The 144,179-nt window shown below is 44.2% G+C and overlaps 2 protein-coding genes across 2 annotated transcripts; both read right to left on the reverse strand.

The window, feature by feature from the left end:
- Window positions 1–8,714: 8,714 nt before the first annotated feature.
- SYT13 (synaptotagmin 13) lies at window positions 8,715–71,077 on the reverse strand. The gene is made up of 6 exons (XM_073604171.1): window positions 70,448–71,077; window positions 41,614–41,815; window positions 32,130–32,264; window positions 29,523–29,836; window positions 16,408–16,534; window positions 8,715–13,091 (listed from the first exon to the last, which is right to left on the reverse strand). The coding sequence occupies exons 1-6, from the start codon at window positions 70,619–70,621 to the stop codon at window positions 12,784–12,786; spliced, it is 1,260 nt and encodes a 419-aa protein (XP_073460272.1). The 5' UTR covers window positions 70,622–71,077; the 3' UTR covers window positions 8,715–12,783.
- Window positions 71,078–76,834: 5,757 nt separating this feature from the next.
- LOC141111682 (embryonic protein UVS.2-like) lies at window positions 76,835–109,579 on the reverse strand. Its single transcript, XM_073603831.1, has 12 exons — window positions 109,555–109,579; window positions 109,376–109,441; window positions 108,530–108,670; window positions 106,150–106,267; window positions 99,579–99,757; window positions 96,966–97,047; window positions 89,011–89,138; window positions 87,666–87,781; window positions 86,144–86,369; window positions 84,856–84,980; window positions 81,345–81,570; window positions 76,835–78,461 (listed from the first exon to the last, which is right to left on the reverse strand). The coding sequence occupies exons 1-12, from the start codon at window positions 109,577–109,579 to the stop codon at window positions 78,448–78,450; spliced, it is 1,446 nt and encodes a 481-aa protein (XP_073459932.1). The 3' UTR covers window positions 76,835–78,447.
- Window positions 109,580–144,179: the final 34,600 nt, after the last annotated feature.

A 144,179-nucleotide genomic window follows, 5' to 3' on the forward strand; every position in this document is an offset into this window, starting at 1 on the left:
GTGTCGATGACACAAGGGTTAACCAACAAGGGAAAACCACTCCTAAGGTTTGATAAAATGAGCCACGCGATTACGGCTTTTAGCGGCACAATCACGGCTCGACTGACCTAGTTTTCAGAGCTTGCGTTTAAAATTCATGGTAAATAGCTCAGCACGGAGCATAAAAGACAGCGAAGACCCTAATGAAACCTCTAGTCCGATGGGCACAGTCAGAACGCAGTCGTGCTGATGCCTCGCGCCTGGCTTTTTAATGAGCTGCTGCTTGCATCATGGTTACCGCGGCAACACGTCCTTTCCCCACCGTGCAGACGCGTCTTCATCGCCAGCACTGGTTCTCTGTGTGCTTGCACTGTATGCGAGGGACAGGCGACGTGACTCGGAATATCTGGCTCGTTAGCTCTAATTTGTGCTTAAGCAATTTTGTGTCTGGTGCATTTTTTCTCTCCTTCGTCATTGTGACTACAGCGACTGTCGGGCTTTGGAGATGTGACCGCTGCCCAACAATTGATCTTTGCTGTATTAGTCTACCCAACGGTACTTTCAAGAACATGCTCCTTACATTGGTGGGCAGTGAGAAGAATGTCCCTTACATTGGTGGTTAGTGGGAAGAATGATCCTTATATTGGTGGCCAGTAAGAAGAATGCTCCTTACATTGGTGGTCTGTGGGAAGAATGTCCCTTACATTGGTGGCCAGTGGGAGGGATGCTTCTTACTTTGATGGTCAGTCCAAAGAATGCTCCTTACAGTGGTGGTCAGTGGGTAGAATACTCCTTATATTGGTACACTGATGGTCAGACTCAGTGGCAGAAGGTCTCCATTAAATTGGTGGTCCATGGGCAAAGGTCTCTGTTGCATTGGTGGTCAGTGAGAAGAATGCCCCATACCTTTGTGGTCTCCATTCCATTGGTGGTCATTGGGAAGAATCCTTCATACATTGATGGCCAGTGGGGTGAATATCCCTTACACTGATGGCCAGAAGGAAGAATGCTCCTTACATTGATGGTCACTGGGGTGAATGTCCCTTACATTGGTGGCCAGTAGAAAGAATGTCCCTCACATTGGTGGCCAGTGGGAGGGATGCTTCTTACATTGATGGTCAGTCCAAAGGATGGTCCTTACTGTGCTGGTCAGTGGGTAGAATACTCCTTAAATTAGTACTAATATGGCCAGTGGGAGAAAGTCTTCATTAAATTTGTGGTCACTGGGCAAAGGTCTCTATCGTATTGGTGGTCAGTGGGAGAAGTTCTCCATTACATTGGTGGTCATTGGGAAGAATGCTCCATACATTATTGGTCAGTGGGGTGGCCAGTAGGAAGAATGCTCCTTACATTGGTGGTATGTGGGAAGAACATGTTTTACATTGGTGGCCAGTGGAAGGGATGCTTCTTACATTGATGGTCAGTCCAAAGAACGCTCCTTACAGTGGCGGTCAGTGGGTAGAATACTCCTTAAATTGGTAAACTAATGGTCAGTGGGACTTCATATGAATGACACCCCAGTGCACTATGGCAACACATGATGACACCCAAATCTATCTCTCCACCCCTCAGCTCACTCCATCACTTATCACTAACTTACTAACAGACATATCTGTCTGGATGTCACACCACTTCCTTCAACTCAACCTGTCCAAAACCGAGCTCATAATATTTCCTCCCCACGTGCCTCTTTCCCTGACTTCTCTGTCAAGAGCAATGGCACTACCATCCACCCATCCTCCCATGCCAGGGTGCTAGGTGTTATCCTGGACTCTGAACTCTCCTTTTGGTCCCTTTCCAAAGCTTGCCGTCCGAACCTCCGCAACATCTCCAAACTACGTCCCTTCCTAACCAATGAAACTACAAAGGTCCTGATTCACTCCCTGGTTATCTCTCACCTTGACTACTGCAACTCCCTCCTCATTGGCTTACCTTTAAATAGGCTATCCTCTCTTCAGTCCATCATGAATGCTGCAGCCAGACTCATCCACTTTACAAACCTCTCAGCATCTGCTGCCCCTCTCTGCCAATCCCTCCACTGGATGATACTCACCCAACAAATTAAATTCAAAATACTAACAACAACTTACAAAGCCATCCACAACTCGGCCCCCAGCTACATCACTAACCTAGTCTCATAATACCAACCAAATCATCCTTTTCACTCCTCCCAAGAAGACCTCCCTCTCTCTAGCTCCCTCATCACCTCCTCCCATACTCACCTCTAGGACTTCTCCTGAGCCTCTCCCATTCTCTGGAATTCCCTACCCCAATGTGTTAGACTATCTCCAAATCTATCCACCTGCAGACGATCCCTGAAAACTTTTGCCTCCACCTAACAACTGTACTTTCATTTTCTTCATCAGGTCATCCCCCCACACTTATTACCCTTTTGTATCTCTTGACCCTCCCTCCTAGATTGTAAACTCTAACGAGCAGGGCCCTCTGATTCATCCTGTATTGAGTTGTATTGTATGTGTACTGTCTGATGTATAGGGGGGGACTCTGATGATGACCCCTAACATTGTAAAGCGCTGTGCAAACTGTTGGCGCCATAAAAAATCCTGTATGATAATAATAACCCATCTGCATCGTAGCACATTGCAATGGTTTCAGGGCCCGATCTAGCCCATTTGATCTGGGGATGAGTCGCTGACAGTCTGTCACCAAGTGTTACAGAGATGCAGGGAACCAGTATTCCCTCTTTACTCCGTGTGCTTCTGTATCACAAGTAACGACCAGGATGTAACCTCTGACAGGTAGCGCAAAGGCGGGACGGGAGTGAAAAGGGAATGTTAGTATGGATTACGTTGTCATTACATTAGGGTGATTAAACAGAACCTGTGCCCCTATTACATCAGGGGTCCTCATCAGAGTCCCCCCTATACATCAGGGGTCATCATCAGAGCCCCCCCTATACATCAGGGGTCATCATCAGAGTCCCCCCTATACATCAGGGGTCATCATCAGAGCCCCCCCTATACATCAGGGGTCATCATCAGAGCCCCCCCTATACATCAGGGGTCCTCATCAGAGTCCCCCCTATACATCAGGGGTCCTCATCAGAGTCCCCTCTATACATCAGGGGTCCTCATCAGAGTCCCCCCTATACATCAGGGGTCATCATCAGAGTCCCCCCTATACATCAGGAGTCATCATCAGAGTCCCCCCTATACATCAGGTGTTCCCCTCAGAGTCCCCCCTTGCATTATTGTCCTCACCAGAGTCCTTTCGTAGGCTAGGTTCACATTTCTTCTCCCAAGTTAGACTGGACTCTGTATCAAATTCCCATTTCACTCTTTCCTTAGTCCTTGATTCAAGAACAAGTTTTAGGCTCGGTTCACGCCTAAACCGGCCACGGATCGCACAGGAACACTGTCCATCCCTGTTCTCCTTTTCAGGGACGAATCAGGGGCGAATCTTTGCCTGAATCTGGCCCCGAAACAGAGCCAAAGACGTACAGCGTTTCTGTGCAGTGCGCTCCGCAGTCTCCTTGGAGATATGTGAACCAGCTTCATGGAGAGCCGGTCACATTCTCCTGCTATGCGAATTGGATGCGGAGAAAGCCGCATCCAATTCGCATACATCCAATTCGGATAGGTGTGAACCCAGCCTTACTAATTGTAGCACTACCCCCCGAAGGAGCTGCTGATGAATGGTTCCCCTACTCCTGCACAGCCAGGCAACAAGCATTCTCTACTCTCTACTCATCCAGACACAAGAAACCGTCTTTGAGCTTGTTTTTCTTGTTTTATTAGGGGTGATAACTTGGACGGGGTAAAGGAGTTATGGGATGCCCAACTTGACTGAAACAACAGATGGGGGCAGCTTCCTTCCAATATACAAAAATCCTGGACTATTCTCCCTCCCGGCCTCCACCAGTCTTTGGTGATCAAATCCCCTTAACCCCCCTGGCGGTTTTCCCGAGTGTGGCTCGGGGTTAAAATTCAGTACCATTAGCGGTAACCCCGAGCCACACTCGGGATCGCATTGCAGGATCCTGGGGCGGCGTTACTTACCTTGTCCCCGGGATCCTGCGATGTCCCCCGCTGTGTCCGAGGGCTCCGTCCTCTGCCCGAAGCCTCTCTGTGCCAGGCTCCGTTCCCTGCGATCATCGCGACGCATGGGGGCGGAGCCTGGCGCCAAATTCAAAAAACTGTAAAAAGCATAACACATACAGTACTGTAATCTTACAGATTACAGTACTGTATGAAATTATTTCACATCCTTTTTGTCCCCAGTGCTTTGTCCTATGCCCTGCATGCAGTTCTATATTATATATACTGTTCTTTCTGCCTGGAAACTGGAGATTGTCCATAGCAACCAAAAAGTGTCCCTTTACGTCAAAAGTGGTTTTAGACCAGCTAGAAAACAGCGATAGTAAATTAGAACACTTGCAGAATTGAGCGATAGTGAATCGTGGTGAAATTTATTTTATTATTATTTTATTTTTATTTTTTTAATTATTTATTTTTATTTATTATATTATAATTTATGTTTTTGTGTTTCAAACTTTATCATACCCGGGATATCTACTAGACTCTTGTTTGGACAGATTTAAGTGTGTTATTGTTAAGAATTACAGGCCTACAATATAAAACGCCAAATTTCCATGCAAAATAATTGTACCGCTTTCAGCACCTAAAATCCGAAATAATCATACCCCAGGGAGGTTAAGGACTAGGAATTATCAGTCCCTTTTAGAGGAGAGCACAGTGTGTTATAAGCTGCATTCAGTAGTATCTCCAACTCCTCCGTAGAGAGTGCTCTCAGCTCCACTGCTTGCAGGAACTACCAGCCTTGTCCACCAACCCATCCGGCTCCTCCGAAGATCTCCCAGGGCAAGGGATAGGAATGGTTAGCCACGGTGCTGTCCTCCTGAAAGGCTTGCTACATGTTGCAGTCTCTCCCCTTGTGAACCCTGGGTGTGCTGATGTACTCACTCTGTCTTCCCCACTCCCTGCTGCTCCTCAGGCAAGATCCCTTTCAAACCGCAATGCTGTCAGGATCTTCCCAAGCCAGCCCGAGCCCAGCCTGGAGGCAGAGCCCCCTCAGACCCAGGGGTGCCTCCTAGGCCACCGATAGACTCATCGGCACTCTATTTTCCACCAGACTCCTCTGTTGGCATGAATCCACCATACTTAAGGGCTGACTCAGCCACCTTGCCAGAACATTCTGCCTGGGGATTGGCCATGTTCCCTCAAGTATGCAGATCAGCCCTCCGGGCCTCTGCCTACTAACTTCTAGAAGCTTCTCCAAACTTCCAGATCCATGGGGAGGTACCAGGGACCTGCCTCTGTGAGCCATCCAGCCTGACCTGCAGTAAATCCTAACCCAATTTCACACTCACGAATTAACCATTGGTCATAGCATAAATTTGCCTGTACTAATACTAGTAGCACACTAGAGGGTGCTACATACGTGAAAAACATATCCATAGTGCAGTATCTATTAGACTATAAAGATTGTATTCTCATAGTATTATATTTACATTTCATCATTAAAAAGGAATCCCCATATATTAAAACTCTTATATGATATTTCAATAAAAGGCTCACCAGATGTAAAGGACTGGGGTTGATTCACTAAAACTGGAGAATGTAAAATCTGCTGCAGCTCTACATGGTAGACAATCAGCTTCTAACGTGACAAAAAAACCTGGAAGCTGATTGGTTTCTTTGCAAAGCCATACCAGATTTTGCACTCTCCCATTTTAGTAAATTAACCCCAATGATTATGCTTGTCAAGTCAAATGTGCACTTCACACAGGCCAGTCTGCTTGCTCCAAATTATCCCACTGGGATTTCTCTGTATTTGTATAAGGACCTACTACTAGCTCTTTGCTCCAACACTCATCTGTCGCCACATACACTCCAAATGGTGTCCTCACCTCTTGGTTTCCGATGATCCTCACACTTCACAACTTCAAGTAATTCTCACTTCAGTAAGGAACCCTGCAAGAACACTGCCCTCCAGCAGCCAATCAGCTTTGCAGAAAGCCTGACCTTGTGACTCAATAAACATATTGAGTCCTTTATATATGAGACTTTTATTGTAATATAATTTCAGGGTTTAATCTGTGGTGATGTCTTTGTAATGATGAAATGTGAGTGTAATGCTATGAGATAACAACTCTACAGCCTGTGATTGACAGCCTCAGTTTGCAAGTTCTCCCATAAGACTGTGCACAGGGGACACATCTGTTCCCTCCACTCAAGTCTCAGATTACACTCAGCTCCCTCTTCTATGTGTAACATCAGTACCCCGCATACGGCATTTGTTATTTTGAATAATTCATAACTTCGGATAAATTCGTATTCGTTACGTTCGACCCTCCTGCTGAGGCTGTACCCTCCTCCCATTTTCACCCACTCCGTGTCAGAGGCCTCCTCCTGGCCCTTGACCTTTATATCCCTAAAGGAAGGAATGTCCACACATAAATAGAGTTGCTGCACTTAACTGGTGGTACTTGGAAGATGACATAAACAGTCAATCAAATCGACATTATATCCGGAGTCACTTGACAGTATATAGTCAATGACATTTAGTGGACGGTCCGCAATAGTCATATGTGAGAGCATGTGCAGCACTTTTAGTAAGCCATCTTCCCCTAACAGTCTCTCTCTACCTGGAGTCATTAGTACTCACTGAGATGGGATCTCGGCAGTCACCTCCTCCATGGGTACACCTCTCCCAGGGGGATAGCCTTTTTCCAGGGAGCTCTTGGCCTGACCAAGGACACCCGCCTAAAAGCCCTCACCTCCATAAAGGTCCAGAAGTCTACATCTGGCTTGTCTGAGTGCAGGTCTACCTCTGCCCGGCCTCCAGCCCTGTCCAGGGCCTACACTTGCTGGCTACATCTGCTTACATGTGGGATGATTGGCTTCCATGCCCCAGCTGCACTAGGGTTCCTCCAAACCTAACTTATAACTGGGCCCTGACTCACCCATGACATCACTACAGGAGGGCTCTCACTAAAAGGGGCCTAGCACCTGATGACACTGCCTTCTGTAGCTAAACACTACTCTGGAACAGAGCCACCTAGTGGCAGACTAGCTAACTGCACCTGCTTACACCCTAGTGATTGGAGAGTTTTAACTCAGGAGGTTCATGAGGGGGTTTTAGGACCTCTGCAGAAAGAGCACTACTTCCAGACAGAAGGGGTCCTTCCCTACAACACATTGGCATGGGACAGGCATTTCTACTAAGCCTGTGGCTTCTTAAAGGAAATAAAATTAATTGCAAGACTTTTAAAACTGTTTTATGCACCATTATTGTATTTAACTTGGGTTGTAAGCATTTGGTCAGATCAGTCTCACACTGTGGCCATTTCCTGAGAATGGAGGTACACTGATTCCTGGGGTTGCCACCTTTTCTTCAAGCCAAACCCGAACACTTTTGCGGCACAGGGCAATTTTTAATTTTTTTGCAGTAAACACTATAGGATTATAAAAGACCTAGGACACATTTGGGTGCCCCAAGGGGAGTAGTAATGTAGCGCACAGAGCGTGCCAGTGGGTGTGGCCAAATGGCTCTTACTGACATTATCACCCCACCCTTCAGTGATGCCAAACCGGCCCCCAAATAGCCGCAGCGGCAACAGATTGGTGTATGACTAGCTCGGTTACTTGGGGAGCCACAGCCTGGTCTGAATAATGTGTCCGGGTTTCAGTCCACCTCATGATTCAACACCCGAACTGTCCGGGTGAATCCTGGACAGGTGGCAAGCCTACTGATTACCTCTGTGCCAATCAAGAAGACAAGTAAAATAGGAAATGAGTAAAATAAAATAGCAAGGTTTTGACTTTTTTTCTGTTTGACTAGTCAAATACTAATCAATTTTTTTTTTCATTAGCAGGAAAACATACTTTTAGCTAAAACATTTTTAACAAATATTTGTGCTTTTTAAAAAAAATAAATAAAAAATAATAATACCATCACTGAGCATTTTTAAGCAAGTCATAAGGAACTGTTGAAAATACACATAAAAAGAGGCTTCAGACAGTGATTCCCTATGTGATCCAACGTTTTACTTCTGGTTGGAGCTGAAAGTGAACACCAGGTAGACATTTAAATACACAATTGATATACTGAACATAATGTATATATTTGAGAAAATATTTATTATGCTGGTTAGTTGTATTGTGATCCAAAATAGCAGAGCTGGATTGATGACCTCAAATTTCGCGAAGTGTCTTCTGCACACGTCTATTATGATTAATAATTCTTTTCTTGATTTAGAACACACTTGAGGAGTTCTAAAAATTGAGTCCCATAGGTTATTATTATCAGTTAAGCCCTGATGAAGAGTGATTGTCAGCCCCGGAAACACGTCGGATGCCTTTTATCTTCTTGTCACATTAATATCATCAACAATAAATGATTATGGAATTTTAAGAAGACCTCCTGAGACACTTTTTGTCTTTTTCATTTATATTCCTCAATTTGGGAGGGCCCCTGCTTTGTGGTAGTGTCAGGACCCTTGTCTGAACCCGCGACCTTTGCTGTGTCTGGAAATGTCTCTTCTTGCTGAGCTACCTGGGATGCTGTGACAGCTCCCTGAACATTTCTTTGAATGATCTTGCCTTGAACCTTGTTTCTCTTGAACCTTGAACCCTTTACTCCTCCCAAGGGTATTTTAGTCATGCCTTTGCACTTTCTGTTTGCCAGATTATTGTGCTCTCTCCAGCCAATATCTCATTCTTGTATGCAGCCTCCTCTGGCATGTGTATGTATCCTTATATTTGCTACCGCTCGTTACCGACCTTTGGCTTGTTCCTCGACTTTGTTTCTGCTTGATCCCAACCTGTGACCACTTGTTACCGATCTTTGGCTTGGTTACTGACTACACTTTTGCTTGATCCCTACCTGCTATACTGTACCTGCTACATGACTCCAGCTTGCTCACCTCCTGGTGGGGTGATCCTGGACCCCCTCCTGGTACTAACACGCAGCAAAACCCATCGCCACCATCAGGAGCTCTGGTGAACACCAATTAGTGCTTAGACTCCGCTTCTCGGGTGAGCCTGTGACCTGCTTGTATACCTATCCAGCTGGTCGATGGAAGCCTCTCTACTGCTATAACTACTGGTCTCCCAGCCTGACCCCTGACCATGACATAGGGCTGCCAAAGTTAGGTCAAGCCCAACCAACACCTCTTGTTTGACGGACAAAGGACCCAAGTTCAGTGCTGCACACCTACTTTTTCCTTATATTTGCTACCGCTCGTTACCGACCTTTGGCTTGTTCCTCAACTTTGTTTCTGCTTGATCCCAACCTGTGACCACTTGTTACTGACCTTTGGCTTGGTTACTTACTACACTTTTGCTTGATCCCTACCTGCTATACTGTACCTGCTACATGACCCCGGCTTGCTCACCTCCTGGTGGGGTGATCCTGGACCCCCTCCTAGTACTAACACGCAGCAAAACCCATCGCCACCATCAGGGGCTCTGGTGAACACCAATTAGTGCTTAGACTCCGCACCTCGGGTGAGCCTGTGACCTGCTTGTATACCTATCCAGCTGGTCGATGGAAGCCTCTCTACTGCTATAACTACTGGTCTCCCAGCCTGACCCCTGACCGTGACATAGGGCTGCCAAAGTTAGGTCAAGCCCAACCAACACCTCTTGTTTGACGGACAAAGGACCCAAGTTCAGTGCTGCACACCTACGTTTTCTGGGACTCACTTTTTCAAAGGCAGTAAAGTAATATGGCTTAATTAAAGTACAACCCCCAAATGATTGGGTTATGGGGAGCTGTAGAGCTTGCACACCTCCCAGCTTTTTGAGATAAGAAAGAGAGAGACACCTTTTAAGCACAAAGAGCACACACAAGGACACACACCCTTCCATGCCCCCACCTACGTTGACCATGAAGAAATAATACACAAGAAGATTGGATAGACCTACTCGTGCTCCCTCTACTTTTACCTTAATCTGGTTGGATGGAAGTTTTAGTGTAGAGCAGCCTTTCTCAAGCTTTTCAACATAGAGGAACCCTTGAAATAACCTTCCGGTCTTAGGGAACCCCTGCTAAAAATGACTATATCTACAACTCATTATACATTAGTGTGATGGTCAGTGGGAAGAATGCTACTTACACTTGTGATCATTGAGAAGAATTACCCCGTTACAGATAGCTAAAAAAAGATCAATGGTGTCAATGGGAACTTATCCGAAAAGGAGAACCTGCTCAAGGAACCCTTAGCAACCTCTGGAGGAACCTTAGAATTCTATGGAACCCTGGCTGAGAAACCCTGGTGTAGTTTTAATACTGTAGTTACATTTTAAGGAGGTCTTTATATCAGAACAAAAAGAAAGACAGCGTAGGAGAAACCTAGGAAAGAGGAAGTTGGTTCTAAAAGAAGGACTGTCCCTCCAAACGGAGAACAGTTGTGCGTTATGATGGGGTCAACCCTTTGCAATTCAAAAGAGCCCTGATTGGTTTAGAATGCGACCCCTTCCTCTTCCAGTGTGAGTGCTGCTCTTCCATGTTTTACAAGAAAATAATATAAAGACATATTCAGGTAATAAATTATTTTGTTTTAAACCCTAATATCAAACCCTAAATTTTTAAGCACTTGCAGCAGCTGATTTAATCCCTTACTGGGTATCGTATCTTTTAATCCTAATCTATGTTCCAATTTAAATTGGAGCCATGACCACAGCTCCAAGTTTCCTCTTTCAAGGTGGCTCCTTTATCTTGCAGCATCTTAAATATGTACAGTACCAGTAATAAATTAATAAATACAGTGGAACCTTGGTTAACGAGTAACACGGTTAACGAGCGTTTTGAAAGAAGAGCAACTTTTTTTTTTTTAAATTCTGACTCGGTTTGCGAGTGTTGTCTCGCAAAACGAGTAGAATTCAAGCTAATGGGGTCTGCAGTACCGCATTTAGCCAGAGGTGCGGGGGCGCTGGTGACACTCGGAATGGTTCGGAGCCATTCGGACATACATGGAAGCACTCGGAAATACTTTGTTCCCGAGTGTTTCCGAGCCATTCCGAGGCTTTCCGAGTTCAGCCGAGCTGTCCCCAAGTATTTCCGAGGCTCTCTGCCCCCCCACCTCTGGCCACATGCGGTATTGCATGCAATAGAAGTCAATGCGGAACAAATTGTCTTCCTTTCCATTGACTTCTATGGGGAGACTCGCTTTGATATGCAAGTGCTTTGGATTACAAGCATTCTCCTTGATATGCTTGTAATCCAAGGTTCCACTGTAAATGGAATCACCCTTGCATGCAGGGACTAGAGTTGTGCCTCCCTACACTGTGTGCATCAATAGAAACACACAGCACTATAGCCTAGGATGGCAAGGCACTGCTCTGCTCCTCCCCCCCCCCCCTCCTGGCTGGAGACTACATTGTCCATTGTTAACTCTTTCCTGTGAACACTGGAAGTTCAGGGAAGCAGCACTGAGAGAGCAGCTGAAAGTTGCAACCTATTATTGTGCTCAATGTTTTAAGCTAAAAAAACACTGAGGGCTTAAAGTTGTTGTAAACCTCAGCCATGAAATACGAACAAAGCGTATCCGTCTATAGTGGGTACTTGTCTCAATCCAGAGCACTAAGTGTAATTTCTGTCTGCTGCCTCCTTCCTCTGCTGTCAACATGAATCACTTTTGACAAGTTATCCTGACACCAAGAGATAAATGGTGACGGGGGAGGGACCTCCAGCGGATTGACAGCCTCAGCTCTGTCCCTGTGTGCTGTGTAAAGGGGGGTGTGTCCCTTCCCTCCAATCAGCTCTCCGAGCTCTCCTCACTGATCTCTGCAGTATGTGACCTCAGCTCTCATTCCCTGTACACACGATGGGTTTTGCCGTTGGAATAAACTCTGAAGGTTTTTCCCATGGAATTCCGCTCAAGCGGTCTTGCATACACACGGTCACACCAAATTCCGACCGTCCAGAACGCGGTGACGTACAACACGTACGACGGGACTAGAAAACGGAAGTTCAATAGCCAGTAGCCAATAGCTTCCGTCTCCAATAGCATGCGTCGTTTTTGGTATGTCGGAACGGCATACAGACGAGCGGTTTTCCCGATAGGAATTGGTTAGATTGGAAAAATTTAGAACATGTTCTCTTTCTAGGTCCTTCAGAATGTTCGACGTAAAAACTCCGATGGGGCACACACACGATCGGAATATAGGATAAAAAGCTCCCTTTGGACATTCTGCTCGTGCGTACACGGCATTAGCCCCCTGTTTTCTGAAAACTCAGACAAGCTGTATTAATTCTGAACTTTGAATGGATGTAGAGAAGAGAAGACAGCAGATAAACAGGTCCAACTTATGTAGGATTGGTTTCATTTCTCTGTGTCACCTGAGGCCAGTCACTTCACTGGGTGTATGGAAGGGTTTACAACCACTTTAATACTACTTTAATGATTTCTTAACACACATGTGAACTAAACTGTTATTAAATATGTGCCTGGGATGCACCTTTAAAGTGATTTTGTCTCTTGTGAAGTGAGGTCACGTTGTGGTAGAACACGTAGGAACCGCGTGGAAATGAGGTCCACCTTGACATTCATGCTGCCATTGAATTATGATGAAGACATTACACACAATAAATACCAATGACTTCTACTACAAAGTGAAGCCATCTTTGTTGATGGTGGCATCTGTTTTCCTTTGGACATCATGACCCGCATCGGCCACCTTACGTTTGTGTCTAATTTGTAGGCTGATGAGACTTTTTGGACGGTGAAGTGCTGCAAGGCTTGTGCCGTGTCTCTCCTCCCTGGGCGACGTGCTGATTGTGAAACCGGCGTGACCCGACTGGCAGTCCGGGCTTCTCTCACGAAAGCAAGCGGTGCCACATGGCTATCTGTCTCCTGGGGTTGTCAATCATCTCCTGCCAATGGCTTTTTCCTGTAGCAGTCTGATGTGACCCCAGACCGCAGGTCCCCAGGGAATGACTCGGGCCCCCGCCGGGTTCCTGGCAGAGCATATCTATCTCCACGCTGACCTCTTTCAGCAGCTCCGGCGGCACCTCGAACATGATCATCTCGTTCCAGACGGGATTAATTTTGTGCTTTGCCCTTTTGCTTTGTTTCTTCTTGAGTCTTTGAGACTGATGCCAGAGAGTGACCTTCACGTAGAGATCTGCAGAGGGACACAAGTATTGATCCATGCATTATGAACACAAAGTACTCTGCAGATTCCCATTCCACATTTATAGCAAACCTAAGGCCAGATTATTGACATTCAAGTATTTATACATTCTTAAAAGGTAAATGAACTTTAAAACAGTCATCACTGATCTGTGTAGCTGCAGCCACTGTGGAGTAATTAGTCTTCAAAGTAGACATACTGAAGTCCTTAAGACTTTCTCGCAGCAGCACAGCTCATCCTGCTTACCCAGTCACTCTGTAGCCTTATTTTATTTTTCATACGCTGCCTGCATAACCTGCATGACAAAGAAACAAGCCTTGAAATTTCATCCACCAAGGGAAATAGCCCTGCAGAATTACCTTGCATGGATTGGTGGATTTACGCATGAGGGTGGGACAATGATTTCACAGCAACTCCCATTACTTTGCTCTCCTGGAACTGCTGAAACAGAGTTGTCAGCACATGCTATACTGGCAGATTCACATAAATCAGGAGCTGAGCTGTTGGGTCAATACTGAGAAAGGGGGTAGGGTGATCTGAGCGTTTGATTAACTGAGCTCCTAGGTCACTGCTAGGAGAGGGAGCAGGGTGAGCTAAGCTCCTATGTCACTGCTGGGAGAGGGGAACAGGGTGAGCTAAGCTCCTAGGTCACTGCTAGGAGAGGGGAGCAGGGTGAGCTGAGCTCTTAGGTCACTGCTGGGAGAAGAAGCAGGGTGAGATGAGCACCTAGGTCACTGCTAGGAGAGGGAAGCAGGGTGATCTGAGCTCCTACGTCACTGCTGGGAGGGGGGTGCTGAGCTCCTGAGTTACTACTAGGAGGGGAAGCAGGGTGAGCTGAGCTCCTACGTCACTGCTGGGAGAGGGGAGCAGGGTGAGCTGAGCTCCTACGTCACTGCTGGGAGAGGGGAGCAGGGTGAGCTAAGCTCCTAAGTCACTGCTGGGAGAGGGGAGCAGGGTGAGCTGAGCTCCTACATCACTGCTGGGAGAGGGGAGCAGGGTGAGCTAAGCTCCTACGTCACTGCTGGGAGAGGGATGCAGGGTGAGCTGAGCCCCTAGGTCACTGCTAGGAGGGTGAGGAAGGTGATCTCAGCTTCTGAGTCACTGCTGGGAGAGGGGAACAGGGTAAGATACATAGTTACATAGTAGGTGAGGTTGAAAAAAGACACAAGTCCATCAAGTCCAACCTATGTGTGTGATTATGTGTCAGTATTACATTGTATATCCCTGTATGTTGCAGTCATTCAGGTGCTTATCAAATAGTTTTTTGAAACTATCGATGCCCCCCGCTGAGACCACCGCCTGTGGAAGGGAATTCCACATCCTTGCCACTCTTAAAGTAAAGAACTCTCTAAGGTTAAACCTCTTTTCTTCTCATTTTAATGAGTGGCCACGTGTCTTGTTAAACTCCCTTCCGCAAAAAAGTTTTCTCCCTATTGTGGGGTCACCCGTACGGTATTTGTACAACCATATCATATCCCCTCTCAAGCGTCTCTTCTCCAGAGAGAATAAGTTCAGTGCTCAAAACCTTTCTTTATAACTAAGATCCTCCAGACCCTTTATTAGCTTTGTTGCCCTTCTTTGTACTCGCTCCATTTCCAGTAAATCCTTCCTGAGGACTGGTGCCCAGAACTGGACAGCATACTCCAGGTGCAGCCGGACCAGAGTCTTGTAGAGCGGGAGAATTGCCAATATTCTGTTTGGTTTGTTAGCAGCAGCTTGGCATTGCATCATCTACTAGGACCGCCAGGTCCTTTTCCATCCTAGATTCCCCCCAGAGGTTCTCCCCCCAGTGTATAGATTGCATTCATATTTTTGCCACCCAAGTGCATTATTTTAAATTTTTCTACATTGAACCTCATTTGCCATGTAGTCGCCCCCCCCAATAATTTGTTCAGATCTTCTTGTAAGGTTTCCACATCCTGCGGAGAAGTTATTGCCCTACTTAGCTTAGTATCGTCCGCAAATACAGAGATTGAACTGTTTATCCCATCCTCCAGGTCGTTTATAAAAAATTAAATAGGATTGGTCCCAGCACAGAACCCTGGGGGACCCCACTACCCACCCCTGACCATTCTGAGTACTCCTCATTTATCACCACCCTATGAACTCGCCCTTTTAGCCAGTTTTCAATCCATGTACTCACCCTATGGTCCATGCCAACGGACCTTATTTTGTACAGTAAACGTTTATGGGGAACTGTGTCATAGGCTTTTGCAAAATCCAGATGCACCACGTCTACGGGCCTTCCTTTATCCAGATGGCAACTCACCTCCTCATAGAAGGTTAATAGATTGGTTTGGCAAGAACGATTCTTCATGAATCCATGCTGATTACTGCTAATGATACCGTTCTTATTACTGAAATCTTGTATATAGTCCCTTATCATCCCCTCCAAGAGCTTGCATACTATTGATGTTAGGCTAACTGGTCTGTAATTCCCAGGGATGTATTTTGGGCCCTTTTTAAATATTGGTGCTACATTGGCTTTTCTCCAATCAGCTGGTACCATTCTAGTCAGTAGACTTAAAGTAAAAAGATTAGCTCCTGTGTCATGGCTGGGAGGGGGGAGCTGAGCTGCTAAGTCACTGCTAGGAGGGGGGAACTGAGCTCCTAAGTCAGCTAGTGGAGTGCTAGTGGAGGGGAGCCGGGTGGGCCAAGCTCTTGAGTCACTCCTAGGAGAGTGGAGCAGGGTGAGCTGAGCTCTTAAGTCATTGCAAGAAGAGGGAGCAGGGTGAGCCGAACTCCTGAGTCACTGCTTCTGCTAGGAGGAGGAGCAGGTGGAGCTGAAATCCTAAGTCACAGCTGGAAAAGGGGGGCATGGTGAGCCAAGCTCTTGAGTCACTCCTGGGAGAGGGAACTGGGACAACTGAGCTCATAAATCACTGGAGAACAGAGTGAGCCAAGCTCCTGAGTCACTGCTACTGCTAGGAGAGGGGAGTAGGATGAGCTGATCTCCTGTGTCACTGCTTGGCCAGAGGAGCAGGGTGAGCTGAGCTGCTGAGTCACTGCTGGAAAGGGGAGGAGAGCATGCATGGGTCACAAAGAAGCAAGCTCTGAAACAACATCCAACAGGCACAATAGCCCTACAGCACTGCCTTGCGTAGATTGGTGGGTTTTCACATAGGGGGTGGGACAATGATTTCATTGCAGCTGACATGATTGAATTGGGAGCTTTTTGTATCAATCCTATTGGAAATGTGGCAGCTAACACTGTTTTCAGTAAAACAGAACAATGTGACCAGTCAGTGGCTTGGGTCATTTTTAGAATATTAAGTCATTTCTTTTCATCCTCCTGCACAGACCTTACCTTTTCCCAGAAGGTTGTTGTTTTGGCTGGAATGTATGTTTCTGGCTTTGATCAGGACCACGATAAGACGATTGGCTGCCGGTAAGTAACTCATAGACAGGAGGACTTCACTAGAGTGCTCAGCATCCTGTGGAAATAAAATCACCGGATAATGAAAGCTGAACTTCAAGCAAAATGGCGAGCAACTCAAGGCAAACATTTTCTTGGGAACTCCCGAATTCACTTATCAACTATTTGTGGGCTCAAGGGGCAGCTGCTTTGGGCCCCACAACAATGACTGGGCCCAGGGCAGCTGTCCCTTTTGCCCTGTGCTAAAGACGGCCCTGAAGGAACCATTATAATACGTACAATATATGTCAACTCCTTTAGGGCTCATTCAGATGGTCAATAAAGACCGCTTGTTCAGAATATGTAAATGCTTGAATGTCCATTCACTGGCTGCAGAAGCACTTTACCCACTTTACCCGACCAGCAGTTTTTGAGAAACTCCTGGCTGGCGGCTTTGTTGTTCCCCAGTGACAGTGGTGGCCCATCCATTAGCACCACCCCCCATCTATGCGTCCGGCCCCCTAATCTACATGCGGGACGCCAGACACATGGATTTCTATATGGGTTTTTCTTTTTTTTGAAGCACATGATTAGAGCCCGAGGCTCTAATTGGCTTTAAAAAAGCCAATTAGTGTGACAATAGCGAATGCATATTCACTATTGTCTTCCTCATTCTCCTCCCGGCTAATCAGGAAGCCCCTATTGGCCAGGGAGTCTTAGGCAGCTGTCCGTCTCCCATGGAGGGGGTCATGCCCAGGAATCTCCGCTGTCTGTTTCCCAAGGGGTGTGGGGGTGGTTGTGTGATCAATGCCGTTCGCCTCTGGCAGGGGTGAGGGGGGTTGATGGTGTTAGTTTGCCGCCCCACCCCCAAAATATTGACCACCAGCTGCCACTGCCTAGCGATGTACCCATACGTTGCGTGCCCCCTGTCTCTCATGCTGTGATCGGACACAGCACAAATTTTGTCGGAAGGCTCACAGCCAACGATTTTGGCTGTGAACTTGCTGAGTTCCTTCCCCGTTAGCTAGGACCAGTCCCTGATTGCCCCGGACCACTATCACAGTGACACTAGAAAGGTGACAGGCAGTCAGAAAGTCAGAGTTGCATTAAAATTTGCATGAATTCCAGTATATATACCATAGTTTGTAGGCGCTATAACTTTCACACAAACCAATTAACCACTTGACCTCCAGAAGATTTACCCCCCTTCGTAACCAGACCATTTTTTTGCGTGTTACGTTAACTGACAATTGCGCAGTCATGCAATGCTGTACCCAAATAAAATTGACGTCCTTTTTTCCCCACAAACAGAGCTTTCTTTTGGTGGTATTTGATCACCTCTGCGGTTTTTATTTTTTGTGCTAAAAAGAAAAAAATAATACATTTTGAAATAAAAAAATAAAAACAATATTTTTTTACTTTCTGCTATAAAACATATCCAATAAAAACTTTGAAAAAAAAATCTATTTTCTTTATAAATTTACATCAATAAGTATTCTGCTAAATATTTTTGGTAAAAAAAAAATCCCAATAAGCATGTATTGATTGGTTTTCGCAAAAGTTATAGTGTCTACAAACTAAGGGATATTTTTATTTATCTTTTTTTTTTTTAGTGGTACTGGCGGCTATCGGTATTGGCGGGACAGCAATATTGCGGCGGACATTCTGATACTAACTGACACTTTTTGGGAACCAGTGACACTAATACAGTGATCATGATCAGTGCTAAAAATATGCACCGTCACTGTACTAATAATACTGGCTGGGAAGGGGATAAACATCTAAGGGCAATCAAGGGGTTAACTGTGTGCTTAACCAGTGATTTACTATAGTTTGTGAGGTGCTTTTACTAGGTAAAGAGAATGAATTTGATCCCTGCTTTGCTTTTGGACACAAACTCCATCCCTTTCCTCCTGTCAGAATGGCGATCTGCAAAACTATCGGTGGGTGCCAATGGACATCTAGTACCCTGCACCCTACGATCGGCTTCCACTGTGTGTAATGATGGGCCGGGTTATGCATTCCCCTCTACTCCTCACTGGCTATGGGCAGCTGGCAGGTGAGGCAAACTAAAACTTCCACGCTGCACCTGGTAGGAGAGAAAGTTTTAGGGAATGAAATACTGGTATTTAAAAAATCCAAATACCTAAGTGGCTGGGGATTTGGATTTTAACTACTTCCATACAGGGCATTTTCACCCCCTTCCTGCCCAAGCCAATTTTCAGCTTTCAGCGCTGTCGCACTTTGAATAACAATTGCGCGGTCATACTACACTGTACCCAAATTAAATTTTTATCATTTTTTCCCCCACAAATAGAGCTTTCTTTTGGTGGTATTTGATCACCTCTGCGGTTTTTATTTCTTGTGCTATAAACAAAACAAGAGTGACAAGTTTGAAAAAACACAATTTTTTAAAAATTTTTGCTATAATAAGTATCCAAATTTTTTTTTTTTAAACAAATTTTTTCCTCAGTTCAGGCCGATACATATTCTTCTACATATTTTTGGTAAAAAATATCGCAATAAGCGTATATTTATTGGTTTGCGCAAAAGTTATAGCGTCTACAAAATAAGGGAATAGAGTTATAGCATTTTTATTATTATTTTTTTTTTTTACTAGTAATGGCGGCGATCTGCGATTTTTATTGTGACTGCGATATTGCGGTGGACACGTCGGACAATTTTGACACATTTTTGGGACCATTCACATTTATACAGTGATCCGTGCTATAAAAATGTATTGATTACTGTATAAATGTGACTGGCAATGAAGGGTTTAACCTCCTCCCATCTGACAGGACGTAGATCTGTGTGTTCACACACACAGATCCACGGTCCTTCTCGGTTACCGGGCAATCGCGGGTGCCCGGCGGACATTGCGGCCGCCGGGCACGCGCACCGGGACCCGAGCGATGCGGGAGGCGCGCGCGCGGCCCCTGGGCTGCCTGGAAGGCTGCGCCGTCATATGACGGCGGCCCAGGATAACAGCTGCACCGTCCCGCCGTCATATGACGGCGGGCAGCAAGTGGTTAAAATAGAAGTCAGTGTCGCACGACTGCGCAATTGCCAGTTAAACTAGTGCAGTGCAGAATAGCAAAAAATGGCCTGGTCATGAAGGGGGGGGGGGGGGCAGTAAAACCTTCCAGAGGTCAAGTGGTTGAAGACTGCTGAGAAAAGCCCAATCAGCCCCATAGAGAGTGTACTGTCTTTAATCAGTCTAATTTAATAGGTAGACTATAGAGGGGCAGACTATACACAGAAACAAAGTAACACAATATCACACACTGACAGTATGTTTTGAGAATGACACAAATATTACATTTTCACAAAGTCTGCTGATTCAGTGTTTTTAGATCTTTTTGTCAGATGTTCTGGTATACTGAAGTATAATTACAAGCATTTCATAAGTGTCAAAGGCTTTTATTGACAATTACATGAAGTTTATACAAATAGTCAATATTTGCAGTGTTGACTGTTCTTTTTCAAGACCTCTGCAATTCCCCCCCCCGGCATGCTGTCAATCAACTTCTGGGCCACACCCTGACTGATGGCGGCCCATTCTTCCATAATCAATTCTTGGAGGTTGTCAGAATTTGTGGGTGTTTTTCGTTCACCCGCCTCTTGAGGATTGACCACAAGTTCTCAATGGGATGAAGGTCTGGAGAGTTTCGTGGCTATGGACACAAAATGTTGATGTTTTGTTCCTATAGCCCAGGGATATGCAATGAGCGGACCTCCAGCTGTTGCAAAACTACAAGTCCCAGCATTCCTTTGCCTCAGGGTGTCATGCTTGTGGCTGTCAGAGTCTTGCTATGCCTCATGGGACTTGTAGTTCTGCAACAGCTGGAGGTCCGCTAATTGCATATCCCTGCTATAGCCACTTAGTTATCACTGTTGCCTTATGGCAAAGTGCTCCATCATGATGGAAAAGGCATTGTTCCTCACCAAACTCTTCTTGGATGGTTGGGAGAAGTTGCTCTCGGAGGATGTTTTTGTACCATTCTTTATTCATGGAGGTGTTCTTAGGCAAAATTGTGAGTGAGTCCACTACCTTGGCTGAGGAGCAACCCCACACATGAATGGTCTCAGGAGGCTTTACTGTTGGCATGATACAGGACTGATGGTAGCGCTCATCTTTTCTTCTCCGGACAAGGTTTCCTCCAGATGCCCCAATCAATCGGAAAGGGGATTCATCAGAGAAAATTACTTTACCCCAGTCCTCAGCAGTCCAATCCCTGTACCTTTTGCAGAATATCAGTCTGCCCCTGATGTTTTTCCTGGAGAGAAGTGGCTTCATTGCTTCCCTTCTTGACACCAGGCCATCCTCCAAAAGTCTTCTCCTCACTGTGCGTGCCGATGTACTCACACCTGCCTGCTGCCATTCCTGACCAAGCTCTGCACTGGTGGTGCCCCGATCCCACAGCTGAATCAACTGTAGGAGACGGTCCTGGCACTTGTTGGACTTTCTTGGGCGCCCTGAAGCCTTCTTCACAAATGCAGTGGAAATGTTTTTTATGAATAAGTTCATAAAAATAAGTTCATTTTCATGGCAAAGAGGGACTTTGCAATTAATTGCAATTCATCTGATCACTCTTCATAACATTCTGGAGTATATGCAAATTGCCATCATAAACAATGAGGCAGCAGACATCGTGAAAATTAATATTTGTGTCATTCTCAAAACGTTTAGCCAAGGCTGTACATTGAGCTGATCACAGTTACATATACTGTATATGTCTATAGTTTCGGTTCAATGCGACCACACTGGTAATTTGTATATATATATATATATATATATATATATATATATATATATATATATATATATATATATTAAATATTTTGTGGTCCCCAACGAATCCCAGAGCGCCTCACGGTGCTCAGGGATTCGTGGGGGGGGGGGGGCAACAAAAGATATATACCATATTTATCGTTCTGGCAGCCTCGGAGGGGACAGGGAGGGGGGTGGGACGAGTGCCGACAGATTACATACAGGAGAATCTCCTGCTTACTCAGCGGCCTCTATAATAGGAAGTCTCCTGGATTGCCATTGGACGACTGTCCTGTCTATTATAGGAGGCGGGACTTTGTATTAAACAGGAGATTCTCCTGTATGTAATCTGTTGGCGCTCGTCGCGCCTCCCTCCCTGTCCCCTCCGAGGCTGCAGATAGGCATCCATCACGCTGCACTGATGGCAATGGTGAGGCTGCATTAATGTCAATGGTGAGGCTGCATTCATGGCAATGGTGAGGCTGCATTCAGAGGCTGCATTCATGGCAGTGGTGAGGCTGCATTCATGGCAATGGTGAGGCTGCATTCAGAGGCTGCATTAATGGCAATGGTGAGGCTGCATTCATGGCAATAATGAGGCTGCATTCATGGCAATGGTGAGGCTGCATTCAGAGGCTGCATTCATGGCAATGGTGAGGCTGCATTCAGAGGCTGCACTGATGGCAATGGTGAGGCTGCATTCATGGTAATAATGAGGCTGCATTCATGGCAATGGTGAGGCTGCATTCAGAGGCTGCATTCATGGCAATAACGAGGCTGCATTCATGGCAATGGTGAGACTGTATTCAGAGGCTGCATTCATGGCAATGATGAGGCTGCATTCATGGCAATGGTGAGGCTGCATTCATGGCAATGGCGAGACTGTATTCAGAGGCTGCATTCATGGCAATGATGAGGCTGCATTGATGGCAATGATGAGGCCGCATTGATGGCAATGGTGAGGCTGCATTCATGGCAATGGTGAGATTGTATTCAGAGGCTGCATTCATGGCAATGGTGAGACTGTATTCAGAGGCTGCATTTATGGCAATGATAAAGGCTGTATTCATGGCAATAGTGAGGCTGCATTCAGAGGCTGCATTCATGGCAATGGTGAGGCTGGATTCATGGCAACGGTGAGGCTTCATTCATGGCAATGGTGACGCTGCATTCAGAGGCTGCATTCAATGCAATGGTGAGGCTTCATTCATGGCAATAATGAGGCTGCATTCATGGCAATGATGAGGCTGCATTCATGTCAATGGTGAGGCTGCATTCATGTCAATGGTGAGGCTGCATTCATGGCAATGGTGAGGCTGCATTCAGAGGCTGCATTCATGGCAATGGTGAGGCTGCATTTAGAGGCTACATTCATGGCAATGGTGAGGCTGCATTCATGGCAACAGTGAGGCTGCATTCAGAGGCTGAAGTCATGGCAATGGTGAGGCTGCATTCAGAGGCTGCATTCATGGCAATGGTGAGGCTGCATTTAGAGGCTACATTCATGGCAATGGTGAGGCTGCATTCATGGCAACAGTGAGGCTGCATTCAGAGGCTGAAGTCATGGCAATGGTGAGGCTGCATTCATGGCAATGGTGAGGCTGCAGATGGACACTGATTAGGCTGCATTGATGGGCACTGACCCTAATTTTGCTTCACAGTTCTTTATTTAAAATTTCGTTTTTTTCCCTGAAACGTCCCTCTTAAAGTGAAGGTGTTTGTTATACGCCCATAAATACGGTATATCCAAATAACACGCCCGAGCTCATCCTTGGACTCTTCACCACACACAGCCACAAGGGCAAGAGAATTCTTGTTGGGCAGTGTATTAGTTCATTTGCATTTAATTTTAATGGTTCAAAGAATGTCAGGCAAAATGGTCGGCCCCACACATGTTCACTTCATCAAATCTGGCTCTCTTTGAAAAAAAGTTTGGACACCCCTACCTTACATCTAAACAATAAAAACTCACAAAATCAGATAAGGAATAAGGTTGTTGTTTTTTTCCTCTCACTAGCAATCCGTATTTATAATCTAGATGTAGAAAATGGAACTGCGATAATAAAGCCCAGATTTGTGTGATCAGTGACGTCTCTCCCACCGGCAGGATATTAAATCGGGGAATGATATAGATGCTACAGATTGTGATATGTGTGGATCTATAAATAGCCACCTGAACCCCCCCCCCCCCCCCTTCTCCTCTACAAGTGATTCAGGAATGATCTGCACCAGCCGTTTCCTCCAGGGTCCCTGATGACGCAGACAGCCATCTCTGCTCTAATCTAGGACAAGCTGATCTGGGAGGAGATGCCTCAGGTCTGTGCTCTCTAACCAGAGATTGCATGCTGCCTCTGTAATAACACAGATGTTATTAAAGTGCACCTGTCATCGGAGCATTAAAGGGCAACTGTGCCCCAAAGTGGAGCCTTCCATTAAGGCATCCTAACAGGGCGGTGGAGAAGCAAAGGGCGGGTGACAATGTGCAGTTGGGAAGGACAGGAATTAGTGATCCTGTTGTTGTACAATGTATGGATAAAACATTCAAATCCCAACTCCTTTCCCTTAGCCACGCAAGCAATCAGCATGTAATATTGCAACTTTGCAGCAAGGTGAAAGTATGCACAGACACAAACTACACAGGCATGAGGATTTATATGACGGTATCTTTTCTGAGCAGGCATCTCAGTTCAGGAAGTAGATTGTGTCCCTGGATGATACCTGAACAAAAATGGTGCTGTCTTTCTGGATAGAAAAGCAGATGAAGAATAGCTCCCAACTGTCCCTGATTTCGAGGGACTGTCCCTGATTTGGAGTAATGTCCCTCTGTCCCTCATTCCTCCTCATTTGTCCCTCATTTTGGTCTGATCCATATAGTTGTATATAAAATGCACTTTTTATCTTTCAAACAGTGTTTCCCAGCGCTAACCCTTTCATCCAAATTGTAAATTGCTGTATTTGTACATTTTAAAAGCCAATATAAAGGAATCTTAGTGGTAAAAAAAAAAAGCCCTTGTGGATTTAATGAACCTTTTTTTTTGGTTAATTCTCCTTTAAGTGGGTGTGGCGGGGGGCGTGTCCTCTGCCTACATACGTTTGTTAGTAGGTGTCCCTCATTCCCATCTCAAAATGTTGGGAGGTATGGATGAAGGCATTGTCAGGAAGAGAACTGTGGCCTCTGTGGTAGGTAATAAATACCTGGAAGTGTTACACTTTCACATTACTTACTTTTTTTTCACCTTAATGCATCCTATCCTAAACACCTGGCAGTGACCGCCCCCCGTTTTACTTACCTGAGCCCTGGAACTTGACCCGGCGGGGATGCGCTGTCTCTCTGCCCGGGGTTCTCGGCTCTTGATTGGATAGATTGGTAGCAGCGCAGCCATTGGCTCCTGCTGCTGTCAATGAAATCCAATGGCGCCGCCGCCGGGGGGTGGGGCCGAGTCATACATTCAGCGTCCATGGACGGAATGCTGGACTTGGGAGCGCGCCCGCAAGGTATCCCTCTCGGGAGAGCGCTTCTCCTAGGGGGTTAACTGATAGGGGGAGGAGCCGCGAGAGCCGTCGGGGGGGACCCCAGAAGACGAGGATCGGGGCCACTCTGTGCAAAACGAGCTGCACAATGGACGTAAGTAGGACATGTTTGTTATAAAAAAAATGATCCCTTACAATCACCAATGTAAAGGGGAGCTTTCCTGACCACCAATGTAAGGAGGCTCTTTCCTGACCACCAATGTAAGGGGAAGCTTTCCTGACCATCAATGTACGAAGGCTCTTTCCTGACCACCAATGTAAGGGGAAGCTTTCCTGACCATCAATGTACGAAGGCTCTTTCCTGACCACCAATGTAAGGGGAAGCTTTCCTGACCATCAATGTACGAAGGCTCTTTCCTGACCACCAATGTAAGGGGAAGCTTTCCTGACCACTAATGTAAGGAGGCTCTTGCCTGACCACCAATGTAAGGAGGCTCTTTCCTGACCACCAATGTAAGGGGGAGCTTTCCTGACCACCAATGTAAGGAGGCTCTTTCCTGACCACTAATGTAAGGAGGCTCTTTCCTGACCACCAATGTAAGGAGGCTCTTTCCTGACCACCAATGTAAGGGGGAGCTTTCCTGACCACCAATGTAAGGAGGCTCTTTCCTGACCACCAATGTAAGGGGAAGCTTTCCTGACCATCAATGTACGAAGGCTCTTTCCTGACCACCAATGTAAGGGGAAGCTTTCCTGACCACCAATGTACGGAGGCTCTTTCCTGACCACTAATGTAAGGAGGCTCTTTCCTGACCACCAATGTAAGGGGGAGATTTCCTGACCACCAATGTAAGGAGGCTCTTTCCTGACCACCAATGTAAGGAGGCTCTTTCCTGACCACCAATGTAAGGAGGCTCTTTCCTGACCACCAATGTAAGGAGGCTCTTTCCTGACCACCAATGTAAGGAGGCTCTTTCCTGACCACCAATGTAAGGAGGCTCTTTCCTGACCACCAATGTAAGGGGGAGATTTCCTGACCACTAATATAAGGAGGCTCTTTCCTGACCACCAATGTAAGGAGGCTCTTTTCTGACCACCAATGTAAGGAGGCTCTTTCCTGACCACCAATGTAAGGAGGCTCTTTCCTGACCACCAATGTAAGGAGGCTCTTTCCTGACCACCAATGTAAGGAGGCTCTTTCCTGACCACCAATGTAAGGAGGAGCTTTCCTGACCACCAATGTAAGGAGGCTCTTTCCTGACCACCAATGCAAAGAGGGTCTTTCCTGACCACTAATATAAGGAGGCTCTTTCCTGCCCACCAATGTAAGGAGGCTCTTTCCTGACCACCAATGTAAGGGGAAGCTTTTCTGACCACCAATGTAAGGAGGCTCTTTCCTGACCACCAATGTGAGGGAACACTACAATTTTCACTATCAGCATTTCCTTTCTTCCCATTATTATTTGTATAATTTAATAATTGCTAAAAAAAATAATTGTGTACTATACAGAGTAGCACTGGGTGTCAAATACGCTAAATTCCTTATTTGTTTATTGATTCTTAAGCTTCAACTTATTGATTACACTAATGTACAGAGATCTGTAGATATAGTAATTATTGACAGGGGTCCCCTGAGACCCGAAAGCTATTTTAAGGGCTCCTCCTGTTAAACAGTTTGAAAAAGGCTGCTCACCTGTAATCTGCAATCCTACCCCCCCGCAGTACTCCTATTCTGCCACAAGATGCCCTCGGTCTTCTCATCATTCAACCTCAAAAACAACAATATCATTCAAGCCACAAGACTGAGAATACTTTGAATGATAGAGAACCCGCCCCCAAGGAGCACCCTTTATGTGTAGTATATTCATACAGCGCTGTCGCTGACATCATCAGATCAGTGCCGTTCTATGCATATCCTCCCACCAATGGAGAAGATCATGAGCTGAAGAGGGGCCAGCATGTCACTTGACCAGCCAGAAGACTTTGGGGAAAAAAAAGTTAAAGCGGAAAGTAATTCCCAAAAGAGAGTTAGTTCCATTTTAACACCCCTCCCTCCCCAAACAGAATTGTGGGAATTTTTAAAATCGTGTTTCTATTTTTTTACCAGCTGGGAGACTTTGGTAAAAAGTGAAAGTGGAAAGCACTCCCTACTCTGCGCCTCACTGGCGCCGCCATCTTGAATTCATTCCTGTCACATGTGCAGGTCTTTGCCAGGTCTAAGGGCCCCTTGCGCATGCGCATGCACACTGTGTGGACCCCTGCCAGTGAACTGACAGACACCTGTGCTGCTTCTGCACATGTGCGGAATTCCGCAATCCGCCCCCTGGGATGAGTGACGTAGAAACCCCAGGAGGCAGTTTGATGGACAGCGCACATGTGCAGAAACACCTCACTGATCCCCAGAGTGAGCGTTCCTGCGCCTAGCGGGGTCCGGGTACGTCATTCTCGCCTATGACCCGAACTTTAGGTGAGAAAATCTTTAGTTGTAAACCTCAGACATGAAATATGAACAAAGCATATCCCTCTATAGTGTGTATGTGTCTCAATCCAGAGCACTAAGTCTCATTTCTGTCTGCTGCCTCCTTCCTCTGCTATCAGCATGAGTCACTTCTGACAAGTTTTCCTGACACCAAGAGAAAAAAAGGTGACAGCGGAGGGACCCCCAGCTGATTGACAGCCTCAGCTCTGTTCCTGTGTGCCATGTGGAGGGGGAGGGGGGGGGGTGTTCCTTCCCCTCCAATCAGCTCATAGAGCGCTTTTCACTGAGCTTTGCCCCGTTTTCTGAAATCTCAGACAAACTGTATAATTTCTGCAATTAAAATGGCTGTAGAGAAGAGATGGCTGCAGATAGACAGGTACAACTTATATGGGAGTATTTGTTTCATCTCTGTGTATCACCTGCAGGGCCGGGACAAGGGGTGGGAAAAATTTAGTTTGGGTGCAGTGTTGTACGACCGCACAATTGGCATTCAAAGTGCGACAGCGCTAAAAGCTGAAAATTGTCCTGGGCAGGAAGGGGGTAAAAGTGCCCAGAATTGAAGGGGTTAAACATGGCTTCCTTGTAGTTCCTGGCATTAGAACTTCTAATCCTCCGTCTCCCGCACAGCGATTGCTGCACAGCGGATGGATATGACAAATCACGGGTGTGAGTTAGCGATTGCTACAATGACGTCTGTTGCTAAATATAGGCGGCATCGGACGTAATTATTCTGCGGCGGTATTTTTATTGTTTGTGATGGAGGCACCTCCGCTCTTCTCTCCGCTCTTCTCTCCGCTCTTCTCTCCGCTGTGATAACTTTGCTGATTGAATTTATTACTCACGCCTAAATGCCGTATAATGTGAACTCTTCCCTGATGATGACAGTTTTGTTCTGAATACAAAGAGCTTCATTCTCACCCAAACAAAGGATCTTGTTTTCAAACAAGAAGCTGCTGAAATCCTCCAATGTAACTCCATAGGGGGGGGGAGATTTACTAAACCCGGAGAATTCACAATCTGGTGCAGCTCTACATAGTAACCAATCAGCTTCCAGGTTTTATTGTCAAAGCTTAAAGTGGTTGTAAATCATTACATATATAATCAGTGAAGTGACTGGCTTCAGCTGATACACAGAGATGAAACAAATCATCCTACATACGTTGCACCTGTTTATTTTATTTTAATTTATACAGCTTGTCTGAGCTGTGGGAGCTGAAGTTACTCTGCAGAGCTCAGTGAGGAGAGCTTTGAGAGGTGATTGGAGGGAAGGGACACACCCCACCCCCCTCACACAACACATCAGAACAGAGCTGAGGCTTCCAATCACAGGCTGCATGCCGGAGCCCCCCTCCCTGTCACCTTTTTTTCTCTTGGTGTCAGGAAATCAAAGGAAGGAAGCAGCAGTCAGAAATGAAATTCTATGTTTTGGTACTTATGAAAAAGATTCTTTAGATTGACTTCTAGTAGTGAAATGGGTTGGTTTACGTCTTCCACACTATCTTACTTTTTTCTGTGCTGTCCATTCTCTTTTGTTCTTTTTATTTTCGCCAAAAGTAATATAAATTGTCACACAAAATGATAACAATCTCTGACCATCTCTTGTATTAAACTGACTATCTCCTGTATCATGTCTGCAGTCTGTGACCATCTCTTCTATCATGTCTGCAGTCTGTGACCATCTCTTCTATCATGCCTGCAGTCTCTGACCATCTCTTGTATTATGTCTACAGTCTCTGACCATCTCTTGTATCATGTCTGCAGTCTCTGACCATCTCTTCTATCATGTCTGCAGTCTCTGACCATCTCCTGTATCATATCTACAGTCTCTGACCATCTCTTGTATCATGTCTATAGTCTCTGACCATCTCTTCTATCATGTCTGCAGTCTCTGACCATCTCTTGTATCATGTCTGCAGTCTCTGACCATCTCTTGTATCATGTCTGCAGTCTCTGACCATCTCTTGTATCATATCTGCAGTCTCTGACCATCTCTTGTATCATGTCTGCAGTCTCTGACCATCTCTTCTATCATGTCTGCAGTCTCTGACCATCTCTTCTATCATGTTTGCAGTCTCTGACCATCTCCTGTACTTTGTCTGCAGTCTCTGACCATCTCCTGTATCATGTCTGCAGTCTCTGATCATCTCCTGTAGCATGTCTGCAGTCTCTGACCATCTCCTGTATCATGTCTGCAGTCTCTGACAGCCTTCTATAGTATTACATTCACTAAATATTATCTGCGGGCCTTTGGTGGCATCAGGGGCCACACTTGAGACTCTCTATACTGAGTCAGTTGACCACCACTGGTCTAGACCTTGGCTCTTGAGGTACTGCTGTTGCTCTCACCTTTTCGGCTGCCCTGAGATCCACCCATCGCGCCGTGCCAAACGGTATGCCGACATTGGCCAGGCTCAGGGTGATCTCCCCGGCCACCTGGTGCCTGGAGAATCGGTCGCAGTTGCGCAGGGTGAGGGTCAGCGTGGCTTGGGCTCGGTCCTCCTCCTGTAGGGGGAACAACAGAGCTTCTTCCCAGACGGTGTGCGCCGATCTTTTCACCAAGGCGGTCTGCGCCTCCGTCCGTCCGCCCTGCTTCTTCAGTGTGCCCATAACGTAGCAGTGACTCCCAGAATCCTCCTCTCCAGGCAGCAGCACACCTACAGCTTAATCACAGGACAACAGGAGGATGTTTGATGTTTGATGTTCAAATGTCTTTTACGATTATTTTTTATTTTTATTATTTTTATTTTTTATTATTTCTTGTTTTGATATTTTTTGAGCAAATCTAAACCCAAAAACAAAGTTTTATTTTTCTGACCCCCCCCCCACCCTTATTGTTACCTGGTGACCCTGAAAAGGTAAAACTAATACAGCCACCACATCTAAGGACTAGTAAGCTGCAATATATAAAATTTTTTTGGTTTGTTCTTTCCCATTTCATGTATTTTTTTGGATTTCTGGCAGGATCAACAGGCATTTTCTGTACTTGCTGAAAATATTATTTGCCCGAAAAGAGAAAACAAATGCAGCCACCCCATCTAAGGACTGGCAAGCTGCAATATACAGTAAAACCTTGGATTACGAGCATAATTTGTTCCAGAAGAATGCTTTAATCCAAAGCACTCGTATATCAAAGCGAGTTTCCCCATAGGAAATAATGGAAAATCAGATAATCTGTTCCACAGTCACTGCTTGTCTTTCAGTACCGCATGTGGCCAGAGGTGCGGGGGGCGCCAGAGACACTCGGAAACACTCGGAGACAATCAGAGACACTCGGGAACAGTCTATGTAGTACCGCATGTGGCCAGAGGTGCGGGGATATCGTGATTGGGAGTGTTTCTGAATATCTACGAGCATCTCTGAGCATATCCGAGTGCTTCTGAGAGTCACCGGCACCCCCCCCGCACTTCTGGCTAAATGCGGTACTGCACACCCCAGCAGCTTGAATCCTGCTCCTCTTGCGAGACAACGCTCGCAAAGCGAGTCAGGATTTAAAAAAAAAAAAAATAGCTCATATTGCGAAACGCTCTTAAACCTCATTACTCGCAATCGCTGAATGCCTGTGACAGTTCATAAACTTGGTGAGCTCACCTGGTGGCACCGCCCCCTTGTGGCGTCACTGACCCAGCATGGGGCGGTGCCACCGGGTGACGTCGCTAGGAGACCCCACCCCTTACCTATTTAAGAACTGTCACAAGGTGGAGCAGGCATTCGGCGGTTATCCTTTAAGGGTAGAGCGTTTTTTGATTTTTTTTCTTTTGTCGGGTCCAGCGGTGCGGCGGGCGTCGTGATTGACGATGGATCTACATCGGGGGACATTTTTTTTTTTATTTAAAATTTTTTTTAATAAAGGACTGCCACCTGTCTTTATTTATTATTGACACTTTTTTGGTGAATGAGTAGGGGTACAATATACCCCATACTCATTTGCGTAGGGGTAGCCAGGATCTGTGGGCCTTCCAGATTCCGATAAGCCCCCCGCCCGCAGACCCCCACAACCACCTCCCAGGCACTTGTCCAAAGCACCTCCTCCATGTTGAGGGCATGTGGCCTGGTATGGTTTAGGAGGGAGGCTCGCTTCCCCCCACCTTTCCTGGCCTGCCAGGCTGCATGCTCGAATAAGGGTCTAGTATGAATTTTGGGGGGAACCCTACACCATTAAATAAAAAAATTGGCATGGGGTTCCCCTCAAAATCTATACCAGGCCCAAAGAGCCTGGTAAGGGTTGGGGGGGGGGGGACCCTCACGCATTTTTTTTATTTACATTTTCTATTTCTGGCAAATTCGGCAATATTTTTTTTTTCATTCAGCTGTCAGTGGGGAAACCCGCTGACAGCTGATGACTCATCCGTTGTTAAGGACGTGGCAGCCGGCTTCCCGGCCCCGCTCCTTAACAACCTATTGACTGTGCACTCGCTTGGCGAACATCCCGCCGAGCACACAGAAAATTAGGGTGTTCAGCAAACACCCAAACTGGCGATGTTCAGGCCAAACGTACGCTCGGCCCCGACTGTTCATCCATTCTTATTAGGAAGGTTATGGTTTTCTTACAGTTCAAAAGACCAGAAAGAAGCATCCTCGGTGCTGCAATTAAGTAAAACTGCATTGGACACAACATCTGTGTCTTTTATAAGAGTTAATCTGCCTGTGGATAGTGCCAAGTTAGCAGATGACCATACAGTCTGGACGGACTGGGTCTAAGGAGGAATGACAATGCATAAAGCTGCATTTGAACAGAACATTGTTATTGGATTTAGATGTGCTTTAAAGATAGTTCGCTAATCCATGTCGATTCCTCTATTAGCCAATATATATACCCAGAACTGCTTTGTTCCCTAAAACATCCAATCAGGGTTTAGGAAAAAATAGAATGTTCAAAACTTTTTTTTTTTTTTGCTACCATATTAGCAGTTTTGATATGAACTAATCAGAGCCTAAAATACATGAAGGCCTCACCTTCCAGGAAAGACACACAGAGCTCGGCTGTCTGACGGTCATATCCAAGGGAGTAACGCAGCTTCGGTACATGATGGGGGCTGTTCACCTTCTCCAAATCTTCATTGTCAGAAGAGGGAGTGTTCACACACTGATCTGTAGATAGACAGATGATAGGAGATCAATAGATATTTGATAGATAGATACAGGGGTGGACTGACAACTCATGGGGCCCCCGGGCAATAGGAGATTATGGGGCCCCCCGGGCAATAGGAGATTAAAGGGCCCCCAGGCAATAGCAGATTATGGGGCCCCCAGGCAATAGTCGATTATGGGGCGCCCGGGCAATAGGAGATTAAAGGGCCCCCAGGCAATAGCAGATTATGGGGCCCCCAGGCAATAGTCGATTATGGGGCGCCCGGGCAATAGGAGATTAAAGGGCCCCCAGGCAATAGGAGATTATGGGGCCCCCAGGCAATAGGAGATTATGGGACCCCCGGGCAATAGGAGATTATGGGACCCCAGGCAATAGGAGGTTATGGGGCCCCCAGGCAAAAGGAGATTATGGGACCCCCGGGCAATAGGAGAATAAAGGGCCCCCAGGCAATAGGAGATTAAAGGGCCCCCAGACAATAGGAGATTATGGGACCCCCGGGCAATAGGAGATTAAAGGGCCCCCAGGCAATAGGAGATTAAAGGGCCCCCAGACAATAGGAGATTATGGGACCCCCGGGCAATAGGAGATTAAAGGGCCCCCAGGCAATAGGAGATTAAAGGGCCCCCAGACAATAGGAGATTATGGGACCCCCGGGCAATAGGAGAATAAAGGGCCCCCAGGCAATAGGAGATTAAAGGGCCCCCAGACAATAGGAGATTATGGGACCCCCGGGCAATAGGAGAATAAAGGGCCCCCAGGCAATAGGAGATTAAAGGGCCCCCAGACAATAGGAGATTATGGGACCCCCGGGCAATAGGAGATTAAAGGGCCCCCAGGCAATAGATTATGGGGCTGCACAGTATACACACACAGACACACAATATACACACACAGTATACACACACAGTATACACACACACACACTGAAAAGGTACTGGAGAGGCGGGGCAGTTATAATCTTGGGATTTTTAAAAAAACACAGATTTTTACATACTGTCCCTGGTTTTATTGAGGCTGACAACCCTGATGGGGCCCCTTAGTGGCATGGGGCCCTCGGCCAGTGTCCGAGTGCCCGAATGGTCAGTACGCCCCTGGATAGATACCGGTAGACAGACAGAGATAGATAGATAGATAGATAGATAGATAGATAGATAGATAGATAGATAGATAGATAGATAGATAGATAGATAGATAGATAGATAGATAGATAGATAGATAGATAGGATTTCATTGATTGATTGGTACGTTGATTGAATGATTGATAAGATTTGGATACATAAAAAAGATTGAGCAGATAAATAGATAATTAAAGATGGATAGATTTCACTGGTTGATTAATTTATTTATTTGATCGAATGATTAATACGATTTGGATGGATACAAAGGATAGATGGATGGATAGATTTCCTATGTATCATGTAAAACACTCAGCTTGATTGATCTCCCATGTATTTTGGTCTTTTATATATATTTTACTCAAGGAGAGATTCCTATTACAGATCCTGATGATTTGGATGCAGATGAGTCCTGGTGACAGTTGACATCCCGTGTACAGCACATGATGAGTGATGACATGTGTCCTACATACATACAATCTACAGACATCTCCGGGATGAGTCACGGCCAATTATATTGGTACAGCTCTCTTCTCACTCCAACACTATACAACATACCGAAAACAGCCGACACTCCACAACTAGAGGACTGTGGAGATCACTTATGACGAGTTATGCTTTTCTCATCCTTTATTGAGGTTGTTATAGAAACGATAATTACATTGTGAGTCCACCGTGACATGGGTTTTAAGTTTGTAGTAAGCTGAATCATCCATCAGCAACTCAAGAAAAAAAAAATGATATATATACACACACACACTATATTTGCTGCTAAAAGGCACACAGGATTCTCACAAATACAGAATGAGGGGCTCCAGAATGGTTTTAGGCAGGGAAAACTGGTCTTTCATTTCTACTCCCAGTGTTGTAATTCCCAGATTGGATTCCGGAGTTCAGAGACTTCAAAGAGTCTTGGGAGGGATTAAGCCTCTAACCAGTGGCAGCTGGTGTTTTTTTGTTGGGGGGGGGGGGCACCTTCCCCCCTCGTCTGCCGGTCCAACGGCACTTACCCCATCGGCGGTGGGGATTGGTGGGCACACGGCGGTGGGGAACGATGGGCACATCGGGCAGGGGCTCAGGCTGCGACAGGCATCTGGCAGCATCTCCTGTGTCCTCTTCTCTTCTGAGATCACGGCGGCTTCCACCGTGCATCTACTCCCCTCCTCCTAGGTGTCCAATAGGATCGCCTGACTTTTCAGCCAACCGAGAAATGGGTATCAGACCCACGCCTCCTGATTGGCGGAGAGGCGATACAGTGTTAGAAAAGCGAATATTCATCTGCTTTTCTAACACACCTGGGTGCTCTGCACTCAGAGTCCACCCTATTTTGAAGCCTATTAGAGCCTATGGCTCTAATCAGGTGCTTAAAAAAAAAAAAACACCCCTCATGCGCCCGCCATCCTGAAAGGGCCCAGACGCATGAATAGGAGGTGGCTTCCGAACCAGGAAAGAGGTTCACCACCTGCTTGTCCTCCTGGAGCGGTGATATCTTTCTTTTCCATGAATAGGTGATGGCCGTGGCAGCCGTGAATAGATTCATATACATGAATCTATCCAATAACCATATAGGAGGTGGCGCGGATAGAGGTGGCGGCGCCCACCATAATGGACGGGCCGCCACCTAACCCTTCTCCAGGTCTTTCCGGAGACCAGCAGACTGAGTGGGCAGGGATGCACACCTTTTATAATCAAGGGCCTAACAGTAGTTGAGAGCTCCACCCGGAAGACAGGAGATCCCTACCCAGAGGCCGGGACGTGGGTCAGAGCAGCAGGGAGCAGAAACTGCAGAAATGCATAGGAGCGGGCTTCGGGTGCCCATATCTGCAATGGCTGCTGACAGAATACCCAGGGGAAATATATAATGAAAGATTTTACAGGTTCATACTATATGGACGGGTATACAGTAGGAATATCCACATTAGATGCTGCAAGTCACAAGAATCCCAAGGATGCTTTATGACAATTTTGGATAGAAGACTGTAGCTCCTATTTAAGGATGATGATGTAAGTACTCACCATATGTACTGGCCGTACCCACAGGCAATTTCCTAGCAGTTTCATTCACTTTCAACCAGCTTTTGATCACAAAAAACAATCAAATACATCAAGGAAAGCTGCTGTGATCCCTGCCGTGTACGGTAAATACATACTGTAGTAGTAATAGGTAGCCTTAGGCCGGTTGATCTTTTTTTTTTTGCTGTAGAACGTTGGAGTAAAGTGCATGAAAACTACACTGTACATTTGTCTTATTGTATATAGTGAACATAAAAGAATCCTCAGTGTAAATGATCAGTGTAGTAAACAAGGAAAATCATTGTCTGAGTATCCTTTCGAAATGCATTCTGCCGCAAAGAAAAAAAGAAACAAGCTATTCCAGCAATTCAACCCAAAGAGGAGTCCTGGAACCTTTTGCCTTTATATTTGGATACAATGTATATCCAATGGAGTTATATTATCTTAGTCCCCATTCACACTTACATACCTCCCAACTCTCCCTGATTTCGAGGGACTGTCCCTGATTTGGAGCAATGTCCCTCTGTCCCTCATTCCTCCTTATTTTTCCCTCATTTTGGTCTGATCTATATAGTTGTATATAAAATGCACTTTTTAATCTATCGAAAAATTGTTTCCCAGTGCTAAACCTTTCATCTGATTTCTAAATTGCTGTGTATGTAAATTCCAAATGCCAATATAAAGGAATAGTAGTGGTAAAATAAGCACTTGTGGGTTTAACCAATCTTGTTTTTTTGTACAATTCTCCTTTAAGGGGGGGCGTGGCCAGGGGTGTGTCCTGTGCCTGCATACTTTTGCTGATAGGTGTCCCTCATTCCCATCTCAGAAAGTTGGGAGGTATACACTTATGCAACGCCCAAGGTTTTGTCAGCTTCTATTTATTCTTAATGGCATCCCAAACGCACCAGTCAACGCACATGCGCTGGTAACTTACTGCCATGCACTGTAGCGTGATGCAATTTATAAAAAGGTGTCAGCGCTTCTTTGTGTACTTGTCGCATGTAGGCCAGCCCATTCAAATGAATGGGCCGCCCTAAATGTGACTCACCTAAATGCACAAAAAACACAGGCGGGCTGTTGCACTGCAAGCCAAACAGGTGGGTGGACCCCCCACACAACAAAAGACTTCCCCCCCAGCAACAATAGACCCCCCACACAACAAAAGACTTCCCCCCCCAGCAACAGTGGACCCCCCACACAACAAAAGACTTCCCCCCAGCAACAGTGGACCCCCCCACACAACAAAAGACTTCCCCCCAGCAACAGTGGACCCCCCCCACACAACAAAAGACTTCCCCCCAGCAACAGTGGACCCCCCCCCACACAACAAAAGACTTCCCCCCAGCAACAGTGGACCCCCCACACAACAAAAGACTTTCCACCCAGCAACAATGGACCCCCCCACACAACAAAAGACTTCCCCCCAGCAACAGTGGACCCCCCACACAACAAAAGACTTCCCCCCCAGCAACAATGGACCCCCCCACACAACAAAAGACTTCCCCCCAGCAACAATGGACCCCCCACACAACAAAAGACTTCCCCCCCAGCAACAATAGACCCCCCCACACAACAAAATACTTCCCCCCCAGCAACAATGGACCCCCCACACAACAAAAGACTTCCCCCCCAGCAACAATGGACCCCCCACACAACAAAAGACTTCCCCCCAGCAACAGTGGACCCCCCACACAACAAAAGACTTCCCCCCAGCAACAATGGACCCCCCACACAACAAAAGACTTCCCCCCCAGCAACAATGGACCCCCCACACAACAAAAGACTTCCCCCCCAGCAACAGTGGACCCCCCACACAACAAAAGACTTCCCCCCCAGCAACAATGGACCCCCCACACAACAAAAGACTTCCCCCCAGCAACAATGGACCCCCCACACAACAAAAGACTTCCCCCCAGCAACAATGGACCCCCCACACAACAAAAGACTTCCCCCCAGCAACAGTGGACCCCCCACACAACAAAAGACTTCCCCCCCAGCAACAATGGACCCCCCACACAACAAAAGACTTCCCCCCAGCAACAATGGACCCCCCACACAACAAAAGACTTCCCCCCAGCAACAATGGACCCCCCACACAACAAAAGACTTCCCCCCAGCAACAGTGGACCCCCCACACAACAAAAGACTTCCCCCCCAGCAACAGTGGACCCCCCACACAACAAAATACTTCCCCACAGCAACAATGGACCCCCCACACAACAAAAGACTTCCCCCCAGCAACAGTGGACCCCCCCCACACAACAAAAGACTTCCCCCCAGCAACAGTGGACCCCCCCACACAACAAAAGACTTTCCCCCCACACAACAAAAGACTTCCCCCCAGCAACAATGGACCCCCCACACAACAAAAGACTTCCCCCCAGCAACAGTGGACCCCCCCACACAACAAAAGACTTCCCCCCAGCAACAATGGACCCCCCACACAACAAAATACTTCCCCCCAGCAACAATGGACCCCCCACACAACAAAAGACTTTCCCCCAGCAACAATGGACCCCCCACACAACAAAAGACTTCCCCCCAGCAACAATGGACCCCCCACACAACAAAAGACTTCCCCCCCACACAACAAAAGACTTCCCCCCCCAGCAACAGTGGACCCCCCACACAACAAAAGACTTCCCCCCAGCAACAGTGGACCCCCCACACAACAAAAGACTTCCCCCCAGCAACAGTGGACCCCCCCACACAACAAAAGACTTCCCCCCAGCAACAATGGACCCCCCACACAACAAAATACTTCCCCCCAGCAACAATGGACCCCCCATACAACAAAAGACTTCCCCCCAGCAACAGTGGACCCCCCCACACAACAAAAGACTTCCCCCCAGCAACAGTGGACCCCCCACACAACAAAAGACTTTCCACCCAGCAACAATGGACCCCCCACACAACAAAAGACTTCCCCCCAGCAACAGTGGACCCCCCCCACACAACAAAAGACTTCCCCCCAGCAACAATGGACCCCCCACACAACAAAATACTTCCCCCCAGCAACAATGGACCCCCCCACACAACAAAAGACTTCCCCCCAGCAACAATGGACCCCCCCACACAACAAAAGACTTCCCCCAGCAACAATGGACCCCCCACTCAACAAAAGACTTTCCCCCCACACAACAAAAGACTTCCCCCCCAGCAACAGTGGACCCCCCACACAACAAAAGACTTCCCCCCAGCAACAGTGGACCCCCCCGCACAACAAAAGACTTCCCCCCAGCAACAGTGGACCCCCCCCCCCCACACAACAAAAGACTTCCCCCCAGCAACAATGGACCCCCCACGCAACAAAATACTTCCCCCCAGCAACAATGGACCCCCCACACAACAAAAGACTTCCCCCCCACACAACAAAAGACTTCCCCCCCAGCAAAAGTGGACCCCCCACACAACAAAAGACTTCCCCCCAGCAACAGTGGACCCCCCCACACAACAAAAGACTTTCCCTTAGCAACAATGGACCCCCCCCACACAACAAAAGACTTTCCCTTAGCAACCATGGACCCCCACAACAAAATACCACCCCAGCAACAATAGACCCCTAGCAGAAGTAACAGATTTCTCAGCAGCCAGCATCAATGAGACTCTCCAGCAGCCAGCAACAATAGACCTCTCCCTCAACAGTAGATCCCACCCAGCAACAATTGACCCCCCAGCAAGATAAGACCCCCCCCACCAGCAACAGTAGACTTCCCCAGCAACAATAGACACCCACCCCAAAACAGATCCCCACCAGCGATAATAGATACCCCAGCAGCAAGCCTCAATAGACCCTCCAGCACCCCTTTCCAATACATACATTCAGTGCTGGGGGTGCTGGAACTGCGTTCCCCCCGCGTTCCCGCTGAAAAAAAGCCCTGCAGGGATTCACCCGGACAGTTGGGGTTTTGAATCATGTGTCCGGGTTTCAGACTGCCTGAAACTCGGACACATTATTTAGACTGGACTATGGCTTCCCAGCAGGGTTGCTGGCTGCAGTTGTCTAAGCTGAGAGTGTCTGTTACACTCAGTTTCATGCTGCCCAAAGCCAACACTAACAACACTAACAATCCACACCCCCCACACAGACAGGAGAGGAGAGAGGGCTCGGTCTGCTCCTCTTCCTCCCGCCCCTCCCCCTCATTGTCTAACCACATTCCAATCCCCGGCGCTGTGCCTCAGAAAAGGAAAGTGGCGGTGGGGAATTTGAAGTCCAGCACCCTCAGATACATCTGGATGAGAGGTGCTGACTGCCAAGGGGTGAGTGAGCTCACCATCCATCCCTGTATCTGAAGTCTCCCCCCTTCTCTCTCCTGCCTCTGAGTGAGTACACAAAGGTAAATCAGGGATCTCAATGCACCCCTTACATCAGCGTTCCCCTTTACACCAGAGTCCCCAGAGCTCTCCCTTACATCAGAGTCTGCAAAGTCCCCCCTTACAGTGTAGTTGGAACTCTGCAAACTCAGATATAAAGGGGAAATTCTGTGGATTCAGATGTAAAAGGAGAACTCTGTGGATTCAGATTTAAAAGGAGAAAGCTGTGGATTCAGATTTAAAAGGAGAACTCTGTGGATTCAGATTTAAAAGGAGAACTGGGGATTTAGAGTTAAAAGGAGAACTTTGCGGATTCAGATTCAAAAGGGGAACTCTGCGGATTCAGATGTAAAAGGAGAACTCTGCGGATTCAGATGTAAAAGGAGAACTCTGTGGATTCAGATTCAAAAGGAGAACTCTGCAGATTCAGATGTAAAAGGAGAACTCTGTGGATTCAGATTTAAAAGGAGAACTCTGTGGATTCAGATTCAAAAGGAGAACTCTGCGGATTCAGATTCAAAAGGAGAACTCTGCGGATTCAGATTCAAAAGTAGAACTCTGTGGATTCAGATGTAAAAGGAGAACTCTATGACTTCAGATGTAAAAGGAGAACTGTGGATTCAGCTGCAAAAGGGGAACTCTGCGGATTCAGATTCAAAAGGGGAACTCTGTGGATTCAGATATAAAAAGCAAACTCTGCGGATTCAGATGTAAAAGAGGAACTCTGCGGATTCAGATGTAAAAAGCGAACTCTACAGATTCAGATGTAAAAGGGGAACTCTGCGGATTCAGATTTAAAAGGAGAAAGCTGTGGATTCAGATTTAAAAGGAGAACTCTGTGGATTCAGATTTAAAAGGAGAACTCTGTGGATTCAGATTTAAAAGGAGAACTGGGGATTTAGATGTAAAAGGAGAACTTTGCGGATTCAGATTCAAAAGGGGAACTCTGCGGATTCAGATGTAAAAGGAGAACTCTGCGGATTCAGATGTAAAAGGAGAACTGTGGATTCAGCTGCAAAAGGGGAACTCTGCGGATTCAGATTCAAAAGGGGAATTCTGCGGATTCAGATTCAAAAAGAGAACTTTGCAGATTCAGATGTAAAAGGAGAACTCTGTGGATTCAGATTCAAAAGGAGAACTCTGTGGATTCAGATGTAAAAGGAGAACTCTGTGGATTCAGATTCAAAAGGAGAACTCTGCGGATTCAGATTCAAAAGGAGAACTCTATCACTTCAGATGTAAAAGGAGAACTGTGGATTCAGCTGCAAAAGGGGAACTCTGCGGATTCAGATTCAAAAGGGGAACTCTGTGGATTCAGATATAAAAAGCGAACTCTGCGGATTCAGATGTAAAAGAGGAACTCTGTGGATTCAGATGTAAAAAGCGAACTCTACAGATTCAGATGTAAAAGGGGAACTCTGTAGATTCAGAAATAAAAGGGGAACTCTGCGGATTCAGCTGCAAAAGGGGAACTCTGTAGATTCAGAAATAAAAGGGGAACTCTGCAGACTCTGATGTAAAGGGGGACTCTTGTGATTAACTTTATATGATTAGAAATGTTGTTTAATCGCAAAATATATGTAAAGTTTATACTACAAAAAAAAATTGCTGTTCTCCTCTAAAGTGCTCGGGTTTGACTTGAAGAAAAGGTGGCAACCCTATCTCCGCCCCCTCCTGTAGTTTTCTGCAGGCAGCCTGTAGTGGGTGGAGCCTTCCAGGCCCCTCCCACAACTCTACTGTCTGCTCATGCTATGTACAGCACAGTGATGATGTCACTACTACTTTTACAAGGTAACATTTGCGTTTGATGTGAACAAACATAGCTCCATTGTATACTGTATATAGATGAAAGTTTTTTTTTTTTTTTGCATGGAATTCAACTTTAAGGGCCCTTATTGATCTTTACCTGATATCAGCGCTCCTGAAATCGTTGTCAGTGTCGGGTTTTCTGCATCCTCATTTGCATCCATCTCATCGCTTCCCGCTGCCTTCAAAGAGCGATCCCTGCAATTAACGATCTCCGGAGATGTCTGCTTGGAGGAGATGACGTGAGGGAAGCGGAGCTTTGCCTGGGGCTGGACCGGCTCCGTGCATTTATAAACATTCATCTGAGAGAGAAGAGAAGAGAAGAAAGATTGAGATACAAAAAAGTGCTGCAATATAAAAAAAATAATAATAATAAAAAATTGATGTTATGCAGTCAAAAGTGTCCCTGTACCCGTAACTTATAGAAATGACAGTTTGTAGGTCCCATGTTGGTTTTAGCTTTAGGTATCTATAGTATCACCCAGTGTAAATTCTGTATATTAAGCAACATGTAGTTATCTTTTGACACCCGTAGGGACCAATATGAAGGGACCAATCAACGTTTATCTTGCACCCCTGGCAAAAATAAAACAAAGGATGTGATTGGTCCCTTTGGCCAAGTTTTCAACTTTGGTAGTTGCCCATCCTTTAAAAATCCGCCCAAACATGTACAAATCCGCCCTTCACCGACATGAACACGCCTTCGCCAGCACCAGGCACAATCTGACAGAAAAATTTCTTCCGTCGGCTATTGTGCGCAGGCGCCGTCTCGCCGTCACACCAGCCGATCGTAGAATCAGCTGTTGTGCTGTTTCGTGCGGCGCATGCGCAGTACATCCCAGGCACTTCTCTATAGCGGGCACTATCTGTTAGAACACCGCTGTCAGTGCAGCCTCCTCAGTGCCGCCCCATCAGTGCCCATTAATGCAACCTATCAGTGCCCATCAATGCCCATCAGTGCGACCTCTCAGTGCCCACCAGTGAAGGAGAAAAAGTACCTGTTTCCAACATTTTAGAAAGCTGTATTTGTGTGAAAAAAAAAAAAATTAAAAAGGAATATTAGTGATAAAAAAAAAAGCACTTGTGGGTTTAACCAATCTTGTTTTTTTGTACAATTCTCCTTTAAGGGGGCGTGGCAAGGGGGCGTGTCCTATGCCTGCATACTTTGCTGATAGGTGTCCCTCATTCCCATCTCAGAAAGTTGGGAGGTTAGGGGTAGGTGGCACTGATATGTGACACTGATGAGGAAGCACTGATGGGCACAGATTGGCAGCACTGGTGGGCACTGTTGGGACTGCACTGATAATCAGTGTAGATGTCCCTTTCAGAGAAGCTGGTTATCGGCTCTCTTCTTTTTTTTTAACCTCTTGCTGACCGCCAGCAGTACAATAACTCCTGGCTGGTGGCAGCCCCAGACACCGCAGCGTACTTGTCTGTTTCAGTGTGCTTCCTGGTTTAGAGGAGCGCATGCGCCGCGCCCTCTGCTGATCCACCCTGCATGTAGATCAAGGGGCCTGACACATGGATGGGGGGGGGGGGGGGGGGGCAGCCAGCGCTTGCGACATGTAGCAGAAAACATTTTGGCCCGAATTTATGAAGAAATTAGATTTTATTGGATATGTTTTAAAAAAGAAAGTAAAAAATATTTTTTTTTTTTCCCCAAAATGTTTGGCCTTTTTCATTTATACAATAAAAATTAAAAAAAAACAGTGGTGATCAAATACCGCCAAAAGAAAGATCTGTTTGTGTTAAAAAAAAAATGAAAAAAAATTAATTTGCGCACAGTTTTGCATGGCTGAGCAATTGCTAGTTAAAGTAGTGCAGTGCCGAATAGCAAAAAATGGCCTGGTCATGAAGGGGGTAAAACCTTTCGGAGGTCAAGTGGTTAAAGTTGAACTCCACTATTTATTGGGAAGAAAAAAAAAAAAAAACGGCCCTGCTGGCGCTCTTCACTTCTCTCCAAAGCTCTGTGCTGTCCGGATATACAAGGTAAGACTATCAGTTCTGCATTGAACTTGATCACATCAGCGTGCACCCGCCGACAGGGGTGTCTTGGTCAAGAGGCTTCGGGGAATCGGTAGCACAATGTTATGGGAGCCAGCTGGAGCGATGAATAGGGTAAGTATTACACTTTGTTCCCCCGCCCCTAGATTTAACGATTGGGGTGGAGCCCTCTGCACTGCAATGCTTGTTAAGCTTAGTTGTAGCAGATTAAGCTCCAAAATATTTACCTTTTTTTTTTATCACTTCACCTCTCTGATGATCCAAGTTTTGGGTGGGCTCTTGCTGTCCTTTTGTACAATGCACGACCATTGGTTCTGCATTGTACTTGACGACATTGACGTGTGACCACCGGCCAAACCGGTTGCATAGATCAGTGTTTCTCAACTCCAGTCCTCAAGGCGCCCCCCCCCCCCCCAACAGGTCATGTTTTCAGGCTTCCCATTATTTTGCACAGGGCATTTGATCAATTTCACTGCCTTAGTAATTACCACAGCCATTTCATCTGAGGGAAATTCTCAAACATGGCCTGTTGGGGGCGCCTTGAGGACTGGAGTTGAGAAACACTGGTGTAGATGGAGAGAGCCTGGAATAAGGTGAGTATTACAGTTTATTCCTCTACCTCTAGCACACCTCCCAACTTTTTGAGATGGGAATGAGGGACACCTATTAGCAAAAGTATATAGGCATAGGACACACCCCCTGCCACGCCCCCTTAATGGAGAACTATAAAAAAAAAAATTTGTTAAACCCACAATCGCTTTATTTTCCCATTACTATTCCTTTATATTGTCTTTTGACATTTACGAACGCAGCAATTTAGAAATTGGATGAAGGGTTTAGCACTGGGAAACACTTATTGATAGATAAATATTGCATTTTATATACAACTATATATAGATCAAACCAAAATGAGGGACAAATGAGGAGGAATGAGGGACAGAGGGACATTGTTCCAAATCAGGGACAGTCCCTCGAAATCAGGGACAGTTGGGAGCTATACCTCTAGTACAGTGGTCTCCAAACTGCGGCCTGGAGGGGCCAGATTCGACCCTTTGCTTGCTGTTATCTGGCTTTTGGGGCACTATTTCATCCACTAATACCAACAATGGGGCATATCCCCCCCCCCACTGAGACCAATGATTGGGCACAATTCCTCACAACGACACCAACGATGGGGCAATTCCTCCCAATGACACTAACAATTGGGCCCAATGACACCAATGATGGGGTACAATGCCTCCCGCTGACACCAATGATAGGGTACAATGCCTCCCGCTGACACCAATGATAGGGTACAATGCCTCCCGCTGACACCAATGATGGGGTACAATGCCTCCCGCTGACACCAATGATAGGGTACAATGCCTCCCGCTGACACCAATGATAGGGTACAATGCCTCCCGCTGACACCAATGATAGGGTACAATGCCTCCCGCTGACACCAATGATAGGGTACAATGCCTCCCGCTGAAACCAACGATGGAGCATTTTTTTCCCTCTGATGTCGGGACCTTTCCTACTCCCAAAGGCCACAGTCTGGCCCCCCTAAATTCTCAAGGACAGTAAGCTGGCCCCCTGTTTAGAAAGTTTGGAGACCCCTGCTGTAGACCTAATAAGCATTCAACCCTTGCATTGTGGGGGGGATAGGGTGCAAAGGTAGTTTTTTTTTTACTGCCTAGAGTTGGGCTTTGGGTTTGCCTCCTTTAAGCTCCAGGATTACCTTGCTATGCTTCTAATAAATTCAATGTCCGTTGGGTTTCCAGTAATTGTCCGTCAACAAGCTCTGCTTTGTAGGTGACAAGTGAGGACAGCCCCATTGAGATGGATGTGAAGTGTGACTTTCCGGTAATAGCTCCCATCACCCAGGGATCACCCAGGATCTCTACCGCTGTCTGAACCTATTTAGAGCTCCCAGACTGTCAGGTTTTTTCTTCCTCTTCAATGAATATGTTGCTTGGTAACTGCTCGGCAGCGAGAAGAGTTTTGTAGGACCCGCTGTGTAAAAGCTTTTACAGTAATAGCACTGAACTCACCATTATGATGCTCGAGGACCCTCCTGAAAATTTCCGGCTCTGTGAATCTAAGGGAGGTAGGTCATGTATTCTTTGCAACTAATATTCTGTTTATGTCTTCTAGGATTCCGCTTTTTTTCCCCCCTGAATTAGAACCTACAGTGGGGACGGAAAGTATTCAGACCCCCTTACATTTTTCACTCTTTGTTATATTGCAGCCATTTGCTAAAATCATTTAAGTTCATTTTTTCCCTCATTAATGTACACACAACACCCCATATTGACAGAAAAACACAGAATTGTTGACATTTTTGCAGATTTATTAAAAAAGAAAAACGGAAATATCACATGGTCCTAAGTATTCAGACCCTTTGCTGTGACACTCATATATTTAACTCAGGTGCTGTCCATTTCTTCTGATCATCCTTGAGATGGTTCTACACCTTCATTTGAGTCCAGCTGTGTTTGATTATACTGATTGGACTTGTTTAGGAAAGCCACACACCTGTCTATATAAGACCTTACGGCTCGGTTCACACATGGGCGGCACGACTTGCAGGTCGCCTCAGCGAGGCGACCTGCAAACGACTGCCGGGGCGACTTGCGAGACGACTTCTGCATAGAAGTCTATGCAAGTCGCCCCAAGTCGCCCCCAAAGTAATACAGGAACCTTTTTCTAAGTCGGAGCGACTTGCGTCGCTCCGATTAGAACGGTTCCATAGCACAGAACGGGAGGCGACTTGTCAGGCGACTAGGTCGCCTGACAAGTCGCCCCTATGTGAACCGGCACTACAGCTCACAGTGCATGTCAGAGCAAATGAGAATCATGAGGTCAAAGGAACTGCATGAAGAGCTTAGAGACAGAATTGTGGCAAGGCACAGATCTGGCCAAGGTTACAAAAAAAAGTTCTGCTGCACTTAAGGTTCCTAAGAGCACAGTGGCCTCCATAATCCTTAAATGGAAGACATTTGGGACAACCAGAACCCTTCCTAGAGCTGGCAGTCCGGCCAAACTGAGCTATCGGGGGAGAAGAGCCTTGGTGAGAGAGGTAAAGAAGAGCCCAAAGATCACTGTGGCTGAGCTCCAGAGATGCAGTCAGGAGATGGGAGAAAGTTGTAGAGGGTCAACCATCACTGTAGCCCTCCACCAGTCGGGGCTTTATGGCAGAGTGGCCCGACGGAAGCCTCTCCTCAGTGCAAGACACATGAAAGCCCGCATGGAGTTTGCTAAAAAAAACACCTGAAGGACTCCAAGATGGTGAGAAATAAGATTCTCGGGTCTGATGAGACCAAAATAGAACTTTTTGGCCTTAATTCTAAGCGGTATGTGTGGAGAAAACCAGGCACTGCTCATCACCTGTTCAATACAGTCCCAACAGTGAAGCATGGTGGTGGCAGCATCATGCTGTGGGGGTGTTTTTCAGCTGCAGGGACAGAACGACTGGTTGCAATCAAGGGAAAGATGAATGCGGCCAAGTACAGGGATATCCTGGACGAAAACCTTCTCCAGAGTGCTCAGGACCTCAGACTGGGCTGAAGTTTTACCTCCCAACAAGACAATGAACCTAATCGCACAGCTAAAATAAGGAAGGAGTGGCTTCACAACAACTCAGTGACTGTTCTTGAATGGCCCAGCCAGAGCCCTGACTTAAACCCAATTGAGCATCTCTGGAGAGACCTAAAAATGGCCGTCCACCAACGTTTACCATCCAACCTGACAGAACTGGAGAGGATCTGCAAGGAGGAATGGCAGAGGATCCCCAAATCCAGGTGTGAAAAACTTGTTGCATCTTTCCCAAAAAGACTCATGGCTGTATTAGATCAAAAGGGGCTTCTACTAAATACTGAGCAAAGGGTCTGAATACTTAGGACCATGTGATATTTCAGTTTTTCTTTTTTTAATAAATCAGAAAAAATGTCAACAATTCTGTGTTTTTCTGTCAATATGGGGTGCTGTGTGTACATTAATGAGGAAAAAAAATGAACTTAAATGATTTTAGCAAATGGCTGCAATATAACAAAGAGTGAAAAATTGAAGGGGGTCTGAATACTTTCCGTCCCCACTGTAACTATGGATGGGTTCATCGACTGCACACTCCAGAGACGAAAAGGTACTAAGGGGATAAAATGCACCCATTGGGTATTTCCAGTTTTGTCCCCTACATTCCCATACATGGCAACTGTCCTGCATCTTGGCCTTCTATCCAACCAATATCGTGTCCAGGGTCATGTCCCGGGATCACAGCACCAACCTATTTTGAGATACTGCACATGTGTAGTAACTCAAAAAAGCATTAACTGCAGAGATCACGGCTGTGATTGGGTGACATATTTAGAAGTGGGCTCTAGGAGGGACCAACCCATCAAGCAGGTGTAATGGGCACCCCCTGCATATTTAGAGGCAAAGACTGAACGGGACCAACCCATAAAGTTGGCCTGATTTTGGCACAGCCGCCTAGAAAGTGCGAAAACAAAATGCAGACTGGGCATAGGTAAAGTGAATATAAACCCTCGCATATACCCAGTGAAGTGAACAGCCTCAGATGATACACAGAGATGAAACAAATCTCCCTACATAAGTCTTACATGTATATCTGCTGTCTTTAACTTGCTATATTATTTGGAAAGTGCACAATGTGTTAGAGATTTTCTCTTCCTGTTCAGCACTGGGAGTGGATTCTTGGCATACAGCCAAGACAGCTGATTGGAGGAAAGGCACACACCCCCTCTTCTCATTGGCAGAGGAAGGGAGGAATGTGCAGAGCTGTGCTGTGACAAGACAAGGTCTCTGTTAATCTATTTATAGCAACCTCCCAGGGCACAAATTTCAGGCTGGTTCTTGGTTGACAGAGAACTTGTCAGAAGTTATCATGCTGAAGAATGGAGAAGCACAGGGCAGGAGAAAGCCACGGGACTTAGTGCTTTGTAGAGAGATAAGAAAACACTAGAGATAAATGTGCCCAGGTCAAATTTCATGAATCAGGTTTACATCCACTTAAAGTGTTACTAAACCCAGGACCCTGCAGTCACTATATCTGGTCTCCCACAGGACACAGAATATGGAAATGCAATTATTTTAGTAAATGTAAACTGCTAAATACCTTTTCTCATCAGCAGTATATAGCAGTCTTGTGACTTCTATCAGTGTCTGGTTAAAGCTTGTAGGAGGAGATTTCATTCTCCTCTGAGGCTGCATGACCCCTGACCCTCTGTCTGGACAGTGCTGATTGGCCCTGTGCTGATCACATGCACCCTCCCAAGAGAAAAAAAAAATAGAAAAACTCTCTAGCAATGCACAAAAAACTGAGCATGTGCAGAGTTCCCCCAAGAGCTCTGTACTATCAGGAGATGGATTGGGAACAGCGGAAGAAGGGGAGGATCGGAGACAGGATCACAATACAGAGGATTAACCCCTTAGGTGCCACAGTGAGTATAACAAGCATGCTTTACTGCATATACAGACTGATTTTACTGTTGTGGGTTTAGTAACACTTTAAGCGTGTTCTGAGATCTGGGTCCATAATGTTGTTGGGCTGGCATTGGGGGGGGGATCTGGGGAATGGGGAAATCCGTTGACGTCATATATGCACACTACAAATCCCATAGTCTATCTAAGGAGCGAGCAAAGTAGATATGTTCCTATATTCGGTCAGACCATAGAGAACCAACACAGCAACTCTCTAACAGGAAATCAGGTCACAGCGGCAGAAAAAGAGAATTTGGAGATTTGGAGGAGGCTGAGAGCAATAGAAGGTATTTTTCTAGGTTAGGAAATAGGATTTCTTTTTTTTTTTTTAACCAACCAGAGTTTAGTGTCACTTTACCGTAACCCTAAACCTAGCCAAACCTCCCTAAATTGACCTTTTACCTAACACTTAACTCTTAAATGCTCCCGCCTTCCTGCAGCAGGTTGATGGTATTTTTCTCTTAGGCTAGGCAGGGTCACTGGACTGGATTCCAAGGATGACATTCTTTCTGATAATTAAAGGAATAGGTTTTTTTTTTCAAAAATGAAGCTAATGTTGTATATTGTGATATGTCAGAAATCGTTTTTTGTAGATCTTTAGGTTATTCCACTTTAAAAGGTAACCGTATGTTTTATGATGTGCCCCCTAATACAACCCAATTATCTTGTCTTAATGTCTTAAAGCGGAGTTCCATCCAAAAGTGGAACTTCCGCTCATTTGTCTCCTCTCCCCCTCCGGTGCCACAATTGGCACCTTTCGGGGGGGGGGGGGGGGGCAGGATATCTGTCCTTGACAGGTGTCCTGTTCCCACTTCCGGGAGTCTGCGCCGCGGCCCATGACGTCACCGCGGGGCTCCCTCCTCCTCCCTCCTCCTCCCCCTGTCGCCGGGCCATTAGGAGAGAGGAGCGGGGCCTCGCACATGTGCAGTAGGGTTTTCGGCATGAAGCTGTAAGGCTACACTGCCAGGTCCCCCTACCGGCAATGGCGGCGGCAGCACCCGACAGCTGATGGAAACATCAGCTGCGGTGCCGACATTGCTGGACTCCAGGACAGTTATGCTCTGTACACACGATCGGACTTTCCGACGGAACATGTGCGATCGGAGCTTGTTGTCGGAAATTCCGGCCGTGTGTGGGCTCCATCGGACTTTTTCCATCGGAATTTCCAACACAAAGTTTGAGAGCTGGATCTAAAATTTTCCGACAACAAAATCCGTTTGCGTAAATTCCGATCGTGTGTAGACAATTCCGACGCACAAAGTGCCACGCATGCTCGGAAGCAAGCAGAAGAGCCGCACTGGATATTGAACTTCGTTTTTCTCGGCTCGCCGTACGCGTTGTACGTCACCGCGTTCTTGACGTTTGGAATTTCCGACCAACTTTGTGTGACCGTGTGTATGCAAGACAAGTTTGAGCCAACATCCGTCGGAAAAAATCAGATGAATTTTGTTGTCGGAATGTGCGATCAATGTCCGATCGTGTGTACGGGGCATTAAAGTGACAATAAAGGTTGGGTTTTTTTTTTTTTTTTTTTAAATAACAAACATATAATACTTACCTCCACTGTGCAGCTCGTTTTGCACAGAGTGGCCCCGAACCTGCTCTTCTGGGGTCCCTCGGCGGCCCTCGCGGCTCTTCCCCACATCAGATAACCCCCTAGGAGAAGAGCTCTCCCGGGGGGGATACCTTGCGGGCATGCTCCCGTGTCCAGCATTCGGCGTCCATGGACGACGAATGCAGGACTTGACCCCACCCCCGGCGCTCGCATCATTGGATTTGATTGACAGCAGCAGGAGCCAATGACTGCGCTGCTATCAATCTATCCAATCAACAGCTGAGAACCCCGGGCAGAGATACAGCGCGTCCCTGTGGGACAAGTTTTAGGGTTCAGGTAAGTAAAACAGGGGGGCTGGGGGGCCGGTCACTGACAGGTGTTTTTTCACCTTAACGCATAGGATGCATTAAGGTGAAAAAACACAAACCTTTACAACCCCTTTAAGTGTCCTATTATTAAAAGCCAACAGCTGCAGTATGTGTAGCTGCTGGCTTTTCATTTTTTTTTTGGGGGGGGGGGGGGGGGCGGATCTCCGCTTTAAAGGGTATCTCCAAAAAAAAAAACACAACCCTATACCCACAGTTGATCCAGAGTAAGGCAAGAAAAATCCCAGCAAAGCATGAACCATTTTGCTCCAGCAGGGGAAAAAAATTCCTTCCTGATCCCCCGAGAGGCAATCAGATATTCCCTGGATCAACTTTACCTATAAATGTCAGTATCCAGTTATATTATGTACATTTAGGAAAGAATCCAGGTCTTTTTTAACCACTTCAGCCCCGGAAGGATTTCCCCCCTTAATGACCAGGCCGTTTTTTCGCGTTACAGCACTGCGTCGCTTTAACTGACAATTGCGCAGTCATGTGACTTGTACACAAACAAAATGGATGTCCTTTTCTTCCCACAAATAGAACTTTCTTTTGGTGGTATTTGATCACCTCTGCGGTTTTTATTTTTTGCGCTATAAACAAAAAAAGAGCGACAATTTTGAAAAAAAAACAAAAAAAAACAATATTTTTTACTTTTTGTTATAATAAATATCCCCCCCCCCCAAAAAAATTGTAAAAAAAAATAAGTTTACGCCAATATGTATTCTTCTACATATTTTTGGTAAAAAAATTGCAATAAGCGTATATTTGTTTTTTTGCAAAAGTTATAGCCTCTACAAAATAGGGGATATATTTATGGCATTTTTATTATAAATTCATTTTTTTTACTAGTAATGGCGGTGATCAGCAATTTTTAGCGGGACTTGCGACATTGCGGCGGACAGATCGGACACTTTTGACACTTTTTTGGGACCAGTAACATTCATACAGTGATCAGTGCTATAAATAGCCACTGATTACTGTGTAAATGTCACTGGCAGGGAAGGGGTTAACACTAGGGGGCGATCAAGGGGTTAAGTGTTCCCTAGGGACGTAGTGTTGTGACAGGGAGTAGAGAGAGATCTCTGTTCCTGATCACTAGGAACAGCAGATCTCTCTCTATTACCCTGACAGAACGGGGATCTGTCTGTTTACATTGACAGATCCCGGTTCTGGCTCTCTGAGGAGCGATCGCGGGTCGCCCGGCGGACATCGCGGCTGCCGGCCACGCGCATTGGCTCTGACGTCGCACCCCCTATAGCTCTTAAAGTGCCCCGCCATACTGGGTGCAGGGGTGCTGCCCCCCCCTAATCCATTTGCCCAGCCCCCAATCTACATGTGGGGTGCCGGACGCATTGGATTCCCATGGAAAAAAAGAGAGGCTTCCACCATAACAGGAAGGAAGTGTGGTGGTCCCACCCCTGATTTACAGACCAAAAAAGAATACCCCCTAAATGGGACTTTGACAGACCACCAACACTGGATAAATGTAAAAAAAAAGTTTATTGTACAAATATTGAAAATTTAGACAAGTGAACAGATATAAAAAGACGTATGGCGTCTAATAGTGCATACAAAAAAAAAACAAGGCAAAACACAAAGCAAACCAAATGGAATACATAATGACACTGATGCTCTCCGATGGGTAAATACCCTAATACCCGACGCGTTTCCTGTTTCTACACCTTCATCAGGGGTACAGGATGGAGAATAGTCACATATATTAACTCTAAAATAAAAAGGGATTTTTTTTTTTTCTTTTTCAAAGCACTGAGGCTCCAATTGGCTTCAAAAAAGGATGGGCTCAGGGAACAGAGCACTGACTGACCGACCGTCCAAGGGGCTGGCGGCGGATAGATTTTTCCCCTCCCCCCCACCAAAAAAAAAATATACCACCAGCCGCCACAGGCCTTACTAATGATTTGTACAGGGGGGCACAATGATATCTCTCTCTCTCTCTGGAGTCCATACCTCTCCTAATACAAGAAAGGACTTTGCTCGCTTTGGAAAACGCAGCTTGGCATTGCATGCTATTATTGAGTCTATGATCTACCAAAACCCCCCCCAGATCCTTCTCCACCATGGATTCCCCTAGTAGTACTCCCCCTAGTATGTATGATACATGCATATTCTTAGCCCCCAAGTACAGAACTTTACATTTGGGTAAATTAGATGGGTGATCTAGAAAAGGAAAAAAAACCCTTTGTTGGGACTTTGTAGGCAACAACCACACGTAAATAGATTATAAAATATATTTATTGTGTATACATAAAATAGTTCAATCATAAAATGATCATTTGTTTAAAAAGACATATCAAGAAATATACATATTACAAAAATCAGAAAAGAAACACAGAAAAGACAAAAAAACACACAACAGGTTACATGATTTGCATGACAAAAAATTACCAGAGACCACTTTGTACCGGAGAGTCATTTTTTTATGTTATTTTTATGTAATCTATTTACGTGTTTTTGTTGCCTGCAAGGTCCCAACGAAGGGGGTTTTTCTTTTCTAATATACTGTAATAGGGATGTGGCAACAACACACTAGTCTGACACAGTGAAACACCTTCTTTGTTAGATGGGTGATCGATGTACATTGCAGGGATTTTAACTAGACATGTGCGACTAGTTTCATACAAACCGAAAATTCGTGCGAATTTCGGTAAATTCGTACATTCGGGAGGATCCGAAATACGAATTGCTATGCTTCCGAATTTTTGGACGAAATACGAAATTTTCGCTTACGAATTTCGGATCCAAATTCCTAACGAACATTCGTAATTGTTACGAAACAGTTAACGAACCTAAAAGTTAACCACTTAAGGACCAGCCTCGTTTTGGATTTTAGGTGTTTACATGTTTAAAACAGTTTTTTTTTTGCTAGAAAATTACTTAGAACCCCTAAACATTATATATTGTTTTTTTTTCTAACACCCTAGAGAATAAAATTGCAGTCAATGCAATACTTTTTTTTGCACCGTATTTGCGCAGCGGTCTTATAAGCGCACTTTTTTTGGAAAAAATTCACTTTATTGAATTAAAAAAATAAGGCAACAGTAAAGTTAGCCCAATTTTTTTTTTTTATATTGTAAAATATAATGTTACGCCAAGTAAACTGATACCCAACATGTCACGCCTTCAACATTGCGCCCGCTCGTGGAATGGCGTCAAACTTTTACCCTCAAAAATCTCCATAGGCGACGTTTAAAAAATTCTACAGGTTGCATGTTTTGCGTTACAGAGGAGGTCTAGAATTATTATCTACCGATCACGGCGATAACTCACATGTGTGGTTTGACCACCGTTTTCATATGCGGGCGCTACTCACGTATGCGTTCGCTTCTGCGCGCGAGCTCGTCGGGACGGGGCATTTAAAAAAAAAAAAAAAATGTATTTTTATTATTTTACATGATTTTATTTATTTTTACACAGTTTAAAAAAAAAAAAAAATGGTGTCACTTTTATTCCTATTACAAGGAATGTAAACATCCCTTATAATAGAAAAAAGCATGACAGGACCTCTTAAATGTGAGATCTGGGGTCAAAAAAGACCTCAGATCTCATATTTACACTAAAATGCAATAAAAAAAAAAAAGTCATTTAAAAAAATGACATTGAAAAAATTGTGTCTTTAAGACGTATGAGCGGAAGTGACGTTTTGACGTCGCTTCCGCCCAGCAGTGTCATGGAGACGAGCAGGCGCCATCTTAGCCTCACTCGTCTCCAGGCACAGCACGGAGAAGGACGCGATCGCCTCCGCCGCTACCGACGGCTCCGGTAAGCAGCGGAGGGCACCGGATCGCGGCAGGAGGGGGGGGCCCCCTCTCCCACCACCGATAAAAGTGATCTTGCGGCGAATCCGCAGCAGAGACCACTTTTATCTTAAAGCCGGTCGCCGCACGAAAACGGGGATACCGGGGTTATGGCAGCTAGCTGCTGCCATAACAACGATATCCGCCGCCAAACTTTGGACGTACATCGGCGTGCGGCGGTCGGCAAGTGGTCCCCAGGAAGTCAGCACAGCACAGGGAATGGTGGGAGCCCCTCATAATGATCAATTCATCATGACAAACTTTCGTAATTTTTACGAACCTAACGAAAATTCGTATTTCGTACGAAATTTCGGACACGAATTACGAAATACGAATTCATTCTAATACGAAACGGAATGGAACTAATTTATGGACGGCGCACATGTCTAATTTGTACAAACTTTGTTGCAGATTCCTACCTTTTAGTAACACTTTTAAGGTATTAAATGATAACTGTATCCCAATGGCTGATTGTATTTCCCTTTCTATTTACAAATATTATATAATAAAAGGAAATAAAGCTCCCTGAAATTTCCTTTTACTGTCTCCGTTTAAATGAATGATGATATGCAGAGTACATTGACCTGTAGTGATGAGCCGTCATATATTCAGTCTGCTCAGTTATATTAGAACCAGGCCAGTGACGTTGGATCTTTGTTAATTGCCAAACGTTTTCTGTATTATACAATCGCTCTTTGTATTACTGAATGAGCCTGGCAGACACTTTGTATCTTCAATAAGGACACAGATGGAAAATGAGAAGAAGCCTTATTTGTAAGGAATGAATCATTTCCCCATTAAATACTTCCCTTTAATTGCTGCTATCAGGAACACGATCATCTTGGAAGGGTCCAACTTTCACCGGAAAAAGGAAAACCGGAAAGAAAATAACTTTTCAAGCTTAACTGCAAGCAAACAGCTACACAATACACATATGAAATACACCCACCGGCCACTTTATTAGGTACACCTTGCTAGTACCGGGTTGGACCCCCTTTGGCCTTCATTCTTCATGGCATAGATACAACAAGGTGCTGGAAACGTTCCTCAGAGATTTTGCTCCATAGTGACATGATAACATCACGCCGTTTCTGCAGATTTGTTGGCTGCACATCCATGATGCGAATCTCCCATTCCATCACATCCCAGAGGTGCTCTATTGGATGAGATGTGGTGAGTGTGGAGGCCATTGGAGTACAGGGACCTCATTGTCCAGTGGTGAGATGATTGGAGCTTTGTGACATGGTGCATTATCCTGCTGGAAGGAGCCATCAGAAGATGGGGACACTGTAGTCATAAAGGGATGGACATGGTCAGCAACAATACTCAGGTAGGTCGTGGTGGTTAAATGATGCTCAATTGGTACTAAGGGGCCCAAAGTGTGCCAAGAAAATATCCCCCCACACCACACCATTACACCCCCACCACCAGCCTGAACCGGTGATACAAGGCAGGATGGATCCATGGTTCAAGATGATAGAAAGACAACAGCAACTCAAATAACCGATCGTTATAACCAAGGTATGCAGAATACCATCTCTGAACGCACAACACATCGAACCTTGATCTCAATCATGTGCACTGGCAGATCTCTTCTGCCTCATTGGCTGAGACAGTAGCCGGAGCCACCAAATTCTGACCGACCACCTGAATGTCTCAGCTAAAATCCAGACTCATCAGACCAGGCAACGTTTTTCCAATCTTCTATTGTCCAATTTTGGTGATCCTGTGCGAATTGTAGCCTCAGTTTCCTGTTCTTAGCTGACAGGAGTGGCACCCGGTGTGGTCTTCTGCTGCTGTAGCTCATCTGCTCACTCCCGAGCTGCTGCTCTGTGTGTCCATTCACACACGGAGCGCGGCTCAGTCCTGCCCCCGCTCTCTCTTCATTGGCTCACTCTCTGTGATTGACAGTAGCCGGAGCAAATGGCTCCGGCTACTGTCTCAGCCAATGAGGCAGAAGAGATCTGCCAGTGCACATGATTGAGATCAAGGTTCGATGTGTTGTGCATTCAGAGATGGTATTCTGCATATACCTTGGTTATAACGATCGGTTATTTGAGTTGCTGTTGTCTTTCTATCTTCTTGAACCAGTCTCCTCTGACATTAACAAGACAATTTCCTCCATACAACTGCCGCTCACTGGATATTTTCTCTTTTTCGGACCATTCTTTGTAAACCCGAGAGATGGCTGTGTGTGAAAATCCCAGTAGATCAGCAGTTTTTTAATTACTCAGACCAGCCCGTCTGGCACCAACAACAATGCCACGTTCAAAGTCACTTAAATCCCCTTTCTTCCCCATTCTGATGCTCGGTTTGAACTTCATCAAGTCGTCTTCACCACGTCTAGATGCCTAAATGCATTGAGTTGCTGCCACGTGATTGGCTGATTAGCAATTTGTGTTACCGAGCAATTGAACAGGTGTACCTAATAAAGTGGCCGGTGAGTGTATATGTATATGAACGCTGCCAAAGGGTTTGTATTTCTGTCCATTCGTTCCTGAGATTTGCACAGATCTGCCACACACCGCATCCCAGTCTGACAGGGCAGGAGTGTGATGATTATACTCTCTAAAATTAAATATTGTGAAACTCCACACTCAGTGAAAATGGAAAACAGACCTAAAATGAATAATAAAGGGGGTAAGGAGATTGCACTCAGTTGTATCTAAATACAAGGTAATGAATCTAATGGGAAAAAAATCTGTGTTTAGATTTTCCTTTAGATTTTCCACCTAAAACAAACAACTTGTGATCTCAAATAAACACCACAGTGAATAATACGAAAGGCAGTAGGATAAATATGCAATCATGGGAAACGGAATTCCATTAAGCATGTGTTCAGTAAAAAGCATAATAAAAGCCCAATAAGCATGTGTCCAGTGAAAAAGTACATGTGCCGATCAATACTCCACACATGCCAACTCCACACCTGCCACCACCGACAGACAAGAGCGGCTTACCAGAAAAACATGACCCCTGCCAACTGAGGTCATGTGTGCTTACATTGACATTTACTGAAAGTGTCCACAAGATAGAGATGGCCAGCTTGGCACGGATCACAACCCAGACCATATTCAGCTCAGCAATGAAATGAGGGCAGCAGGACACATAAAGGAGAGAGACGAAGCCCACCAGATAGTGTAGCACTGTATAAAACCTGTATTTATTCAGTATAGAGGGCACTCACCAGATAGTAAAATAAACAATCCCAAAGTCTGCTGATGAAGTCAGCAGCTTAGGCTCCACCAACGCGTTTTGTGGCAGAGGACATCGTCAGGGGCCAAGGGACCTTGCTCCTGATAAAGTCCTCTACAATGAGATGCGTTGGGGGAAGCCTAAGCTGCTGATGTCATCACGCCTGCCGCCTCTTTAATACGGACTTTGTTAACACCCACTTCTATTAAATACTCCCATCCGCTCCGTACCATTATAATAATTGTCCCTGTGTCTGTGTTTAGTAAAAAATTGGCCCGATTGGACCGATATAAGCTCCGCTCCGGGCGCTCAGCTGATTCCTCTCCTCTCTTCTCTCTCCGGCTCACGGCTTCAGTGGGCGGGGCCGAGCCCTCCCACTGATGTCAGCCGGGGAGGAGGAGAGAGCAAGCCGACAATCAGCAAAGCGCCGGAAGCCGCGCTCATATAGGTACAATTGGGCAGATTTTTTACAGAATACAGACACAGGGACAATTACTGTATTATAATGGTACAGAGCGGATGGGAGTATTTAATAGAAATTATGAGAGAAGTGGGGGGGGGTGTTCACTGGTACCAGCAGAGATGGGCAGAGCGGGGAGGGGGGAGAAGGGAGAAGGGGGGAGAAGGACACAGGAGACAGATAGAGCAGGCTGCAGATGACAGAATCATGCAAACTGACCACAGTGTCAGGGCTCAGCAGCCATGATTATCGTGGTCAGTTTGCAGGGGGGAGGGTATAGCCAGGCAGGATCAGCCAGGTATTTCAGATGATACGGGGGTCCAAAGGACACACAGCACAGCATGGTAAAGCATGTCAGGGGGCGTGGCCTGGATGGAGCTGGGCTGAGGCTGCTTTTACTCAAGCAACTCTTAGGCCTATTGGTCTGCGGCGTTCATGACATCTTTTTTGTTGGGCTTAGTGCACTGAGGAGCCGGGACGGGCTCACCCTTGCCAGTACCCACAGTGTGAGCCGCCAGATTGGGATAGGGTTGCCACCTGTCCAGGATTCACCTGGACAGTTCGGGTTTGAAACCATGCTGTCTGAAACCCGGACACATTAATCAGACCGGACTATGGCTTCCCAACAGGGTTGCTGGCTGCAGTTGTCTAAACCGAGACAGTCTGTTACACTCTCTTTCACACTGCCCAAAGCCAGCACTAACAATCCCCCCCACACACACACATACACACACAGACGGGAGAGGAGAGAGGGCTCAATCTGCTCCTCTTCCTCCTGCCCCTACCCCTCTGTGTCTGCCCACACTCCTTAGAAAAGGAAAGTCCGGACCAGAAATTTGAAGTCCAGCAGCCTCAGATATATCTGGATGAGAGGTTCTGACTGCCAAGGGGTGAGTGAGCTCACCATCCATCCCTGTCTGTGACTGAAGTCTCCCCTCTTCTCTCTTCTGTCTCTGGACGAGTACACTAAGGTAAATCAGGGTTCTCAGAGCACCCCTTACATCAGAGTTTCTCTTTACACCAGAGGCCACAGTATTCCCCCTTACATCAGAGTCCTCTCCATACATCAGAGTTCTCAGTGTTCCCCCCTTAGATCAGGGTTCCCAGAGCATCCCTTATGTTAGAGTCCCCAGAGTTCTCCCTTACATCAGAGTCTGCAGAGTCCCCCCTTACAGTGTAAGGAAACTCTGCAAGTTCAGATGTAAAAGGGGAACTCTGCGGATTCAAATGTAAAAAGATGAACTTTGTGGATTCGGATGTAAAAGGGGAACTCTGTGGACTCTATTGTACAGGGGGACTCTTGTGAATAACTTCATATGATTTGAAATGTTATTTAATTGCAAAATATATGTATAGTTTATACTATAAAAAAAATTGCTTTGCGTTGCTAAAATGTCCGGGTTTGACTTAAGGAAAAGGTGGCAACCCTAGATTGGGATGAAGGAACCTGGAGCGGCACCTATGATTTTCTGAAGCAGACTTTGGGCTTGTTTCATTTCCCATCTTGCAGGTACCCTCTATACAGAATACATGCAATGGATTTATACAGGGCTACACTATCTGGTCCTCTTCGTCTCTCTCGTTATGTCTCCTGTTGCCTTCATTTCATTGCTGAGCTGATTGCGGTCTGGGTTGTGATCCGTGCCAAGCTGGCCATCTCCATTGTGTGGACACTCTCAGTATATGTAAGCACGCATGAGTTCAGTCCACCACACACACACCATTCACAGCACATGATGTTGCAAATTCTGACCTTTAAAAAAAAAAAAAAAAAATCGGTATCCCTCACTGCTACACCCCGGGGAGGAATGTGACAGAGTTTACAATATGGTAGCTTTTTTTTCAAATCCAATTTTCAGAGAGTCAGCTTAAAAAAATGGTGAATAATGTTTTAAAGAAAAAAAGAAAAAAAAAAAAGCTGGTCAAAATATTTTCCCAACATTTATTAAAAAAATAAAATAAAATAACCAACAGTGAAATGAAAGGGTTTAAAAGTCAAAAATACTCGTAGGGTAACTTCACTTTCGTGGGAAAAAAAAAATGCAAACATTAATAATAATAAAAAAAATACAATTACACAAATCATATTATAACTGAAAATAATAAAAAAAATGACCTTTCCTTTTCAATCTGCAGAGCTGTAATTTTCTGTAAAAATCAATGCAATATGGCAACGAGGAGGTGTTTCCGCACACTGTTGGTATACAGAACTCCTCCAGGATTGTCATTTCCTGCCCCTGTGATTGGCTCACTGATTTTCCCAGAATTCTGCACTGAGAGGCACGTCAGATTTTGGGCATCCCCTGCAACACAAATGGTACTTTTGCTGAGATACTGCCAAAGGGTTAGTCACTTCTAAAGTGACGCAGACCCTGCCACTTTCCTCATTAGAATCCTGCAAGTGCGTCAGCTGATTATTAATGAAAAGGACACTCCCATTCAGATTCACTCTGCAGATCGACATATAGCTTTTTCTTCAGAGCAGAAACAGGTAGGAATCTGCAACAAAACTTGTCAAAAATCCTGCAATGTTCATAGATCATAAATATAAAAATGGAGTTGCACTTTAAAGTGCACCTCATACATGAAATATGAACAAAGCATATCCCTCTATAGTGTGTACTTGTCTCAATCCAAAGCAGTCTGCTGCTTTGTTCCTCTGCTATCAGCATTAGTCACTTCTGACAAGTTTTCCTGACACCAAGAGAAAAAAGGTGACGGGGGAGGGATCTCTGGCACGCAGCCTGTGATTGACAGCCTCAGCTCTGTTCTTGTGTGCTGTGTGGTGAAGGGGGTGTGTCCCTTCCCTCCAATCGGCTCTCAGAGCTCTCTTCACTGAACTCTGCAGAGTGTAATTTCAGCTCTCCGCCCTCTTTTTTCTCACAGCTCAGACAAGCTTTATTAAAGTGGAAGTAAACCCTCCTATCATTTTCAACCAAGGAAGCTGCCATCATCTTGGCCTCTGTTTAATCTCCAATTGCCATGGTGCTGCACATGTGATCAGTTATGACACCAGCCATTGGATGGTTTGACAGTTTGATTGAGAGCGCATCCAATGTGACAGTTAGCAATCCCGGCATGCCAGGAATGTAACTGCTGTTTGAAACTGTTAAATCAATGGGTTTACTTCCACTTTAAATCTGGACTTAGAGATGTAAAGAAGAGAAGACTGCAGATAAACAGGTACAACTTTTACTACAGCCATTACTAGTAAAAAAATAAAAATAAAATAAAAATTCCATAAATATATCTTTTAGCTTGTAGACACTATAACTTTTGCGCAAACCAATCAATATCTGCTTATTGGGATTTTATTTACCAAAAATATGTAGCAGAATATATATTGGCCTAAACTTAGGAAGAAATTTAATTTTTTACATTTTTTTTATTGGATGTGTTTTATAGTAAAAAGTAAAAAATATTGTTTTTTTTTTTTCAAAATTGTCTTTTTTTGTTTAAAAAATAAAAAAATGCAGAGGAGATCAAATATCACCAAAAGCTCTATTTGTGGGGAAAAAAAAAGGACATCAGTTTTATTTGGGTACAACGTCAAACGACCGCGCAATTGTAAGGACAATAAATGGCCTGGTCATATGGGGGGGGTAAACCTTCCGGAGCTGAAGTGGTTAATATCTATTGCTTTTAAGAAACTGATTGACCAAGTACTCATATACAGAAATATGATGATGATGTGCAACGTACAGGAGCTTCCAGGAACCAATCGGATTGCGTTTCTCTACAGTCAGTATGGCGAACGTTGTGGGAGTTGATGGACTTTTGCAGAGAGCCCCTTGCAGTCGATGTCGGTGTGTATTTCCAACAGCCCATCTGGTTTGCGGGGGGAATTCGGAACACAAGCAACGCTCTGCTATCTTTATCATTCTCTTCAGACGACTTGTATTTATGTGCGACACGGAGGGAGAGCCAATGATAACAGTTACATTTATATAATATACACTATATTGTCAAAAGTATTGGGACGCCTGCCTTTACACGCACATGAACTTTAATGGTATCCCAGTCTCAGTCCGTAGGGTTCAATATTGAGTTGGCCCACCCTTTGCAGCTATAACAGCTTCAACTCTTCTGGGAAGGCCGTCCACAAGGTTTAGGAGTGTGTCTGTGGGAACGTTTGACCATTCTTCCAGAAGCGCATTTGTGAGGTCAGGCACAATAGTAAGGCCCCTTTCACACTGGGGCGGTTTGCAGGCGCTATTGCGCTGATAATAGCGCCTGCAAACCGACCCGAAAGTGCCGCTGCTTTGATTCCAGTGTGAAAGCCCCGAGGGCTTTCACACTGGAGCGATGCGCTGGCAGGACGGGAAAAAAGTCCTGCTAGCAGCATCTTTGGAGCGGTGAAGGAGCGGAGTGTATACCGCTCCTTCACCGCTCCTTCCCATTGAAATCAATGGGACGGTGTGGCTATACCGCCGGCAAAGCGCCTCTGCAGAGGCGCTTTGCGGTGGTTTTTAACCCTTTCTCGGCCGCTAGCGGGGGGTAAAACTGCCCCGCTAGCGGCCAAATACTGACGGTAAAGCGCCGCTTACAATAGCGGCGCTTTACCGCTGCCGCCGCCCCCCGCCCCAGTGTGAAAGGGCCCTTACAGTAAAAAAAACAAAACATTTTATTCATAACAAATTGATTAAAAACAGTGACATGGAACGTACATGACTGGAAACAACTGAGGTTACACCAACTGTGCCATGATTGGCAGTACAAAAGAGATATCCTTCAGCCGACGCGTTTCAGAGTCTATTTCACCTGCATCAGGGGTAGATGATGTAGGAGGTGACCTAGACTCTGAAACGCGTCGGCTGAAGGATATCTCTTTTGTACTGCCAATAATGTCACAATTGGTGCAACTTCAGTTGCTATATTGTCAAAAGTATTGGGACGCCTGCCTTCAGTACAACACAAGGGGAATTTTGTTCCTTTTTTTTTTTAAAGCGGAGTTCCACCCAAGAGTGGAACCTCTGCCTATGCGCTTCCTCCACTCCTCTGGTGTCACATTTGGCACCTGTCAGGGAGGAGGGGGGAACGGGGACCCCTTTTTGACAGGTCCCCCTCCCCCACTTCCGGAGACGGCCCGATCTCCCGGAAGTTCACCCCCCCCCCTCCTCCTTCCCCTGCTGCCGGGCCAATTAGAAATCGCAGCGTGCTTTGCGCATGCTCAGTAGGGAACCAGTAGGTTTCACTGCCTGATTCCCTTACCAGGAATGGCGGCGGCAGCACATGGGAGGCGATCCGAAAATCGGCTGGGGTGCCGACATCGCGGGGTCCCTGGACAGGTAAGTACCTGAATATTAAAATTCAGCAGGTCCAGTATTTGTAGCTGCTGACTTTTAATTTTTTTTTCACCCAGGCTGGACCTCCTCTTTAAGTACTAGGATAAGGCACCATAGAAAGTCAATCACAGATACCTCCCATTTGACAATATAGTGTACAGAATGTAACACCCTCTTTATACTATGCAGCCTCATTATACACCAGGGTAGTGTAGGGTAGGGTTGCCACCTGTCCGGGATTCACCCAGACAGTTCGGGCTTGGAATCATGCGTCCGGTTTTCAGACCGCCTGAAACCTGGACACATTTTTCAGACTTTGGCTTCCCAGCAGGGTTGCTGGCTACAGTTGTGAAAGACGAGGCGTGTGTGTTACTCTTTCACGTTGCCCAAAGCCAGCAGTAATAATTCTCACACACACAGACAGGAGAGGAGGGAGGGCTCGATCTGCTCCTCTTCCCCCCACCCCTACCCCTCTGTGTCTGCCTACACTCCAATCCCTGGCTCTGTGGCTCAGAAAAAGAAAGTGGGGGTGGGAAATTTCTAGACCAGTAGCCTCAGATACATCAGGATGAGAGGTGCTGACTGCCAAGGGGTGAGTGAGCTCACCATCCATCCCTGTCTGTGACTGAAGTCTCCCCCCCCTTCTCTCTCCTGCCTCTGAGTGAGTACACTAATGCCGCGTACACACAATCGGGATTTCGGTCGGAAAAAGCTATGATGGCTTTTCAGACGGGTTTCCGCTCAAGCTTGCCTTCCATACACACGGTCATAGAAAAGTTCGCTGGACTTTCAACCGCCAAGAACGCGGTGACGTACAACACTACGACGAGCCGAGAAAACGGGGTTCAATGCTTCACGAGCATGCGTCGAATTGTTTCCGAGCATGCGTAGGAATTTTGCGCGTCGGAATTGCCACAGACAATCGCATTTTCGGATACGGACTTTTTCCAACTGAAAAATTGAAAACCTGCTCTCAGTCTTTTGCTGGCTGGAATACGGCCAGCAAAAGTCTGATGGTGCGTACACACGGTCGTCATTTTCCGACCAAAAGCTCTCATCGGTCTTTTGAGGGCCGAATTTCCGATCGTGTGTACGTGGCAAAAAGGCAAATCAGGGTTCTCAGAGCACCCCTCTACATCAGAGGCCACAGTGTTCCCCCTTATATCAGAGTCCTCTCCGTACATCAGAGTTCTCAGTGTTCCCCTTTATATCAGGGTTCCCAGAGCATCCCTTATGTCAGATTCCCCAGAGTTCCCCCTTACATCAGAGTCTCTCTGTACATCAGAGTTCTCAGCGTTCCCCCTGAAATCAGGGTTCTCAGAGCACCCCTTACATCAGAGTTCCCCTTTACACCAGAGGCCACAGTGTTACCCCTTATATCAGAGTCCTCTCTGTACATCAGAGTTCTCAGTGTTCCCCCTTAGATCAGGGTTCCCAGAGCATCCCTTATGTCAGATTCCCCAGAGTTCCCCCTTACATCAGAGTCTCTCTGTACATCAGAGTTCTCAGCGTTCCCCCTGAAATCAAGGTTCTCAGAGCACCCCTTACATCAGAGTTCACCTTTACATCAGAGGCCACAGTATTCCTCCTTACATTAGAGTCCTCTCCGTACATCAGAGTTCTCAGTGTTCCCCCTGAAATCAGGGTTCCCAGAGCATCCCTTATGTCAGAGTCCCCAGAGTTCTTCCTTACATCAGAGTCTGCAGAGTCCCCCCCTTACAGTGAAAGGAAACTCTGTGAGTTCAGATGTAAAAAGGGGAACTCTGTGGACTCTGATGTAAAGGGGGACTCTTGCTATCAACTTCATATGATTAGAATTGGTATTTAATTGCAAAATATATGTATAGTTTATACTATAAACAAAACAAAAAAAAAAAATGCTGTGCACCGCTTAAGTGTACGAGTTTGACTTAAAGAGAATGTGGCAACCCTAGGGTAGGGGGATCACAAGAGTTAATTGCCAGGCCAAGCAGTGCCTTTTTTTTTTTTGTGTGCCAACTGGGCATTTACATGTCTGGATGCAGCTGTCGGCTTATATTTTCCAGCATGCTGGATGATCTCTAAAAAAAAATAGCCCTGGCTAGTGTTGTCACTCACGCACCTCTAATGACCTCGGACGGCTGATGGCTCCAGGCAAGGCAGAGAACCATCATTACTAGTAAAAACAATTCCTCAATGACAAGCCGCATTATCATACATGACGTGGATCCTGTGAAGACTAACAGATGCGGGTGGGTGCGGCCGTGCGGATCTGGGAGTTATCACAGCAGATTGGAGCTGAAGACTGACTGTTACAATGGAGCTCTGACTCCTGAATACAGTGGAACCTCGGATTGCGAGTAACGCGGTTAACGAGCGTTCCGCAATACGAGCACTGTACTTTTAAAAATCGTAACTCGGTTTGCGAGTGTTGCCTCGCAAAACGAGCAGGATTCAGGCCAAAGCGATCTGCAGTACCGCTTTTGGCCTGAGGCGGAGGGGGGGGGCCGGAGCCGAGCAGAGCCGAGCGTCACCGATTGGCGTCGTTCGGAAATGCACGGAAAGGCCTGAGTACAGCACAGCTGACCTCGGCAAATCTTGGGGACAGAGTCTTTCCGAGGTCGAACTGTCCTCGGATCTTTTTGGCCGTTTCCAGGGCTCTCCGGCGCCCCCCCCCCGCCTCTGGCCGCATGCGGTATTGCATCCCATTGAAGTCAATGCGGAACAAATTATTTTCGTTTCCATTGACTTCAATGGGTAAACTCGCTTTGATATGCGAGTACTTTGGATTACGATCATACTCCTGGAAGGGATTATGCTCGTAATCCGAGGTTCCACTGTGTAAATGTAACGGGAAAGCTAGAGACTCATTTCACAAAGCTCACACACCAGGATGAGGATATCGTTTCAAAATAGGTGACAGTTATTTTTAGAGTTCAATGAGGTGGTTTGAAAATGACAGTTACATGGCTGAAAATAAATATCCTTCTACTTTTGTAAAGGATAAATATCCTTATTTGTTATTATATAAATGATATATATCCTTAAATATGGGCGGCACAGTGGTGTAGTGGGTAGCACTTTCGCCTAGCAGCAAGAAGGGTCGCTGGTTCGAATCCCAACCACGACACTACCTGCCTGGAGTTTGCATGTTCTCCCTGTGCCTGCGTGGGTTTTCTCCGGGTACTCCGGTTTCCTCCCACACTCCAAAGACATGCTGGTAGGTTAATTGGATCCTGTCTAAATTGTCCCTAGTATGTATGAATGTGAGTTAGGGACCTTAGATTGTAAGCTCCTTGAGGGTAGGGACTGATGTGAATGTACAATGTATATGTAAAGCGCTGCGTAAATTGACGGCGCTATATAAGTACCTGAAATAAATAAATAAAATAAAATATACAGTAAATGGCTAAATGCAAAAAGTGCAAATTCCAGTGGCTGGAATTTGGAAACAGTGATGGAAACAGTGATGTATGTGGATCACTGTAAGTTCAAATGAGGCTGATAGCCAAAAAACATGAAAACAGTCCACCCTTGAAGAAGGAAAACAGCCACGACAACAGATAGAACACCAGGGATGGTGCGTCCTCCACCCGGGGTGAGGGGTATATACTCTTACCGGACGTAGTGGACTCACATGCCAGCGGCAGTGGGTCAATCACGCTAAGAAAACCAGGACATGGAACTCCGATGTTGGACCCTGAGTCTCCCAGGGAAGAGGGTAGAGTTGGAACTCAGATTTGGATCAATCAAGGTGCGGGCAGCGAAGGCAGAACACTCTCATCCAGAAAAAAATATGAGGATTATAAAAAAATTTAAAAAAGCCTCCATATGGTGTAGATCAAAACGGATAGGTTTATTTAAAAGTACAAACATTGAGTCATAGCTGTGTACAAAAATGTGATCACAAGGAAAAAGCAACGTGGGGAGCTAAACAAGCAAGTCCAACGCGTTTCGTCCCAAAAAAACCCAACCACGCCGTCTTTTTGGAGAGCAGCCTGTATTTCTCCTGGGTTTTTCTTTGTATCCTGAGCAATTCTTCCGCCAGTTGTGGCTGAAATCTTTCTTGGTCTGCCTGACCTTGGCTTGGTATCAAAAGAGCCCCAAATTTTCCCACTTCTTAATAAGGGATTAAACAGTACTGACTGGCATATTCAAGGCTTTTGGATATCTTTTTATATCCTTTTTCATCTTTATAAAGTTCCATTACCTTGTTACGCAGGTCTTTTGACTGTTCTTTTCTACCTCCTTATGGCTCAGTGTCTAGCCTGCTTAGGGCATCCAAGTGAGAGCTAAAAAACTCATTGACTATTTTATACGCAGACACCAATTGTGATTTAAAAAGCCCCAGATGTGAGAAATGAATCTTTAATTGACATTTTAACCTGTGTGTGCTACCTTCTGTGTCTGTACCAAGGCCAAACATTCCAGGGTATGTAAACTTTTGATCAGGGCCATTTGGGTGGTTTTGTCAGGGTTCAGCCCTTCCTTCTCTGAGCTGGCCGCTCAGCTGTCAGCTAATTGCCAGCTCCCATCTCTCTCCACAGTTACTCAGCTGTTGATGATATCCTGCTCGTCAGTCCTGCCTACTTAAGCCGTTCAGCCCAGTGGAGCTCTGCCTTCACGTTGGTCAACATCACACAGAAGCTATCTCCCGCGATCCTGTTCAAGACTTGCTTTGCTGACATCCCTTCTGGCTCCAGATCCCGCCTGCTGTTTCACTACATTGATCCCTGACTTATGGCTTGGCTGACTATCCGTTCCGGTTACTGAACTTTGGCTATGTTTTGACTACGTTTGTTCTTTTTACTTTTATTATTAAACAAGTGTGATTTAACTAAGTAATGTCCTTATTTATTAGGATAAGGATCCCTATTTTCAAAAAGGTGACAGTTATTTTTTAGCTGAGTTCAATGAGATTTGAAAATGACAGTCACGTGACTGAAAATAAAGCTGCTTATACGTGTGTGTAAAGGATAAGTATCCTTATTTGTTTTATTTATTTATCAGGATACTGAGATAAATATTTTTTTTTTTTCAAAAAGGTGACAGTTATTTTCAGCTGCGCTCAATGAGATTTAAAAAAAAAGACTGTCACATGAATGAAAACAAAGCTACTTATACAGTACCTGTGTAAAGGATATAGTTATGGTGTAAATGATCAATATCCTTATTTATACCAGGATATGGTATTTGTTTTAATTTTTAAAAAGGCGACATTTTTTTTTTTTTTCTGCTGAGTTCAATGAGATGTGAAAATAACTGTCACATAGCTGAAAATAAAGATACTTATACTCGTGTAAAGAATAGGCATTTTGATTTGTTATCGTGTAAATGATAAGAATCCTAATTTTCACCAGGATAAGGAGCCTTAGTTTTAAAAAAAAGTCACGGTTATTTTCAGCTGAGTTCAACAAGATTTTAAAAGTACATTCACATGGCTGAAAATAAAGATCTCTATACTTGTGTAGAGGATGTGTAACCTTATTTTTTATGGTGTAAGATAAATCATCTTTTTTTGCCAGGATGATGACTCTTATTTTATTTTTTTTTTTTTAAGTGACAGTTATTTTTAGCTGAGCTCAATAAGATGGACTGAAAAAAAAAAGGATATTTATACCTGTTTAAAGCCTTGTGTCTTTAGCCTATGGACTTCCATTTTTGACCCCCCAACTAAGGCCAACAGACAGTAAAGTCTGCACTCCTAAACGGCATACTTGTTCTGGGACAAGGAGCTCAACAGTAGAAGACAAAGAGGCAAATTTATCAGAACTGGAGCAGCCGCAATCTGGAGCAGCTGTACAGAATGTGGCAACCAATCAGCTTCTATCTTTCATTTTCAATGCTTGATTGAACAAGCTGAAATAGAAGCTGATTGGCTGCCATACACAGCTGTTCCAGATTTTGTCTGCTCCAGCTTTGATAACACCCCCCTCCCCTCCGCCTCCTCCTCCCCAAAGTATTTCTTTAATGACAGGTTTTCTTTAATAAGGCGATGGACTGAGCAACAATAATATGCAGCACGCTGTAACCGCTAGTAACCGATCAGTTGTCAACCTTCCACAGTTAAAATTAGTCAGTACAATGGAAGATAAATTCTGATTGGCTGACCTGGACCGGTGTGCTTTTTCCTTTTGCTATATGTCTTATTAAAGGAAAACTAAACTGAGAGACGTGAGACATAAGAGGGTGCCATGGCTGCAATGGGCTAGTTCCCTGGTATCAGTACTTCTATGATAGAAATGAGAGGGTGCCATGGCTGCAATGGGCTAGCTGCCTGGTATCAGTACTTCTATGATAGAAATGAGACATGAGAGGGTGCCATGGCTGCAATGGGCTAGTTGCCTGGTATCAGTACTTCTATGATAGAAATGAGAGGGTGCCATGGCTGTAATGGGCTAGTTGCCTGGTATCAGTACTTCTATGATAGAAGTGAGAGGGTGCCATGGTTGCAATGGGCTAGCTGCCTAGTGTCAGTATTTCTATACCCACTAACCTGTTACAAGCATGCAGTAAGTTAATAAGAGCCCCTGATCTGCACATTTGTTCCAGAAACTACTGAAGCCATAGATCCAGCATGACAGCCAGGCGCTGAGCATTTTCAGAAGGGAGAAATGACAGCCTACAGACTGGTGCAGGTCATGGTCGGTGCCGCCTTGCTAATCAAGGTGTTACACTGTGTGTCAGCAAACTATATGAAGTCCAGATTTCATTTTATTCAGACTCTTATATCATAATAATCCAAGGTGACGCGTATGAACGAATACAGGTGACCAGATAGAGCTTGGTACTCACCACTTGCCCCGATTGCAGAACGTTGGCCATGGTGACCGGCGTCCCTTCCCCGCTGTCGGGCGACATCTTCCTCTTCCGCAGGTACCTGCACAGGAACAGGAGTCCGCAGAGGGTAAAGAGCCCCGAGGCCGTGCCCAGGGTGGCCCCCATGGCTATTAAAGGGGCAGCGAACATCTTGAGATGTGGTCGTTGGTGGACCTGGCAGCTGTGGACCTTCAGCGAGGCGTTGCCAGACCCATTCCTGCCTGTTCGGGGGGATAGAAGGTGGGGGAACGATCCCAAGTTTTCCTGGAGAGCGTCGGAGCTCAGGCGAGCGATCGCTGGCTTCTGCTGCTGAGGTTGCTGCTCACTCGGAGCTCGCTGCCTCTCCAGGGAAGGGGACTTGATTGCTGCTCACGTCACTGGATGGGATTGCTGGATCTGGCGCTCAGGCGGACCTTTCCCTCTCATCTCCCTCAGGCTTTCCACTTCAAGCTCAGCTGGAATTGCCACCACGTGAATGAAATAACAGGTTCTTGGCAATCTCCGGAATCCTCCTAACCCTTTGTTGTCACCCAATACGAGGAGGACACCATCGGCCGAGGCTTGGCTCGCACCGATCGCATCCCCGAGTGCTTTAACCCCTTCATTGCTCCTCAGGCAGCTGAACCAACCCTGCTAACCTTCCCATACTGTACATGTTATATCCATGAAAGAATCTCCAAAGGGGAATCTTTTAAACCTAAAATGACTCCAGTCACACCTAGGCGGGTGGAATCACCGCGATTCTGCCTGCAATTCCCAAACCGCGGCGAAACGCTGGACCTGCTTGAGAGTCCATCACGCCCGACCGTGACGCAATTTTGCCGCGATGCAATCGCAAAAAAAACGCGCGTTGCTGTCTATCAAAAGAAGCTCCTGCTCCTTTTATGAGCGACAAGCGTCGGGCGTTGTGATCTGCCGCGATCGCAGCACGAATTATCGCGCGGGCGCTTGCGGCAAAACTGCGGCGCGATTGGGGTTGCCGTCAGGCCCCTTTCACACCTGTGCGGCTTGTCCTGCGGCTTGGGACTGCAATGTAGCATGACAAGTCCCCCCCGTGATTTCCAATGAGTACCGCTCATATCTGTGCGACTTCAAGTCAAAGTGGTCCCTGCACTACTTTGGTCCGAATTTGATGCGAGTTGAGGTCCGTAGACCTCAGGATTACACAGGCATTCCCTGAAATCGCGGCAAAATTGCGCAACTTTCAAAGTCACTGCAGTCACACTTGTGCGTCCTGAAAGCCGCGGGATTTCGCCGCAATTTTTTTGATGCAATTTTTGCCATGATTTTGATGCGACTTTAAGCAACGCCTGTGTAAACATGAGGTCTGTGGACCTCAAATCGCATCAAAGTCAACCAAAGAGCGCATGTACTACTTTGAGGTCGCTGAGACTTGAAGCCGCACAGATATGAACGGTACTCATTGGAAAACACGGGGAACGACTTGTCATGCGACTTAGCAGTCCCAAGTCGCAGGACAAGTTGCACAAGTGTGAAGGCCCCTTTTGCACTGTCTCCACTTGAAAGTCGTGTTATTTTACCGCAATTTTGCGGCCGTGATTTCAGGGAATCTTTAGACCTCAACTCGCATCAAAGTCGGACCAAAGTATTACAGGGACTACTTTGACTTAAAGTCGCACAGATATGAATGGTTATCATTGGGAATCAAGGATTACGACTTGTCATGCCACTCTGATGTCCAAAGTCGCATGAAAAGTCGCACAAGTGTGAAAGGGGCCTAAGAAGTAATGGCATCGCAAACGTGTCCCGTGTTTTGCCGCAATCTGGAACTGAAATTTGACAGCGATTCCGCCCATGATTCAAATCGCCTAGGTGGAGCCCAGGAGCTTCTGTTGAGTGACAGTGTCGCGCGTTGTGATTTGCCGTAATTGCAAAACGTGCGACAATTGCGGAAAAATCACAGTGCGATTTGGGTGCCATTAGGAAGTAATGGTATCGCAAATGCGTCACGTGTTTTGCCGCAATTTGGAATCGTGGGCAGAATCGCGGAGATTCCACCCGCGATTCAAATCGCCTAGGTGTGAATGGAGCCACGGAGCTTCTTTTGAGCGACAGCGTTGCGATTTTCTGTGATTGCAGCACAATTTATCACATGTGGTTCCCCACACCATACTGGTGTGAACCTTGCTTAAGGATAAGTCCACACCTATGCGTTTTTCAGTGCGTTTTCAGTCTTGTAGAAATGCCCTTCAGTCCATGTCACATGGTTTCCTATGGGTCACATTCACATCTGTGCCTTCTCAACTGGTGAGTTTTTTTTTAAAAAAAGGGTCAGGGACTTTTTTGCCCACAACAGATTGCGTTTTTGCTTCCATAGACTTCAATAGAAATGCAGCAGAAACGCATCAAAAGCGCAGCGCTTTCATTTTTTGATGTGTTTGTGCTGCGTTTTTGCTGGCTTCTTCTGCAGGACAACAGATACCTCCCAAAAATGCCAAACACATCAAAGATGCATTAAAAACGTGTGTCAAAATACACCGGGAAAATGCATCAAATGCAACCTGCGATGCATTTTCCCAATTCGTTTTTCGTTTTTTGACACATGTTTTTGATGCATTTTGAATGCGTTTTTGATGTGTTTTGCATTTTTGGGAGGTATCTGTTGTCATGCAGAAGAGACTAGCAAAAACGTATGCACTGCATTTTTTAAGCATTTTGGATGCGTTTCTGCTGTGTTTCCATGGAAGCCTATGGAACCAAAAACGCAACCCGCTGCAGGCATAACAAGTCCCTGAACAGGTTAAAGGCACACAGATGTGAACGTGTCCCATAGGAAATCGTGTTAAATGGCCTGTGGTGCGTTTCTGCAAAACTGAAAACGCACTGCAAAATGCATAGGTGTGAACCTAGCCTAGGTCCTGGTTCACACCTGTGTGTTTTTTAGTGCAATTTGCAGAAGGGCACTACAGTCTACTTAACATGGTTTCCTATGGGATCCGTTCATATCTATGCATTTTTCAACTGCTGTGTTTTTGGAAAGGATACGGGGCTTTTTTTTAAATGCAAAACAGGGCATTTTTGGTTCAATAGACTTCAATAGACAATGCTGCAGAAACGCATGTAGTATGTTTTTGATGCCTTTTTGATGCGTTTTGCATTTTTTAATCTGCCTAACAACAAAAACATCTCCCCTTTTTTTTTTTAAAAAAAGAAGAAAAAAACAAAATGCATGAAAATAATGTGGAAAAACTCATCAAAAACGCATGTGAAAAAGCACTGCAGAAAGGGATCAAAAGCAAACTGCATAGGTGTGAACCAAGGTTCACACCTATGCGTTTCTACAGAGCGATTTCCTATGGGTCACGTTCACATCTGCGTTTTCAGCTGGTGCTTTTTTTTTTGGGAAAGGGTCAGGGACTTTTTGTTTGCCCGCAGCAGATTGCGTTTTTGATTTACATTGCGACTTTACATTGAGAGTTTGATGCAACTTTGGATGGGTGCAACTTTGGCTGTCACACTGATAACATTAAGATGGGACTTCCATGCAGCTTTTGAGAGTATACATTGCAGTCCATTGCACGAAAGTCGCATCAAAGTAGCGCAGGAACCTTTTTTAAAGTCACTGTGACTTTAAGTCGCATAGATTTGAACGGCTTCCATTGAAATACATGGCCTGTGACTTGTCACTTTATGTGTCCAAAGTTACATGACAAGTCGCACAAGTGTGAATGGCGCTATCTCCCCTATGGTGCGATTTGCGAAGAGCTGGAAAGTGAAGGAATGTAACGTTGTAACTGAAGCCCCGTACACTGAAATTGCCGGCACGGTAGATACTGGTTGACATTTGGCCCGTGTGTACAGGTCCTTGTTTGACAGAAAGCCAGTCTCACAGCCGGCTTTGGTTGAACCAGCATTCTGAAAAACCAGCAGCCAATCAGCATCCGATCAGCGCACGCAGCCAATGGCTGCGAGCGCAGACCAGTGTGTTCTGGCGGGGGGTGGTTCCTTTGTCAGAACACAATAGCTCTGCAGGGAGATTGCTGTACCAGTGGCGGCCCATCCATAAGGGGCACTGGAATGTCGCCCCCCTAATCCATGTGTCTGGCCCCCTTAACTACATGCGGGGCGCCGGACTCATGGGTTCCAATGGGTTTTTTTTTCTTTTAGAAGCACATGATTAGAGCCAGAGGCTCTAATTGGCTTTAAAAAAGGGTGGGCTCGGGGCGCAGAGCACTGTGCCCTGAGCCCACCCAATTGTGTGACAATAGCCAATTAATATTGGCTATTGTCTTCCTGATTCTTCTCCCGGCCAATCAGGAAGCCGGGCCTGGGGCCCCCAATTGGGCGAGAGGAGAAGCGACCGTATTGGCCGCCGACGAGGAGGAGGAGACACAGGGAAAGCTGCTGTGAAGCCATCGAGGAGGAGGAAATGCAGGGAGGATCCGAAGGTTTGTTTGCCCCCCCTCCCCAAAAGTTAGTACTGGGACCTTCTCGTGAGCTGTCAAGTTTTTTTTTTTGGTTAAGCCTGGCTGTGTGTGCCATGCTTTACACCTAAAATCTTTCCTGCTTCATCTATTAAACAATGTATTAAAATGATTACAATGATTCCTAATCCTTATATGCTATAGATATATATATATATATATATATATATATATATATATATATATATATATATATATATATATATATATATATATATATATGTATATATATACCCTGTTTCCCCGAAAATAAGACCTAGCGTGATTGTCGGTGATGGCTGCAATATTAGCCCTACCCCCCAAATAAGCCCTAGCGAAAGTCCTCGTAGGTCTTATTTTCAGGGTAGGGCTAATATTGCAGCCATCACTGACAATCACACTAGGTCTTATTTTCGGGGAAACAGGGTATATATATATATATATAGCATAGTTCAAACCTGCCCGTGTGTATTATGCTTACATTCAGTTATTTTGTTTATTTTTGTAGTTTTTTAAAAAATCTATTATAATCCTTTTTAAACATTGCCCTTTTTTTTTTTTTTTTTTCAATTCTTTTTGCCATCTTCGTTTTATTTGTGCCTCTTTACAGCTATGCATTTTTTTTTTCTTTAGACTGAAATATAGGTAAATATTGTAGCATGTCATCGCACTTCAGTGTGACAACAAACTGTAAAATTTATATTTGTGCAAGAAATGTTTACAGAGCTTGGGAAAATATTAAGCAAATCACACAGCTATAGGGCACAGTTGGCTGTCTTAACTGTAATAATGAAAGCTTTGTTCATGGGAATAGCCTGCCACTCAGTGGATTATATTGGTATTGCATGTGCTTGCAATGTTCCCCATTCATTGCCATGAGTTGCAAAACAGAGTGCTTTACTCCACCTATGCTTAAATCCAGTTTTATGTTTGAATTCCTAAAGCTAAACTCCAGGTATAGTTTTTTTGTTTTATTTTGCATGGTTACGTTGGTCCAGCTTGGCCCAATTATCCTCGCTGTCTTCTGTGTCTCTAGCACCAGATACATGTGTTGATACTAAACCCACAACAGTAAAATCTGTTTGTATATGCAGTAAATTACGGGAATTACAATGCGGCCACTGCGTCACTGTGAGAGGATCCTCGCTCAGCGCTCGGGCGGGCGGCTCTCCTCTCCTGTCCTGGCTCTGAGTGCCTGGAGTGCCTGCTGTCTACTCTACTGTGATGGGCACTCCGCACACTACGGCTGAGCTGCGGGAGGAGGTCACGTCACCTGAAGTCTGGTCAGATAGGTCAGAGTATGTCATAAAGGTAGGTCAGTGTGTGTCAGATAGGTAGGTCAGTGCAAGTCAGGTACGTCAGTGTATGTCAGTTAGGTCAGCCAGGTAGGTCAGTGTATGTCAGGTAGGTAACACCCCCCCCCCTCCACCATCCCCACCGTATCAGCTGGTGGAGGTGGTGTCTCACAGGAACCTGCATTATTTTTCACGAGGCTTTCTCCATTCCTTATTCTGGGACTTATGGTTCTGCCAGGGTATGTAAACTTATAAGCACAAGTGTGTGTGTGTGTGTGTGTGTGTGTGTGTGTGTGTGTGTATATATATATATATATATATAATTATTATAATAATACAAAAATAATTGTATATATATATATATATATATATATATATATATATATATATATATATATATAAAATTATTTTTTTATTATAAAAAAAATATACACTGTATATATATATCTATATAGATAGATCTATCTATCTATCTATCTATCTATCTATCTATCTATCTATCTATCTATCTATCTATCTATCTATCTATCTATCTATCTATATATATATATACACACACACTCACATGCGTGCACACTGTATATTTGTTAGACCCTTAGAGGCCACGGCATAAACAAAGCATGTAAAACAACATTATAATACCAGTTTTATTAATATGATTTAAATAGAAAAAAATTTACATTGTAATTAAAAAAATAATAACAGATTTGTATCCCATGTATTCTACTGATTAAACAATGGTCTATAAAACAGATAAAAACTATTAAAATCATCTAAAACATACAGATCAGCTTACAGTATACAGTTATAATTGTGTTAACCTGTTCTGAAACAAAATACTTGCATACAAAGCTTCAGAGAGAAACTGCCATTTTCCACCACCCAACCACTATACTGTCACAATCTATGCTCCTTATCTACAGAACTGAAGCAGGAAAGAGTGTGCAACAAAGATGGCTGAAATCCTTGCAGTGTTGACATTGGGGATGGGGTTCATAATAGATTAAACCAAGCCTATATTATAACCCTAAAGATCTTTGTTAAAACATTCAGTTTAAATAAACTTTTAGAAAAATGGGCATGAAAATCCTTGTCCTTTACAGTGTATGTAAAGCCTACTTACCAACATTTTAGTCCCTGTCTCCAAATCACAGTTAGCCCCACCCACAGTCCTCAGGTTAAGGTTGCCACCGGTCCTGGATTCACCATGGACAGTCCAGGTTTTGAATCAGGCAGTCAGCCTGAAAACCGGACACATTATTTGGACTGGACTAGGGTTACCACCTGTCCAGGATTCACCCGGACAGTACGGGTTTTGAATCGTGTGTCCGGGTTTCAGTCCTCCTGAAACCCGGACACATTATTCAGACAGGAATGTGGCTTTGAACAAGGATTGACAGGAAGGTGAGGGGGCACTACTATTCCCTTTGGAGTGCCCAAAGGTGTCCCAGGTCTGTTACAATCTATAGTGCATACTAACAAAAAAAAAAAATTCTGTGTGCTTCTAAAGTGTTCGGGTTTGGCTTGAAGAAAAAGTGGCAACTCTAGACCGGACTGTGGCTCCCTAAAATGGCTAGAGAGGGGATTAGATGTTCTCCTCCCTTCAGCCTGCAGGGGGTGATAGAGAGATGGCCCTGAGACTGAGAGCTCACCTCAGTCTCAGTGAGGAACTGCTAAGGAATGAAGAAAGACTGTCCTCCTTCTCTCCCCTTGTCATGTGACTTATGACATGAGTCACATGACAGTGTGTTATCTGTGAGTACAGGGGGCGAGGGGGGGTCACTGATGTGCAGAGGGACATCTGATATAAGGGGGCACTCTGATGGGGACACCAGGTGCAAGGAAGAACTCTACGGTGGACACCAGATGTAGAGAAAAACTCTACTGGGGACACCAGATGTAAGGAGGCACGCTACTGGAGACATGGAAGCCTATCTGGGAAAACCTGAAACAGTTGGCATCCTTATTGTTAAAGCTGAAGTCTTTTTGCATACCAGATTAAAAAATATAAATATATAAAAAGTATGATAAATACATAAAACCTATTAGCATGCTATGATTGGGACCACATGGCCGAAACGCGTAAGTTGTCTTGTCCTGTAATCACCCTGTAGGAAATAAAGCTGCCTATCTTCACAGTTATAATGGTCATTTCCTCTGATTCTTTTGTATTGGTAACGATTTTACAGTCATTTGTTCATTTTGTGGCTGTTTATTTTTTTTCACTGAAGGTCACAAGATGATCGTGGTCTGGGGCTTATGCAGCCGGAACTGAAAAAAAAAAAGTTTGCAATTAGAAGACATCTTGACATATATCCGATCTTTAATTCAAGACGTTGCAAAAGGCAGCGGTAATATGAAATCCTTTACCTATAACAGGTGTTTAGAGGTCACCTGACCAGGTTCTGGTAATATGAACTCTCATCATTAAAGGTCAGTCTACCCAAAAGTGAGAATTAGTTACTGGTAAAGTCTGGCCAGCCTCTGGCATTATATATGTATTGGATACTCCATCAGCATTTTCCATCATTGCCAGTTCTGTTCTTGTCCATCTCGGAGTTTTGGGTGTTTCTGCCCACCTTTGCGTGTCCCTGCTCCTCTTGTTACATTCTCCATAATATAAAATACATAAAAATCTAGCAGATATGGTGGGAACTCCTTATAATGGGCACATGCAGGTGCACAAACCCAAGTACTTAGCACAGAGGTCTCACCAATAGTCTTCGAGAGACATTTCAGCATCTATCAAAGAATGAAATGTCATATTCGGGTAGACTGACCCTTGAGGCTCCTGTAGACATTTGCTGCAGTAGGCATACAAACCTCAGGTTAAGCCAGGGCGGGATCAAGCCTATTTGATCTGGAGGTGCAGTAAAATTGTCAACACTAGTATGTATTAGCATATCATTAGATCAGGGTGATTATACAGAACTTGTACCCCCTTATATCAGATGTCCCCATTAGAGTGCCCCCTTACATCTGAGTCCCCATCAGAGTACCCCTTACATCAGGGTCCCCATCAGAGTACCCCCTTACATCAGATATCCCAATCAGAGCTTCCCCCTACATCAGGTGTCCAAATCAGAGTACCCTCTTATATCAGTGTCCTCATCAGAGTACCCCTTACATCAGATATCCCAATCAGAGCTTCCCCCTACATCAGGTGTCCAAATCAGAGTACCCTCTTATATCAGTGTCCCCATCAGAGTGCCCTCTTATATCAGTGTCCCCATCAGAGTGCCCCTTACATCCGGGTCCCTATCAGAGTACCCCCTTACATCAAATGTCCCAATCAGAGCGCCCCCTTGCATCAGTGTCCCCATCAGCGCCCCCCCTTTACATCAGGTGTCCCAATCACAGCAACCCCTTACATCAGGTATCCCCATCAGCGTTTCCCCCTTACATCAAGTGTCGCCATCAGAGTGACCCCTTTACATTGATTGTCCCTATCAGCAAGCCTCCTGCATCAGACCTGGCTCATGGATCAGTGGATGCACTCACAGAGACTGGGGGGGGGGGCACAACTAAAATCTGGGGAGGCACCTCCCACCCCAGCACCTGGATTTAACAAACCAACATAGGCGTGCGCTCAGGGTGTGCCGGATGTGCCTAGGCACACCCTAATCACCCCATGTTCATTAGCATTATCTAGGAGCAGCACCAGGTGGGTGGTTGGGGGTGCCAGTGGCCATTGTAAATGCCCCCATTATAATAAAATCTAGGTTCAACTTTAGGAACACGTTACACCCATAATTAGGGTGTATCGTTATATGCTCCCAATCAACTGGCTCCCACCACCAGAGCCCCCTTCCTGTGACAGCAGGTGGCGCTCATGTGTGTTTGAGGTTTGGGTTGCACATCCTAATGCAACAGGCCGCGCACACCTATGCAAACCAATAAATAGTTTGATTCACCAGCATCTCTCAGATCCCTTATCTCAACCCTACTAAACACAAAGAAGAGAAGGTCCCAAGTGAGGACTCTGTTCATGTTGTCCAAAAGCATGAGGTTGCTGTCATTTGAATTTTTTCGACATGGAGTCAATTTCTTTAGATTTGTGCAGTCTGTGTAGCATAGGACAAACCCCCCGCTAGAGTTCGACACCTAATCTTCAATGGGTGTGACCTGATTCAGGTCTTGGGAGCAGCGTACCCTGTATTTCCATAAAGACATGGTTTCACGAGTCTGGTGTGGGGAAACTCAAGTGTCCTACACAGAGCTCTGACCTCAACTCTACTGAGCACCTTTGGAATGAAATGGAAGGTTAATTGCAAGTCTGTCCTTTAGCCCAAAGTCTTAAATGGGTCGGGGAGAATGTCCACAAATTCCTACAGATGCACTCCAAAATCCTGTAGAAAGCCTTCCCAGAAGAGTGGGGCTGTTATAGAGGGCAACCAACTTCATATTAGAGATGTGCACGACTGAGAAATTTGTTTGGCTTGGGATCCGTTCGTTAAGTTAAATATTTTGTTTCGTCATATTTTTATTGTAGAATGATTTTTTTTTTCGCAATTTGTTTCATATATTCGGAAGATGGCTATATTTGTATTTTTATTCTATTCTACTCTGTTCTATTTATTGCATTTTTTAAAAATTCTATTCTATTCTTTTATTGTTTTCTATTCTTTTATTCTCTATTCTGTTTTATTCTATTCTGTTTTTTTCTATACTAATCCACTCTATTATTTTATTTTCTGTTCTATCCTTTTCTATTCTATTCCTTTATTTTCTATTCTATTCTGTTTTATTATAAAATTTTCTGTTTCATTCTATTCTAATCTGTTTTATTCTATTCTTTTCTATTCTATAAAGCAGCCTAATGCTGGCCATAGACAGTTTGAATCTCAGTCGGTTCACTAGGAATCGTTTATGGGCAGGCTTTATGTACCAAGTTTACGCCAATGCGATCAACTTGGGTACAACCAGCCTGCTGGATTTTACTTGTGATTATCACATTGGGCTGGTATAGCTGCTAGCAATAATCACTGTGCTCTCCCGGTGGGGATGGCTTCCCTTCCCCCGGGAGAAGACATTGGCTTGGCAAGAGGGCTTCCCCTGTCAGTGTGGCCTGCCTAAGTAGCAATCATCACTTAATAGGAGATTTATATGCTTTTCATAGTTAAAATGACATATACAAAGGTTGAATCAACTTACTGATGGAGTAGTTTGCCATGAATCCGGTACTCTCTCCAGAATAGTCACTCACGAAATGCAGGACAAGGCCATTTGTGGTGGAATTGATTGGCTGAATTTGTTGATTGCCGCAGTATGCTGGTCCTACCAAGGGTGAGGTGGACAAAATCCCATCTCTGATCTCCAGCCAGTCATAAGAACATTTCTTGCTGGACTCAAGGCTGAAACTAACAAAGGCCAGCTGGACCTGAAATTCACAACACATATTAAAATAAAAGAATTAAAAAAAAAAATAAAATAAAAAAAATTATATATATATACAGTATCTCACAAAAGTGAATACACCTCTCACATTTTTGTAAATATTTTATTCTTTCATGTGACAACACCGAAGAAATGACACTTTGCTACAATATAAAGTAGTGAGTGTAAAGCTTGTATAACAGTGTATATTTGCTGTCCCCTCAAAATAACTCAACATACAGCCATTAATGTCTAAACCACTGGCAACAAAAGTGAGTACACCCCTAAGTGAAAATGTCCAAATTAGGCCCAAAGTGTCAATGTTTTGTGTGGCCACCATTATTTTCCAGCACTGCCTTAACCTTCTTGGGCATGGAGTTCACCAGAGCTTCACAGGTTGCCACTGGAGTCCTCTTCTGCTGCGTACACACGGTTGGACTTTCCAGCGGGAAATTTTAGATGTGAGCTTGTTGTCGGCAAGTCCGACTGTGTGTAAGCTCCATCGAACATTTGCTGTCGGACTTTCCGACAACAAATGTTTGAGAGCAGGTTCTCAAATTTTCTGCCAACAAAACTTTGTTGTCGGAAAGTCCGAGCGTGTGTACACAGGTCCGTCGCACAAAAGTTCACCCATGCTCGGAATCAAGCAGAAGGAGCCGAACTGGCTATTGAACTTCCTGTTTCTCGGCTCGTCGTATGTCACCGCGTTCCCACGTTCGTAACTGTTGGCCAACATTTGTGTGACCGTTTGTATGCAAGACAAGTTTGAGCCAACATCCTTCGAACACAAATCCACGGTTTTGTTGGTGGAAAGTCCGATCGTGTGTACGCAGCATTCCACTCCTCCATGATGACATCACGGAGCTAGTGGATGTTAGAGACCTTGCGCTCCTCCACCTTTTGTTTGAGGATGTCCCACAGATGCTCAATCGGGTTTAGGTCTGGAGACATGCTGGGCCAGTCCATCATCTTTACCCTCAGCTTGTTTAGCAAGGCAGTGGTCGTCTTGGAGGTGTGTTTGGGGTCGTTATCATGTTGGAATACTGCCCTGCGCCAGTCTTCGAAAGGAGGGGATCATGCTCTTTGTACTCCTCACCTGGTTGCCGCCACACACGCTTGACACCATCTGAACCAAATAAGTTTATCTTGGTCTCATCAGTAGGGTTGCCACCTCATCCCTTTAAAACCGAACACATATTAATTACACAGGTTATGATTAAGGTGGTAATTAAACTCACTTGGTGCCTTATCTGCATTAAATTAGCCTCAGAATCTGTGTAATTCATATGTGTTTGGGTTTAAAGGGATGAGGTGGCAACCCTACTCATCAGATCACAGGACATAGTTCAAGTAATCCATGTCCTTAGTCTGCTTGTCTTCAGCAAACTGTTTGTGGGCTTTCTTGTACATCAACTTTAGAAGAGGCTTCCTTCTGGGATGACAGCCATGCAGACCAATTTGATGCAGTGTGCGGCGTATGGTCTGAGCACTGACAGGCTGACCCCCCACCCCTTCAACCTCTGCAGCAATGCTGGCAGCACTCATACGTCTATTTCCCAAAGACAACCTCTGGATATGACGCTGAGCACGTGCACTCAACTCCTTTGGTGGACCATGGCGAGGCCTGTTCTGAGTGGAACCTGTCCTGTTAAACCGCTGTATGGTCTTGGCCACCGTGCTGCAGCTCAGTTTCAGGGTCTTGGCAACCTTCTTATAGCCTAGGCCATCTTTATGTAGAGCAACAATTCTTATCTTCAGATCCTCAGAAAGTTCTTTGCCATGAGGTGCCATGTTGAACTTCCAGTGACCAGTATGAGAGAGTGAGAGCGATAACACCAAATTTAACAAATCTGCTCCCCATTCATATCTGAGACCTTGTAACACTAAAGAGTCACACGACAGCGGGAGGGAAAATGGCTAATTGGGCCCAATTTGGACATTTTCACTTAGGGGTGTACTCACTTTTGTTGCCAGTGGTTTAGACATTAATGGCTGTGTGTTGAGTTATTTTGAGGGGACATCAAATTTACACTGTTATACAAGCTGTACACTCACTACTTTATATTGTAGAAAAGTGTCATTTCTTCAGTGTTGTCACGTGAAAAGATAGAATAAAATATTTACAAAAATGTGAGGGGTGTACTCACTTTTGTGAGATACTGTATGTATATATATGTATATATATATATATATATATATATATATATATATATATATATATATATTTCTTTTTTTAAATGTCTTCATTTTATTTAAAATATAAAGTTGCTACGCTGTAGCACGTCATGTAACAAAAACAATTACAGCTGCCAACATTTTATTTAAGGTAATATTAAAGGCTCAGGTTTTATTTTTTTTTTAAATAACAAACATATATTTTGCAAAGAGCAGCCTTGATTCTTCTCTTCTCAGGCTTCCTGCTGGTGCTCCTGGCCCCTCCTCCCTGCTGAGTGTCCCAATAGCAAGCCATTTGCTATGGGAGCACTCATGCGTGCTTGCTCCAGAGCCCCGCTCCATGTGCCCATTGACAAATACAGTGGGGCTCAGCTCCGTCCCCGCTCTCTCCTCACTGGCTGTGATTGACAGCAGGGGGAGCCAATTGCTCCTGCTACTGTTTCTGTGACAATGAGAAAACAGAAGGCCGGGAGAGCCACTGCTCTTGTGCACATTGCTGGATCGAGATTGGGCTCAGGCAAGCATTGGGGGGGTGGAGCTGCACACTGAAGGTTATTTTACCTTCATGCATAGAATGCATCCACCTAGGTAAGTATGATTCTTAAAAAAAACGGAATTCCCATACTTCTCTTTTAAATATACTTCAGACATAAAATATGAATTTTAATATGTCTCTCCAGCAGAAAAAATTTGCTAAACGCCTGTCTAGCCTGTCTGATGTAGGGGTGCAAAGTATCAACGCACTTTCATTTTATGCTTGCAGCTATGTGCAATGCAATGGTTGGGCTGGGCTTCAGTGCCTGATTATAGTGTTTGCCATGTTGATGCCACTGGTCCTGGGGGCATGTAAGCCCGGTTGACAACACACAGCATTTTCGCTGACTGAGTGGTGTCAGCCCTGCCCAATATCTTTTGCTAAATTACTCAAAAATTCCAACTCTCAGATCTCTACAGTCTAAAGGCTAATCTTTATGCAGTCCAGCGTAAGAACAAATAGGGCTCTTTGAGATAATGTGCAGGAGACACGGGACATATCTGAACTTCTGACAAGATCAACAGGTTATAACAAGATGCTTCCAATGGTGTATATAATATATGGTGAAGCTTTTCTTACCTTGTATCCCAAAGGAGCGATAATTGTCCAAATGCAGTCACTATAAGCAGGGTAATTTTGATGCTGTTCATAGCCAGGGCTAAATACGGTCCCAGTGGAGTTGACCAAAGTCCTGCCGCATCTCACTGAAAGGAATAAAAGTATGACAATTGTGTATATTTGAGAAAGTACCGAGGGCAGAGAATGTCAAGCAAGAAGGCCCCTACATGTCTCTTAAATTAGGTTTACTTTAAATTTAACATGCCATTAGAGCAGTATGGAAGCTTCCAGTTCTGACCTTCTGATAATGCTACTTGCTGGGCTGTTATGCTTAACCTGCCTTCAGTAGGTTCTGGGCCACTGGTGGGCAACTATGCAGATCAGAAGAGCAATGTGCTTGCATGCATATGAGCAGGGATTTTTTTCTCAGATATAAGGTGCAGGAATCCCCTACCTTCAGAGTCATCCCTTGTCTCCACCTCATAGCACCACACCTTTAGTTCCACACCTACCCATCTCACAATACTGCCCCTTTTAGAAAATACAGAACAAATATAATTTTTTGGTGCTAAGTCATTTGTTAATACTTCCAATACTTGCAACATGACTAGTGCACAAAGCAAGGCCCATAAAGACATGGATGAGCGAATTTGGGGTGGAGTAACTTGACTGGCCTGACCTCAACTTGACAGAACACCTTTGGGATGAATTCGAGTGGAGGCTGCGAGCCAGGCCTTTTCGTCCAACATCAGTGCCTGACCTCACGAATTCTGAAACAATGGTCAAACATTCCCATAGACACACTCCTAAACCTTGTGGACAGCCTTCCCAGGAGAGTTAAAGCTGTTATAGCTGCAAAGGGTGGGCCAACTCAATATTGAACCCTACAGACTGAGATTGGGGGGGCATTAAAGTTCATGTGCGTGTAAGGCAGGCGTCCCAAAACTTTTGACAATATAGTGTATCTACTGGAGTGTCTTGCAGAGGGAAGTGGTCCAGCACCAATTTCCTTTGTGGCTATGAGATGTCTTATGACCGAATGCTGAAGTTCATACTGGAAGAGTTGAAAAGCCATGTCCCAATAAACCATGTCCTTTGGGAACACCCACCTTTAACCATGACCATTATTCAATGCAGTACCATGGCACATTTTGTGTGGTCCACTTTCTTTAGCCCACAGAAATATGTCCTTACAATAAAAGGTCCAGTTGGTTTTGCTTTTCTCCTTAAGACAAAAGGTACCCATTCCTCCCATGTTGAATGTCGCTGTTTTTAGAATGTTTTTTTGTACGTCTATTCTGTGCTGTACCTGTGCTGTATGAGGCTTTGAATCCAGTGGCTGTAATTGACCCATCTGTGACGAATTCCACCAGCATCACCGAGCCAGAGGACACCAGAGAGGGCATCTGTCCGGAGCCGCATGATCTGTCCAGCAGCAATGGGTATGTCCTGCTGGGACCATCAAACACCCTGATGTAATCTGATGTGCACCCAACAGAGTTCTGCACATCAAACGCCTTAAACTGCAAGAGTACCTAAAAGGAGATTTATAAGTATAATAATGGACATAGACACTTGTCTTTTAGATTAAATACACAAATGTGCTGAATACAAAAATTCATCTAACACTAAAAATGCTAGCAATAAGTGGAATTCCTGCCTAACCATAACTATTTTATAAAAATGTTCCCTCCCTCTCCTTCTATCTATGCTGCCTACCCTATATAAAAAAATATCTGTATACTTACCTTTTTTCATCCTGTTCTGGTTCGATCACGTGATCCCACAGCTTCGGCTCCCCTGTGTCAGGGAGTGGTCAACAATGGCCATGAATTCTGGGGGTGGTGACAGGGTCCAGTCCTGCTGGAGGAGACCCATCTGTAGGAGACCCATCCCCTGGGGCAGAATACTAGGCGTAGCTTGGGAACCTATTCACAAGCTTAAGTCCTGGGATCAAGTTGGGTCTGGAAAAGCTCACAGGAGAGAGCCAAGAGAAAGTTGTTGGGAAAGAGTCAAGCTGTCCTATGGTGGTGTGAGTCTACATCTTTCTCACTTAGAGGAGCCTGGTGGATATCGGAAGGAGGCAAACAATGATCCTATGGCTGTGTGAGTAAATGACCTTAGTTTTGGAAGGGCAGTGACTGTGTAGCTTTTAATCTCTGGAAGGGGCACTAGTCAACATCAGCATAGAGATTCTGTGGGACATCCCTTTTTTGAAAGCTAAGGGGTCCTACAGTTTATTGTGGTATCCCATGCTCCCCTCATCCCCATCTGAGTTCTATGTTCAAATAAACTAAAAAAAGACCCCCCTAGACTATTCCCTTGAGCCAGTGGAAGTGTGAAGGAAATGCTGTGTGCCTGGCTGTGAGTAATCTAACTGGGGGAATAGGACGTTCACCAGTGGCTCCTACAAGAGTGCCCTACATCACACTTTCATTTTTTTTTTTACATAGGGTAGGCAGGATATGTAGAAGGAGGGGGGGCATTTTTAAGAATTGTTATGGTTAGACAGTAATTCCACTTTAATGGTTGCATGTTCTTCCCAGTGGAAGGGACATTGTTATGATGTCATTTCCTGTCTCTGTGTTCCTGTTGTTCCAATGAAACAATAAATGCCCAGCCATGTTTCCAGCAGATCCTGCCCGGTAAGAGTCACAGCTGAAGTAGCTTTCCAACATAGGTGTCCCCATTTAAAGATCTTCCCTCTCCTCTTGTGGCGGTGACAGTCCCCAGTTCAGTTCAGCTCATCCCTAGTTCTAACTCTATGACAAAGACATTTATATGCGTAGCGTTTAACTTTAACATAAAGTGCATCAAGTAGGAATGATTACCTGGCTGTATGGCAGTCGGATGAGCCAGGTACAGTTGTAGTTGTTTGGGTAATTTGAAGGGTAGGAGGCAGAGTAGAAAACACCTGTGGCATCGGACAATACGGAGGAGCAGACATCTGTAGAAAAATAGGAAGAAGAACCAAGTTACAAACAAGGGCAGAGTCTCTTGGGTAGTCATCTCCCATACCAAAAACCCTGTTCATACCTGCTAGTGTTGGAAAACCATGGACCCAGGACTGGAGGCTTCATCCCACCCAAGCCTCCAGGCTCCAATCCAGGATTTACAATTCCCAGAGGAAACTAAAGATCCAGTTTCCTCCTTATGGAACATGCATTTTGGAACTCTTCACCTTGTATGTATGAGAACCCTAGGTGCCACGAATCCTCTTCGTACCGTGACATGGTTGTGCATTATCACACTATTCATAATTTTGTCCCAGTTTCTGAGGGTCTTCCAATATACAAACAGCTGAGTTTCTACACCAAACTTTCCTGTCTGCTCGCCCCTACCTTAATTTGGGAGTCAGTAGGTGCCATACCAGGCTTATGACCACCATCAACAGTGGCTTTATAAGAAGAAATGGCTACTTTTTTTATTTTTCTACATGTTAGAGCAATGGAGACTCAATACGTTTTCGGTTCACCGAAACCAGTTCTCACAAAACCAGGTATTCCAATTTACTTTTGAAAGTAGGTTAGCAGTATGGGTTTTGTATCTCCTGCTTAAGTCTCAAAAACACTCAGAAATAGAGGTACTCTTAATGGTGTTCACACATAATGTTTAATCCGATGCAGCCCTCCCCAGATCTGGAAATCTTCAAACAACTGCAAAAATAAACATACAGGAGGGCGCAAACACCTAGTGCATTACCACAATGCAACTTTATTAAATACTAAAAAACCATTGCATACCCACAAACATAAGTGACAACAAGCATATCACATAACAACTCCAACCGTAGGCGATGTCATCGGGCCGTGTACCATACAGTTGGAAAGCTTATGCGTTTTAGGGGACACGCCACTTTCCTCAGAGCTAAAACAGAGTTATAGCTCTGCAACTGCAACCATATGCAACTGTTTTATATGTATAGTGGCAATGCACTTGGCGTTTGCACCCTCCTGTGTGTGTTTTTGCAGTTGTATCTCCTGCTTGTTCTATCTTCCTCACCAGTGTCCTATACCATTAGTGTCCCTCAAATCTAAGACCCAAAGCTATATGCTAGCTATAAGAAATTTTGTGAACTACTTTAAACCAGCTTGCTTTTCCGAAAATGACCATACAATTTAATCGATCCCACGCCAATACTGATTGCTATTACGCAGACGTTTCCGATAAACTTACTGCAGCTGTAGAGTTTGTTGATCTTGGCCACATCCAGGTTGCTCAATCCTGTTCTCTGTCCAATGTTGATACCATTGTCAGGGATGGGCTGAATGGTCTGTAGGCGGTAGTCAGTAGTGAACGCAAATCTGTAAACAGAAACATACCAATACAGTGAGGGTTCAATTCAGAAACATGCGTTTTATTTTAATGGAAGGTTACAAAACAAAAAACGTTCTCTATGACCTAAAGTATATGTAAAACCAACATTTAATATTCCTGATATGTGGCTGCTGTACCATGTACTTGTATGAAAATGTATCCTGTTCTCTTTGTATTGCTTCCTTTGTGTGAAATCCCTGGTTGTTCCTGCCAGTCCCAATGCTTCCCTATTAAAAACTGACCACGCTAAACAGGAGAGCAGAGCACACAACCTGTGGCCCTCCAGCTGTTGCGGAACTACAAGTCCTAGGAGGAATTGCAAGGCTGACAGTTACAACAAGCATGACTCCCAAAGGCAGAGGCATGATGGCACTTGTAGTTCCTGCAATCGCTGGAGGGCCACAGGTTGAGCACCCATGATGTAGATAAATGTGCCCTCAACCAGCGTCTCTCCAGCCACGTCCCTCTGGCTCACTGGGGCGAAACATGTCAGGGGAGGCGTGGCTGGAGCGGTGCTGGCTGAGGCCAAATTCATCTACATACTAATACACTGGGTTGGTGAGCGGCACTCTTTCTTCTCTTTGATAATGCTCTCACACTTCTGAATGGAGCACTGATGCCAGAAACATTCACGGCAAGCGGTTGGGAGATCTCTGTCTCACCTTAGAGCAGCACTGCAAATTTCATTCAAATCTGTGTTTTAGCAGGGGGCGTGGCCTGACGCAGCATGGAGTAGGACGTATAGACACAGAGCTCCGTCCACCACTCCTAATCCTCATTAATCCTGGACATCCTGCACTAACAAACAGGCTGGATTGTGTCCCTGGGACATCTGGAGCAGAACTATCCGGCTCCCGCGGAGAAAGAGCGCGTGACGGCCCGAACGGAGCGGCGATCTCCCGTCCGGCGGCACATTAAATTTAGACCGCGGCTTCGGCCTACCACCGGAGGTCGCGGCCATCTTGGTCCTCCTTGTCTGCGGCCCTGCCTGAAGCCTGCATCAATACACAGGTACCTGGCTGCGGGATAACCCCCTGGGAGAACGGGACTGCACCCATCCCCCTGATTACTAACCCACATAATCATCAAAGGCCCAGGGAGAACGGCCTGGATTGCGGCCTAGACCTCTAGGCTATGACCGGCGGCCATTTTGGTACACCTACCTCCTCTGCCTGTATTGTAACACAGCCTACGGCCCTGCTCTTCCCCTCCAAATAGTACCTACTCGGCCCTCTGTGTCTCACAGGGCATAGCTCCAGTCTGCCAACATCTCTGAGAAAGGAGGGGTAATACCTCACACACTGACACAGCAAGATCAGCTCCTGTCCCCATTTCCTCAGATACCCTAACAGCTGGACATCATGTCGCCATCGAAGGCTCAGAAAACCGCCGCATCTAAACTAGATCAATACCGCCGACAAGACAAGGAGGAACAGGCAGAAAATGACGGCGACGCTGCACATGGTGAGGAGCGCACATCGGGAGACACAGAAAAGCTGCTGGAAGCAATAACCCTCTGCAGAACATCACTTGCCTCACAGATAGAAGAAGTCAAGGTAGATATATCCTTGATTAGACAAGACTTCCACAAACTCCGAGACCGTGTTAAAGAAACCGAAACCCGCATCAGTGACATGGAGGACACCATTCCCCCAATGAAAACGGAGGTGCACCACATGAAGCAGCAAATCCAACAACTATTCTCCAAGCAAGAAGACCTTGAGAACAGAAGCAGGAGATGTAACCTCCGCCTCATTGGTCTGCCGGAGGGGGCTGAGGGTAAGGACCCCACGCTTTTCCTGGAGCAATTGCTCATCAAGACCTACGGTAGAGAGGCCTTCTCCCCCATGCTGACAGTTGAAAGAGCCCACCGCATGCCCGCCAGACCGCCGCCACAAGGAGCCCCACCACGTACTTTTATAGCTAAAATGCTCAACTACAAGGATAGAGACGCTGCCCTGCGACTTGCAAGGGAAAGGGGCAACATCCCCCTAGGCAACGTAAAAATTGCGGTGTTCCCTGACTTTTCGGCGGAGGTGCAGCGACGCAGACAAAATTTCATGGAAGCAAAGCGCAAGCTTAGAAACCTCAACATGAAATATGCCATGCTGTTTCCAGCGCGTCTCCGAGTGGAACACGACGGCCGTGTTTCCTTTTTTGAAGATCCCGCTGAGCTGATGGCCTGGTTGGAACGCAGAAGCAACCTGGAGAAGGCGGATTAAAGTGTCTGTGAGTATGTAATCATACGTTAATCTTTCACATGCACACCCCTGAAATAGTTGCAACAACAACCCACTATCAATTTCCACTGAACACCTACCCCTATTTACTTCACCAGTTGTTACCGTTGTGAAGAATAGCCCAAGGGGTAGAGAGACACAGTGCCTACACAAATATCTACGTATACTCTCCTGTGTGGGCTTAGATCCAGTTTGTATCCTGCGGATCATTTCTGAGACACAATGCTGGAACTTTCCTGGGACAAATCCCTAAATGATCGAACTACACTCATTACTTTTACATTTCAATGGAGCTCTGGACTGCTGCAGTCCTACAGTCCACAAGCAGAGTGCAGCGTACTCTGCCCCCATACAAGTCTGGAACTGGCGGCCTAAGAAGAAAATACCACAACAGCACCAACCTTGATAATGTGCAAACTCCAGTTACACACTTGAGTGAAGAGAGGTTAGCCCTCTCTGTGTCTCTTCTTCCACGGAAGGAGAAGTTTAGAGGTGCGCAGACAATCATCCTACTTCAAGTACTTTACTTTCATTATTTTTTCTTTCAATATGCCGTCAGGGCCGAGACTGTACAGAAAGTTTTGTTATGGGTGAATGCTAGCATCAGTTGGGGAAGATGCAAAGCAGGGAGGGGGGAGGGGGGAGGGGAAACCTACAAGTTGAATTTCAATGTAAGTGTTTTAATGTTCAAGCGTACGGCGCTGACATACCATTTGTTTCACTGGTGTTCAGACGCTGCATGCAGTGAGTCACATCACATAACCAAAAAGAATATAACCATTTTTGCTTTTTTCCAATCAAGGAAAGAAGGGTGTAGATCGAAATCACAAAAACATATTCTATTACAACTCCCGTTTCTATATAAATATGTTACCTTTCAATATAGCGTCAAGTCTGGGTTCATAGGGAAAGCATTGTCATGCATACACACCGAGACCAATTGGAGAGAATATGCATCAGGGGAGGGGGAGGGGGAGGGGGAAACTAAAAAGCCAGATTCAACTACAAGTGCTCCGGTTAACCTGTGTGTGACAATTCCATACCCTACGTTTAACTGGTGCTCAACTGCTACCCATAGCATGTTATATTGCAGATGTATTAGGAGCCTGATACTTTCAGTTCTGTTTCTTCTAAGGAAAGGGAGCCTCAGGCTGAGTGCACAGAAGTCCGTCCCATTTCATTTATTGCCCTTTTATTATTTCTTCTTCTATCACACTATCAGATGCAAAAACATAAAGAAAAATCTGTTACTGATGCAGGCTAGCACTAACTGGGGTGGGGACGTTGCTGGGAGGGGGGAGCGGAAAAGGGGAGCTGAAAAACTGAACTTAAATGTGCACACTTTAACTGCAATATCTATAACACCAACACGTCCCGGTTCCATCAGGTGTCTACTGGACAAATACAATATGTTTTATCACCCATCTCTGCTATTTAACCATCCTACATCGCCTCGCCACAATGGGGCTAAAAGCTACATCAGCATACCAATATATAGACACAAACAACAATGCCTAGAATATCACTGAAGTTCCTTACATGGAACGTGAGGGGATTACGTGATAAAATTAAACGGGCGGCAGCCCTCGCATTTATTAAAAAGCAAAGAGCGGATGTGGTGACCCTGGTTGAGACCCACATAGAGGGTAGACTCCAGATGACACTGCGTCGCCCGTGGGTGGGTTGGGCATTCCACTCGACCCATACAACACACTCGAGAGGTGTCTCGGTACTTATTGCAAAAACAGTGCACTTTGAATTATGCGAGCTACACACTGACCCACAAGGTAGATATATATTTATATCCGCTAAATTGCACGGGGAACCCTTCTTGATCCTGGCAGTCTATGTCCCTCCCCCATTTTCCACTTCCATACTACTAGAGGGAATCTCCTTTATAGCAAAATACCCAACAGCTCAGACAATATGGATGGGAGATTTCAATAGTACACTTAATGAGGAACTGGACAGACTGAGACCAACTCCACTTGCTACAAACCCCCCCAAAGATACTAAACTAGCCAGGCTTTTCTCACCCTTTCACTTGATAGACACCTGGAGGCATAAACACCCACACACGCGTAAATACTCCTGCTTCTCAGCAACACACAATACCATGTCAAGAATTGATTTTATTTTTATATCCCAAAATCTGTTAGCACGTCTCCTTGAGACAGAGTTTGGTCCTAGACTGCTCTCGGACCACACTCCATATTGGATCACCCTCACCTTCCATATAGATAAACCACCAACTTCATGGCGCCTTAACCCGTTTTGGCTGACGCTGTTGCCAGAGGATGATGACTTGTCAGCCGAATGGGAGACCTTCTTCCGAGAAAACACAGACTCTGCCTCTTTCCTGATAGTTTGGGAAACTTTCAAAATACACGCCAGGGCTTCCCTAATAACTCGCATCAACAAGATCAAAGCGAACTCATCAGATATATATGAGAAGGCGGAGACTGAATTCTCACGCATAGAACACACATATCAAAATGACCCATCCCAAGCTAATGCCTCCCACTTAAAACTACAATCTAGGATCATGAACCAACTCCAATACGAAAAAGCAAGACAGAAATTATTTTTTGCTAAACAGAAGTATTTTGAGCAGGGTGAGAGAGCTGGAAAACTCCTGGCGTTTCTAGCTCGAAATGAGGACAAACCCCCAGTGGTAATTGCGCTTCATAGCCCACAGGGACAAAAAATCACAGACCCTCCTGTTGTGTCATCTAAATTTAGGGAGTTCTTTATGGACTTATACAATTCTAGGACCCAAGAGGGATCAGACGATATGATCCCCTTTCTGGAAGGAGTAACATTCCCTCAACTCACGCTTGAACAAAGGGAGCTTCTAGAAGCCCCTCTCACTAAAGAAGAAATAGACACCGCAATCGCAAGTTTTGCCAAATCTAAATCCCCTGGCTCCGATGGGTTACCCATAGAATTTTACTCACATTACAACGAAATTATCACCCCCAAACTGCTTACCCTTTATAATGCCATGTTTCAACAATTCACCCTCCCATCCTCTATGAGCGAGGCCACAATTGTCTTGATACCTAAACCGGGAAAAGACTTGGGTCACCCGGAATCCTACCGCCCTATCTCGTTACTACAGGCTGATATTAAGATTCTGGCCAAAATTCTAGCCATGCGACTCAATCAAGCGATACTCAACCTTATCCATGCTGACCAGGCAGGTTTCATGCCGGGACGTAACACTTCCTTCAACCTACGGAAATTATTTATAAACCTGCAGGCTATACATGAGAATGTAGGCACAAGAGTGATAGTCACCCTTGATACAGCCAAGGCTTTCGACTCGGTTGAGTGGGGATACCTCTGGTGCTGTCTGGAACGATATGGTTTTGGTCCAAACTTCATTCAATGGGTACAATTACTATACCAGAATCCCGCAGCCAAAGTGGTGGCAAATGGATGGCCGTCTCAGAAGTTCGACCTCCACAGAGGCACGAGACAGGGCTGCCCGTTGTCCCCACTATTGTATGCTCTGGCTGCGGAACCACTGGCGATTTCTATCCGGACAGACCCAGAGATCATAGGATTAAAAACTGGAACCCTCACAGAAAAAATCAGCATGTACGCTGATGACACATTACTCTATTTGGCGGACCCAGGTCCTTCCCTCCACCGGGCTCTTCAGACAATTGAACGATTTGGGAAATTCTCGGGCCTTAAAATAAATTGGGGGAAATCCCAAGTTTTACCAGTAGACACTTTCCCACTCACAGAATTCCAAGCCACCCTGCCATTACAAAGAGTAGACACAATTAAATACTTAGGAATAAATACCTCCAAAAACCCAGCAGACTATATAACACTCAACATCAAACCATTATATTCCCTTATTAAAACTAAAACACAATCGTGGACTAGACTACCTTTAGGAGTATGGGGCCGCATCAACCTAATAAAAATGATACTACTCCCTAAAATATTATATATACTTTGGCATACCCCAACATACATACCCCTAAAACACTTTAAAATAATGGAGTCCCTTCTCAAGCCCTTTGTGTGGGGGAAAAACAGACACAAGATTGCATGGCAAACCCTCAAAAACCCAACAAACATGGGAGGTACAGCACTTCCAGACCTTAATCATTACTATATTGCGTCCCAACTCTCCCAACTTTACCATTTAGATAAGGTGGACAGTGAAAGATTCCGGATGCTACTCTGCCCACAATGGGCCCAAGGAATCTCAGATTCCATATATGCTATCACCATGGGCACTAGGACCAACGAAGGTAACACACACAAAACATCCCTGTTGTACCAATATAGACGCATCTGGGAACTCGCAAATAACAAACTCAATATACCCAGACATAACGACTTCACTCCCTTATGGTGTAACAGAGGCCTACCAGAGCTCCACAATATCCAAGACCCGAGACCCTGGATGGAGAGGGGTGTACTCTACTTGCACCATATCTGGTCAAACGGAACCCTTAAAAATTTTGACACCCTTAAAGAGGAATTCCATCTGGCCAGCAATATGGTATTCAGATTCCTCCAATTGAGACACGCAATACAGGCACAATTTTCACAACTCCCACTACAGTCAGCCCCCAATCCTCTAATAGCAATCATAAAAGACATAGACCCAAAAAAATTAATCTCCTGTTTCTATAACATGCTCACTATCCCAATAGCCACAAAAATAGCATACGGCCTCAAATCCCGCTGGGAAAGGGATCTGGGTAACCTAGCAGATGAGGAATGGGAAGAAGCATTGGACACATGTAAAGAAGTATCTCCCAAGCTGTCAGATAGGTTGACACAATTAAATATAATACACCGTACATACTTAACCCCGCATAGGATAGCCAGATACAAACATAACTGCTCAACATTGTGTCCCATGTGTAAGTCCACAGAGAGTTCGTTCTACCATCTCCTCTGGTCATGCCCACAGATACAGGGCCTATGGAAACAGATAGTGACCTTCCTTCACGACAATATGGGCTCACCTGTGGCACTGGACCCCAAACAATGCCTGTTAGGTGTGTTCCCGAACCCACTGGAAAAATACACCAAGGTATTTCTGCAGGAGACCCTGTTCTCATGCAGAAAGATAATAGCCAGGAAATGGATGCGTTCCTTACCACCCGAGACTAAAGAATGGAAAGCAGAGGTAAATGGGACACTCCCATATAAACGGGTGATATATATCAATAGAGGGTGCCCAGACAAATACAACAGAATATGGGATCGATGGCTACAGGACTCGGAAACCTGCTCATGACCACTGTAAATTTCTTTCCACTGGAGAAATAACTCCCCTCAATGAAAATACTATAATCATACCCTACATTAAACGATAGTATCAATAGTGAACATCAGAAGCAACGTACTACAGACCATTCATGTATGTAAACATCTTTACTTTACGTACAATTACATTGCAATGTATACATGTATAAATATGTGCAAATGATATGACTTGTACGCATTCTGATTTACAATAAAAAACTTTGTTGGAAAAAAAAAAAAAAATCTGTGTTTTAGCAACAAAATAAGGTAAGCTATAAATGGCATACTTACTTTCCATAATGCATTACAGAGGTGTAATCGTATTGCATGTTTAGGTTGTTGGTATTATGTTTCTCAAAGCTGGCGTTGTAGTCTGCAAGAAAAAAAAAAGTTACTTATGATTGGTAAGATTATGTTCAATGTCCTAAAGTTCATTTTCATTCTAAAGCAGCCACAGCTTGAGTGAAAAAGCCTGTTCCTACCAGCATGTTGCAGAGTGGAAGCTTTACTCTCTGTGTGTAAGCAGTGGTCTCACTGCAAAGGTCCAATATGCCCCTGACCCTTACAAAGATTATACTCCTTTCTGATTGGAGAACTCTGCCGATGACTCAGCAGGGGTGTGTCAGACCTTTGCAAATAGATCACTGATTCTCCACGGAGCAAGGATCCATTCCAGACATCAGTATAATAACAGGGGGAAGGTTTTTCTATTCAGGCCTGGCAGAGCATCACCAGTGATGAAACCCAGCGTCTGGTGATGTCTATGCGTTCCAGACTTCAGGCTGTAATTGACTGCAAAGGATTTGCAACCAAGTATTAAAAAGTGAAAGTTTGATGGATGATTGTTAATCTGTCCCATTACTTTTGGTCCCTTAAAAAGTGGGAGGCACATATACAAACTGTTGTAATTCCTACACCGTTCACCTGATTTGGATGTAAATACCCTCAAATTAAAGCTGAAAGGCTGCAGTTAAAGCACATCTTGTTTGTTTCATTTCAAATCCATTGTGGTGGTGTATAGAGCCAAAAAGATTAGATTTGTCTTGATGTCCCCATTATTTATGGACCTGGATTTATGGCAGGAGAGGGGGGGCCTTCTCGTCCAACATCAGTGCCTGACCTCACAAATGCTCTTCTGGAAGAATGGTCAAACATTCCCATAGACACACTCCTAAACCTTGTGGACAGCCTTCCCAGAAGAGTTGAAGCTGTTATAGCTGCAAAGGGTGGGCCAACTCAATATTGAACCCTACGGACTAAGACTGGGATGCCATTAAAGTTTATGTGAGTGTAAAGTAAAGGCAGGTGTCCCAATACTTTTGGTAATATAGTGTATATTGTATCTATTCATAAATATCTTTGTTGGATTGTCTTTGCTGAAATATCACAAGAGGTTGAAGCATTTCACATCAATTAGCTTTTTCAAGACCTTTATGTAGCACCCTTATGTTTAGGCAGGATTGCTCCTAAATGTACCTGCCAAGTATAGCTGCCTTGGCCCATTGTTAGGGATCAATTGATTATAACCTAAGTCTGTAATTGCTGTACTTTTCTCTTTTGCCACTAGGCACTTGGTGGCATTAGATAAGACAAGGGCAATGCAAGGTCAGATAATGAGTATATGGAGTATCCCAGCCAATGGGCAGGGGTTTTATTGAACCCTTGGCCTGCTGGGAGAGCCTATATATTTGGGTAGTCAGGTGATCGGTGTTCTATGCCACCTGGAAGGCTGTCTAGGTGGACGTGTGTTGTATTGTCCAGGCTGCTAGGTGGGAGTTTGGGCCTATCCCGGGCACATCTGGCTGCTAGGCTGTCTGGGGGACTATCCAGAAGCAGGAGAGCAGCGTAGGGTTGGGCTTGTACTCCAACCAGAAAGTGACGGCTTGGCCGGCCGGAGAACCTGTTGTGGTCGGTGGTAGAGGGGAAGTTGGCGTCACTAAGGGGCCATCCACCTTGTTACCAGGGACCATGGTGAGTAGCTGAAGCAAGTACCGGAGCAGAATTCTCACCAACTGGGGACGGTGAAGAATCGGGAAACTTCAGTGGGTATCAAGCCAGGGACCCAGCCAGTGGAGGTGACGCTTGTAGATCAGCCTTGTGTGTCAAGCCAGGGACCAAAGCAGGTCAGTGAGGTGAAGCTTGAGGGGTATCTGGAGTGCCAAGCTAGGGACCCAGCAGAGAGGCAGGGGTGACGCTTGAGGAAGATACTACCGTTAAGTTTGGAGGAGCTCAAGGGATTCAGTGGCAGTGAATTGTCAAGTCTAGTGAGAGAGAATGGGAGCTCAGTGGGTTGAAGAACTACAAGAAGTGATTGTAGTGGAAGTGAAGGAATTGAAGAAACTATTACACCTTGTGTTAGAAACTGTTAGGAGACAGCATTCCTGCACATGCAGATGTGGCGTCTTGCTGGAAGCCTTTCCCTGCATGGCTATTCTCCTGTAGAAGTCTCGGAGTCTGCCAATTAAGCAACTGCTTAAGGTTGTCTTGGCCCTAACAATCTCTCCCACATTTCTGTTCAAGAGAAATAAAATCTCTTTGCATTCAAGAAGTGTCTGGCACCCATGAATCTATCTTGCATTACACCCACTATGCCTCACAACCCATTCTGTACGGAAGAAGGTCAGCCGTTCTTGGCTCTGAAGATGCTCATTAGACTAGAGGAGGCCTGGGACCTGGCTACACTTACATCTTTGCCTCAAAGAGATGTAAAGGTCCTGAAGAAGCTAATTGATACGAAACGTGTCCACCTCTTGGAATGTTTCAGCAAAGACAATTCAGCAAAGATATTTGTGAATAGATACAATACACACTACTAATATTTTGAGTGTCTTTCCACTCTAGTACCAGTAAAGTTTGACATAAATGGATTTTGACGTTTAATGAAGCTGCCATTATGAATCTTACCAGGTTCAATGTTTTGCCATAGGATTTTGACGTACGAGTCTCGGTCGCTTCGGCTGTGCTCATGATCGATTCCCAAGGCGTGGTTTAGCTCATGCTGGACTACCCCATGATAAACACAACCGCTTCTATCCAGAGATAAATCCTGGGCTCCTGCGGAATAACCCAGTAAGGACCAGCAGCTGCAACCAACAAAAACAAAATTACAATCGAGGTACACCCATGCTGTACAGATTAATGAGGCTACTTCAATAAAGTAATAAGAAAAGTGCATTAGCCTATAGTAACCAATTAAAATTCTGTTTCCAGCTCTGCTTAGGCACTGCTCGTTACTGCTGTGTCCAGCTCTGTTCAGTCATTGTTCATTCCCAGGCTCATTCCAGCTCTTCTTGCACTTTACAGATCTGGATTTCCTTGTAAAGTATCTTCTACACTTGCTTCGACCTCAACACCCATCAAAGAGCCTACTGCTTTTTTGATGTGTTTTTGATGCTTCAGTGATGCTTTTTTTTGAAATTTTAATGAAGCTTGGCAAATGCCCTGTGTGTGTATTGATTTTCTATTTGTTTTAACCACTTCCGGACCGCCCACCGTCGTTATACAGTGGAACCTCGGATTATGAGCATACTCCGTTCCAGGAGTATGCTCGTAATCCAATGTACTCGCATATCAAAGCGAGTTTTCCCATTGAAGTCAATGAAAACGAAAATAATTTGTTCCGCATTAACTTCAATGGGATGCAATACCGCATGCGGCCAGAGGCGGGGGGGCGCCGGAGAGCCTCGGAAACGGCCGAAAAGGCCCGAGGGACACTTCGGCGGACCTTGGCAAACCTCGGAAAGACTCCGTTCACGAGCCTTTCCGAGGTTTGCCGAGGTCAGTCGAACTGTCCTCGGGCCTTTCCATGTATTTCCGAACAGCGCCGATCGGCCACCTCAGGCCACCTCAGGCCAAAAGCGGTACTGCACACCGCTTTTGGCCTGAATCCTGCTCATTTTGCGAGACAACACTCGCAAACAGAGTTAGGATTTTTAGAAATACAGTGCTCGGGTTAGCGAAACGCTCGTTAACCCCGTTACTCGCAAACCGAGGTTCCACTGTGCATCGGTACTTTGAAGAGGAGTATCGTTGTTATGGCAGCAGCTAGCTTCAAGATAAAAGTGGTCTCTGTGGCGAAATCGCCACAAGATCACTTTTATCGGCGTTGGAGAGGCCCCCCCTCCCGTCGTGCTCCGGTGCCCTCCGCCGCTTACCGGAGCCTTCGGCAGCGGTAAAAGGCAATCGGATGTTTCCCCTTGTGTGACATGGAGACGAGTGAGGGGAAGATGGCCCCCACCCGTCTCCATATCATTGCAGGGTGGAAGCGACCTCAAAACGTCACTTCTGCCCATAGCTCTTAAAGGGACATTTTTTTTGTATTTTTTTAAATGACAAATTTTTTTTTTTTTATTGCATTTTAGTGCAAATATGAGATCTGAGGTCTTTTTGACCCCAGATTTCATATTTAAAAGGTCCTGTCATGCTTTTTTTCTATTACAAGGGATGTTTACTTTTACATTGTAAAAGTGACACAGTTTTTTTTTTTTTTTTTAAAGAACAGTGTAAAAATAAAAAACAAAAAGGTAAAATAAATAAGAAAAAAAAATAAAACATTTTTAACACGCCCCATCACACCCATGAGTAGCGCCCACATATGAAAACGGTGTTCAAACCACACATGTGAGGTATCGCTGCAATCGGTATGGCAAGAGCAATAATTCTAGCCCTAGACCTCCTCTGTAACTCAAAACATGCAACCTGTAGAATTTTTTAAACGTCGCCATTCCACGAGCGGGCACAATTTTGAAGCATGACATGTTGGATATCAATTTACTCGGCGTAACATTATCTTTCACGATATAAAAAAAATTGGGCTCACTTTACCGTTGTCTTTTCAGATCAAAAAAGTGTATTCTTTCCAAAAAAAGTGAGCTTGTAAGACCACTGCGCAAATACGGTGTGACAGAAAGTATTGCAACAACCGCCATTTTATTCTCTAGGGTGTTAGAAAAAAATGTATAATGTTTGGGGGTTCTAAGTAATTTTCTAGCAAAAAAACCTAACTTGTAAACAACAAATCTCAGAAAGAGACTCGGTCCTTAAAGGTGACCAGTAGAACCCCAGCTCAGTCTGTTCAGCAGATCCCCAGCTTATCAGTACCCTCGTTCAGCAGATTCCCTGCTCAGTAGCACTCCCAACAACCCCACTCAGTCGTATCCCCATGTCAAAGAATGGTTCGCAGAAGAACTGGCACCTCTGCCAACACTCAACAGGATCACAGATTACGGGCACTTGGGCGCTTGCCAGTGCGAATGCGCATAATGGCTGCGAATATTGATGCGCAATCGTGCATGCGCCACGGCGCATGCAATGCGTGACAGATCCTGGCGCCCAGTGGCCTATTTAAAGTCAGCAGTCTGATCCACAAGTTGCTGGATGATCCTCAGCTTGTTCCTGTGTTCTGCTTCTGCTGTTACTAAATTTCCTGTTACTGTCCCAGCTTGCCTTTGACCTCTTGTCTCAATTCCTGGCTTCTGACCCTTGGCTTGTTCTATCGACTTTTCTTCTGCCTAATCACTAGTGCATGACTTCAGCTTACTCTCCTGACTCCGCTGCTGCCTGACTTCCAGTGTATGACCCGGCTCGTTCTTGATTTAGCTCTTTGCTGCGGCTCCTGGCTGATATCCCATGTATGACTACTGGCTTGACTCCTGACCCTGATCCCGGCTCTCCCTACTATCAAGCACCGCCTGGTGTATCTGAGGCATGCTGCTTGCCCTGCAGTGCATCCTGCTCGTCCGGCTGTTACATTGTGTACATCTCTTCTGCACTTCAGCCTATTGCAGCTGGCAACTCCTGCTTCTTTGGGCATAGCATTCCCTGTCATCACTTTCAGGATTGCTCTGCACTCAGCCGCAAGGAAGGCCCTCTCAGCATTCAGTCCTCTGACCAGGTACGTGACACCCTGGCTCTGCTGATCCCCTTCTCAGTAGTAACCCCCAGGTCTGCTGATCCTCTGGTTTGCTGAAAATCCTTTTTCTCTGGTCCCCACTCACTTCCCACTATATTGCTCCCATGCTGCTCACCACGTGTGTCATTGCTAGACATGTGCACTGACAAAAAATGTGTTTGTTTTCGTTTCATTTGTTTTTTTGCTTTTTTCGGAAATTCAGAAATACGAAAATTCGGATTTTCAAATTTCCGAATTCTCGAATTTCGAAATTTCGGGATTTCAACATTTCGGGATTTCTGAATTTCAAATTTTCGGATTTCCGAATTTCAGATTTCCGAATTTCCGAACTTCGAATTTCCGAATTTTCAAATTCAAAAGTTCGGAAATTCAAAAATCTGAAAAAAAGAAAGAAAATCAGTAAAATTCGAAATAACTAACTATTAAATTTTATGTATTGGAATTCCCTTTCAAATTTGGCTGTTTGTGAACGTAACGAATACAAATTTATCTGAAGTTACGAATTATCCAAAATAACGAATGCCGCATCTAAACAAATGGAATGGAACAAATTAATAATAAATAATAATAATAAAAAGGTTTTATTATTATTATTGTTATTTATTATTATTAGATCGTTACGTTACATTCGTTTAGATACGGCATTCGTTATTTCAGATAATTCGTAACTTTGGATAAATTTGTACTCGTTCACAAACAGCCAAATTTGAAAGGAAATTCCAATACCTATAATTTAATAGTTAGTTATTATTTCGAATTTTACCGATTTTCTTTCTTTTTTTCAGATTTTCTAATTTTCGGATTTTCAAATTCCGAAAATTCAGAACTCAAAAATTCGGAATTCAAAAATACTAAAAATTCGAAATTCGGAAATTCGAAAATTCAGAAATTCGTATTTCGGAATTTCAGAAATTCGGAAATATGGAAATTCGAAATTCGGAAATTCGTAATTTCGGAAATTGAAAAATTCGGAAATTCCGAAACTTCGTCAAAATTTGTTAAAAAACGAATTCGGAACTAAACGAATTGCACATGTCTAGTCATTGCTAGTTTCTCCTGCTCCGATCCCCCAGCTCTGCTGATCCTTTTCCTCTCAGTCCTCTCTCTCCAGTCCTCGCTCACCTTCCACTATAGTGTTCCCATGTTGCACACCATGTGTGTGGTCTACCAGTTGCTCCGCTCTGGTCTGGACCCCGCTCACCTTCCTGCTGCTCTTTTCTGCACACCAGATGTGACGTCTGCACCAGACACTTCCAGAATATATACACATGAACCAGAAGTGACTGCTGATGATGTCTTTCTAGTTAACTTGTTGTTTTCCAAATGCATCCTGGGATATCTCATACCTGTAATGCCTCCAAAACAAAGCAAAGCTAATGCAGAATAAAAGCCCCTCAAAAGCTGAAGGCGCTGCTACCGAGCTTTGTCATAGACTTCTATGGAGGCTTTGGAGATGCTTTGAAGCACCAAGAAAGCGTCATGGGATATCAATTTTGCAGTGAAGCAAAGCAAGTGCAACGTGTGAACAGGACTGCAAGGTAACCATTTTATTTAGTGATAGGCGCTTTGATTGCCATTCAGAGTGCTTTAAAAAAGCGTGTCCAATGCCACATTTTGAAGCAAGTGTAAATAAGAACTCTTCTTACAGTTCAGGTTGGGTTTTCCAAGATTAGTTTTCTTTTTTTGCTACCCTGGATTGCCTGACCCTTCCCTCGTCTCCTGCCTTGTCATTTGCCTACCTTGTTGCCGATCTAGACTGTCTAAAAACTCTCTGCTTGCTGCCTGCCTAGACCTTCTACCTGAACTACTACTCCAGCCTAGTTTACTGTTTATTCCTTGCCCACCTGGAACTCTGACCCCTCTCTGCTTCCTGCCTGCCAAGACCCTTTGCTTGGTCCCCACTACACTTTGGTCTTCAGTCTCTGCACCACAGCCCCACTGTCCTCACTGATCCCTTGGTGGGTCGATCCTAATGGCCTCAATCTTGTACCAGCATGCAGCGAAACCCATCTCCACCCTCAGGGTCTCTAGTGAAAAATGGCCTGTGCCTAGAATTCCCAGCCTCAGGTGAGCCCCCATCACCTGATGGGGGTGTAGTCATAACAAATACACTTCGCAGTACACTGGAAATCAATAGTTTTTTTTGTGGATTGCTGTGCAATTCAGTTTTACTCTCCATTGCGCCTTACTGAATGCTCATCTAGTCCAGGGGTCTCCAAACCTTCTAAAAAAAAGGGCCAGTTTACTGTCCTTCAAATTTTAGGGGGGGGGGGGGGGCGGGGGCAGACTGAGGTCAAAGGGAGAAGAAAATGTCTTGACATCAGTGGGATTAAACAATACCCCTTAAATGGTTTTAAGGGGAGTAATAGTGCCCCATCGTTGGTGTCAGTGGGAGTAATAGTGCCCTTTTTTTGGAGTCAGTGGGAGGAATAATGCTCCATCATTGGTGTCAGTTGGAGTAATAGTGCCCCATCATTGGTGTCAGTGAGAGGAATGGTGCCCCATTGTTGGTATCATTGGGAGAAATAGTGCCACATTGTTGGTATCATTGGGAGAAATAGTGCCCCATCATTGATATTAATAGGAGGAATAATGTGCCATAGTTGGTGTCGGTCAGAAGATTAGTGGCCTATTGTTGGTGTCAGTAGCAGGAACTATGCCCCACTGTTGATGACAGTAAGTGGGGGGGGGGAATAATGCCCCAAGGGCCGGATAATAATCAAGAAAAGGGCCACATCCAGCCCTTGGGCCTACAGTTTGGAGACCACTGATATAGTCTATCCAGTTATAATAGGGCAAAAGGCAATGGTCTTTGGCCTGTAGGTCATCTCTGACATCTCCTACCATCCTTGTTTGACCATTCTTGGAGGACGAAGCATTAAGCCAGGATAGGTAAGTATACTACTTACCCACTGAATTATGTCACAGTAAATGACAAGGGGCTGTAATTCAGTCATTTACATAGGAAACATTATTTTTCAAAGTCTAATGCCCCGTACACACGGTCGGATTTTCCGACGGAAAATGTGTGTTAGGACCTTGTTGTCGGAAATTCCGACCGTGTGTAGGCTCCATCACACATTTTCCATCGGATTTTCCGACAAACAAAGTTTGAGAGCAGGATATAAAATTTTCCGACAACACAATCCGTTGTCGGAATTTCCGATCGTGTATACACAAATCCGACGCACAAAGTGCCACGCATGGTCAGAATAAATAAAGAGATGAAAGCTATTGGCCACTGCTCCGTTTATAGTCCCGACGTACGTGTTTTACGTCACCGCGTTCAGAATGATCTGATTTTCCGACAACTTTATGTGACCATGTGTATGCAAGACAAGTTTGAGCCAACATCCGTCTGAAAAAATCCTAGGATTTTGTTGTCGGAATGTCCGAACAAAGTCCGACCGTGTGTACGGGGGATAAGAGTGAGGAGGCCACGAGCCCATATGTAAGGACATATTGAGCAAGAACGATGAGTGTCAAGAAAAGCTCCAATTTTTTTTTTTTTTGTACATCTGCCATCTTTGTCAACTACTGTCTGTTCACCAACAACATGCTCACCCAACATCGTTGATGATGTTCACGTAATCTGCCTCTGAGGTGCGTGGGACAAAACGGATGCAGGTCAGCGTAGCAAACTCCAATATGGCTCTCGATATGATAGCGTTTTCATCCACGGCTGGTATAAAAATAAGAATATGCATTTTTAATAAGGTTTGCAGGGTAAATGAATAGCACTTACCTATTAAAATAAATGGTACTTTCAAGTATTTTTTTTTTTTTTTTTTTTTTAGATAAAACAGAGATTAGCTTGGCATAAAAAAATGTATGGTTTAGGTGTTAACATTTTTAAACCCTATTCCTATTGTGGAGGGTCTTTAGCTGCCTTGAGTGAGTCTGGGCTTCTAGTGTGTTGCTGTATCTTTGAGAAGAATGATACTCCCTCCAATGTAAGCCTACTCTTAATTTTTTCATTGCCCCAGGTTGGGAGCTTAGATAGTATTAAGTTAAGGCAGTGCGGCTTCACCTAAATGTTTTAACATTTTACTTAAACTTTTAAGTGTTGACTAGCTGGTGAATGGTTTAAGATGGAAACCACGCTAGACTAATTTAAACGTTCACTGGTAGTTAGTAGGTGGTTCTGTAGGCGATTGGACCCCTTTTGGCGGTTTGGGCTGCTACCATACTAGTACGGCAAGTGCCGTCGTTTCAGTAAACCAGTGCTTGGATGGGGGAAGAGCGCCATATGTCCGGAATGATGCAACCCTTGATATGAGATTACAATAGTTTAATGAGGGTCCGAAAATGTACAGAATGAGTCAATACGTTTCAGGGCAATTGCCTCCCTCTTCTTCAGGTCTAACATACAAACAAAACAGTATAAAAATTGTATACTTTCATGTTTATACGTTAGGCCTGAAAAGGGGAGGCAATTCCTCGAAACGTGTTGATTCATTCTGTACATTTTCGGACCCTTAATAAACTATTGTAATCTCATATCAAGAGCTGCATCATTCCGGACACTCCTCCCTCCCCATCCAGTCCAGCTGGTGAAGGCTTACAGTGCAAACATTCCCACTAACAGCCTGATTTCTGAAGTGCAAAGAATTATGGGAATCTAACACAGAGACAGATTTTGAGTATAATGCTAATTTATTTTAAATATCATAATGTATATGTAAACCCTCACTCTGTAAAGCAACCTATTCAGTTTAAAATATAAATTATAAACACCTGTTTTAATAAGTGATCACATACCTTCTGTTCTCAGCTGCATAAGGAGCTCAGAAAGCTGGGGCAGGTGAAACAGCAGTACACTGATCTTTCCAGTGAATAGCTGTGTAGGGGGGGGGGGGGGGGTATCAGCACAAGCTTGATCATCGGAGGAGAACAGACTGAGTTCTCAGTACAGCTAGGGAACTGACCATGCTGTACTTTCATGCCTAGTGTGCTCAGTTTTTAATAGGAAAGCAGAGGGAATGGCAGGAATGCCAGGGTTCTCATACAAAGAGAACAGGATACATGGTACAGCAGGCACATATGGAATTTGTAATGTTGGGTTTACATATTCTTTAAGTGATTTTTAAAGGGCTACATAGATGGACTATGGACTGTATTTTTGTATTTGTGAAGCTCCACACAAAAGGCAAACTAGTTGACCAATTTTATTATAGTTATTTTTTTCTTATTTATATTTATATATTATATAAGTTAATATTTTTTAACTAATTTAATATTTGTCTTCACTATCAATATTCAACCTATGTTTTACAAGTAAATATTTCAGTACATGAAAAAGGATTTCTAGGGCACGATGGTTTAGCTAAAGGGGCTGCACTGCAGAAGCAGCCTGCATGGAAGCTCCATTTATGTGACTGAAACCTCAGCAACTGCTAATAAGTTATGTGAAAATTTCTTGAGGTATGGAACTCTCTAATCACCAGGCTATTATTAATAATAACTGGAGGAAGGAAACCAATAATGCATATTGGGACTGTTGCACATGATGGCCAATGAGATTTCTTGTGAACCAAAACGAAGCTTAGGGTTTCCACTCATACTTTCCCAGCAGTGTTCAATAGATGCCACTGTGGGGTGCAGGTTAGATGGGAGTCTGCCCTCACTATATACACTATGTGAAGCCCCTAGGAAAGTCCCTATCACTGCACCCCATGCAAAGCTGTATGACAGTAAAAGCAGCATCAGCAGACTTTATCCAAGTCACGCCCCTCCAACACATTTCGCCATGACCTCCATGATTAAGCCCTGGACGGCTCAAAACATGTTGGGAGGCCGTGGCTTGAACGGAGTCTGCTCAGGCTGCTTGAAATATGGCTTTGCATGGTGTGATAGAGACTTTCCTAGGGGGCTTCACAAGTGATTGGTGACTAGAGCTGCACTTTTGTTTGCACCATATTAGGAGAAGAGAGGGGTCACTCACTGAATTGAGGATCCACCGCGTATGGAACATTAACAAGACCGTTGGCAGATTTAGACCAAAAACAGTTCTTAGAGGGACATTCCATAGCACTGCGTCCTTCCTTGGTTTTAATATCGCTGTGATGCAAGAGTTCTCCACTTCCTGGACAAAAAAAACCCAAAACATTCACGTTGGAGAGGTTTATGTTCACATAATGCACAATAGTCTAGCTTTCACATTTGCACCTCAAGAATAAAAGGATCCTAGATAGACAATATGTCCCATCAAATTAAACATATGTTAGAATAGAACTATGTCAAAACTTTTTGTTATATCAAAACTTTTCTTTTTCATTTTGGACAGAGTAAGGATAGAGTAAGGGAGAGTTATAACCCCGGTCAGTTTATTTTTTGCCATCTGTGTCCCATTGGTTGAACTAGATGGACTGTTGTCTTTTTTCAACCTGACTATGTAACTATTGGGGAGATTTCCCTTCACTTCCTGTCCCATAGCCAACACGGTAAAATATAGGAAATCCCTGCAAATCAAGGGAATACCTTGGGGACCTCCAGGTCACCAGTTCTCATTGGAAGATTTTCCCTCTATTACTTTTCTAGGGACAACCCAAAATGTGAAAATTTTAGTTTAATGATAACTCGAGTTAAAGATATTTACACTTGTGTTTCTATATGTGCTTGCAGTAACTTTCACTCAACCAGTAGTACCATAGGAGCTGAGGTTGTTCTTGGAGCCAAGGCGCAAGAACAGAGAACTCAAATTACCAAGCGGATCCTTTGAGGGTAACGCTACATATTATTTAACATATATTTAATTCTAGAAGCCCAAAACCCATTCTTTAGTAATTACCTTTGTTTATCCTTTCTATGGTGCTCATAACATCTTCAGAATGAAGTTCTGATGTTGGTTGTGGAGCTGGACGGCAGAAAAGCAAGACAAGAACAATAAATAATATAATATTATTGGGTTCCGTAATTTAAAATGAATTTGTCACTTTGCCCTTTCTCCACAGCCCCCAACCCACCCACTGAAACCATCTTCTTGCTCCCCCATCACTCCTTGGATCTGTCGATATTCTCAGAATTATACAATCATTCCAGGTATGGGGGAGCCTACTTCACTTGCTCTTAGGAAGAAGCGTTCCTGGACTAGGTGGCTAATGGCCAAGTCTGAATACTCTCATGTGGGATAGGAGAGAAGGTCATTAAGTCCATGTCAGCTCTGACATAGACCAACGTGAAGCTTACACTAGGATTACTTTTAAAGTTGGAGGATCTCGTTTGCAGGATTTAAGCAGGCACCTTCTCCAAAACTAAACGCATTATATGAAAGAGAAAGTCCCAACAGACCACAAATGAGGAAAGTGGGACAGGGGGATTTTTTATGTGCCGCAATAACAAATGTCAGAGAACAAAACAATGCAATATTATTAATACATTAAAATCCACTACCCTCTAATCAAGTAAAAGGGGTATGAAGATCTATTATGATATAAGGGAAGACAAGTAGATTGACATGTTTCGCTTGACATTAAGCTTCCTCCGGATCCAAATTCTTGTCTCCAATGTATCACATGGTAGCGTCAAAATATGAACTCAAACTAAATGGTAGTTTCCAACCAAGATTTACAATGTAAAAAGCCATGTAAGAAGATATACAGGAACTATTATCCCACAGGTGAAGTCTAGATACACAGTGGAAGATACTCCTGTGGAGAGTCACCTTATCAAAAATGCACCCCACACAACAAAGAAGTGAGGATAAACTGACAAAAAAGCCAAAAACTGAGTAATCATGCCAGATGGAGGTAGTCCACCTAGAATAAAATATCCTTTAAGACTAGTAACCACACACTCCAAAAGGTACATATGGGTGGAACAAACAAAACTGGCGGCCACTCTTCATTTCCTGGCATGGTATCAAAGCATGGTTGGTCCATCTGCAATGGCACCTATGGTCTTACACTAGGATTAGACTCAGCACTCTTGCAGACAAATGGGATATTATGGAGAGCTTGCAGAAGGCAAGTATGAGTGGATGGGGGGTGCCTTATCAAGAGAACGTGTCACTTTGCCCACATCTTCATACTCTCCCGCCGCTTTTTGCATCTATTGGTATTCTCAGAAATACCCAATACTTTCAGGTACGGGGGAGCATATGACCTGTTTCACTTACTCACTGGATGTAATGCTTCAGGACTAGGTGGTCAATGGCCAAGCCTGAATACTCTCATGTAGGGTAGGAGAGAACATCATTAAGCCCAAGTAAGCTCTGACACAGACCAACATGAAGCTCACACTAGAATTAGACTCTGCACTACTACAGGTAAATTAATAAGGATAGCTTGCATAAGGCAATTATGGGTGGATGGGGCTGCCTTATCAACCTGTCAACTTTGCCCACATCTCTCCCGCCACTCTTTGCATCTGTCTGAACCATCAGAATTACCAAGTACTTCCAGGTATGGGGACCTGCTTTCCTAGGATGTGGTGCTCCAAGACTAGGTGGCCAATGGTCAAGCCTGAATACTTTTATGTAAGGTAGGAGAGAACATCCTTAAGCGCATGTGAGCTCTGACACAGACCAACATGAAGCTCACACTGGCATTGGACTCCGCACTCCTGCAGGTAAACAGGATATTAAGAAGAACTTGTGGAAGGTAAATATCAGTGGACGGGGGTGCTTTATCAAGAGAACCTGTCACGTTTTCTATTTATTGCAGAAATTGATAAATCAAGGTCATAAAGAGTGATAGGATCTGCTGCTACACCTGCATAGCCGCTGGGAAACCTACTGAGAAACCCACAAGAAACACAGTATTGCAGGTATGCAGGCATGTACTATTTTTTACTTGTAGTTTTGACATTTGTGCCTTTAAAAAGAAAATAAAAAAAAACATTTAATGATGTATTAATGATTGCAGAGCTGCATTAATATGCATGTCTTCCTGGAGTTTAGCTTTAATTTTTAATTAGTTTTACCTATCTTTATTCTTTTACACCATATAAGTTCAAAACCCATTCCTCAGTTGTTACCTTTGTTCATCTCCTCAATGGCTCTCAATACATCTTCAGAAGGAGGTTTTGCTGTTGGTTTTGGAGCTGGATTGCAAGAAATTATATAATATACCAGTGAATAATCTTATAATATCATTCAGTTTCATCATTTTAAATGAATCTGTAAGTTAGCCCATTCTCTACCCCCCAACCCACCAACTGATACCATCTCTTTGCTCCCCTGTGACTGTTTTCATCTGTTGGAACCCTAAGAGTTAGTCAATTCCAAGTCTGGGTGCTCATGTGACCTGCTTCTCTTGCTCCCAGGATGAAGTGCTTGGGGCCTAGGTGGCCAATGGCTAAGCCCAAACAATCTCACACGGGGAAGGGGAGAAGGGTATTAACCCTGCGTAAGCTCTGACAAAGCCCAACATGGAGCCTACACAAGAATTAAACTACTGCAGTTAAATAGAATAATAAGGAGAACTTGTAGAAGTAAGTATTTGTGGATGGAGGTCTTATTAAGTGACCATGGGGGTGCCCATTCTTTATGAAAATTAAGCCAATGGGTCATAAAGAATCCTAGGTCTTACTGCTGTTATTATGGCTGCAGATCAGCTGGAAAACCTACCAAGAAATCCACAAGAAACACGGTCTTGGAGGTAAGTATGCATGTATTATGTTTTTACTTTGTAGTTTTGGAGTATTTTCAGGTAGTGCCCTTGTATCCACACTCAACATGGATACACAGTTCAAACTGTTTACTCATAAATAATCTGTTGGGACCAATCGTTCCAGTTCAGTAATACTGCCGGTTAAATTGAATAGCAGGATTTGGGATTGAGTTTTTATCAGTGCAGTGGGGAGAAGATAGAGAGTAACTGTGCTCACAGAGTGATCAAGAACATCAGGTTTGTTTGCCCCCAGAAATGTTCCCAAAAATGGTCCAAAGTCGCAATGCTGGTTTACTAAAAAATTGTTTTTCACTATGGTCTGTGTGCCATTCAGTAGTCAGATTTAAGCAAAATGTAAAAATCATAATCTTTTATGTTAATGTACATATTGTACATAACAGTGACAATTACATTTTCCAAATAATTCAAGGACATTTTGGAAGTGTCTGCTACAATTCACTATCACAGACTTTCTTAAACCTTTTAACATAGAGGAACACTTGAAATAACTTTTCATCAAAATTAAGGAGCTTCTACATAACTAATAATAAATATTATATTTATATACCATGGTTCATTAACACAACCAGAAAACTGAGATATTAGAATAAATAAAAAGAAAGGAATGTGCCATACTTAGATGTATGTTCTTACATTGGTCACCATTGGGAGAGCCAGTAAGGAAAAGCCCCCATAATACTGGTGGTGATTGGGAGAGTCAGTGAAGAATAACCCCATTACACTGGTTGTCATTGGGAGAATCAGCAGGAGAAAAGCACCATTACACTGGTGGTCATTGGGATAGTCAGTGAGAAAAGAGCCCCATTACACTGGTGGTCATTGGAACAGTCAGTGAAGAAGAACCCCATTACACTGATAGTCATTGGGAGAGTCAGTGAGAGAAAAGCCCCATTACGCTGGTGGCCATTGGGAGAGTCAGTGAAGAAGAACCCCATTACACTGGTCGTCATTGGGACAGTCAGCAGGAAAAAAGCACCATTACGCTGGGGGTCATTGGGAAATTCAGTGAGAGAAAAGCCCCATTACACGGGTCATTATTGGAGAGTCTGTGAAAGAAGGGCCCTTATACACTGACGCTTATTGGGAGAGTCAATATAGATAAATTCCATTATACTGGTGGTCATTGGAAGAGTCAATGAGAGAACAGATGATTACCTTGGGGGTCTTAAGCGAGAGTCCATGGAGAAGGGGCATATTATACTGGTGCTTTGTGGTAGTGTGAGTAAAAAAAGAGCCCCATTACACTGGTGGTTATTAAAAAAGTCTGAGAGAAGAGCCCCATTACACTGGTGGTTACTGAAATAGTCTGTGAAAGAAGGGCCTTATTACACTGGTGCTTTGTGTGGAGAGTCAGTGAAAAAAGAGCCCCATTACACTGGTGGTGAATGGGTGATTCAGTGATAGAAGAGCCCAATTACACTGGCTGTCGTTGAGAGAGTCAGACGAAGAAAAGCACCATTACACTGGTGCTCATTGGGAGAGTCAGTGGTGAAGGGGCCCCATTACACTGGTGGTCAATTGATGAGTTAATGGTGCCTTGTTTGGGAGTCAGTGAAAAAAGAGCCCCACTTGTGGTCAATGGATGATTCGGTGTGAGAAGAGCCTCATTACACTGGTTGTCATTGGGGGAGTCAGTGGAGAAGGGCCTAATTACACAGCTGGTCGTTGGGACAGTCAGTGAGCGAAAACCTCCATTACATTGGTGGCCATTGGGAGAGTCAGTGAAGAAAAGCCCCATTACATTGGTGTTTAGTGGGTAGAATGCCCCCTTACAGATACCTAAAGGATCACTGGTGTCAATGGTACCTTATCTGAAAGACAGATATTGCTCAGTGCTCAAGAAACCCATAATAACCTCTGGAGGACCCTTGGGGTTCTACAGAACCCTGGTTGACAAAGGCTACACTATCAATTTGAGTATTTTCAAGAATTTACTAAGAAATTCCAATTGCGAGGAATTTAGAGGGTATTTTTTTTTTCAATTTCTTACCTTGGAACTGATACTGGAGGAGGCCAGGCCCCTGAAAGATAAGTAAGCAATTTTGAAATGCAATTAGAAACAAGTCTTTTAATAAGGGCAAGATATAGTATGTTTTCATTGAGTACACATTTTTAACCGGAACTATTGGCACAAAAACGTTCAAATATATTCCACTGTGCAACTAAGACCTCTGTTTTTAAAGACAGTGTAGTTGTATTTTTTGTTGGCTGGCTAGGCAAGAGTTCTACAAAATATATTGTTTTGTTTGTTGTGTGCAAATCCATTCAATGTGCACCAAGCTCTAAAATCTAGTCTTAAATAGGTATGATTTCCATTTTTGTTTAGCTTACTGGATGTGATGGGTACACATTAGATGCCCTCAGCTGCCATAGACTAGAGTTAGGAAGGCACTATACAAAGGGGCCTTGATGAGGCAGTGCAGCTTCCACAGATATCTGAAAATGTTGTGCAACTAACAGGAAGGGGCAGATAAAATACCAATTACCCATACCCTCCCCCCCTCCTTTTCTATGACCCTGTTACACAGAGGCTCTTTTCCTTGCTTCTGCGGGCAAACAGGGAGCAAAGCGAAGGTGAGCATAAACAGCTGGTGTTGCTGGTAGCTACAAAACCTGTTCATTTACTCCTCAAGGACTCACTTCCCCCCATGCTCTCTGTTGCCCCCCTGTGCTCTCCACATCCCCTTTTGCTCTATGCCGCCCCCCATGCTCTCTGCCGCCCCCTGTGCTCTCCACATCCCTCCATGCTCTCTGCCGCCCCCCTGTGCTTTCTGCCGCCCCCCATGCTATCCGCTGCCCCCCTGTGCTCTGCACATCCCCCCATGCTCTCCTCAGCCCCCCTGTGCTCTGTGTGTAGCAGCCCCCCTAATACTTATCTGAGCCCCATCTCGATCCAGCGATGTTGCACAAGAAACTTGGCTGTCTGGGACTCCCTCTCCTAATTGGCTGAGACGGCAGCGAAGCGCCATTGGCTCCCCCTGCTGTCAATTAAAGTCAGTGAGCCAATGAGAAGAGAGAGGGGGCAGGGCCGAAAAGCGGCTCAGTGTCCGAATGGACACACAGATCAGCGGCTAGGCTCGGGTGCCCCCACAGCTAGCTGCTTGCTGTGGGCGCACTCAACAGGAGGGAGGGGCCAGGAGTGCCAAAGAGGGACCTGAGAAGAGGAGGATCTGGGCTGCTCTGTGCAAAACCATTACACAGAGCGGGTAAGTACGACAAGTTTGTTATTTTTAACAAAAAAAAAAAATATTCTTTAGTATCATTTAAAAGCAAGCTATATCTATCGAGTTTGTCTCTTTAGCTAGCCCATACTGCTTCAGGAATCCTTTGCATTAAAGCATTACAAAGAATTCTTGTGTATCGTGTTATTTAGAGCTGGAAAATGTTACATTTTTCATACAGTAAGAATGAGTGAGAATTTCTGGCAGTATTTTTACTGTGGTCTGTATCTCCTGTGCCGTTGCCCCTTTTAAGGGCATCACAGGAACAAGAAGTAAGAAAAAATGCCCCTAATTGGCTCATAGACAGAAATAAAAATTGTAATTTTACTCCACTCTATCCCATTCTTCCTCACAATTGAAAATAGAAAGAACATTTTTAAAAGCGTATAAAATTACATTAAAAGCATTCAAATAAAATTGGTTCAAACCATTGTAGGTTCCCTATAGGAGAATGAAGCAGATAAGACTTACCTCTAGTGGGACGCTGTGTACATAAACATTGATACAAAGGAGTAGCGATATCAGCCAATTCCTCTCCATTCTCTTTTCTGGATTGCTATCCTTTCCTTTCAGGTCTGACGAAGATGTTCCTGTGTCCCACACCTACCCCTTATATACTACATGAAGGGCGGATAATTGTCACACTTCTATCCCTGGAACTAACGTTCTTCTCAACACCTCCAAGCTAATTACACATTACCAAAGACATCTACATGTATGAAACTTTGGGCCGTGTAATGAAAATGTAGTTAATGGCACTATATAAATACCTGCAATAAGTAAATAAATAAGAGGGTCCCACTTATAAGAGCTTACAATCTAATAGGGTGGAGTAAAGTGTTTTGCAATATTAATGAGACATGTGCAGTTTGTTTAGTTCTGAATTCATTTTTTTTTTTTAATTTCAACAAATTTATTAATTTGGAAATATCCGAATTAACGAAAACCCTTTTAGGAAATTATTCTGAATATTCGTAAATTCGAATTTTCGTAATTTTGTAGATTCGAAAATTCATAAACTCGCAAATTCGAAAAATTCAAAAATCCAAAAACACGAAAATTCGGAAATCTGAAATAATAACTAACTAATAATAACTGAACTATTACTAACTATTAAATTATAGGTATTGTAATTTCCTTACAAATTTGTCTGTTAGTGAACGTAACGAATACAAATTTATCCAAACAAAGTTACGACTTATCCGAAATAACGAATACCGCATCTAAACAAATGGAATGTAACGATATAATAATAAATAATAATAAAACATTTTTATTATTATTGTTATTATTGTTATTTAATATTATTAATTCGTTATGTTCACTAACAGCCAAATTTAATAGTATTAGTTAAGTTATTAATAATAAACAACAATAATAATAATAAAAACTTTTTATTATTATTTATTATTAATTTGTTCCGTTCCATTTGTTTAGATGCGGCATTCGTTATTTCGGTTAATTCGTAACTTCGGATAAATTCGGATTTGTTACGTTCACTAAGAGCCAAATTTGAAAGGAAATTCCAATATCTATAATTTAATTAGTTGGTTAGCTAGTTATTCTTTCGAATTTTTGGATTTTCAAATTTTCGAATTTACAAATTTTCTAATTTACGAATTGCGATTATAACGAATGACTCGAAAAACTGAAAAAAAACAACCAAACAAATGAAACGAAAGCTAAAATGAACACATTTTTGCGATCATAACGAATGACTCGAAAAACGAAAAAACAAACAAGAACAAATGAAACGAAAACTAAAAACGAACATTTTTTTCGGCAGTGCACATGTCTAACAGGCACCCCCCTCCACGTGCATGTAAAAACCATGTATCCCAGGCTGCGCTTGCCCCCATGGGTAAGCCTGGGACCAGCATGGCTTCTTTGCTGACCCTGAAGCGGTGTGTAAAACGTCACATTCGGGTCCCCCTGTTATGTCTGGGAAGAAACGAACGCAGTGCATTACATTCAGTGGAGCATAGGTGAGACATCCGGCGTCTTCTAGACCCTGGATATTTCATTAATTGAGCAAAAAATCATCACATGAGGGACTTTTTGTCCCCTATGTGATTAAAATAAAAATAAAAAAACGTAAAAAACTAATTTTTGTTAAAAAATTATAAGTTACACCCAAGCACATAAAATCGCCCCCCCCCAAAATGTTTTTGAGGCCCCCACGTCTACAAACGTAAGCTCATACCCCGGGGGCGCCTACGCGTGAAAACATTGATTGAAATACAGATGTTACATATCGCCGTGCATGCAGTAATTGTGAGAGCAGTAATTATATAATATTTTATTTTATATATATATATATATATATATATATATGGCTTTTTTTCAGCCTTTTTTCAGCGGGAACGCGGGGGAACGCAGTTCCGGCACCTCCAGCACTGACTGTATGCAATGGCAAGGGGTGCTGGGTGTTCTGCAGGGTCTATTGATGCTGACTGCTGGGGGATTTATTTCAGCAGGAGGGGATCTATTGTTGCTGAGGTGGTCTGTTGTTGCTGGTGGGGGGCCTTCTGTTTTTGAGGGTGGGTCTTATATTGCTAGGGGGTCAGTTGCTGCTAGGAGAGATCTACTGTTGAGGGATGCATCTTCTTGTGGGGAGATCTGTTGTTGCTGCGGGGAGTCTATTGTTGCTAGGGGGGAAATTTTGTTGAGAGTAGTCCATTGTTGTTAGAGGGATCTACTGTTGCTGGTGGGGGGGGGGGGAATTTGTTACTGGCTGCAGGGGATCTATTTTACTGCTTTTCTTTTTATGATTACCATATTCCATACAAAGTACTTGCACCACAAAATGACACTTGGTTCTATATTTTCTAAAAAAGCAGTAGTGGGAGGTGGATAAGGGGTGAAACCAAGGAACAGAGCTCGTAGGTGGGTAGGCGTGGAACCAAGGAACGGTGCTTGGTGGTGGGTTGGGGTAGCACCAAGGAATGGTGCTTGGAGGTGGGTAGGGGTGGAACCATGTAACGGTGCTTGGAGGTTGGCAGGGGTGGAACCAAGGAACGATGCTTGGAGGTGGGCAGGGGTGGAACCATGGAACGGTGCTTGGAGGTGGGCAGGGGTGGAACCATGGAACGGTGCTTGGAGGTGGGCAGGGGTGGAACCAAGCAACGGTGCTTGGAGGTGGGTAGGGGCAGAGAAAAGGGGTGACTCCGAAAGGGGGAGTTCCTGTGCCTATTTTCTGAGAAAAAAAGCCCTATATATATATATATATATATATATATATATATATATATATATATATAATTATTGAATAATTAAGTTGTTTAATTAAAGAGCACCAGAGCTCCTACATAATGCTAAACTGATGACCTGCATGTGTTTTTTTTAAAGTGTTGCCTATGGAAAATATAGGGTACTGAACTTTGTCACCATTTCACAGGCACACACAATTTTAAACATTTGACATGTTGGGTATCTATTTACTCGGTGCAACCTCGTCTTTTATATTTTACAAAAAGAAGTGGGTAATTTATTGTGTTTTTGTGCCCTAAAATAACTGTAGTGTACGTTTTTTTTACTGATATTTTGTATTTCCTAGACCTTTTCTGTAATATCGTGTGACATAAAAAACTGGTACAACCACTATTTTATTCTCCAGGGTGTCTGCTTTCAGAAAATCTTTGAGGCTTGGAAGTTTTAAGCAATCCTCAGGCCAAAAATGATTTTTTTTTTTAAACATGTGCAAAAATGCAAAAATGGCTCTGACAGAGCTGCATGCTCAGAAAGTGCTTAAAAAAACTGCAGGTCTTAATATCACTGTAGGGATTGTAGATCTATGCCCTATTGGTCAATGTAAAGTGTCATTTTTTAAACACCAACTGAATCTTCAGTTTAAAACAGCTAAATATATTTCAGGTGCATCAACAAAAAAGGGGTGACAAGTCCTACAGATCTTTTAATTTAGAAAGCAGCCACAGCCTGAGTAGTAAATGTATGAAATGCTGCTCCTTGCTCTCTGTTTGGAAGCTGAGGTCTCTCTGCAGAGGTCCAACATGTCTACTGCTGAGTTAGAGATATAAACTCTCCAATCAGCAGGGAGCACGAAAATTGCTGATCGCAGATCTATAGCATACCTCCCAACCGTCCCTGATTTCGAGGGACTGTCCCTGATTTGGATGTCCCTCTGTCCCTCATTCCCCCTCATTTGTCCCTCATTGTGGTCTGATCCATATAGTTGTATATAAAATGCACTTTTTATCTTTCAAAAAGTGTTTCCCAGAGCTAAACCTTTCATCTGATTTCTAAATTGCTGCATTTGTCAATTTTAAAAGCCAATATAAAGGAATAGTAGTGGTAAAAAAAAGCACTTGTGGGTTTAATTAACCTTTTTTTTTTTTTTTGGTTATTTCTTTTTTAAGGGGGTGTGATGGGGGCGTGTCCTATGCCTACATACGTTTGGTAGTAGGTGTCCCTCATTCCCATCTGAAAATGTTGGGGGGTATGCGATAGGTCCAACTCAACAGGAGGTGTGTGCCGGAGCTGTGCAGAGAGGCCACTGCTTCCACACAGAGAGAAAGGATCCTTCTCTGAAACATTCTGGCATGGGGACAGGTTTTACTACTCAGGCTGTGGCTGCTTCCTAAAGAACACAAACTGTAAGACTTTGCACACTTTTTGGTTTTGATGGAAAGCATTTAGATGATTTAAAGTGGTTGTAAACCTCAGACATGAAACATGAACAAAGCATATCATTCTATAGTGTGTACTTGTCTCAATCCAGAGCACTAAGTGTCATTTCTGTCTGCTGCCTCCTTCCTCTGCTATCACCATGACTCACTTCTGACAAGTTCTCCTGACACCAAGTGAAAAATGGTAACAGGGGAGGAAGCTCCAGCACACAGCCTGTGATTGACAGCCTCAGCTCTGTTCTGTGTCCTGTGCAAAGGGTAGGGTTTCCACTTTTTCTTCAAGCAAAACCCGAACACTTTAGCAGCACACAGTAAATGTTTTTTCTTTTAGTATACACTATAGGATTGTAACAAACCTGGGACACCTTTGGGCACTCCAAAGAGAATAGTAGCGTGGCGCACATAGTGCCCCCTTCACCCTCCTGTCAAACTTTGTTTGAAGCCACATTCCTGTCTGAATAATGTGTCCGGGTTTCAGGAGGACTGAAGCCCGGACACATGATTCAAAACCCGGATTGTCTGGGCGAATCCCGGACAGGTGGTAACCCTAGTGAAGGGGTTGTATCCCTTTCCTCCAATCAGCTCTCAGAGCTCTCCTCACTGAACTCTGCAGAGTGTAACTTCAGCTCCCGCCCTCTGTTTTCTGACAGCTCAGGAAAGCTTTATAAATTCTGGACTTTAAATAGATGTAGAGAAGTGAAGACTGCAGATAAACAGGCACAGCTTATGAAGGAGGGTGCCTTTCCCAGGCTCCCCTGCCTGCGGGGAGCCCAGGACTGTTCCGGCCGGCAAAATCCTGCGCAGCGAAGAGAGAGAGGAAATGACGTTGTTCCTCCCTCCCAGAGTCGATGAGGATTCTGTCACTTCTGGTTTTGAATCTTTGTTTACAGGCCTATTACCAGCCAGTGAAGCAGCCGATCAGACCGATCTTTGTCTGATCGACTGCATTGGGGGCCAGAGGAGAGATCTGGGGTCCATGCTATCACAAGAGATTTTGTTCGACCCTTGTGATACTGTAGCAATAAAGTTGATTTAAAAAAAAAAAGATTAAGGGTAAGGTTTAAAAAAACCCAAATAAAATTGATATCCTTTTTTTCCCACAAATAGAGCTTTCCTTTGGTGGTATTTGATCACCTCTGCGTTTTTATTTTTTGCGCTAGAAACAAAAATATTTTGAAAAAAACAATATTTTTTACAGTGGGGACGGAAAGTATTCAGACCCCCTTAAATTTTTCACTCTTTGTTATATTGCAGCCATTTGCTTAAATCATTAAAGTTCATTTTTTTCCTCATTAATGTACACACAGCACCCCATATTGACAGAAAAACACAGAATTGTTGACTTTTTTGCAGATTTATTAAAAAAGAAAAACTGAAATATCACATGGTCCTAAGTATTCAGACCCTTTGCTCAGTATTTAGTAGAAGCCCCCTTTTGATCTAATACAGCCATGAGTCTTTTTGGGAAAGATGCAACAAGTTTTTCACACCTGGATTTGGGGATCCTCTGCCATTCCTCCTTGCAGATCCTCTCCAGTTCTGTCAGGTTGGATGGTAAACGTTGGTGGACGGCCATTTTTAGGTCTCTCCAGAGATGCTCAATTGGGTTTAAGTCAGGGCTCTGGCTGGGCCATTCAAGAACAGTCACGGAGTTGTTGTGAAGCCACTCCTTCGTTATTTTAGCTGTGTGCTTAGGGTCATTGTCTTGTTGGAAGGTAAACCTTCGGCCCAGTCTGAGGTCCTGAGCACTCTGGAGAAGGTTTTCGTCCAGGATATCCCTGTACTTGGCCGCATTCATCTTTCCCTCGATTGCAACCAGTTGTCCTGTCCCTGCAGCTGAAAAACACCCCCACAGCATGATGCTGCCGCCACCATGCTTCACTGTTGGGACTGTATTGGACAGGTGATGAGCAGTGCCTGGTTTTCTCCACACATGCCGCTTAGAATTAAGGCCAAAAAGTTCTATCTTGGTCTCATCAGACCAGAGAATCTTATTTCTCACCATCTTGGAGTCCTTCAGATGTTTTTTTAGCAAACTCCATGCGGGCTCTCATGTGTCTTGCACTGAGGAGAGGCTTCCATTGGGCCACTCTGCCATAAAGCTCCAACTGGTGGAGGGCTGCAGTGATGGTTGACTTTCTACAACCTTCTCCCATCTCCCGACTGCATCTCTGGAGCTCAGCCACAGTGATCTTTGGGTTCTTCTTTACCTCTCTCACCAAGGCTCTTCTCCCCCGATAGCTCAGTTTGGCCGGACGGCCAGCTCTAGGAAGGGTTCTGGTCGTCCCAAACGTCTTCTATTTAAGGATTATGGAGGCCACTGTGCTCTTAGGAACCTTAAGTGCAGCAGAAATTTTTTTGTAACCTTGGCCAGATCTGTGCCTTGCCACAATTCTGTCTCTGAGCTCTTCATGCAGTTCCTTTGACCTCATGATTCTCATTTGCTCTGACATGCACTGTGAGCTGTAAGGTCTTATATAGACAGGTGTGTGGCTTTCCTAATCAAGTCCAATCAGTATAATCAAACACAGCTGGACTCAAATGAAGGTGTAGAACTATCTCAAGGATGATCAGAAGAAATGGACAGCACCTGAGTTAAATATATGAGTGTCACAGCAAAGGGTCTGAATACTTAGGACCATGTGATATTTCAGTTTTTCCTTTTTAATAAATCTGCAAAAATGTCAACAATTCTTTGTTTTTCTGTCAATATGGGGTGCTGTGTGTACATTAATGAGGGAAAAAATGAACTTAAATGATTTTAGCAAATGGCTGCAATATAACAGAGTGAAAAATTTAAGGGGGTCTGAATACTTTCCGTCCCCACTGTACATTCTGCTATGAAACATATCAAATAAAATTTTTTAAAAAAATCAAATTTCGTCATCAATTTAGGCCAATATGTACAGTATTCTGCTACCTATTTTTGGTAAAATAGGTAGCTGCTACCAGATCAGTGACACCCTTTCCTTTGTAATCACAGGGTGTGTGCTGTGTACACCTGAGCCGTGCCACTCAGCAGACAGGTGCTCAATAACTGCATTCTGTTCAGACAAACAACAGGTGTAACTCAACAGGTGTAAAAAAAAAAAATACAATGAGACCAATTTATCAAAATACAGGGATAAACTGCCAGGGTACGATCGGATGGTGTACACACATGTGTGAGCAAATTCATGTGAACATTCGCTCAGAAACGTATCTAGTGCACTTAACTACTTCCCTACCGAGTCTATTCTAACACGTCTCATACATGTAAAAATCAGAATTTTGTTGCTAAAAACATACTTAGAACCCAAAAATATTCTATATTTTATAAGCAGAGGCCCTAGAGAATAAAATGGTGGGTGTTGCAATTTTTTTTTTTTTTTTTTTATGTCGCGTGTTATTTGCGCAGTGGTTTTTCAAACCAAATTTTTTTGGGGAAAAATACACTTTTAAAGCGGAGTTTTCGGGATCCACAGCCTGGTTCCCTACTGCGCATGTGAGAGTCGTGCTGCACAATCCCACAGGTCCCTGCTGTCTTCTGGGACCTGTGTGTCTCCCAGAAGACAGCGGGTGGGGGAGGAGGCTCATAGATATCCGCTGGATACTGCAGCTATCTATGCCCGGAAGTGGGAGCAAATACCTGGATTAGACAGGTATCTGCTCCTCCCTGAAAGGTGCCAAATGTGACACCGGAGGGGGGGGGGGGGGGAGTATCCCAAGAACTCCGCTTTAAAAGTGTATTTTTCCCCAAAAAAATTTGGTTTGAAAAACCACTGCGCAACTAACACGCAACATAAAAAAAAATTTAAAAAATTGCAACACCCACCATTTTATTCTCTAGGGCCTCTGCTTATAAAATATAGAATATTTTTGGGTTCTAAGTACGGTTTTAGCAACAAAATTCTGATTTTTACATGTATGAGACGTGTTAGAATAGACTCGGTAGGGAAGTAATTAAGTGCACTAGATACACTAGATACTTTTCTGAGTGAATGTTCACATGAATTTGCTCACACATGTGTGTACACCATCCGATCGTACCCTGGCAGTTTATCCCTGTATTTTGGTAAATTGGTCTCCATTTATTTTTTTTTTTTTACATGTTATTTGTTAATTAGAATTAAATGATTTGATTGGAGTTACACCTGTTGTCTGAACAGAATGCAGTTATTGAGCACCTGTCTGCAGAGTGGCACCGCTCAGGTGTACACAGCACACACCCTGTGATTACAAAGGAAAGGGTGTCACTGATCTGGTAGCAGCAAATGATAGAAATAACACTTTATTAACATGTCAGCCCCACCAAACAAATGCAAATCACCTTCCAGAGGTAGACAAAGCATTCTGCTGATCACCTGCTGCTATCACTAATAACCCTCCATTATCAGGAATATTGTGTCTGTGACTGCCATGCCTTTCCTAGAGGGGTTTCCTTTATCTTATTTTGAAAATGTCACAGTTACGCACCTCATACCTATTGTTTTATCTTAATATATTCATCTTTTTTTTTTGGGGGGGGGGGGGGGGCAGAGAGGACTTCAGTTTAGTACCAGATATGTATACATATTTTTTATTTCCTAGGATCTTGGAAGAAAAAATGAAGAATAGTAAAAAAAAAATAATCCTGTATTTTTTTCAAATGCAACAATAATGCAATTTGCAGATATTATATAATTTGTAGTCTACCCTAATGTATTAAATACACTTTTTTTGGGGGGGGGGGGTGGGCAGAGAGGACTTCAGTTTAGTACCAGATTTGTATACATATTTTTTATTTTCCTAGGATCGTGGAAGAAAAAAAAATGAAGAATAGTAAAAAAAAAAAAAAAAAAAAATCCTGTATTTTTTTTCAAATGTAACAATTATGCAATTTGCAGATATTATATAATTTGTAGTCTACCCTAATGCAATAAATACACTTTTTTTAATTTTTTATTTCCTAGGTTCTTGGAAGAAAAAAAATGAAGAATAGTAAAAAAAAAAAAAAAAAACTGTATTTTTTTTCAAATGCAACAATTATGCAATTTGCAGATATTATAGAATTTGTAGTCTACCCTAATGTATTAAATACACTTTTTTTGGGGGGGGGGGGGGGGCAGAGAGGACTTCAGTTTAGTACCAGATTTGTATAAATATTTTTTATTTCCTAGGATCTTGGAAAAGAAAAATGAAGGATAGTAAAAAAAAAATAATCCTGTATATTTTTTCAAATGCAAAAATAATACAATTTGCAGATATTATATAATTTGTAGTCTACCCTAATGTATTAAATACACTTTTTTTTTGGGGGGGGGGGGTGGGCAGAGAGGACTTCAGTTTAGTTCCAGATTTGTATACATATTTTTTATTTTCCTAGGATCGTGGAAGAAAAAAAAATGAAGAATAGTAAAAAAAAAAAATCCTGTATTTTTTTCAAATGCAACAATAATGCAATTTGCAGATATTATATAATTGTAGCCTACCCCAATGTATTATATACACTTTTTTTTTTAAATGTTGCAGTTTCACACATCATGCCTTTACCTAGCTATCTTAACATATTAAATATCTTTTTAGTGTTCGTTTTTTTTGGGGGGGGGCAGATAGGGCTTGCATTTGATAGCAAATTTGTACATGTGTTTTCCTAGGTTTTTTTTTTGGGGGGGGGGGGCAGAGAGGACTTCAGTTTAGTACCAGATTTCCAGATTTGTATACATATTTTTTTATTTCCTAGGATCTTGGAAGAGAAAATGAAAAATAAGAAAAATAAAAATCCTGTATTTTTTTTCAAATGCAACAATTATGCAATTTGCAGATATTATATAATTTGTAGCCCACCCCAATGTATTATATACACTTTTTTTTTTTGGAAATGCTGCAGTTTCACACCTCATGCCTTTACTTATCTATCTTTTTTTTTTATAACTTCTTTATTTTGTTTTAACAAAGGAAAATGAAGAGCTTCTTCTATAATTGACATACAGCATATGCATACTTGCAACCAAGAACGTATCGTTAAATTTAATACCATTTAACCTTGCCGTTATCTCTAGGGGTATATCAAATGAAAAGTATCTCCATCTAAATTCTACTTTCAAAGTTGCCACCCTAAACCCGCTCAGCCCCCCCTGATTCAGGATCCGGCGCAACAACTACCCCTCCTAATATTCCTGGCCATGGCAGCTAATATCAGACTATTCCCCTCCTTTTCTTTACTACCCCGCCTTAATTAAAAAAAATATATATATTTTCTTTTAAATCTTCTCCTCTTTCCCTCCCCCTCTCCCTTCTCTTTTCTCCCCCCCCCCTGGCCTGAGAAGGACCTCGCCCCCCAGGAGTCGCACCAATAAGTTTTCCTCCTTCCTCTGAAGAGACAAAAAGATTCCATGATGACCATGTTTTCATTTAAAATCCTCGTTTTTGTCGGGATGTCCAGACTAAATCCTCCATTCGGTTTACTTCCTCTACCTTCCTAAGCCACATTCCCACCGTAGGAGGTTGTGTCTATTTCCACATCAGGGGGATACAGGCTTTAGCTGCATTCAATAAGTGACAGATAATGGACTTTCTGTAGGTTTTAATTGGGATTTCCGATTAAAAGGCTGAAGAGGAAGAAGAACGCCGGGTCCTCCCGAATTTCAGTACCACTGAATTTTTGGACTATCTCCCGGACCCCTCTCCAAAATGTCCCCTGTTCCAACTGGCAGCGCCAGCAATCATCTGATATGTTTCGGAAAACATCTTTGGAGTATAAATGGGGTTCTGTATCATTGTACAGGTCGCTGTTTTAAATATGGATTGTTTTACATTAGTACTTTGGCCTTCCGAAAAAGTTCTACCCAGATCCAGTTCCCATTTTTGCAAAAAGGGCAACTGGTAATTCTCCGATGGTTTGATCAACAGCGCCCACACATCTTTGAGATCGTATGCCAAAGTGGTCCATTTTCTGTACATTATTTCTCAAAGGGCAGCTGGCTGCGATCCAGGGGGTTTCCGGGGGGTCCCATAGTATGTAGCTAAATGTCTTAATTGTGCCACCCGCCAGAAATCTTATTGAAAAGGACCATTTGTATCTGTCAATTCCTGCAGATTTGGCCAACAACCTGATCTCAAGAAATGCGAGGCCTGATATAATTACTTATCTATCTTAACATATTAAATATCTTTTTAGTTTTATTTTTTTTTTGGGGGGGGGGGGGGGCAGATAAGGCTTGCATTTGATAGCAGATTTGTATATGTGTTTTCCTAGGTTTGTTTTTTTTTTTTTTAAGTGAAATAAATGAAAAAAAAAAAAAAATTCTATTTTATAAATGTAAAAAAAAAAAAAAAAATCTATTTTTTTTCAAATGAAACAATTTCACAATTTGTGCCTGTTAACATCTTAACATAAATGTCATTTTTTTGAGGGGAGGGGGCAGATAGGGCTTGCATTTGAAAGCAGATTTGTATACGTGTTTTCCTATGGTTTTTTTTTGGGAAGCAACAATTGCCTGCCCAGATATTATATTTTTAGCATACCCTAACATATTATATATCTTTTTTTTTTTTTTTGGGGGGGGGGGTTGCAGATAAGACCTATAGTCATTTTTTCAACTTTTCATCTATTAAATCTGCCCTTGTTGTTTTTTTTCTGCCAGTAAATCCCTTATGCAGCCCATTTCCTGTTTCTTGTCTGGTCATTAGCCTAGTCTTATGACATCATGCACAGCTCTCTCAATTTTGTGAGAGTTTGCCAGGAATGGAGGGGAGTCATAAGAGGGCCAATGAGAGCTGCAGGGCTGCAGAGCTGGAGGTGTGCCTCTGTGTGTCTGTGTAAATCCAGCATAATCTATTGTGTGTGTGTGTGTGTATATATATATATATATATATATAATTTTTTTTTTTTTCACTTCTGGAGGGCTTTGTCCAGTGGAGAGATGATCCAGAACCCCCCGTACAGACCCCCCACACTTGGGTAGAAGCCTCTGCATCAGCGTTTACCCGTACATGTGGCACTTTTTGTTTGGGAAGAAATGCTGTACGCACATGCGTGAGTAAATGCCAATGCAGAAGCCGTTGGCTCTATTGCCCCGATTTTTAGACAGGACCTGCTAATTGAGGAATAGACATATAGAATGAAGCCACGTGTGAGGTGGTGAAACTAGTTGAGGTGGAGCCTGGCAGGATTCGAAATTCGAAAAAAAATAGAAAATTCGGAAATCCGAAAATCAAAAAATTTGAAAATCTGATAATTTGAAAGAAGGAAAATCAATTCAAAATTCAAAATAATAACTAACTAATAGTAACTAACTATTAAATTATAGGTATTGGAATTTCTTTTCAAACTTGGCTGATAGGGCCCTTTCACACTGGGGCGGGGGTGGCGTTGGTGGTAAAGCCGGTATTCGCCCGCTAGCGGGGCTGTTTTACCCCCGCTAGCGGCCGAGAAATGGTTAAAAACCACTGCAAAGTACCTCTGCAGAGGCGCTTTGCCGGCAGTAAAGCCACGCTGTCCCATTGATTTCAATGGGCAGGAGCGGTGGAGGAGCGGTATACACTCCGCTCCTTCACCTCTCCGAAGATGCTGCTAGCAGGACTTTTTTTCCCGTCCTGCTAGCGCACCGCTCCAGTGTGAAAGCCCTCGGGGCTTTCACACTGGAGACAAAGCAGCGGCACTTTCGGGTCGGTTTGCAGGCGCTATTATTAGCGCAATAGCGCCTGCAAACCGCCCCAGTGTGAAAGGGCCCTTAGTGAACGTAACGAATACAAAATTTATCTGAAGTTACGAATTATCCGAAATAATGAATGCCGCATCTAAACAAACGGAACGTAACTAATTAATAATAAATAATAATAAAACGTTTTTTATTATTATTGTTATTATTGTTATTTAATATTATTAATTCGTTACGTTCACTAACAGCCAAATTTAATAGTATTAGTTAAGTTATTATTAGTTAGTTATTATTTCAAATTTTCGGATTTTCGTTCTTATTTTCGGATTTTCGTTCTTTTAAATTTCCGGATTTTCATTCTTATTTTTGGATTTTCTAAATTTCGAATTTCCGAATTTTTCAAATTTCGGAAATTTTGAATTTTCAACTATTCGGAAAAAATAGGAAAATTGGGAAATTTGGATATTTCTGAATTAACAAATTTGTTAAAATTCCTTAAAAAACGAATTCGGAATTAAACGAATTGCACGTGTCTACCGTCAATCATCGAATATTATTGGGCTCTGGAGACCCTTAGGAGAGGACAAGATAGCCCTATATGCTGATGACAGGCTTCTATTTTTGGGAGACACATCGTCTATCTTAGTAGCAGTGATGTCTTTAATTAACACATATGGCTCTTTTTCAGGATTTACAATAAACTGGGATAAGTCAGTTCTTTTACCTGTGGACCCCTTGGGGACTCATCTGCCAATATCAGCGTCTCAAATAACTGTAGTCTCTACATTTAAATATCTAGGTGTCCAAGTTACATCACAAGTGAGCCACATATGTAGAGAGGAATTAAGTTCCACTACTCAAGCGCTTTAAACAAGTGGGGAATATTTGGAGTAAGTTACTATTAACAGTAGTCGGCAGAGCCAATTTGATAAAGATGGTTTGGACGACACAACTACTATATTTTTTACATAATTGTCCTGTATGGTTGCTTCCAGAATTTTTTCAGACAAATAGATACTTTGTTTAGAAGACCTTATTTGGAGATACAAACACTCTCGAATTAGATTAGGAACTCTACAGTTGCCTAAGGATGAAGGAGGTTTAGCTGTTCCTAATGCCAGATTGTATTTTCTGGCATCACAACTTCAGCAACTATATGGTTGGAATGACATAAATCGAGAGGACCCTATAAAGCAAATTATAGTTTCCCAACTGCCGATGGATCCACCAGTGCAGCTAATTGTAGCTTATCACTTTTATAGTAAATGTTGTTTTCCCACATTTCATTTCAATCATAAAATTTGGAATACGGTTCAACAAGAAACTCTTCATGAGGGATATACCCAATATATGCCCATATGGAAAAATATGCAATTAATTGAGGTAGCGAAAACTGAAAATTTTGACTCATGGAAAAGAGCTGGTATTGTGTTTTCTTCATCAGCTTTTTGATAACAAGGTTTTTACAACAGAAATATCTGTTATAAATATCTGTTGTAAAACAGAAACATCATCTGTCTAATAAATAATTTTTTTTCAATATCAACAATTACGGCACGCTCTGCAGAGTCAGGCCAGGACTTTTCTTCTAAAATATACCCCATCTTCAATTTTAGCTATGGCCGTAACTATAAGACACTCTAAACGGATATATACAGTTGCAATACAAAGTATGTGAACCCTTTTGGAATGATTTCTGCACAAATTGGTCATAAAATGTGATCGATCTTCATCTAAGTCACAACAATAGACAATCACAGTCTGCTTAAACTAATAACACACAAAGAATTAAATGTTGCCATGTTTTTATTGAACACACCATGTAAACATTCACAGTGCAGGTGGAAAAAGTATGTGAACCCCTAGACTAATGAGATCTCCAAGAGCTAATTGGAGTGAGGTGTCAGCCAACTGGAGTCCAATCAATGAGATGAGATTGGAGGTGTTGGTTACAGCTGCCCTGCCCTATAAAAAACACACACCAGTTCTGGGTTTGCTTTTCACAAGAAGCATTGCCTGATGTGAATGATGCCTCGCACAAAAGAGCTCTCAGAAGACCTACGATTAAGAATTGTTGACTTGCATAAAGCTGGAAAGGGTTATAAAAGTATCTCCAAAAGCCTTGCTGTTCATCAGTCTATTGTTGTGACTTAGATGAAGATCAGATCACATTTTATGACCAATTTGTGCAGAAATCCATATCATTCCAAAAGGGTTCACATACTTTTTATTGCAACTGTATTCTTCATTACAAAGGACTGCTGAAACTAAAATACAAGGTGGTAGTCTTGGATGATGGCGTAGGGATTTAGAGACTCTTAGTGATGAGGAGTGGGAGCAACCTTTGAAGAATTTATTCAGAGTATCCTTATCCTCTTCACAGGAAAATGAGAGAAGGTGGGATTTTGAAGGTACTACCAAAAGAAAAATACAAATTTTACAAATTATATAAATTTATTGCAGAAAAATACATAAAATGTAAAACATGATATTGGATACAAAAAAATCAGGAATACACAAATTGGGGATACAGAATTCTATACCCAACGCGTTTTGGAGATGAGTGTATTCTCCTTCATCAGGGGTTTGACAGGAAACATAGTATCTAAAAGATTCAAATATAATGTTCAACAGTGAGTTAACATCTCCATGGAAAATGGAAAATGTCCAAATTCGGCGTAATTAGCCATTTTCCCTCCCAGGTGTCATGTGACTCGTTAGTGTTACAAGGTCTCAGGTGTGAATGGGGAGCAGGTGTGTTAAATTTGGTGTTATCGCTCTCACTCACCTCATACTGGTTACTGAAAGTTCAACATGGCACCTCATGGCAAAGAACTCTCTGAGGATCTAAAAAAGAATAGTTGCTCTACATAAAGATGGCCTAGACCCTGAAACTGAGCTGCAGCACGGTGGCCAAGACCATACAGCAGTTTAACAGGACGGGTTCCACTCAGAACAGGCCTCGCCATGGTCCACCAAAGAAGTTGAGTGCAGGTGCTCAGCGTCATATCCAGAGGTTGTCTTTGGGAAATAGACATATGAGTGCTGCCAGCATTGCTGCAGAGGTTGAAGGGGTGGGGGGTCAGCCTGTCAGTGCTCAGATCATACGCCGCACACTGCATCAAATTGGTCTGCATGGCTGTCGTCCTAGAAGGAAGCCTCTTCTAAAGATGATGCACAAGAAAGCCCACAAACAGTTTGCTGAAGACAAGCAGACTAAGGACATGGATTACTGGAACCATGTCCTGTGGTCTGATGAGACCAAGATAAACTTATTTGGTTCAGATGGTGTTAAGCATGTGCGGCGGCAACCAGGTGAGGAGAACAAAGACAAGTGTGTCTTGGCTACAGTCAAGCATGGTGGTGGGAGTGTCATGGTCTGGGGCTGCATGAATACTGTCGGCACTGGGGAGCTACAGTTCATTGAGGGAACCATGAATGCCAACATGTACTGTGACATACTGAAGGAGAGCATGATCCCCTCCCTTCAGAGACTGGGCCGCAGGGCAGTATTCCAACATGATAAGGACCCCAAACACACCTCCAAGACGATCACTGCCTTGCTAAAGAAGCTGAGGGTAAAGGTGCTTGACTGGCCAGACCTAAAACCTATTGAGCATTAGTGGGGTATCCTGAAACAGAAGGTGGAGGAGCGCAACATCCACCAGCTCCGTGATGTTGTCATGGAGGAGTGGAAGAGGCAACCTGTGAAGCTCTGGTGAACTCCATGCCCAAGAGGGTTAAGGCAGTGCTGGAAAATAATGGTGGCCACACAAAACATTGACAGTTTGGGACAAAATTTGGACATTTTCACTTAGGGGTGTACTCACTTTTGTTGCCAGCGGTTTAGACATTAATGGCTGTGTTGAGTTATTTTGAGGGGACAGCAAATTTACACTGTTATACAAGCTGTACACTCACTACTTTACATTGTAGCAAAGGGGTTGATTCACTAAAGGCAAAAAGACTGTGCACTTTGCAAAGTGCAATTGCACTCTGCAAGTGCAGTTGCTCCAGAAGCTTAGTAAATGAGGTAAAGCTTCACTTTGCAAAGAATACCCAATCACATGCAAGGAAAATTAAAAAAAAAATGCATTTTTGCTTGCATATGATTGGATGATGGAACTCAGCAGAGCTTTTGCTCATTTGCTAAAATTTGGAGCAACTGCTCTTACAGAGTGCAACTGCACTGCAAAGTGCACAATCTATTTGCCTTTAGTAAATCAACCCCTAAGTGTCATTTCTTTAGTATTGTCACATGAATAGAATAAAATATTTACAAAAATGTGAGGGGTGTACTCACTTTTGTGAGATACTGTGTGTATATATATATATATTGTTAAGGAATAGTAATCAGATTGAATATAATGGTTAGATTTATATCGTACTTAACCTTATGTAGGGAGAATGTAACCATTGAGTTTTTTGTGATAAAAGGTAAGGTTTTTAGTAACAGTCAAGTTATAATCTAGAAGGTGTTCTTGTTGTTTGGTGGGGCTGGTTGGTGGGAATGTTTTGTGTGTTTTGAGTTTTGTTGTAAATTGTAAATAAGATAAAAAAATTACTTGATTAAAAAAAAAAAAAAAAAGTCACTTAAATCCCCTTTTTTCCCCCAGTCTGATGCTCGGTTTGAACTTCAGCAAGTCGTCTTCACTAGAGATGGGCTTGGGCGTGTTCGAGTTTGAAATCCCATGTGCCTGCTCCCGCCAGAAAGCCGACATTGCACACGGCTAATCACAGGCAGTGAGACATTTCCCGGTTCGCGGCTGTACAGATCGGGAAATGTCTCACTGCCTAGACAGATTGTGTGTTTTCACACCTCTTTTGTAAACAATGTTAACATAATCTCAAAAAAAGGAAGGAATTCACTGCTTACGCTACCAATAGAACTTATCAGATAAAAAATCTTATTACGTCTGACACCGTCAGGGTGGTGTATATGTTGCAATGCGATTGCAGACTCCAATATGTAGGGAGAACTTGCAGACCTATGGGTGTCCGCATAGCAGAACACGTAAATAACATCAAAAGAGGTGTGAAAACACACAATGTGTCTAGGCATTTCAGAATTTTCCATAATAGGGATCCGAGAAGCTTGCAATTCTGGGGTTTAGAAAAAGTAAACAAACATTGGAGAGGAGGAAACTATATAAGGCAGTTGAGTCAACATGAATCCCTATGGATCCATGAAACCAGGGTTGCGGTTCCTAGGGGGTTAAATGTTGAATTCATTCTCAACTGCTTTATATCAGACAAATAGGATCAGAAATGTGTTATTGTATTATTGCATTTTGTTGCCCCTTTTTTCTGCTTATTGTTGATCTTGATATAGTTATTGTAAAGAGATGGCCGCGGGTATATAAATTCTTCAATGTCCGTTTTTATCTTTGACCCTTTTATTGATTGGGATTAATATTGACTTATTTTTTACCTGATTTTTCTATTTTATCTTTTATTCGCTGGTGTCCCCATTAGGTAAGGTGGCCGCTTTAGGAGTCACCTTCACTTCCGGTTCCGTTACATACCTTGCAGACACCAGGGGTCTATTTAAGGCTTCTGGGTGACTCATTAGCTCCACCCTCGCTGACGAAGTCCATTGTGGATGTAACGCGGCGTACGGGGGACGAGCTTCAGCGCGGACGTCGCCTGCTGCCATCTCTCAGTGCTTTGATCTGTGGATCTTGTTGTTTCGTGTTTTTTCTGGCATTTACCATTTGCGTGGGTCAGCGCCAGTTTTTAAATCTTTTTATTGGTTTAATAAAACATACGGAGTACACTTAGATTGTGTCCCCACATTGTTTTTACATATTTGAGACTGTTGTTCACTGCACTACCATTGCCAGCTTTTGAAGCCAAGGTCGCTGTTTTCCGCTGCAGATTTGATGCTCCATTGTACCGGATTATGGATCCCCTGAGCTGTATTTGGATGTTCCCATATCCCAGAGTGGATACAATATGAGTATGACCTCCTATCGTATAGAGGTCCACCCGATACAGTAAGCGCATTTGGCTGTCTGTGGTGGAGGATTTTGTCACCAAGTTTTTATTGGAGAAATCTTCTCTCTTTTCCGTCACAAGGGATCTTGCCTTTTACCTTCTGGACGCTTAGTCCCTGCATGTGGAAAAGGACTTTTCTTTTTTAATTCATTGTGCTTCATAAATATAGTTATATTGTATCTATATAGGCTTTGTGATTACCTATAGTGTTCAGCTTGCATTTATTTGTTTTTCTATTTTTGTTTGCGCTGGTTGTCCTTTCTGTACATACAATTTTTTGTTATAACAAATTAAATTAAATAGAGAGAGGAAGGATGAGAAAGAGACAGAGAAAGGGGATGAGAGAGGGGTGAGGGGTAAGGGAGGGAGGATGAGAGAGAGAGAGGATGTGAATGAGCATGCATGGAAGTGACAGCAACAGAGCCCGGCCAAGGCAAGTGACCGAAGGCACAGAACCCGGAAGGAAGACCGGGTGAAGATGGAACAAAAGTGTGCCCATTCTAGAGCGTATGGATGGTATAAAAGTGGGAAGTATGTGCAGGTGAGGGAGAGGAATGTGGAGGGTATAACAGTGGGCACTATGTACAGGAGAGGAGTGTAGGGGGTATGACAGTGGGCAATATGTACAGGAGAGCAGTGTGGAGGATATTATGGGGCAGTATGTACAGGAGAGGAGTGAAGAAGGTATTATGAGGGCGGTATGTACAGGAGAGGAGTGAAGAAGGTATTATGAGGGCGGTATGTACAGGAGAGGAGTGCGGAAAAAAAGATAGTTGGCAGTATGTGCATGAGAGGAGTGTGGAGGGTATGACAGTGGGCAGTATTTACAGGAGAGGAGTGTGCAGGATATGACAATGGGCAGTATGTACAGGAGAGGAGTGTGGAGGGTATGACAGAGAGCAGTATGTACAGGAGAGGAATGTGGAGGGTATGACAATGAGCAGTATGTACAGGAGAGGAGTGTGGAGGGTATGACAGTGAGCAGTATGTACAGGAGAGGAGTGTGGAGGGTATGAGAGTGGGCACTATGTACAGGAGAGGAATGTGGAGGGTATGACAGTGAGCAGTATGTACAGGAGAGGAGTGTGGAGGGTATGACAGTGAGCAGTATGTACAGGAGAGGAGTGTGGAGGGTATGACAGTGAGCAGTATGTACAGGAGAGGAGTGTGGAGGGTATGACAGTGAGCAGTATGTACAGGAGAGGAGTGTGGTGGGTATGACAGTGAGCAGTATGTACAGGAGAGGAGTGTGGTGGGTATGACAGTGAGCAGTATGTACAGGAGAGGAGTGTGGAGGGTATGACAGTGAGCAGTATGTACAGGAGAGGAGTGTGGTGGGTATGACAGTGAGCAGTATGTACAGGAGAGGAATGTGGAGGGTATGACAGTGGGCAGTATGTACAGGAGAGGAGTGTGCAGGATATGACAATGGGCAGTATGTACAGGAGAGGAATGTGGAGGGTATGACAGTGAGCAGTATGTACAGGAGAGGAGTGTGGAGGATATGACAGTGGGCAGTATGTACAGGAGAGGAATGTGGAGGGTATGACAGTGGGCAGTATGCACAGGAGAGGAGTGTGGAGGGTATGACAGTGAGCAGTATGTACAGGAGAGGAGTGTGGAGGGTATGAGAGTGGGCACTGTGTACAGGAGAGAAGTGTGGCGAGTATGACAGTGGGCACTATGTACAGGAGAGGAGTGTGGAGGGTATGATAGTGGGCACTATGTACAGGTGAGGAGGATGAAGGAATCTGGGAAGGAAAAATGTAAGGTTTGCTGAAGGATGTTTAAGGACTGCGCAGTGGTTAAGCGGGCCATACATGAATTGAAATTAAGCCAATTAAGCAGAGACCAGCCATAGTCAATCTATGTATGGACTAGCTGGTTGTACACAAGTCAATCTATTAATCGTCTTGAGTACAACCAGCCTGTCAGGTTTTTCCCAAAACAATCAGTGCGGCCAGCTATAGTTAGTAACACTGATCATTGTATTCTGTGGGTTGGGAAGGCTTCCCACTGGCAGAACACAATAACACTGCGGGAGCGATTCCCCCATCCACAGGTCACCAGGTGAGAGGGTGTGTGAGGACAGACTGGGGAGAGAGGTCTGTCAGCAGGGGGGTGTGAGGTGGTCATGGAGGGATATCAATCAGCGGTTGGGGGGAGTAACTGGGCGTGATATCTTTTGGAGTAGGGTCTGTCATCTGCAGGTTGAGAAATGGTCACCTGTGATATAAGCTGAAGGGAAGTGGCCAACATGGGAAGTGGCCTGGTTGGTGGGGAGTGTGAAATGGATGATGTGTTTCAAGTTTCTTTCACATTTGCGGTAATGCTTACTGCCCTCTGAAAAGTGATCTGTGGTGGATTGTTTTTCAAAGAGTGGTATAGCAGCAACTGACAGGTGTTCATGAGGTGCTACTGCCACCTCCTTTTTTTTTTTACATTGCCGAATGGCAGTTTTACATTGTTGGACTATGCTGCTACTGCGAGCGAGTTTGGCTTGCAGTTGCAGAGTGGCCCCATTGAAAACAATAGGCGAGTTTGACAGGCGGTGCTGCCTATTAGGGATGAGCTTCGAGTTCGAGTCGAACTCATGTTCGACTCGAACATTGGCTGTTCGCAAGTTCGCCGAACAGCGAACAATTTGGGGTGTTCGCGGCAAATTCGAATGCTGCGGAACACCCTTTAAAAGTCTATGGGAGAAATCAAAAGTGCTAATTTTAAAGGCTAATATGCAAGTTATTGTCATAAAAAGTGTTTGGGGACCTGGGTCCTGCCCCAGGGGACATGGATCAATGCAAAAAAAAGTTTTAAAAACGGACGTTTTTTCAGGAGCAGTGATTTTAATAATGCTTAAAGTCAAACAATAAAAGTGTAATATCCCTTTAAATTTCGTACCTGGGGGGTGTCTATAGTATGCCTGTAAAGGGGCGCATGTTTCCCGTGTTTAGAACAGTCTGACAGCAAAATGACATTTTGAAGGAAAAAACTCATTTAAAACTACCCGCGGCTATTGCATTGCCAACAATACACATAGAAGTTCATTGATAAAAACGGCATGGGAATTCCCCAAAGGGGAACCCCGAACCAGAATTAAAAAAAAAAAATGACGTGGGAGTCCCCCTAAATTCCATACCAGGCCCTTCAGGTCTGATATGGATAGTAAGGGGAACCCCGGCCAAAATTTAAAAAAAAAAATGACGTGGGGTTCCCCCTAAATTCCATACCAGACCCTTCAGGTCTGGTATGGATTTTAAGGGGAACCCCGCGCCAAAAAAAAAAAAAAAAAACGGCATGGGGTCCCCCCAAAAATCCATACCAGACCCTTATCCGAGCACGCAACCTGGCAGGCCGCAGGAAAAGAGGGGGGGACGAGAGTGCGGCCCCCCCTCCCTCCTGAACCGTACCAGGCCACATGCCCTCAACATTGGGAGGGTGCTTTGGGGTAGCCCCCCAAAACACCTTGTCCCCATGTTGATGAGGACAAGGGCCTCATCCCCACAACCCTGGCCGGTGGTTGTGGGGGTCTCTGGCGTTCTCGTCCAGCATCTCCTCCGCGGCGTCTTCTATCTTCTTCTCCTCGGGCCGCTCCGCACCCATGGCATGGGGGGGAGGCTCCCGCTCTTCTCTTCTTCTTTTCTTCTCTTCTTCTCTTCTTCATTTTCTTCTCCGGGCCGCTCCGCAATCCATGCTGGCATGGAGGGAGGCTCCCGCTGTGTGACGGCGCTCCTCGTCTGACAGTTCTTAAATAACGGGGGGCGGGGCCACCCGGTGACCCCGCCCCCCTCTGACGCACGGGACATGACGGGACTTCCCTGTGGCATTCCCCGTGACGTCACAGGGAAGTCCCGTCAAGTCACCGTGCGTCAGAGTGGGGCGGGGTCACTGGGTGGCCCCGCCCCCCCGTTATTTAAGAACTGTCAGACGAGGAGTGCCGTCACACAGCGGGAGCCTCCCTCCATGCCAGCATGAATTGCGGAGCGGCCCGGAGAAGAAAATGAAGAAGAGAAGAAGAGAAGAAAAGAAGAAGAGAAGAGCGGGAGCCTCCCCCCCATGCCATGGGTGCGGAGCGGCCCGAGGAGAAGAAGATAGAAGACGCCGCGGAGGAGATGCTGGACGAGAACGCCGGAGGAAGAACCAGAAGAGCCAGAAGAACCAGAAGAACCAGAAGATGAAGGAAGATAGAAGAAAGAAGAAGCATTTAAATAAAGGAATTGTCAAAAACTGTCTCTTGTCATTTTTAACATTTTTGACACTTTTTTCGTGAAATGGTAGGGGTACCCCCTTACCATTTCACACAGGGGGGGGGCCGGGATCTGGGGGTCACCTTGTTAAAGGGGGCTTCCAGATTCCGATAAGCCCCCCGCCCGCAGACCCCCACAACCACCGGCCAGGGTTGTGGGGATGAGGCCCTTGTCCTCATCAACATGGGGACAAGGTGTTTTGGGGGGCTACCCCAAAGCACCCTCCCAATGTTGAGGGCATGTGGCCTGGTACGGTTCAGGAGGGAGGGGGGGCCGCACTCTCGTCCCCCCCTCTTTTTCTGCGGCCTGCCAGGTTGCGTGCTCGGATAAGGGTCTGATATGGATTTTTGGGGGGACCCCATGCCGTTTTTTTTTTTTTTTTGGCGCGGGGTTCCCCTTAAAATCCATACCAGACCTGAAGGGTCTGGTATGGAATTTAGGGGGAACCCCACGTCATTTTTTTTTTTTAAATTTTGGCCGGGGTTCCCCTTAATATCCATACCAGACCTGAAGGGCCTGGTATGGAATTTAGGAGGACTCCCACGTCATTTTTTTTTTTTAATTTTGGTTTGGGGTTCCCCTTTGGGGAATTCCCATGCCGTTTTTATCAATGAACTTCTATGTGTATTGTCGGCAATGCAATAGCCGCGGGTAGTTTTAAATGAGTTTTTTCCTTCAAAATGTCATTTTGCTGTCAGACTGTTCTAAACACGGGAAACATGCGCCCCTTTACAGGCATACTATAGACACCCCCCAGGTACGAAATTTAAAGGGATATTACACTTTTATTGTTTGACTTTAAGCATTATTAAAATCACTGCTCCTGAAAAAACGGCCGTTTTTAAAACTTTTTTTTGCATTGATCCATGTCCCCTGGGGCAGGACCCAGGTCCCCAAACACTTTTTATGACAATAACTTGCATATAAGGCTTTAAAATTAGCACTTTTGTTTATTCATGTTCGTGTCCCATAGACTTTAACGGTGTTCGCATGTTCGAACGAACTTTTTTCCTGTTCGCATGTTCTGGTGCGAACCGAACAGGGGGGTGTTCGGCTCATCCCTACTGCCTATCATACTCTGCAGGCTCCAAGCTGTCCATGGAGCTCAGTGCCTCTGACAAGAACTGAGAAGAGGCACTGTGAGCTCATCCTCTCAGTCTGCCGCAAACAGAGTGTGCCAGCTTGGATTTAAACTGGCCGCTCTGTATGTAGCTTCTGACAGGCTGTGCAAGGAGCCCCGTATCTCCAGGACCATAGGTGATAGGTGCCCCAAATTGACCAGTAGTGGGGTAGACCTCCAGCTACCTACCCTCTAAATTTGGGCTCTATGTGACCCCTGGTCTCCGAGCCACGACCCTCGAAGTCAATCGTTTTTATTTTTGGTGATTTTTTTTTTTTTAAGGGGCCTGGAGCTGCAGCTCCAATAGCCCCTATGTTAATCCGGCCCTGGGTGTACCTAATAAAGTAGCCGGTGAGTGTATTATTTGCTCTTGATTTGAACTATTTGACTTTAGTATACATATATTGTCCACCACACTTTGTGTTGCCTATCTTATTTGAAAGGGGTGTCTCAGAATCGTTAAGGGGGGCAGACAATTAGCCCTGGCACTAGATTAGTCCCAGTCCAGAGGGCCTATCCATTCAGTGGCTCCTTCTGGGGTGCGCAACACAATGGTCTTCAGTGGGATTGAGGTCCGGGCTCTGTGCCTCGAGTTCCTCCACCCGGAACCCATCAAACCATATCTTTATGGAGCTGGCACTGTGCACAGGGGCACAGTTATGCTGGAATAAAAAAGGACCTTCCCCAAAAATGTGTGTCCACAAGGTCAAAAGCGCCCAATTGTCTAAAATGTCTTTTATATTCTTTCGCATTAACAGTACCCTTCACCGAAAACGCCCGAACTTAATAATTTAGCATATATTTTGGCCACATAGAGAATCTCTTAGCAGGTTTTCTTGCAATTGTTGGAAACCATGCAGTACTGAAGACTAGACACTTGGTGGTGCTGTAGTACTTCTGAATAATCCTCAAGCTTTTTTTTTCTTCAGTGAACATTATTTATGAGACAACATAGATGTTTAAATACCTGGTAACCATGAAGTCACATCAGGCCAATAAAAAAAGCAATGATTTCTGCTGCTGCTAGGACGGTCAGGTAATGATTTGCGTCAGGACATGAATATCTCTACAAAAATGATACACATGAAATTAAAACTGTAATTTTAGCACCTCTCTGCAAAAGTTTTTATGGCAAGAGAAGTGCAGAAAAAAAAGTAGCAGTCTAGTATGATGCAGGTTGATTTTACAAGCACAGGTACTGCAATCTGCATTTAGGATAATCACTCAGCAAACGGATTCCACCGTTTTGGGCAGATTGGGGTTGGATATCATCCCCCTTCATGACTTTAACCACTTCATCCCCGGAAGGATTTACCCTCTTAATGACCAGGCCATTTTTTGCGATACGGCACTGTGTCGCTTTAACTAACAATTGTGCGGTTGTGCGACGCTGTATCCAAACAAAATGTATGCCCTCCCCCCCCCCCACAAATAAAGCTTTCTTTTCGTGGCATTTGATCACCTTGGTTTTTATTTTTTGCGCTATAAACGAAAAAAGAGCAACAATTTTGGGAAGAAAAAAACAATATTTTTAACTTTCTGCTATAATACATATAAAAAAAAAAATAGATATATAGATATATCTATATTTATATCTATATCTATCTATAGATATAGATATATAGATATATATATATATATTTAATTCTTCTACAGATTTTTGGTAAAAAAAAAAATCTCAATAAGCATATATTGATTGCTTTGCGCAAAAGTTATAGGGTCTACAAAATAAAGGAAAGGTTTCGGGATTTTTTAAATTGTTTTTACTGGTAATGGCAGCGATTTTTAGCTGGACTGCGACATTGCGGCGGACAAATCTGACCCTAAGTGACACTTTTTGGGGACCAGTAACACCAATACAGTGATCAGTGCTATAAAAATGCACTGATCACTGTATAAATGACACTGGCAGGGGAGGGCTTAACACCAGGGGGCGATCAAGGGGTTAACTGTGTTCCCTGGGAGGTGTTTCTAACTGTAGGGGGGATGGGCTGCCTGGGAGATGAGAGAGACCGCTGTTCCTGATCACCAGGAACAGCTGATCTCTCTCTCTCTCTCTTCCCCTATCAGAACAGGGATCTGTTTGTTTACATTGATAGATCCCCGTTCTGGCTCTCTTCCCTGCGATCGTGGTTGGCCGGTGGACATCTAGTCCACCGGTCCCATAGGTGAGCTCCCTCGGCGGGCGCCCGCAAACCCCAGTGCACGAACAGAAGTACCAGCGATTCGCGCAGCCGAGCCAACTTGCCACTGAGGCGGCTGGTCAGCAACTGGTTAAAGGGAAATTCCTCTATTCTTCAACAGAAAAAATAATAATAATAAAATACATATATTGAGATCGGTAGCTCCAACTAATGGCCAAAATCCAGTGTATTTTCTCATTGAAGTATTTCAGAAAACATACTTTAGCCAACAGATGGAGCTAACAATCATTGAGATTACCCTATTAGAGAAATTATGTCCAAATTTATGCATGCATTCATGTGACATTTACCAACGAATGTTTATAAATGGACCTCAAACCCCCAGTTTTCTAATCAGTCCATAGATGTGCGTGTAGATAGTGGTGTCTGCTTTAGTTTTTTTTTTTTTAATTTTCCCTTGCTGGTCCTGCCAGTAACACACTTCCTGTTATGGGGTGACAACGCTTACTCACCATACTGCATCTATAGATCAGCATTGTTACCCTAGAACAGCAGCATAGGAACTGCAAAAAGGACCTGACCACTCATTTAGGTAAGTAATTAGGGAATTTTAGTTATGTTTTTAGAAAAATAAACACTAATGATTAAATAGGGGTGTATGGAGTAAATTATTTTTTTTTAAATTGGAAAATAGCTTTAAGCTGGCCATACACAGGTAGAGTTTTGTTCAAAAAAATCAGATTTTGGAACGTAGTTTGATTTTCTGATAGTTAATAGTGTCAGATTGATTGTTTCGATCGTAGTGATGGAAGAAATGGAACAAATGAAATTATACCAATTAAAGTCGATGTTAACCCCGATTCATGAAATTTGAGCTGGGCATATATATATATATATATATATATATATATATATATATATATATGTAGTGTTTTGTTATCTCTCCTCAAAGCACTATGTCCCGTAGCTGTCTCCTGCTCTGTTCTTCTGTTATCAGCCTGATAACTCCTGACATGTTCTCCGACGCATATGATAAAGCAGCCAGAGTTTTGTGTTGGGGAGGATGTTATAAATAGATTAGCAGAGACCTGAACTGTTCAATGAACAGAGCTGAAAGTCTCTACCTATGAGGAGAGGGGGTGTGTGCCTTTCCTCCAATCAGCTGTCTTGGCTGTATGCCCAGCCTTCACTGCAGTGCTAACCAGGAAGAGAAAATCTCCTAACACAATGTGCACTTTCTAAACAGTATATAAAGACATACCTCCCAACTGTCCCTGATTTGGAGCAATGTCCCTCTGTCCCTCATTCCTCCTCATTTGTCCCTCATTTTGGTCTGATTTTTATAGATGTATATAAAATGCACTTTTTATCTATCAAAACGTGTTTTCCAGCGCTAAACCTTTCATCTGATTTCTAAATTGCTGTATTTGTAAATTCCAAAAGCAAATATAAAAGAATAGTAGTGGTAAAAAAAAGCACTTGTGGGTTTAACCAATCTTGATTTTTTTTACAATTCTCCTTTAAGGGGGCGTGGCAAGGGGTGTGTCCTATCCCTGCATACTTTTGCTGATAGGTGTCCCTCATTCCCATCTCAAAAAGTTGGGAGGTATGTATAAAGATGAAGACAGCAGATATACAGTTGTGCTCAAAAGTTTGCAGAAATTGTAAAATTTTGGCATTTATATTGAAAATATGACTAATCATGCCAAAAAACTGTCTTTTATTCAAGGATAGTGATCACACGAAGCCATTTATTATCACATAGTTTTTTGGCTTCTTTTAAAATCATAATGATAACAGAAATCACCCAAATGGCCCTGATGAAAAGTTTACATACCCTGGAATGTTTGGCCTTGGTACAGACACAGAAGGCGACACACACAGGTTAAAATTGCAATTAAAGGTTAATTTCCCACATTTCTGTCTTTTTAAATCACAATTAGTGTCTGTGTATAAATAGTGAAATGTT

Source organism: Aquarana catesbeiana, linkage group LG11 (genome assembly GCF_042186555.1).
Source record: "Aquarana catesbeiana isolate 2022-GZ linkage group LG11, ASM4218655v1, whole genome shotgun sequence".
In the NCBI taxonomy this organism is placed as follows: domain Eukaryota; kingdom Metazoa; phylum Chordata; class Amphibia; order Anura; family Ranidae; genus Aquarana; species Aquarana catesbeiana.

Excerpts from the sequence above, each read along its gene's own strand:
- SYT13 (XM_073604171.1), bottom strand. The coding sequence starts at position 70,621 with ATGTTCGCTGCCCCTTTAATAGCCATGGGGGCCACCCTGGGCACGGCC. Across the intron at positions 32,265-41,613 it reads TTCAGGAGCGCTGATATCAG|ATCAGTGTGTGAACACTCCC; the intron begins GTAAAGATCAAT and ends GTCTATCTACAG. Across the intron at positions 13,092-16,407 it reads CAACAACCTTCTGGGAAAAG|ATCTCTACGTGAAGGTCACT; the intron begins GTAAGGTCTGTG and ends GTCCCTCTGCAG.
- LOC141111682 (XM_073603831.1), bottom strand. The coding sequence starts at position 109,579 with ATGGGGGAGCAAGAAGATGGTTTCA. Across the intron at positions 109,442-109,554 it reads GGAGCAAGAAGATGGTTTCA|CTCCACAACCAACATCAGAA; the intron begins GTGGGTGGGTTG and ends TCTGCCGTCCAG. Across the intron at positions 86,370-87,665 it reads TCCGACTGCCATACAGCCAG|GTACTCTTGCAGTTTAAGGC; the intron begins GTAATCATTCCT and ends ATCTCCTTTTAG.